The sequence below is a fragment of the Falco biarmicus genome, chromosome 2 (assembly GCF_023638135.1).
Source record: "Falco biarmicus isolate bFalBia1 chromosome 2, bFalBia1.pri, whole genome shotgun sequence".
Classification (NCBI taxonomy): Eukaryota; Metazoa; Chordata; class Aves; order Falconiformes; family Falconidae; genus Falco; species Falco biarmicus.
In genome coordinates, this window is record NC_079289.1 from 423,439 (window position 1) to 545,334 (window position 121,896).

The following is a 121,896-nucleotide window of genomic DNA, read 5'->3' on the forward strand; positions in this document are numbered from 1 at the left end:
TTTGGAGTCGGCTGGTGACAAAATGTTCCAAACACACCCCATGCACAACTCCACCGGGGAAGGTGCCAGACAGGAGTTCTCCTGGTAGTTTTTACATTGCTCCGGTAGGCATCTGAAAGACACCACAAAAGTTGTTCTACCTGCTTTCTGGGCTGAGATGGGGAACCGCTGAATTTTGGACTCGGCTGGTGACAAAATGTTCCAAACACACCCCATGCACAACACCACCGGGGAAGGTGCCAGACAAGAGTTCTCTTGATAGTTTTTACACTACCTTGGTAGGCATTTGAAAGGCACCACAAAAGTTGTTCTACCTGCTTTCTGGGCTGAGATGGGGAACAGCTGAATTTTGGACTCGGCTGGTGACAAAATTTTAATAAATACACCCCATGCACAACTCCACTAGCGAAGGTGCCAGGAACGAATTCTGTTGGTAGTTTTTACATTGCTCCGGTAGGCATCAAAAAGACACCACAAAAGTTGTTCTACCTGCTTTCTGGGCTGAGATGGGGAACCGCTGAATTTTGGACTCGGCTGGTGACAAAATGTTCCAAACACACCCCATGCACAACTCCACCGGGGAAGGTGCCAGACAAGAGTTCTGTTGGAAGTTTTTACACTACCTTGGTAGGCACATGAAAGACACCACAAAAGTTGTTCTTCCTGCTTTCTGGGCTGAGATGGGGAACCGCTGAATTTTGGAGTCGGCTGGTGACAAAATGTTCCAAACACACCCCATGCACAACTCCACTAGCGAAGGTTCCAGGGACGAGTTCTGTTGGTAGTTTTTACATTGCTCCGGTAGGCATCTGAAAGACACCACAAAAGTTGTTCTACCTGCTTTCTGGGCTGAGATGGGGAACCGCTGAATTTTGGACTCGGCCGGTGACAAAATGTTCCAAACACACCCCATGCACAACTCCACCGGGGAAGGTGCCAGAAAGGAGTTCTCCTGGTAGTTTTTACATTGCTCCGGTAGGCATCAAAAAGACACTACAAAAGTTGTTCTACCTGCTTTCTGGGCTGAGATGGGGAACCGCTGAATTTTGGAGTCGGCCGGTGACAAAATGTTCCAAACACACCCCATGCACAACTCCACCGGGGAAGGTGCCAGAAAGGAGTTCTCCTGGTAGTTTTTACATTGCTCCGGTAGGCATCTGAAAGACACCACAAAAGTTGTTCTTCCTGCTTTCTGGGCTGAGATGGGGAACCGCTGAATTTTGGACTCGGCCGGTGACAAAATGTTCCAAACACACCCCCTGCACAACTCCACCGGGGAAGGTGCCAGACAGGAGTTCTCTTAATAGTTTTTACACTACCTTGGTAGGCATTTGAAAGGCACCACAAAAGTTGTTCTTCCTGCTTTCTGGGCTGAGATGGGGAACCGCTGAATTTTGGACTCGGCCGGTGACAAAATGTTCCAAACACACCCCATGCACAACTCCACCGGGGAAGGTGCCAGGCAGGAGTTCTCCTGGTAGTTTTTACATTGCTCCGGTAGGCATCTGAAAGACACCACAAAAGTTGTTCTACCTGCTTTCTGGGCTGAGATGGGGAACCGCTGAATTTTGGACTCGGCTGGTGACAAAATGTTCCAAACACACCCCATGCACAACTCCACCGGGGAAGGTGCCAGGCAGGAGTTCTCCTGGTAGGTTTTACACTACCTTGGTAGGCAGCTGAAAGGCACCACAAAAGTTGTTCTACCTGCTTTCTGGGCTGAGATGGGGAACCGCTGAATTTTGGAGTCGGCCGGTGACAAAGTGTTCCAAAAACACCCCATGCACAACTCCACCGGGGAAGGTGCCAGGCAGGAGTTCTGTTGGAAGTTTTTACACTACCTTGGTAGGCACCTGAAAGACACCACAAAAGTTGTTTTACCTGCTTTCTGGGCTGAGATGGGGAACAGCTGAATTTTGGAGTCGGCTGGTGACAAAATGTTCCAAACACACCCCATGCACAACTCCACCGGGGAAGGTGCCAGACAGGAGTTCTCCTGGTAGTTTTTACATTGCTCCGGTAGGCATCTGAAAGACACCACAAAAGTTGTTCTACCTGCTTTCTGGGCTGAGATGGGGAACCGCTGAATTTTGGACTCGGCTGGTGACAAAATGTTCCAAACACACCCCATGCACAACACCACCGGGGAAGGTGCCAGACAAGAGTTCTCTTGATAGTTTTTACACTACCTTGGTAGGCATTTGAAAGGCACCACAAAAGTTGTTCTACCTGCTTTCTGGGCTGAGATGGGGAACAGCTGAATTTTGGACTCGGCTGGTGACAAAATTTTAATAAATACACCCCATGCACAACTCCACTAGCGAAGGTGCCAGGAACGAATTCTGTTGGTAGTTTTTACATTGCTCCGGTAGGCATCAAAAAGACACCACAAAAGTTGTTCTACCTGCTTTCTGGGCTGAGATGGGGAACCGCTGAATTTTGGACTCGGCTGGTGACAAAATGTTCCAAACACACCCCATGCACAACTCCACCGGGGAAGGTGCCAGACAAGAGTTCTGTTGGAAGTTTTTACACTACCTTGGTAGGCACATGAAAGACACCACAAAAGTTGTTCTTCCTGCTTTCTGGGCTGAGATGGGGAACCGCTGAATTTTGGAGTCGGCTGGTGACAAAATGTTCCAAACACACCCCATGCACAACTCCACTAGCGAAGGTTCCAGGGACGAGTTCTGTTGGTAGTTTTTACATTGCTCCGGTAGGCATCTGAAAGACACCACAAAAGTTGTTCTACCTGCTTTCTGGGCTGAGATGGGGAACCGCTGAATTTTGGACTCGGCCGGTGACAAAATGTTCCAAACACACCCCATGCACAACTCCACCGGGGAAGGTGCCAGAAAGGAGTTCTCCTGGTAGTTTTTACATTGCTCCGGTAGGCATCAAAAAGACACTACAAAAGTTGTTCTACCTGCTTTCTGGGCTGAGATGGGGAACCGCTGAATTTTGGAGTCGGCCGGTGACAAAATGTTCCAAACACACCCCATGCACAACTCCACCGGGGAAGGTGCCAGAAAGGAGTTCTCCTGGTAGTTTTTACATTGCTCCGGTAGGCATCTGAAAGACACCACAAAAGTTGTTCTTCCTGCTTTCTGGGCTGAGATGGGGAACCGCTGAATTTTGGACTCGGCCGGTGACAAAATGTTCCAAACACACCCCCTGCACAACTCCACCGGGGAAGGTGCCAGACAGGAGTTCTCTTAATAGTTTTTACACTACCTTGGTAGGCATTTGAAAGGCACCACAAAAGTTGTTCTTCCTGCTTTCTGGGCTGAGATGGGGAACCGCTGAATTTTGGACTCGGCCGGTGACAAAATGTTCCAAACACACCCCATGCACAACTCCACCGGGGAAGGTGCCAGGCAGGAGTTCTCCTGGTAGTTTTTACATTGCTCCGGTAGGCATCTGAAAGACACCACAAAAGTTGTTCTACCTGCTTTCTGGGCTGAGATGGGGAACCGCTGAATTTTGGACTCGGCTGGTGACAAAATGTTCCAAACACACCCCATGCACAACTCCACCGGGGAAGGTGCCAGGCAGGAGTTCTCCTGGTAGTTTTTACACTACCTTGGTAGGCAGCTGAAAGGCACCACAAAAGTTGTTCTACCTGCTTTCTGGGCTGAGATGGGGAACCGCTGAATTTTGGAGTCGGCCGGTGACAAAGTGTTCCAAAAACACCCCATGCACAACTCCACCGGGGAAGGTGCCAGGCAGGAGTTCTGTTGGAAGTTTTTACACTACCTTGGTAGGCACCTGAAAGACACCACAAAAGTTGTTCTACCTGCTTTCTGGGCTGAGATGGGGAACCGCTGAATTTTGGACTCGGCCGGTGACAAAATGTTCCAAACACACCCCATGCACAACTCCACCGCGGAAGGTGCCAGGCAGGAGTTCTCCTGGTAGTTTTTACATTGCTCCGGTAGGCATCTGAAAGACACCACAAAAGTTGTTCTACCTGCTTTCTGGGCTGAGATGGGGAACGGCTGAATTTTGGAGTCGGCCGGTGACAAAATGTTCCAAACACACCCCATGCACAACTCCACCGGGGAAGGTGCCAGACAAGAGTTCTCTTAATAGTTTTTACACTACCTTGGTAGGCAGCTGAAGGGCACAAGAAAAGTTGTTTTACCTGCTTTCTGGGCTGAGATGGGGAACCGCTGAATTTTGGAGTCGGCCGGTGACAAAATGTTCCAAACACACCCCCTGCACAACTCCACCGGGGAAGGTGCCAGACAGGAGTTCTCTTAGTAGTTTTTACACTACCTTGGTAGGCATCTGAAAGACACCACAAAAGTTGTTCTACCTGCTTTCTGGGCTGAGATGGGGAACAGCTGAATTTTGGACTCGGCTGGTGACAAAATTTTAATAAATACACCCCATGCACAACTCCACTAGCGAAGGTGCCAGGGACGAGTTCTGTTGGTAGTTTTTACATTGCTCCGGTAGGCATCAAAAGGACACCACAAAAGTTGTTCTTCCTGCTTTCTGGTCTGAGATGGGGAATCGCTGAATTTTGGACTCGGCCGGTGACAAAATGTTCCAAAGACACCCCATGCACAACTCCACCGGGGAAGGTGCCAGAAAGGAGTTCTCCTGGTAGTTTTTACACTACCTTGGTAGGCAGCTGAAAGGCACGACAAAAGTTGTTCTACCTGCTTTCTGGGCTGAGATGGGGAACCGCTGAATTTTGGACTCGGCTGGTGACGAAATGTTCCAAACACACCCCCTGCACAACTCCACCGGGGAATGTGCCAGAAAAGAGTTCTGTTGGAATTTTTTACACTACCTTGGTAGGCACCTGAAAGACACCACAAAAGTTGTTCTACCTGCTTTCTGGGCTGAGATGGGGAACCGCTGAATTTTGGAGTCGGCCGGTGACAAAATGTTCCAAACACACCCCATGCACAACTCCACCGGGGAAGGTGCCAGACAGGAGTTCTCTTAGTAGTTTTTACACTACCTTGGTACGCATCTGAAAGACACCACAAAAGTTGTTCTACCTCCTTTCTGGGCTGAGATGGGGAACCGCTGAATTTTGGAGTCGGCCGGTGACAAAATGTTCCAAAGACACCCCCTGCACAACTCCACCGGGGAAGGTGCCAGACAGGAGTTCTCCTGGTAGTTTTTACATTGCTCCGGTAGGCATCTGAAAGACACCACAAAAGTTGTTCTACCTGCTTTCTGGGCTGAGATGGGGAACCGCTGAATTTTGGAGTCGGCCGGTGACAAAATGTTCCAAAGACACCCCCTGCACAACTCCACCGGGGAAGGTGCCAGAAAGGAGTTCTCTTAATAGTTTTTACACTACCTTGGTAGGCATTTGAAAGGCACCACAAAAGTTGTTCTACCTGCTTTCTGGGCTGAGATGGGGAACCGCTGAATTTTGGACTCGGCTGGTGACAAAATGTTCCAAACACACCCCATGCACAACTCCACCGGGGAAGGTGCCAGACAGGAGTTCTCTTAGTAGTTTTTACACTACCTTGGTAGGCACCTGAAAGACACCACAAAAGTTGTTCTACCTGCTTTCTGGGCTGAGATGGGGAACAGCTGAATTTTGGACTCGGCTGGTGACAAAATTTTAATAAATACACCCCATGCACAACTCCACTAGCGAAGGTGCCAGGAACGAATTCTGTTGGTAGTTTTTACATTGCTCCGGTAGGCATCAAAAAGACACTACAAAAGTTGTTCTACCTGCTTTCTGGGCTGACATGGGGAACCGCTGACTTTTGGAGTCGGCCGGTGACAAAATGTTCCAAACACACCCCATGCACAACTCCACCGGGGAAGGTGCCAGACAGGAGTTCTCTTAATAGTTTTTACACTACCTTGGTAGGCATCTGAAAGACACCACAAAAGTTGTTCTACCTGCTTTCTGGGCTGAGATGGGGAACCGCTGAATTTTGGAGTCGGCTGGTGACAAAATGTTCCAAATACACCCCATGCACAACTCCACTAGCGAAGGTGCCAGGAACGAATTCTGTTGGTAGTTTTTACATTGCTCCGGTAGGCATCAAAAAGACACCACAAAAGTTGTTCTTCCTGCTTTCTGGGCTGAGATGGGGAATCGCTGAATTTTGGACTCGGCCGGTGACAAAATGTTCCAAACACACCCCCTGCTAACTCCACCGGGGAAGGTGCCAGGCAGGAGTTCTCTTAGTAGTTTTTACGCTACCTTGGTAGGCAGCTGAAAGGCACCACAAAAGTTGTTCTTCCTGCTTTCTGGGCTGACATGGGGAACCGCTGAATTTTGGACTCGGCTGGTGACAAAATGTTCCAAACACACCCCATGCACAACTCCACTAGCGAGGGTGCCAGGGACGAGTTCTGTTGGTAGTTTTTACATTGCTCCGGTAGGCATCTGAAAGACACCACAAAAGTTGTTCTACCTGCTTTCTGGGCTGAGATGGGGAATCGCTGAATTTTGGAGTCGGCCGGTGACAAAATGTTCCAAACACACCCCCTGCACAACTCCACCGGGGAAGGTGCCAGACAGGAGTTCTCTTGGTAGTTTTTACACTACCTTGTTAGGCATCTGAAAGACACCACAAAAGTTGTTCTACCTGCTTTCTGGGCTGAGATGGGGAACCGCTGAATTTTGGACTCGGCTGGTGACAAAATGTTCCAAAAACACCCCATGCACAACTCCACCGGGGAAGGTGCCAGAAAGGAGTTCTCCTGGTAGTTTTTACACTACCTTGGTAGGCACCTGAAAGACACCACAAAAGTTGTTCTACCTGCTTTCTGGGCTGAGATGGGGAACAGCTGAATTTTGGACTCGGCTGGTGACAAAATTTTAATAAATACACCCCATGCACAACTCCACTAGCGAAGGTGCCAGGAACGAATTCTGTTGGTAGTTTTTACATTGCTCCGGTAGGCATCAAAAAGACACTACAAAAGTTGTTCTACCTGCTTTCTGGGCTGAGATGGGGAACCGCTGACTTTTGCTGTCGGCTGGTGACAAAATGTTCCAAACACACCCCCTGCACAACTCCACCGGGGAAGGTGCCAGACAGGAGTTCTCCTGGTAGTTTTTACATTGCTCCGGTAGGCATCTGAAAGACACCACAAAAGTTGTTCTTCCTGCTTTCTGGGCTGAGATGGGGAACCGCTGAATTTTGGACTTGGCTGGTGACGAAATGTTCCAAACACACCCCCTGCACAACTCCACCGGGGAATGTGCCAGACAAGAGTTCTGTTGGTAGTTTTTACACTACCTTGGTAGGCACCTGAAAGACACCACAAAAGTTGTTCTTCCTGCTTTCTAGGCTGAGATGGGGAACCGCTGAATTTTGGACTCGGCTGGTGACAAAATGTTCCAAACACACCCCCTGCACAACTCCACCGGGGAAGGTGCCAGACAGGAGTTCTCCTGGTAGTTTTTACACTACCTTGGTAGGCATTTGAAAGGCACAAGAAAAGTTGTTCTACCTGCTTTCTGGGCTGAGATGGGGAACAGCTGAATTTTGGACTCGGCTGGTGACAAAATTTTAATAAATACACCCCATGCACTACTCCACCGGGGAAGGTGCCAGGAACGAATTCTGTTGGTAGTTTTTACATTGCTCCGGTAGGCATCAAAAAGACACTACAAAAGTTGTTCTACCTGCTTGCTGGGCTGAGATGGGGAACCGCTGACTTTTGGAGTCGGCCGGTGACAAAATGTTCCAAACACACCCCCTGCACAACTCCACCGGGGAAGGTGCCAGAAAGGAGTTCTCTTGGTAGTTTTTACACTACCTTGGTAGGCATCTGAAAGACACCACAAAAGTTGTTCTACCTCCTTTCTGGGCTGAGATGGGGAACCGCTGAATTTTGGAGTCGGCCGGTGACAAAATGTTCCAAACACACCCCATGCACAACTCCACCGGGGAAGGTGCCAGACAGGAGTTCTCTTAGTAGTTTTTACACTATCTTTGTAGGCAGCTGAAAGGCACCACAAAAGTTGTTCTACCTGCTTTCTGGGCTGAGATGGGGAACCGCTGAATTTTGGACTCGGCTGGTGACAAAATGTTCCAAACACACCCCATGCACAACTCCACCGGGGAAGGTGCCAGGCAGGAGTTCTCCTGGTAGTTTTTACACTACCTTGGTAGGCACCTGAAAGACACCACAAAAGTTGTTCTACCTGCTTTCTGGGCTGAGATGGGGAACCGCTGAATTTTGGACTCGGCTGGTGACAAAATTTTAATAAATACACCCCATGCACAACTCCACTACCGAAGGTGCCAGGAACGAATTCTGTTGGTAGTTTTTACATTGCTCCGGTAGGCATCAAAAGGACACCACAAAAGTTGTTCTTCCTGCTTTCTGGGCTGAGATGGGGAATCGCTGAATTTTGGACTTGGCCGGTGACAAAATGTTCCAAACACACCCCATGCACAACTCCACCGGGGAAGGTGCCAGGCAGGAGTTCTCTTAGTAGTTTTTACACTACCTTGGTAGGCATTTGAAAGGCACCACAAAAGTTGTTCTTCCTGCTTTCTGGGCTGAGATGGGGAACCGCTGAATTTTGGACTCGGCCGGTGACAAAATGTTCCAAACACACCCCATGCACAACTCCACTAGCGAAGGTGCCAGGGACGAGTTCTGTTGGTAGTTTTTACATTGCTCTGGTAGGCATCAAAAGGACACCACAAAAGTTGTTCTACCTGCTTTCTGGGCTGAGATGGGGAACTGCTGACTTTTGGAGTCGGCTGGTGACAAAATGTTCCAAACACACCCCATGCACAACTCCACCGGGGAAGGTGCCAGAAAGGAGTTCTCCTGGTAGTTTTTACTGTAGCGCACGTACCTTTCATGTCCCAAGTAAAGTTGCCAAGGCTCTAGTTAAACTTCTGAAGAACCACCTCAAATTTTCCATAGTGCGTGATTTCCTTCAACAGTCAAGTCCGGGTCTGTGGCATACAATAACCCCTACCCCATTTGGGATCTGGATGTGGTTGATTTTTAATTCAGACTTATCTGCTGTTAGAGATTTTTGGGTTTTGGTCCAAATAGGGAAATGCTGATTGTGTGCATTCTTTTGCTTTTTCATAGTGTTGTTCCATGTTTAGTCATTTGTTCCTTACAAAAATAACGTATGGGTGTCTATGAGGCGTTTACGTTCTTGTGGCTGAATGTAGCAGTGGAGCTATCTTGCTGTGTTTAAATCAAGAGGAGCATAATGTAACTTCACTTAAAATCTGGTCTTGGTAGGCAGATCCTACCCTGATAAGCATTTAAAACAAAACAAAACAAAAAAAAATCAAATCTGTGACAAGGTGGAACACCTGAACTGGTGCAAGGCAGCAATTCTCTCGCTGATATCCACACATTGCAGAGCTGTTGCCATCATGACCTTGAAATAGTGAGCCATTAATGTTAACAACTAGCAGCTTGTGAACCTAACAGTCAAGGTAGAAAGTATTTTCCCACTGCCACCTTTTTTTAATTTTCTTTTATGTTTTAAAGTTTCTGATTTGATACTGTTATAAATTGAGACCACAATAGATCATAATCCAATTAAAATTTTTATTAATTATAGCAAGTAGAATATGAGCAAAAACAGCGCTGGACGACAGGGGAGTCTGCGCTCCGCCAACTGCCATCCTGAGCAGTTCAAACAGTCCCTTTTTATACCTTTTTTTTTACTTTCGTGTTCATGAAGTAGTGGAGGTGTTGACCCTTCATTCATATGCACAAGCGGCATCCTGGACACCTGGCGGTTATCTTATCTTTCACAAGCGGCATCCTGGACATCTGGCGGTTATCTTATCTTTCACAAGCGGCATCCTGGACATCTGGCGGTTATCTTATCTTTTGTTGCCTAATCTTTACATTGGGCTTAACATAAATCTTAATAAACAATACCCTATTCCATAGTTTCTTACAATACTTTCTGATGCATTTGAAACCTGTGTCATATCCTACGTAGTTTGTGACAAGTGTGTGGCAGATGGGACTTTTCTGCTTGGAGAGGTAGTGAGATGGAGAGTGGAGAATGGTTTTATGGCACAAGGGTAGAAGTATAAAAAGGGATTAAGAGGCTTGTGTACCTTGCTGCCAGTTCAGTGGCATGAGAATTCCTGTAATGACAAATTCCTTCTGGCTCTGAAGGAATGAACGTGCCAGCCTGCTGAGTTTTCACCCAGAGCAACACTAGCAACGGATGTCGTTCCCAAATGGTGAGGTGGTTGTAAGCTTCATCAGTAGTAGAAGCTGTGGAGAAAGTCACGAATCACCTGCCGTTCTGCAAGTCAAGTGCTTGGCTCTTTTGTCACTGGTGTTGATTTAAGGGTACATTGCTTATAAATAGCACTTGACCTTTGTAATTCTTCCTACTGCTAAGTTCTCGGTGCCATAAGAGAACCATTGTGCTGTGAAGGCCCTGTAAACATACGGCGATGTTTGTGTTTATGCATTTTGCCTTCCCTTAGATGATGTTATTTTGTCATTTGAAACCTTAGCGGCAGGATTTGGGGCTTTATCCTGATCAGCCATCTAAGGGCCAGCTCTCGGCTGCAGCTGCAGCAGAAGTATTCAGGTGGTTTGAGCACCAAATGAAACTTCCACTTGGCTGCCATTTTGGCTTTTCCCTTCCTCTTAATTTTTATATTTTAATTAAGAGTATTTGGCTTCCTTACAGAAAAAAAACCCAGTGCTATCCTTGTCCTGTTATGATAAGCCCCTAATCTGGAGGGCAGAAAGCTGAGACCACCAGGAAGATGTTGAGAGGAAGGGGAAGAATGTTAGAGCCATGAGTTGGGTGTTCTTCAGCTGGCCAGATCTGAGGAAATGGAAAAGGTGCCTCCCAGGTAGCTAAAGGGAAGCACAGGAGAGCAGCTGGGAGCCAGAGGTGTGGTGTGGGCATACAAAAGTGCTACGCTGTGGTGTGTTAGGCAAATATTATTTTCAGGAACTTTCACATTTGTTGTCATTTCCCAGGCTCCTGAGGTGCAGGAATGCTGGAGGCAAGAAGCTGCCAGCATCAACTACGTGGAGAACGAACACTTCTATCTCCATTTCACTTTCCTCACTTCTGTGTTGCAGTGGCAGGGCAGTACAGACCCTGACCCGGACCCGGACCCTGACCCTGCGAGTACGCAGGCAGCTTGTGTGGCCAGTGCCGGTGTGGTTCTGGCACAGAGGATCAAGCGCTTCCTGCTTCAGAGCTGTCAGGCTGACACTCTTCAGCACTCAATGAAGCTCTAAATTACAGCTAAAGGAAGACAGAAGTTTTGCTTCAGAGCTTGATAATGTCGTTCTGATCCATCCGTTTGCTTGTTCAGTGGCTACAGAAGGGAACCACTGCCTTGGTAGGAGCATCCATTGAGTTCTTCATGTGTGATATTAGAGGATCATTGTGTCTGTTTACGCATGAGACCATTACAGTAGGTGTTTTGAAGATGTTCACGTGTGGTACATAAAACCTTTGCCAGTAAAACAGTAAATCCACGCAGTGGGGTCTAAAGCACACAGATCCAGTGCGATCCTCCAAAGAGCTTTGAAAGTGTCTCCCCAAGGGTACAGACCTGACTGTTGGTGATTCTGTTGACTTGCCTTTTATAGCAGGTTGCTTGGAGAAGTTGCTATGTCAGAAGTCGTCTTCTGGGGGCCCAATGCTGCAAGTGGTAGGATGTTTAAGGAAGCAAATGAATAACCTTCAGACTTGATTTTACTCTTTTAACAGATTGCACACAAATGGGAGGCCTGAGCAGGCTGCTTTTAGCAGGGGAACATGACCTGACTGCACAGGAGGCAAGGGACTCTCTTCTCTCACTGACCATGAGCCCTCAGTTTCAAGGCAGATGTGAAGAGGAATATTTGACCCGTGGGAAATGCAACTTCCGATACGTAACCCAGGTGGGACTGCCATGTGAGCCCTGTGATAGGAGCCATGTGTCCCAACCGTGAACGTAGAGGTTGGGCCCGGTTTTTAGCTTGGTTCAGTATGAACTCTGCTGACTGGTTCTGTGATCAAGAGCAGGCAAGTCTGCCCCCTGAGAGGATGTTGTCATGGGTGGAAGAGTTGAAGTGCAGTGACTGCGTCAACAAACAGGTGATTTGAAAAGTCTTTTGGGCAAGGATCTGGTATGCTGGTGTAATGCCTTTTCCCTTCACAAAGGTGTCCAGTAAACACAAGTGTTCCTGCATGTGTCCAGTAGCGCAGAGACCTCTGTACTTTCTTTGGACTGATTGTTGTGTAAGATCTGGGGGTTTGGGGACAGTTCTGAAAATTGTTCAAAAGGTGTCTTGAATGTTGGGTGAAATGGGTCATCACTTCCATAAACCTCTAGCCTGTAAGGAAGAGCCATGGATGTAAGGAGATTTTCTTTTTTTCTCTTTTTATTGTTACTGGGAGGAAAAGCAGTGATTAACTATTGACCTGTGATACCCCCAGGTGCAGACTGTGCAGTGCATTTGAGGTGGATCACTCCTGTACTGCCAGGACTGAGCCCAGACTCCTCAATGCTTTGCACACTGGCACTGGAAGTCCTTGTGCAGCTGTGGGTACTGGCTTTCTGTGCTGTAGCGTGAAAACACTGGGGTTAAGGTTTGCAGAGAAGTAGGAAAAAGTTGATTATTTTGTGCTAGGAAGAGAATGTCCTGTAGTTTTCAAACTTTGAATGTCTCCACTGGAATTTAAAAGCTGCTTTTAACTCTGCTGCTATGTTTCAGTGGGCGGGAAGGTGTCTTGTAGTTAGAGATGATCCGTTCCCTTAAGAAGGATCTTTGCCTTCTGAGTTGAGCTTTCTTGGCTTTACATAAAAGTGCCTCAAGCTGTACAATTTCAGATGGCAGTGAAGGAGTTACCTCTACATGGGGATTTAGAGAAAAATCCAAAAGTATGTTGCCCTATCGTTTCAGTATATGAACTTTCTAAACAGGATTTGCTGGGGTTTGAGCAGCAGACCCATTTCACATGTGCCTACATAAACCCCATTTTCTCAGACAGACACATGCATTATGGTTTGTGATGCAATATTTACTTGATTCATAAGCCGTACTGTGCAGTGCTCTTCTGGGCTTGTCGTAGTCCTTTGAAACGCAGCCCTGCGCATCAAAGGGGCAAGCTGTGTCATCTGCTTTCCCCCACAACATAGAGCAATGTAACTGTCCTAAGTGCAGGCTGAACAAAACTAGTTGAGGGATTTGTGGGCTGCTGTTCAAATCATGGTGAGCCAGGAATCAGCCCATGCTTACTAATAAGTTTAATTGTCCTACACCACCTGAGGGGCAGGACAGCATCAGGGCATTTTCCCAGGGAATAAAACTGGACATGTCTGCTTCTCTCCGAGGGTCCCCTATGTAAAAAACATCCTTCAGCACAATCTGGGTGCTTGGTGTTCTCAAAAGGACCCAAAGGGATGAAGTTCACTCCTCCTGCCTGCGTGACAGCAGGAATTATGTCTGCAGCTGTGCTTCTGCGCACTTAGAAACTGCCTCCGTTTCTTTGTTTAGCCAACCAGAAAAAAAAAAAAAAAAAAAAAAAGAAAAAAAACCCTAAGCTGAGTTGGCAACAGTGTCTTGCTGTCCTCTCTGAAGGAAGTAATTTACCATCATCCTGCAGCTTGTCAAACGTGCACCAAGTGTGAAGAAGAACATGACGTGCACTGTCCTAAGCTCTCAGCAGGTCAGGTTTTGCTGTCCTCTGGAAACTGTCTAGCTCTTTAGTTTTTCTCCACAAAGGACACATTGTTTGGAGTAGTGATGAGGTGGCCCCCCAGATGCCCCAGCTTTGTTTCTAAGTGCTGTTGAAGTATTTTGCCTCCTGAAGAGACTGTGTTCCTCATGAGGAACGGTTACTTCGAAATAAAGTGACCCCCTTTCCGTCTAAAGGGATGGAGCTTGAGACTGTGGAGGTGGAGGTGCTGGGTGAGGGAGGCAGTCAGGCAGGGCCAGTCTGGGGTGCCCAGCTGCGCAGGGCAGTGACGGCACCCGTCTGCCTGGCGAATGCTTCTCTCGCAGTGTCGCAGGGAGAAGGTGTGAGGGTGCTGGGAGAGAGCCGGCGCCCCTGGGAATGACAGCAGCTAAAGGTGAGGGCTGGCTGCGTGGGCAGCAAAGGGTGAGCCAGCCATTCCCTTTGCAAATGCAGTGGAGAGGGAGGGAGCCCCTCCATCAGCGCAGCAACGTCTGCTGGGGCAGGGCCGGAGGCACCGGCGCCCAGGGCAGGGCTGGCAGGGGGTCTGAGAGAGCCACTCCGCCACCCCCTTGCTTACTGAACCTGTGGGGAAATCGCTTTGGGGGCAGCGATTAAAAAGTGCATGCAAAGTTTTTAGGTCCAATTGGAACACTGAGAAGGGGTCCGGGGCCTTTCTCAGAGCGCCACACGTTGCATAGTCATGTGTCATACACAGGTTTGGTGGCTGGTTTCTGGCTTCTAATGCAAATGTGTACGCATCCTCAGTAGCACTGCTGAAGTGTTTTACGGACTACACATGCTCCCCAAGTGGGATTTTGGCCTCTTTGGGGCAGAACTATTTCAGTTAGAGGTCACCATCTCCCACTGCCACCATTATCTTTGTCCTATTTTAAACTCATTTTCTGTTGATGTCAGGGGATCCCAAGACCTGATCAGCTTGTGTTCTCTTGCAGCCAGAACTTTCCTCATTGGAAGTCTTCTTCCTGCGCAACTTAGATAACGGTGCTCTTTTCACTACCTGCTCTTTGTTCCTCACCCCTGCCAAGGCTGCCTCCCTTGATGAGAAGTCCCTTCATTTGTAAATACTTTAGAGAGTGGGTCAGCTCTGTGGAGGTGTCACCTCGACAGAGGGGAAGGTGGAGCGTCAGATCTCTGCATGTGGCAGGGGCTGCATTAACCCTCATCTCCCGCTGCGTGAATGACCGCAGGCAGAGGCACTGTGCAAGGAACATCAGACCTTTAATGAATTAAGAAAGACAGATCTGGTAGAGGGCCGGGGCTGCAGTGGGCGGGTGCAGGTCACACGTCAGAGGGATCTGTGCTCCACACCTTCTCTATCAATATATCAACGGCGACTGGGGCAGCGTGGAGCACCTTGTCTCCTGGTGTTCCTCAGGGTTCTGGCTCACTTGGTGGGCACATAGTCGCTATTGGATGCCCTCTGCTTGCTGCTGCCCCCCTGCTCCCCACTACAGCCCACCGCCGTGGCATCCCTGTGTGGCTTCCCCTCCCAGAGGGTTTTGGAGCTTTTTGCCACCGGGCACACCACCATCTTCTTCCTCTTCTTGGGTGGCATGCTGCCCCGTGGGGACATCTCTGGCATCCCGAGGGTGTCAGCCAATGTGGGGCGCTTGGCCTGTTTACCAGCAGCCTTGCCTGATCTGGGCACCACCCGGCAGGAGAAGATGCCCAGTGGTGGTGGCAAGTGGGTCAGAATGACCTGGGGCTGCCTCCGCAGCACCTCCTCCACCAGCTGGGCCATGCAGGGCAGATGATGCTGGGGTGCAGTAGGGGGGCTGGCCAGGGGACTATTCAGCAGGATCTGCTGAGGACTCTCTGGGAGACCCTTGTGGGGACCCTCTGGGCATCCCTTCAAGGGGCTCTCCTCTGAAGTGTCCATAGGACCCTCCTGAGAGGGCTCCATGGGGCTCTCTGGCAGCCGGGTGGGGAAGACCGCTGCCAGCCCACCCTGCTTGCCTTTGGCGTCCAGCAGGGGGGATGTTGCCACCCTCTGCCAGGAGGGGTTGGTGTCCTCCTGCATTGCGGCCACCACTTGGTCCTTGGGACAGTTGCCCTCCATCGTGCACTCCAAGAGGTCAGGGATCCTGTTGAGGGTGGTGGTCAAGACAGGGACATCAGGGACACCACGGTCGGTGTCCTCACTGTCCCCCAGCCCTGCCGCCAGTGATTGCTCCTTGGAGCAGCCACCCTTTGCCACGTACTCTGAGAACTCCGGGAACTTGTTGAGGAGGGTGGTCAAGCAGGAGCCACTGAGAACTTCAGGGAGCTCCAGGATGCTGTCGAGCCAGGCGAGCGGGTCGCTGCTGTCCACGGTGGACGAATGCTCATCCTGAAACTGCAGATTGTCCTCTGCCAGCTCAGGAAAGGCCTCATTGAAGGCATCTGGCCCCAGCTCGGGCAGGTCCAGGAGATTCTCTGGGCTTGGCGGGGTGGTCACCACTTCTGAAAAAGCAAACAAAGCCAAGCCACCCCCAGGGTGATGCAAGCCTTCCTTGGTGCAGGTCACCCCCTATGGGCTCTGCCACCCTGCAGACCTCACCTTGGTGCTTGGTCCTGCTTCTGCCAGAGAGCATATCCAGGGCGGGCTGGCAGGGGGTGTCAGCAGGGACGCCATCCTCACTGGCCACCACGTCGTTGTTAAAGGCCTCCAGCAGCTTCTGGGTGCTGCCAGGATGGGTGCGGAGCACAGGGGAGACCTGCACGCAGTGCTGAGCCGCAGGGTGTTGGGGTGGCAGGGGCCCAGCATGGGCAGGGACGTTCAGCACAGTGCAGCCCGTAGGGTAGAGGGGCTGCCCCTGGCCCACGGCCCATGGGCCCAGCCCCACTGGCTGGTGGGGCACAAGTGTCCCCATCACCACTTGCTGTCCCTGGCCATAGGCAGGGGGACAAGGGGCAGGCAGCGGGGGCAGCTGCACACCGCTGGGGAGCTGCAGCACGTGTGGCAGCTGCACGACCTGCCCCGAGTCCCCCAGGGGCCCCTGCACCCCCTGCCAGGTTGCCAGGGCGGGCTGGTGGGTGACAATGTGGAGCTGGGAAGGCCGAACGGTGATCAGCAGCCCCGGGACAGAGGGCAGCACACCAGCAGTGACCGGTGGCGGCATGGTCAGGGTGGTGAAGCTCATGCCGGGCACCTCTGGTCCTGTCGGCAGCTGGAGGGGGAACCTCTCTGTGGGCAGAAGCGAAGGGGGGTGATGGGGTGAGATGCTGGCCGGCACAGCTGGTTGGGGGTTACCCGAAGGGCAGGAGCACCACGAGGAGCGTGCTGCTCTGTGCCGCGGCAGTTGGCCAGCGTGGCGTTTGTTGGGGCAAACAGTGTTCTGGGGTTCCGTCTCCACGGCGATCATTATGCCAGCACCCGGGTCAGCCAGCGTTGTGACAGTTTGACTTTTAATGACAGAACAACTTCCCATCTCAATGGTTTCCCATCCTGCTGATGCCTTCCTGCCCTCAGCGCTGATTTCCCACCCCCACCATAGTTTCCCATCACAACTGTTTTTTGGGTTGGGAGTTGAGTTTCATGTCAAAGGGGAGTTTTCACCTAAATTTCTGTTGATGTCAGTGGATCCCAAGACCTGGTCAGCTTGTATTCTCTTGCAGCCAGAACTTTCCTCATTTGAAGGCTTCTTTCTGCCTTCTTTCAGCCAGGGCAGGGCTGGGAGGGAGTTTGAGAGAGCCACTGCCTTGCTTAGGGACCCTGTGGGGAAATTGCTTTGGGGTGGGGGCAATTCGAGAAAAGTGGGACCTCAGAGAAGCATAGTATTACAGGAAGCTTTTTAGGGTAAGAGACAGCTATCGCTTTCAGGATGGCTGGCATTCACCATCCTAAATGTGTGCTGCCACGGCTCCCTAAGCAGCGCAGCCTGCAACCTCAGCACGTGCTGACAGGAGTAACGGGGGCTGGAGCGGAGTGGAGAGCCCGCGGCCAGGCCCTGTTATGCTCCTGCAGGAAGGGGGACTTGACGGTACCACAGAGCTGATGAGATGTCCACTGCCATGATTTTCCCTTTTATAACAAATTCTACCAGGGACGAGCAATGACGGAAAAGGCAGGAATATGGTTACGCCAGTACTTCACAGTCCCTTGAACTTGTTGTGGTTCCAGCCTACTGGATGGATTGTGCCCAGATTCTTTCCTTTCCAGTGAGTCTGGTGGAAGAGAGGCAGCTCCTGCAACCCACCAGACTCCTTGGAATTTTAACTTCTCGTGCTGGCCCTTGGCACTTTGACTCTGGGACTTCCAGTCCCAACTTGATTAATGTTGCCCAAATGGTTTTCATTGCATCTGTAATGCTTTCTGGCCCTTCTGCCCCGCTGAGGATGCCATCGATGTATCGATACGCTGTGAGGCCAGGTGGAATGGTGATCTGTGCTAAGGCTGTGGCCGGAGCATTGTGAGCGATAGTGGGGCAGTGTTTGTATCCTTGCGGAAAACTGTTTGAAAACATACTGAGTCCCGCTCCAGGCAAAGGCAAACCGGGCTTTTTCTTGTGCGTGGAGCAGAATCACGAGGAATGCATCTCTAACATGTAAAGCATCTAAAGCTAACCTAAGATCTATGCTAACCCTAATGTCCCACAAAAATCACTAGGTAGCTAGGTTACTGACAATGAAAGGAGAGGAAACAGCACTGTGAGAACGAAAATATCCCACTAAGTCAATTTTTTTGTCTACCTATACAGCAGAAGTGTTCTTTCGTGTTAAAGTCAGAGTATGTTCTGATTTGCACTGCCCCACTAAATGGTTTTATGCTGGAAAGGTTTACTAAGAAATAATTGTTAGTGTTCTTCCTGGTTATGCACCCACATCTTATAATGAAAAAATTAGATGATAACGTCTTTGCTGTGCTACACTGTTCTATAACTGAGAGTTAGGCTGTGTTTCATTTTAAGCATTCTCAAAATACACGGATAGTTACAGCTTTTACTAACAGCACTGCGGCAAATGTGAATTCACTGGTGGGCTTTTAAACCTCACCTCAGCATGTTTGATGTAGGAACAAACATTACAAGTACTCTAGTATTTTTGCCAATGCTTTCCTGCACAAATTGTATTAAAAGCATAGATTCTTCTGGTCTTCCATGCAGAAAGTATGGTGAGAATAAATCTGATATTAAAATGACTTCTTCAGATGTCAGAGGTTTATTTAGAAATGTCCACTACCTGTATTTTTTCTTATTTACTTGCAGTGGGTCATAACAACCTGCAGAGAAGATATGCAAAGTATGTCATCCCTATTATTTTCATTCCTGGGTTACGATAGAATTTGGCACAGAATTTTAGATCAGTTGCAAAAAGTAGTGCTGGGCCACGCATATTCAGATTGATCCATGATCCCAGGTAGCTGTATGGGATTTGGTCATTTTCTTTAATAAGTAAAGGAAAACTGCATGTATTATAGAAATGAGAATTCAGTGAGACAAAGGGCAGGTCCAGTTCCTTTTCGACTACTACACAGAGATATTCTAACACATCAAATGAAAAGAATTTCTAAAGAAGTAGACCTTTCTGAGCTAGAGAAGAGGTAGATGAAATAGAAAAGATAGAACTAAAATCTGCAGCAAAATATTGCCTCTAAAGGAAGATGTGTTGGGGTATTTTTCTTTCACGGAAACAACGAACAATTACTCTGCGATTCTCCAGACTGGAAATTTGCAAAAAGCTGTGTAGTGTGGTTTTCAGTAGTATAAAAAGCAAAAGCTCTTCAGGGTTTCAAGTACATCTTTGCAACAGCTGTGAAAAAAATGCAAGCATGCAGATTGTTCCATTGTATGAAAACACCTTCATTTACTACTTATTTGTCATACAGGGAATAAACTAGCAGTGACGACTGTTGGAAAGTTTTAGATGAATAAAAAAATCCTCCAAACCAGGAAAAATACTGTGCTATCAGGTAGCTGCAGCTTTGCTGTGTGAGCTTAATATTCACGTAGAGACTTTTTCTAAATGTGTCACTTAAGGCAGGGATGGCTTCTAATTCTAAAAAGCCATTTGCCTAGAGCAGTCGCTCATGTGCCACATACAGGATTTTTATGCTAACACTATTAAAAAACTTCCCTAGAAAATTTTCCACCTCCTTCGAGTAAATACAACCGATGTCCCTAACTGTCTCAGTTTCCTATTCCACCATAGGTTGCTGTATTTCAAAGACAAAGTTAACCAACGGCTGGTTACTAACCGAGGGCTCAAACCAATTTTTGCAGCAGTCAGGTAGAGAGTGGCCATTTAGTCTGGACCCACTGAAGTGCCAATGTAAATACAAACAAAATAAGGTCTATCAAACTTTAGATTCTCTAGCAAAACAACGGAAAGGATATGAAGAACTATGTCTTGTCTACTGTCTGTTTCCCATATGTGTTGTGATCGGCTCCCTGGAAAACAAGAGGCTGGACTGGTCCTGGCTGTGCCCATGAGCTTGCCAGCTGAGTGCTAGGTAGTAGCAAGGAGAGCACTAGAGAAAAGCACAGACCCATTGACCCAGCACCACCATTCTCGTGTTCTTCATGCATGTGAGGCCTGTTAGCCATTGTACTTGTATTTATTCTAACACGGGACATCAGTCAACAGTCACAATACCGGTGGATTACCAGCACTTCTGTCATATGCTTCACATATAGTGTTAAAGGAAAATTTACACAGATGTGGGTACCACTAGGTTTGCTTTAATCGCCCCTCAGAGCTGGGCCACCACCCCAGCGAGTGGCAGAGAGCAACACGATACAGCACGGCTTATATACGCTTCTCAAATGATTAGTCAATGCCCGAGGTTTTTAGAAGTTTCCTTTGGTCTTGTCCATTCTGCAAATCCATCACCTGACCCCGTCCCTGTTGATTCATCTATTTGCTTCCAGTCTCTGCCTCGGTTCCAAGCTCCTCCTCGGATCGTGATCTTCTTTCTGCCTGCTTTAACTCACACACTCCTTCAAGCACACTTAGTCTTTGAACAGCAATTCCTATTCACATATACTGATTTTTTTTCTCGGAACACCTGCGTTTCTGCGAGCACCTGTGTGCACAAGGTGATCATCTGTTGTTTCTCTGTTCTCCCACTGATTAACTGGAACTGGGTGTTAAACCAGCCTTGGATTAGGGCTACACTAGGGACAAGGCCTGGTTCTGCCACTTAGCTGCTTTAGCACTTTAAATTTCTGAATTCAAAACACATTTTCTTTAACAAGCAATACCAGAACAATGGAGAACAATTAACAGTGGTTTGGTCACTGCTGTGACAAAATAATGGCAATTATTATTTCTGGTGTAGGTTGCTGTATGTCGTATTTATGAAACTAGGATTTGCCGGAAGAAAAATGTTCTATTTCACACCCACAGATGAGCTCCCTGAGATGAGCATCCACATTTTAACAAGCCTTTACATCAAAGGCTGTAAACGAGTGTCAGTCTGCACAACCAGCTGGGAATCTTCTGTTGTTCCAGGCACATATTTTTGTCCCATTCAATACCTTGTCTGTGTGATTTGCCTTTAGTCTGTCCTGTGCTTTCCTGCTAAAGATTTATAGGCTTCAGTCTTCTGATACTGCTCCAGCTCCCGCATCTAATGCTCCTTATCTCTGTCTGCTCCATCAAGGTGTTGCTGAAACAAGTCCAAGAGTACCAGGGAGTTGCCTCCCCTTCAGGAGGAAGGGAAGAAAAACAACTTGCCAGATGAAGTGCTGATCCATTTCACCTATGCAAACAGGAAAGGAGTGAAGAAACAATGAGAATGTACGTGAGATGCAAAGACGCAGGATTTCCGGATAATATTGCTGTATTCTGGTGTGTGTCCTGTCCGTGTCTCCCTCCCCCCCCCCCCCCCTTCCCTTTTTTTTTTTAATTCAAATCACTATTCTGTTAACTCTTTTTTTTTTTAGATCAAGCTTTAACGTTCAGATCTGTAACAGCAGGGTTCCAATACACCCTTGTTTTTGTACCCCATGGACAAAAATGCACTACCATTCTACAACCACACACTTTTCCCATCTGAGAGGCGAACAAAACATCATGGCTATTGGAAAAGAGTAGCATAAAGATAAAAGAGCCTAGGTGATATCAATTTAAGCTATCTACGTTTAGGTTAAAAGAAAACTTCAGGCTAGGAAGAAAAAAAATATTTCACACGTGCATAATAGAATGAGCTTAACTGGAGAACTCTTTAGGGGGACCAATGAACTGAAAACCATTTAAGGAGTGGTCACAACACTTGCTAAAGGGATCCTTTCCAGAAAAAAAAAAAAAAGTTGAGCAAGTTTTTCACCTAGTGAGTTTAAAATTCAATGGAAATAAGTATTCAATCAGAGTGAACATTAGTCACTGGGTATGCCTTTTTATTTTCATTACATCATCACAAGAATACATGCAATAGTTATAAATTTCGTGCATTTGCAAACCTGTTTTGATGCTGCTGAGGACACAGTTAACATTCTAGATTGGGGTGCAAATTTAGTGATGCTGGGTTTGCGTTTCTGTTGGACACTGTATTCTTCCAGAAGACATTAATTCTTCTCTTCTGTCTCCAGCAATGTGCTGCTGACAGAGTACAGTAACCGACTCAAAAACAGCAGAAGTTTTTCCTCAGCTTGTGTCTTGGATGGATTGTTTTGAATCAGTAAGAAGGGGTTCTACTGTACTACCTGTAAGTAGATGTCCTAGGTTTTCTAGCACAGATCTATACAGTTCTTTAAATATTTCTTTATATATAAATATATGTATTACAAAACTTAACAAGAAGAATGATTTTTAGGGTGTTTGCTGTATAACTATAGTAATGGTCTTTTTCTAGGGGAGACTCGCTATTTGGTCAGCTCAACCAGTCCTTATTTCAGTCAATTCCAGCCAGCTCAGCGGTCCTTATGCTCACCAAACACAACAAGCAGTAGCAGGACTGCAGGGCTGGAACAGGGGAAGCGCGAGGCTTTCCCTTCAACTGTTGTATTGGACAACTAGTTTGCTAGTTGCTGCAGCTCAGACACTTTTCCCCTGGGTTGTGGGACACTCACCCACACACAGTAGTATACTATGACTCCACCACTTGCTTCGAGAACGACTTCACAGTCGTTAGCTAGCCAAAACCAGGCTTACGCAGCATTTTGGCTGCGGACAAGTGCAAAAGGCCGCGGTTCCGCATCTCGCCCCAGAAAGCGGGCAGCACAGCTCTTGTGGTGCGCTGCACATGGCTACCAGGGCAAAGTGAGAAGCACCACCACGAGAAGAAGCACCAGCCGCCCGTTCAGAGCTGCGGCGGGCGGGGGCTGGGCTGCCGTTCCGCGCCGGGCCGGGGCTCGGTGCCGCCGCGGGCTCCCCTCAGCCTGCCGGCCCCGGGGCTCTGCGGGGGCCGCCCGCGGGGTGCGGGCTGTGCCCACAGCGGCTGCCTGGGGGGGGCTCGGTCCCGAGGCGAAGCTGCTGGCCGAGAGCAGCTGCCGCTCGGTGTCACAGCCCCCCGGCCCGCCGCTGACCCCGCCCTGCAAAGGCGCTGCACTTGCTTACAGACGCCCTGCCGAGAGCAACCGAGCTGCCCCTGCGAGCGGCTGGCACGGCGGAAAGCAAATCCTCGCCGGAGGGTACCCGCTGCCGGGGGGCGGGGGGCGGCGGGTGGGGGGGAGGGAGGGAGGCAGGAGGAGGAAAGACCCCGCTCCCTTGTCCCACCTTTCAGCCCTGCCGCGTGCTCTGCACCCCTTCACTCCGGTAGCGGCTCACTTTCCCGTCGCAGGGAGCGGCTCTGAACACAAGAGGTTAAATCGTGCAACAGCTCATAATGGCTTACTTGTGCAGGGGAAAACCTCCTAAGCTACACATTCACACCACTCGCTTTTTCCCAGTCAAAAAGTGCACTCCTGCAAAATCTCTCCTATTTAAAAAAATATACATTTAAAATTGCTGTTACTAACAGATGCTTCCAAATGCAAACAGAGCAAATGCACCCCTAGTTCCCACAGCAAAACGGAATGCATCATACGGAAAGGATTTAACAGCTTGAGCCACGTGGGTGCTTTTGCATACGGAGGCAATAAGTATGAATGCCCGGGCTGCGAGTGGGCAAAGGGCAGGGGGAAGGGCACCCCGCAGCCGCAGCGAGCACTCCCGGGGTCCGGTGGCGTAAACTGGGCTGTGACCCGGCCCAGTGCTCGCCCAGCCAGTGCTCAGCACAGGGTTGGTGGGCCGTTGCTGCCACCTGGCGACCAAAAGCGGCTACTGCACCCGCCCGGTTGGGGGAGCGCTGCTGCTGTGACCCGGCGGCCAAAAATCGGTGCTGCGACGCGCATGCGCGGTGGCGCCTCCCCAGTCGGCGCTGCCGGCCGCCGTTAACGGCACCGCGATCCCGCGCAGCCTGCGGGGTGGTGCCGCGGCGCCCGCTGCTGCCTCCCGGTAAGGAGGCGCCGCTGCCGTCCCCCGAGCACGTTGCCAGAGCGTGCTTGGCACGGGAGTACGGAGCTGCCGCGCCGTTGCAACCCCGGGACAAACGCAGCCCGCGGGTGCTCGCTGCTGCAACGGCCCCGCCCCTGGCGACAAGCCCCCACCTGGGGACCGCGGGGTGCAGAGCGGCTGCGCCCCTCCACGGTTTAATTTCCCCCCCACTCGGACACGCTCCGACCGGGACCGCGACCGGGACGCCCGGGAACGGGACCCCCGCGGCTCGAACCGAGACCGCGACCAGGACGCCCGGGAACGGGACCCCCGCGGCTCCGAACGGGACCGCGACCGGGACGGGGACCGCGACCGGGACGCCCGCGGCTCCGACCGCGACCGGGACCCCCAAGGCTCCGACCGTGACCAGCACCCCCGCGGCTCCGACCGGGACCTAGACCGGAACTCCCGCGGCTCCGACCAGGACCGCGACCGGGACCTCCGCTGCTCGGACCCGGACCGGGTTCAAGAACCCGGCGACGGGACCCCTGCGGCTCATACCAGGGATCGGGACCGAGACCCCCGGAACCGGGACCCCCGCAGATGGGAGCCGAGACCCCGGGCACCGGGAGCCCCGCCGCTCGGGACCGAGACCCCGGGCACCGGGAGCCCCGCCGCTCGGGACCGGGACCCCGGGCACCGGGGACCGGGACCCCTGTGGCTAACGACCAGGACCGGGACCCCCAGGATCGGGATCCCCGCGGTACAGGACAGGGACCCCGGGCACCGGGACCCGCGCAACTCGAGACCTGGACCGGGACAGGGACCCCACAGACGGTGACGCCCGCGGCTAGGGACTGGGACCAGGACCCTCGGAACCGAGACCCCCCGCGGCTCGGACCAGGACCGGGACCAATACCCCTGGACCGGGACCCCCGCGGGTCAGACCGGGACTAGGGCCAAGGCTCCGGGACCGGACCCCCGCGGCTTGGACCGGGACCGGGATTCTCGCAGCTCAGGACTGGGACTGGGACCACCGGGACCCACGTGGCTTGGACCGGGACCGGGACCAAGACCTCCGGGGTCGGGACCCCCACAGCTCGGGACCAGAACCGGGACCCCCAGGCCGGGACCCTTGTGGCTTGGGACTGGGACCGCGAACGGGATGCCCAGGACCGGGAACCCCGCGGCTCTGACCGGGACCGGGACCAAGACTCCTGGGACCGGACCCCCGCAGCTCGGACCAGGGACTGAAAAGGGGACGCCCGGGAAAGGGACCCCCGGGCCGAGACCCCTGTGGCTTGGGACCGGGACCACGAACGGGACACCCAGAACCGGGACCCCCGCAGCTCCAACCGGGACCGGGACCCCCATAGCTTGGGACCGGGGCCAGAATCGGGACCCCGGGGACCAGGACTCTAGCGGTTCGAGGCCGGCACCAGGACCCCTGAGACCTTGACCCCCACGGCTAAGGACTTGGACAGGGACCCTGGGGACCGGGACCCCCACGGCTCAGGACCAGGACCGGGACCCCCAGTCCGGGACCTCTATGGCTTGGGACCGGGACCGCGAACGGGACGCCCAGGACTGGGACCCCCCCCGGCTCTGACCGGGACCCGCGACCGCGACGCCCAGGACCGGGACCCCCAAGGCTCCGACCGGGACTGAGACCAAGACTCCTGGGACCGGACCCATGCAGCTCGGACCAGGGACTGAAAAGGGGACGCCCAGGACCGGGACCCCCACGGCTCTGACCGGGACCCTCAAGGCTCGGACCGGGACCGGGACCAAGACTGGGACCGGACCCCCACAGCTCGGACCAGGGTCTGAAAAGGGGACGCCCGGGACCGGGACCCCCGCGGCTCCGACCGGGACTGCAACCGCGACGCCCGGGACCGGGACCTACGCAGCTCGGACTCAGGTCTGGGTCCGGGAGCCTCGGCACCGGGACCAATGCGGCTCGAACTGGAACCGGGACCGGGATCCCCGTGGCTCGGACCCGGACCGGGATCAAGAACCTGGGGACCGGGACCCCCACGGCTCGGACCGGGACCGAGACCAATACCCCTGGGACCGGGACCCCCGCGGCTCGGACTGGGACTGGGGCCAAGAATCCTGGACCAGACCCCCGCGGCTCGGACCAGGGACCGGGACCCCTGCGGCTGGGACCGGGACCAATACCCCTTGAACCGAGACCCCCACGGCTCGGACCGGGACAGGGATCCCCGCGGCTCGGATCAGGGCCCAAGACTGGGACCCCCGCGGCACAAACGGGGACCAGGACTGGGACCGCCAGAACGGGGAATCCTGCAGCTCAGATCAGGGACCAGGACTGACTGGGACCTCCGAGGACCAGGACCCTCTGCGTCTCGCACCAAGACCAAGACCTGGAGCCCCGGGACCGGGACCCGCACGGCTCGGGACCGGGTCTGGGTCCGGCACCCCCCGCAGCTTCAGGCTGGGACCGAAACCAGGACCTCCAGGACCGGGACCACCGGGACCGGGACCACCGCGGCTTGGGACAGGGACCCCCGTGGCTCGGGATCAGGACCAGGACAGCCGGGACTGGCACCCCTGCGGCTCAGGACCGGGACCTTAGCGGCTCAGGCCAGGACCGAAACCAGGTCCGCTGGGACTGGGACCACCGGGACCACTGCGGCCTGGGACAGGGACCAGGATCCCCACGGCAGGGACCGGGACCCCTGCGGCTCGGGACTGGAACTGGGACCGGGACACCCATGGCTCAGGATATAGACGACCGGGACCGGGGTCCCGTGCGGCTCAGACCAGGACTGCGACTCCCAGGACCGGGACCCCTGCGGCTCGGGACCGGGAGCAGGACAAGGACCCTCGGGCTCGGACCAGGACTCACGGGACTAGGGCTCGAGACTGGGACCGGGACAAGGACCCCCGGGCTCGGACCGGGACTCACGGGACTAGGGCTCGAGACCTAGACTGGGACCGGGAACCCCGGGATAGTGACCCCTGTGGCTCGGACTGGGCCGGGACCGGGAACCACAGGGCTCAGACCGGGATCGGGACCAGGACTGGGACCCCGGGACCGGGACCCCCGGGACCGGGACCCCCACGGCTTTGTTAAATGAATTGTAAAGGCAAACCAGCTCGTTTTGTCATGACTTGTGGAAATGCATCCGTATCCTGTGCTGACGTGCTGTTTTGTTTTGCTGCAAACCACACAAGTCTGCATCTAGAGAGGACAACGTATTAGTCATCACCAGTGTCCTTACACAGCCTCTTCACAGCCTCACTGCCGGGACTGCAGGCGTGCTCTTGCCTTTTCCAGGCATCCGAGTGATGGGTTTTGCCTCAATATTGCCTCCACAATATTTTATTTTTCTCAGTATTTTCAGATGACTCCTAATATAGTTTCGCATACGAAGCACTTTACTCATTTGTGTAAATCATTAAAAACAAAAAAAACCCACCCACCATGAACAGTGTATCTATGTATTTTGCCACAGTGCAGGTATGTTTTTTAATTATAATTTCCAATTCAGTACCAGGGTTAGTTTAAATAATTTAATTCCTCTTCTAAATGCTTTACCAAAACACATAGAGCAGGGGTCCTCAAACTACGGCCCACGGGCTGGATACGGCCCCCCAGGTTCCTCAGTCCGGCCCACCGGTATTTACAGACACACGCCCGCCGTAGAACCAAGAAGCCAAGAAGCCGCAGATGACTGCCTGCCCCTTCATCCATGCCGGCCTCCGTAGCCCGCCTCCTCCTCCTCCTCCTCTGCGGTGCGCGGCGGGCGAGAGGCGCGGGCATCTCCTCTGCCGGGCAAGCTCAGCCGGCAGCCTCTGCACTGCGAGGCCCAGCCAACTCGGGTGAGTCGCCAGAGCCCCGGCGCGGCAAAGTCCCTTCAGTCCCTTCTGGCCACCCTGTCCGGACTGCGCGGCCGGGCTGAGGAGGGGGGCGGCTCCCCCGTCTCTCCCTCCCTCCAGCTCCCGGGCAGGACAAGCAAGCCAGCACCAGTGGGAAGCGCGCGCACCAGCATGGCAAAAAAAAGAAAAATTGAATCCGAGTGCGGGGTGTTCCAAGAAATGTGGACTTCTGATGTCAAAAAAAAGAAAAGTTGACTCCGAGTGTGGGGTGTTCCAAGAAATGTGGACTTCTGATGTCAAAAAAAAGAAAAGTTGACTCCGAGTGTGGGGTGTTCCAAGAAAAGTGGACTTCTGATTATTTTTTCACGGAGTACAAAGAAAGAGCTGTTTCAGAGCCCAGAATTCAGTGCCTGTGTTCAAGGAATACAATTTGCATCGACACTACGAAACTCAACATAAAGATAAATATGATTCTTTGGTCGGACAAGTAAGAAAAGATAAAATATTAAGAATAAAACATGGATTGACAACTCAGCAAAATACTTTTGTGAAGCAAAAGCAGCTCAATATATCATCACTTCGAGCAAGCTATCAAGTTGCCAAGCTCATAGCGTGCACTTGCAGAGCATTCATAGAGGGAGAATTTGTTAAAGAATGCCTTCTTTCTGCGGCTAAAGAGATGTGTCCAGAGAAGGCGGATTTATTTAGTACAGTGAGTCTTTCAGGACCTACAATTACACTAAGGATTGAAGAAATGGGGGAAAATTTGAATCTGTAGTTGCAAAACTCCTCAAAAAAACTTTGCTATTTCTCATTGGCACTCGACAAAAGCAATGATGTTCATGATTCTGCACAACTTCTAATTTTCATTTGTGGGACAAATGATTCTTTCGAAGTCACAGAGGAGCTTGCTGCACTGAAAAGCATCAAAGGAACAACTATAGGAGAGGATATCTATGAGAAAGTTTGCCAGACTATGAATGATTTGGAGCTGGACTGGGGTAAACTATTCAGTGTGACAACTGATGGTGCTCCTAGCATGGTGGGGTCCATGAAAGGAGTGGTTTGCACACATTAACAAAGAGATGGACAAACGCAACCATTCACATCCAATAGCCATAACACTGCATCATCCACCAACAAGCCCTGTGTTGTAAATCACTGAAGCTGGACTCTGTCATGAAAATTGTGGTTTCTTGTGTTAACTTCATTAGAGCTCATGCACTAAACCACAGACAGTTTCAGGAATTTGTCTGAGCTAAATGTTGCCTATGAAGGTATTCTGTACCACACAGAAGTCTGTTGGCTGAGTCGAGGGAGAGTTTTGACACGATTTTATGACTTCCTTCCACAGGTTTATGATTTTGTGCTTTCTAAAAACAAAGAAGTACCAGAGCTCAAAGATGCAGAATGGAAATGGCACCTTGCGTTTCTGACAGATGTAACAGAGCTACTCAACAATTTCAATGTCCAACTTCAAGGAAAGGGGAAGCTCATCTGTGATATGTATTCACATGTGAAAGCGTTCCAAGTCAAATTAGACCTGCTCATTAACCAAGTAAAGGAGGAAAACTTCTGCCATCTCCCCACAACTCAAAACCTGTCTGCAGAAAAACCAGCAGTTGCATTCCCAAACAAAACATGTATGGATGTACTAGAAATGTTGCAAAAGGAGTTTCAAACTAGATTTAAAGAGCTTCGTCTCCATGTACAGCACATACATCTTATCCAGAACCCATTTTCTGTTGACACTGAAACTGTTGATCTGATTTACCAAATGGAATTGGCCGAACTACAGACTTGTGACTCGCTGAAAGATACATTCAAATCAAGCAGCCTTACTAATTTCTATGCATCTCTCCCCTCAGAGACATATCATAATCTCAGGAACCATGCACTCAAAATTGCAACCATCTTTGGCAGCACCTATGTCTGTGAGCAGACTTTTTCCCGAATGAGACATCTGAAATCTCCAATCAGATCCAGACTAACTGATGAACACTTGCATCACTTGCTACGACTAGCAGTGACAAATATGGAACCTAACATCTTACATAGCTCAGGCTGCTATGGCTCCTCTACAACTGCTAGTACAAAGCCTAAAGAGATGAAACATCCACCACTTCCAAGCACAGACACCCTCATGGCCCTGCCTGTCTGGCCGCGGCACTTACAGCTTGTCCACCCTCGAGAAGCCGTGTCCCCAACAGCCACCCAGCGCCAGCCCCGCTCCAACTGGCCGCACAGGGAGCGGAGCATGTGCACAACGCCTGGGGGTGCCGTTGCGCCGGGCTCTGCCCTCCGCCCCGGGAGCCCCGCACCCTGCCCCGGGGAACCCCGCACCTTGTCCCCGGGAGCTTCGCACCCTGCCGCGGCGAGCCCCGCACGTTGTCCCCAGGAGCTCCGCATCCTGACCCTGGCGCCCCGCACCCTGTCCCGGGGAGCTCCGCCCTTCTCCCCCCGCCCCTCCGCTTACCGCGCAGAGGCTGCCCGTTGCCGTGGCGACGTGCCCTGGGACCCCTCGCGCTCGCGGGTCCGCCGGGAGGGGGACGGCCAGGCCGGGCCGGGCCGCCGGGGCCCGGGATCCCACGCGCGGGCGGCCGGTCCAGGCCAGTCGCCCCGCGGAGCGGAACCGGCATTCGGAGGCGGGGCGGGGACGGGCGGCGGGCGGAGCGCGGCGGGCCCGCCAGGGGGCGCGCGCCACCGGCAGCTCCCCGCCCCCGACGCCCCGCGGGCGGGCGCCGCGTCACCGGCTGCGCCCGAGCGTCAGAGCGCGGCGCCGCGCGTACGATGGGCCGCGGGCGGCCGGGCGGCCCGTGCCCCGCTGCCGTGAGTGATCCCCGGGCGGGCCCCTCCGTAGGCGGGGTCCCGGCCCGGGTGGCGGGGCCTGGCCTGGCTTCGGGGGGCGCGGGGGGAGGTTGGGACGTGAACGGGGCTCGGCGGCGCCGGCGGGAACTGCCCTTCCCTGCGCTCGGAGCCCCCCTGGCGCCGCCTGGCCCCACCGTCCCGCCCCGGCGGGCCCGGGCGCTTCTCGGCCCGCGGTGTCGCCACGGCCTTGCGCCAGCGCCGTGTCCTCCTTGTCCCCCGGCAGGTGCAGGGCACCAGCGGCAGCAGCGCCCTCAGCAAGTGCTCGGCGGCGGCGCGGGGCTACATCCAGGACCGGTTCCTGCCCCTCCTGGTGGGGCGGCGGCGGCGGCGGCGGGCCCCGCTTGTCCACCGGTGAGGAGCGGGCGCGGCGCGGGGTGCCCGGCTGGCGGCTGCCGGGCCCCGGTGCGGGCGGCCCGCAGCCTCCCCTGCCAGCTGCGGAGGGGCTCCAGCGGCTCCCCAGGCTCCTGGCGCTTCGGTTGGAGGCACAACTCCATGAAATGCGTTTTTAGGACACGGTGACAGAGTGGCAACTTGCCGAGCACTGACTTTCAGTGATGTCACCTTTTTAGACAGTATAATTTTACATGGCTTACGGGCAAAAATTGAAAGCTTTGTCCTGAGTGAAATGTGTCACCGGACTGGTCCCTAATTCCAGTATTCAATGCTGCTGAAAACTGCTTGAGGTCTGAAAACTAACTTACCAAAAATCTTAGCACGTCAGTAGTTTTCTCATTAATTCTTGTGATAAATAACTTAGTCCCAAAATAGGATTACAATCAAAGTTTGCAATTTATTAAGCAAACAGGCAAGCAAACAGCGCTGGGTGCGCCAGGAGTCTCTGCTTCACCAAGATGCACTCCATACAAAATTTATTTTTGGTTTATATTTCCTAAACTAATACATATTCATAGCTATTTCTAAGAAAGGTTTGGTTTATGTAAATGGATCCTTGGAATAGGCGTGTACTTCATGGCACATGCTCTTTCTGTCTCTGAGGGTCTTCTTAACCCCTGTCTGGCGGTCGGTGGATGAAGTCAGCAGTCTTCCTCGGCTCACCCTTAGGATGACCCTAGATTTTACGCATGCGCCCTGTAAACTTCTCTTACTTAACACTGTGCTGTTAGCAGCTCAGCCTGCATATCAGGGTGTGTAACCAGATGTCCTTTGTAAGGTACAGGAACTAGGTATGTAGCCAGGTGTTCTTTGCAAGATACAGGAACTATATACATTGATCACTCTGTTTTTCTTAAGCGTGTGGTTATACAAGGGTATGTAAGACAGAAGGTTACATTTCATCGTGCGGTCCAAGCATTGTTCCATATCGACACGAATCAATTGAACACATTTCACAATTCTCAAGAACATTGTAATTTGGTAAGGTATTTGGTGGCTCAGGGTAACAATATTATCTTTTGAGTCAGTGGTATCTTACCAGTAGATCTCTGGAGCTTTGCAGGATACAGGCATGAATGTTTTAATGTGTATGTGTGGAGGGTTCTATGCTGATATGGTAGTGGAGTTTACTTAATACAAGACTAATAGTTTAATGCAATCAAATGGCTGCCCATTGCCAAAGGAGTTTCATTGTGAGGGGCGAAAAAAAAAGCAGTATTCGTGTGGAAGCTTGCAGGCCTATGGAAATGAGTGTTGCTCACCAGGAAGCTGAGCCTGTGTTGACTTGTTGCATGACATTGGCAAGCCAAACTAAATACTAAATTCATAGAGTTAAGTATTGCAGTTGTCAACACTGTCATAATGAGTTCTGGGACATCTTAGAAAAGCTAGTGAAATCTTTAGCCCTTTTGAGGTGTGGGGACGATAACATGCTTGTTAAAGGGGTTGATAGGAACTGGTAAGCCTGGTGGGGATGTGGTGAAACTAACTAAAAGACAGTGCCAAGGAAAAAGAGGTGCTAGTCGTGCTGGACTAGGCAAATGGTAAATGCTTTCCAGGAGTTAGACTTACTTAGTTCCATTCATTCAAAAACCAGAGAATTCAAAGTAATCTCTGCAAGGTGTATGACTAGGCATAATCAATACAGAATTTCATTATAATGTTTCGATAGTTTAAAATTTAAAATGTGGTTTAACGTTACTCTTAATTGAGTATAACATTGAGCAGACATTATCATGCTTCAGTTATAGATTTTTTTTCCCCTTTGCACTGAGTCTACTGATCACATGCTTTGAAAATCCTTCCCTGACTTTGCTTCTCTTCCTTTTTTGTTCCCCACTCACTGCATTTGCACACACTGTCATTCGTTTTGATATACCCAATAGCCCCTTCTAAGTAAAGGAGTTAATTTCATATTGTTATGGCATATGATTTGGGGCAGGAACTGGCACTGGCCACCCACATTGCAGAGGAGCATCCTGACTATATGGATTCATACTTTTTCACCCAGTGATGACTGATTTATGCAAAACGGAACAGGTCCAACTAGGATGACTGCATGTTTTCTCTGGGTTATCCGTAGTCTTGTTGGTTAGTACACTTACTGAATACAGGAGATCTGTATTTATTAACAAGCTCTAGATATGACGTCATCAGACATCTTGCGGTGCAGTTCTATCAATGTGGGGTTACTGGGTAGAGAAAAAAAGTTTTTTGAAATGCAGGGTGCCAGTGGTGGAGAAATAGGGTTCTTGGACAGTGATTACAACTGAATTTCTTTCCACAGGGGTTACTACATCCGTGCCCGTGCTGTAGATCACTGTGTTCAAGACTTTCTGCTGAAGACCCAGAGGTACCCTAGGACACAGGTACATTTTCTCTTTCTGGGTGTACTGGCAGTTTCCACTACATGTGTGAAAAGACTTTTTGGGATCTTGGCACAGCAGTAGCATACTAGTGCATCTGTTCGGATCCTTTCCCAGAAGAACTCAGAGAATTTGACTGGCACTACTGTGACTGTCCATTTGTCACTTTGTCAGAAATATCTGGGAGGGGGCAATACCTACACAAATTTCTTCTACCTCGTGCAGGGGATTGCCTGATTTTGTCACTATAGATGATGTTATTGAATATTTTTCACACCTAGATGCTCAGGATGCTGCTAGAGATGAGTATAACTTTTTCTGATACTTTCTCTGCAGATCCTGTCTTTAGGTGCTGGCTTTGACTCCTTATACTTCCGTTTGAAGGACGTAGGTCTTCTGCATCACACTGTGGTATACGAGGTGGATTTCCTGAACGTGGCATGCCAAAAAGCTGCTCTGATCAAAAGAACGAAAGAGTTGTCAGCACTGGTGGGAGATACCGGAGGGGAAGGATTAGGTATGGTATTTATGGAAGGTGTTCTGGATGCTAAATGTTTAGAAGAAGCAAACAGAACTTCAGCCTTTAGAAAGTGAGGTATAATGGTAGAGGAACTACAAAGTTGTAGACAAAAAGCATGGTTTTGCTGAAAATTTTTGGCACAAACAGATAATTTGTAAGCATTGGGAGGTGAAAAGAAGACATGTAGGTGCTGGAATGGATTTGTCAGGAATGGATTATATCAAACCAAGTTCAGTTTCTTTCAGTTACAGTTTCTCAAGTACTGCATCTGGCTTTGGGATCTTTAATACAAAGGCAGTGGCATGTCCAGTGAGAGGTCACAAGAACGATAAAGTGGTGGAGCACATGACATACGAGGGCAGGCTGAGAGAACTGGGTTTGTTCAGCCTTAGGAACTGAGGTGAGGCTTACTGCAGTCTTCAGCTGTCTAACAGGAGAGGAGAAAAAAGGTGGAGCCAGACTTTTCTTGGAGGCACAAAGCAAACAGTCAAGGGGCAATTGTTGCAAGTTGTAGCAAAGGAAATTTCAGTAATGTGTAATGAAAATGTTTGTTTCTTGGGTTTTTTTCTGCCACATGAGTAGTAAAAAATGGGAACAGATTGCCCAGAAAGGCGGTAGAATCTCCAGCTTTGGACATAGTTAGAGCTTGACTGGACAAAGCCTCCAGCAGCCTGATACAGGTAACTGCTGTGAGCAGGGAGTTGGACTAGATGACCTTCAAAGGCCCCTTTCAACCTAAATTATACTGTGATTTATGGCCTTTATGGGTAGGAGAAAAGGTATGACTCTTGGGTGTATGGAATGTAATAAAACATCAGTTGTTATGTTACCTGCCTTTTTTTTTTCTTTTCACTCTCCAAGGCAGGAGAAAAATGAGCCTTATGAAACTACCATAGAATGTAAGTAAAGCTGAAAGGATTATTATGCCAGCTAAATACTAAGGGGCAATTCAGTGGAAGAATGGAGGAATGTAAAGTATGGGGTTCGCCAGAGATTTCTCTTGCATCTGATTTCCTTCAAGGTTTCCGTTAATGTTCTAGATGATATGCTGTAGTAGGTGAAAATGTAATAAACCAGCAAGAAACAGGGAGAGCTGAATATGGTGGATGAGAGTAGGATTTTGACAAAGTACATGAATGGTCTGGAAAATCTGGAATGAGATACAGTAGGGACAGTAATGAAATACAGTAGGCTGCTATGCTTAGACTGTAATGGTTAGTTTAAATACAGATGGAAGACAGCTACAGAGACAGGTGCAGAGCACAAGTCCCTGGCTGCCATGAACATCTGAGTAAGTCTTTGTGAGTAGCTCTTCCATGAGCTTGCTCAGTTTCGTCCTGAATCCATTCTTGTTTTTGTGGTTGGTTTTGAATCCATTCACTGGCAGCATCCTGTAGCAAAGAATTGTGTCCATACCAATAATCTTCAACTACTTCAGCTGAAAGGTAGGTGTCAAAAGAGTTGGGAATATCCTATTTTCTGTGCCCAGAGGGCAGGAAGCGATGTGTAGATCAGTTAGTTTTCAGAAGAAGTTAATAGGGAACATGGAGATGGGCTTCTAGAGAAGGCTGTTTTGCCTCCAGTAATGAATGCCTTTGAGAAGTGTAATTAACAGTTCTCAGGACAGGTGTAGTTGTTGGATTGCACTGGTACAGAGACATAGAGTAGGTAATTTCTAAAGGTACTTTACAGTTTGTTTCTGATTTGGTTTTGGTTGAAACAGCTTAACAAGCTATAGCTTACGGAGTACAGAGGTATGGTATTATAATCATAGAATCACAGAATGGCTTGGGTTGCAAGGGTCCTGAAAGACCCCCTGCCACGGTCAGGGACGTCCCCCACCAGCCCAGGCTGCTCCCAGCCCCGTCCAGCCTGGCCTTGAGCCCTGCCAGGGATGGGGCACCCACAGCTGCTCTGGGCAGCCTGGGCCAGCGCCTCGCCGCCCTCACGGGGAAGGGTTTCTTCCTTATATCTAATCTAAATCTAATGCTTACAAATCATAAATTGGAACTTATTTCTGAGAGCAGTGATCTGGAAGACTAGTATTGCAGGGAGCTAGCATGTGCTGGTTCAGGATTCAATGCAATTTTACAGAAATGAAATCTTTAAAAAACAAACCTCAAAAAACCCTTGAGAATTGTTTTATGGTTGTTAGGCAAACCATTCAAATTCTGTCAAAGCAATGGTACTTAGCTTAAACTGAAAGGTCTGTAAATGAGAGCCCTTCAGATTTGATTCTGAATTATAGTGGCTCTATAAAAATGTTCTTAAAGTAAATATGATAAAGTTTTGTTGTTATACTAAATGTGATAATTCTGTGAGACATCTATAGGTGAAATTTGCATTAAGAATAATGGAGTTTTCAATCTGCATTTAATGGATTGCTTCTTGACACTATCCCTTTATGGTTCATTTAGTGATGGGGATTTTCTTGTACATGTCCCAGAGAAATTGAGTTGATGGGCACAGGCTTGTGAGCGATTGCCTGTGGGGCTGATATTCCTGTTTGTCCCCTTTGGTCTCAGTATTGTATCAGCACTGTAGTGAGGCTGGATATTTTTTGTCTCCCAGGAGTCATTACCTTTTCTGGAGAGGATTATAAATTACTGGGAGTGGATTTATCAGAGCTGTCTGAGCTGGAGAGAGCCCTGGAGGAAGCAGGACTGGACAAGGAAATTCCCACCCTCTTCATAGCAGAGGTGGTGCTCACCTACATGGAAAACAGCAGGTCAGTTGAGTTATCTGCTGTTAACTAGGTGGTAAAATGAAAAGAACAAGCTTCTTTTTATGTACGCCACTCATGGCTGGGAGACCTGCTGTCTTGTAACTAAAGCTTCAGCAATTCTGTGGAAGTCCCAAACAGCTCCTTACATCATAATTGTGATGGGATAATTTGTGTCCGTGACATCCTAAAAGGGAGGAAAAATAAGAAGAAAAACCTTGAACAAGTGATTTTGAGGTTTTTGTTCTGCTCATCCCCTGAATTCTCTGCACAGATGGGAGAGGAGAGGTTCATAAGTTCCCGGCACAGGATTCTCTTTGGTATATTACCTGTGTCAGGATGCCTTAGTAGCATGCTTTATAGTGTTGCAGGAAGATAGATTTTGTCTGCCCCTCAGTGATTTAATTCCTTGTACACGATCTGCCTGACAGGTCAGATGCCTTGATTCAGTGGGCAGCAGAGCATTTCTCTCAGGCATGCTTTCTGCTGTATGAGCAGATGCACCCAGAGGACCCTTTTGGACGTGTCATGCAGCAGCATTTTAGCCAGCTGAACTCTACACTTCATTCTTTGTCAAAGCACCCTGATTGTGAGGCACAGCGGAGGCGCTTTTTGGAAAAGGTAAGTACCTGCAGCTCTAAGGAACACATGAAGTGTGTCTTATCTGGGAAAGATTGTAGCATTAAATAATTTTGGAAGTCATCAGATGTGTCAGTTATGGGTTGAAGAAGACAGGGACACTGCCTTCTGTAGTAGCATGACTAGTCATTTGAAGGTCTTTCCAACCAACTTGCAGTCTACTTTCTGGTATGGCATTAAGGCAAGATGGATTCCTCTGAGGCTTTTGATACAAAAAAATTTAAGTTCTTAGGAGCTTTACAGGTAAGAGATCTATTCTCACTAGACTCTAGGCTGCTGTTGTTCCAGCTAGAGAGTCTTAAAGGCCCATGCGGATGTTTAATTTAGGGTCTTCATTTTCTTGTGAGAAGTGAGTTTATCCTTCCAGAGCTAATAATTTTGAGGGATTTCTCTTTTAGGGTTGGACTGAGTGCAGTGTCATGGATATGAATACGTTTTTCACCTGTTGTACTCCAGAAGATGAGCAGCAAAGATTGCAGGCTCTGGAGCCTTTTGATGAATATGAGGTAACCCTTCTTTATTCTGAACACCAATGACCTGGTGTTGATATGATGAGGTGTCTGCAACTTCTTATGGTCATAGTTCTGTACAAGAGTTGCTGAAGCATAGGTGTTCATGGAGGCAGAAAGGATGTTGAATCAGGCAGTTCACGCAGAGCCCGCAGGAAGCTCCACTTGACGCTGGGTCAGGTAGCACTGGAAGCAGACTCTTGCTTGTTCCTTCCCCAGTGAGCGGTCTCTTAGGGAGACAGCCTTAGCATAGCAAACTAGCTGGTGGTATAAAAGGTGCTGTTGATGCTAAAAGTTTGCATGGGTTCAAGGGGCAATTATTTTAATGAAAGAGAAGTGTATTGAGGATTACTGAATAATATAAAAATAAACCTGTTGTGAGTTTCCTGACTGCAAATGGTTGGGAGCCTTCCTGGGGGAAGTAGTTGTACTTGTCCTGCTCTTCTGTGTTTCTGTAGGCTATTACTGTTTGTCATTGTTGGACTCAGGTTACTAGTTTCAGATGTTTTTTTGGTCTGATGTTGTGCAGCCATTTCTATATTAATGACTGAAATTTAACTATGACTCTATTCTTTGCCGTTTTTGTGTTAACTGCTAGCGAAGTCTGCAACTATTTCAAGTGTAGAAGAGAAGTCAAAGATACTGAGTAACTTCAAGATAAAGATCCTGTAGGGCACTTACTAGAAGTTTCCCTTTCAATTTTGTGATTCTCTGTTTATAATTCTCTCTAGAAATCGAACAGTATGAAAACCAAGTTAGCATGCTTGCATTTATTTTTCCAACATGGAGGATCTGCTCTACTACATTAATGCAAAATTGATCACTGAAAGATGCTGGCAGATTTGCAAAGTGGTGTAGAAATGCCTGCAAGAATTACTGTAGATCAAGACAATTGCTCATACAGTGAGAAAGAAAAGACATTTTATCATTTTTTTATAGAGGAGGTTTACACATACGCAAGTCCGAGCTGAAAAATGTGCACAGGAGTAAGATATGTGGTAACAGAGAGCTCTACAATTAGCCTGTGAGGTAAAGTAAGGTCCAGGTCTTACTATAAACAAGCTTTATCGAATTAGGTAAGAAATGTAAAATATACACTTAGTGCTGAGGACAATTAATTTTTAGAATAATTTGCCTAGGGGTAAATAGTGGATTCTTCAATTCTTCAGTATTTACATTAGTTTTTGGATATCACTTTTCAAAAGATGCTTTTTACTTTGGTAGGTGTTTGGGCAGTGATGCTAATATTGTGGTTTCTTGTGCCTTTTAAATTCATATTTATGCCTTCTAGTCACATAGTTGGCTGAATATATCCCACCCCATGGGAATGAACATACTAAATTCCCTGATGTCCGTAAAAGCCGGGGTGGACCCTAGTGTTGCTCCTGACTACCTGTGCAATCCTCTTGCTTGTGCTTCTGCCTCTGAATGATTCCAAGGCCAGACTGGAAATCGTATTTATGTATCATTGGCCAGCTGAGACCATATTGCACCTTTGAACATTTGCAATTTCTTTGGGATCACTTCTGTTCCGTGACCTTTAGGAAACCTTAATCCCTCTGGTATACAGCCCTCACTCTTTTCTGTGATCTGAACTGGGAAGCATAAAGGGAAGCTGATTCCAAAAAAAGAAAAAAGTTCCTCATGCAACATGTAATTATTCTATGGAACTCCTTGCTGCAGCAGCTTACAGATGATAGAAGTTTATGTTAGAGTTCAAAGAGCAACTGAATAGATTCATGGATGGGAAATCCATCAAGGATTGTTCTGTACAAAGACTCAGCTTCTTGCTTAGAAAATCCCTGAGCTGTACATTTTTGAAGATTGAGGTGAGGAAGGTATTTACACACTTGCTCTTTCTCAGATTCAGCTTTAGTCTCCTGATTTTGGCCACCATTGGAAACCTAGGCTAGGTTTTGATCACCCTGACCGTTCTGAGGTCCTTACTATTGCTTTAAGATTTTGAGGAGGATTGTTTGTTTTTGTTTTTTTTCTTTGGGCTTGCTACAGGAATGGCATCTCAAATGTTCCCATTACTTTGTCTTGACTGCGTCAAAGGGGGTGGAACCTTCCTGGACACCATTGTTATCCAATATGACAGGTACATACTGACTGGTTTTCATAGTATTCTTTTATCTCATGCAGGCTTCACTGAGAGATTTTAGGAGACAGTAAAACCCTGGAAGGAACAGATGGGATGCTGCCATCTGAGTAGCTTTCTCCATCCTTCTAACAATGGTTCTGCTGTCCATAGTGAGGCCAGGGCCACCTCCTGACTCTAATGGTTCTGATCAGTTTCATTCTTGTAGTTTATTGAACCTTCCAGTCTGAACAGCTCTTCTTTCTGTTTACATGTGGGGCCTTCCAGTGCATGGCTGCAATGCCAGTCTACCATGATCCTCCTCCTATTTTTGGTATCCCACAGACTCTCCCTTTTCAGTTTATTCCTGCTTGCCTCTATACATGGTCCTCTGAGCCATTCTATCCTTCCAGCTTCCAAAAGGTTGTTATGTTTACTTACTGCACTATCAAAGTATCATCCAGCAGAGCATTCAGGAGCATGTCATGAAGTTTGTGCTTTGTTTTGTTATCCCCTGTGGGTGGAATTGCACATGTAGTATTTCTGTTTTTAAAATGTTTTTAAATCCGTACGTTGCTTTTTTTTAGGTGGGAGAAAAGTGGTACAGTTAGGGAAAAGCCAAGAGCAAGACTGTGTTTCTGTGATTAAAAGCACTTGGCAGCAGTAGCAATCTAAGAAATACCTGCTTTTGGCTGTTTGCTTCCTTTTTGAGGGTGGAAAGCAGAAGGTTATTTTTAAGCTGTTTCACATCACTAGTCTTGTTCACAGTATAGCACCACAAGTAGATCTGTCTGTAACTGAAAGTCAAAATCCATGTTCTAGAGAGCAGGAAAAGCAGCTGGAAGAGGATAAGGCAGGATGACGTTCGTTAACCTAACAAGGCCATTGTGTTGTGTCTTGATTCGATCTGAAAATGTGTAGTGAAATTGAAGCTAAATGGATGTGGGTGTGGTTAAATATATTGTGTGATTGTCACTAGTCCTTATATTAAAACCTTAAAAGCTCCTAAATGCGTAGGCTCTATCCTTAAGTTAAAAAAAATCTGGCATTTGCTTAACTGACATGAGTACAGTGAAGACACTTGATTCATTAGAGACAGGAATAGGGTCTTTCTGCTGTTGACTATTGTATTGAAAACTGATAGCAGGGGGTTTGAAAGTCTGGTAAAGTATCCATTCTTAGATATTTTTTTACTGGGAATGGCAAAAGGTATGTCTCAAATACCAGTATGTGCCCCCAACTATCCTATCAAATAGATCTGGGTCCCTCTTCAAGAGAGTTGCAAGTACTAACTAAGCCTTCTAAACAGAGCACAGTAAGTATATTTTCTGAAACGAAAACCCCCATCAGTCTTTAAAAAAATAATCTGTAGAAAGACATATAAGTCCAAGAAGATGTAATTTTTTATTTCATCAAACAATAGAAAGTCTTGTACTAAGCAGCATTCAGTAGACACAATTTTTCTGGGTATGGCGTACAAAAAAATAGACTGAGAGCTGCTTTTCCCGCACCTCATCATCTCTTACAACACAAGAGTAAGGCACTTGCTTAAAACAAAGAAGACACAAATTTGAAAGTCATTAAAACAATTTGTACAATTTTTGCTAGAGTCCTGTGTTTAAAGCTTGTTTCACACTAAGGGATGTAGTATTTAGAGAGAAGGTATCTAGATAACTGAAAATATTCTCTTATAGTAGGGCTGTTGGAATTAACAGAGATTATTCCTCATGCTTTAGAATTGTATTTCAGTGCTTTTTTGAAGGTAGGATCCAAATCTATCAAGAAACTTTGACATCCAGCTTCCGGGTCTTTGTCCTTTGCTATTCAACTAGCCAAATATTGTCTTCATCAGAAAGGTACTCCCTTTGAAGGTATTGCAGTGATTCCTCTCTTGCTACAGCAGTTTAGGATACTGCAGTCTCTTAATCTTACTTCCACCCCATTAAAGCAATCTCAGAACTGTGTCAGGAGTTGAGGGAGCAGTAAACAGAAGTAAAGCTGGCACAGTGGTAGTTCCAACCATTACAGCTTTATTTCTAGGGCATGTCAGGTTGTCTGTGTCCTCTGTCAAATTGCTTCACAATTTTTTTTTCTTGAAAAGCTGTACAGACTTGCTCAATCTCTCATTTAAAACGTAGTCCTTGATTCTTGTTTGTGCATAAGTTCTTTGATTCTCTTTGGCTTGCAGTTCCTCATCATGAGGGTCCTGTCAGGATGGCTGGGAGTATCACTGCAGCAGTGTGTGCAATGCACTCTGAAGTTTCTGGCCTGAGACGTTACGGTCACCACTCTGTTCTTATAAAACCCAATGTGGTTCTCACCACTGGAGGCTTTGGGGAGGAGGATGGACAGCACTGCCGTATGAGAAATTTTCATGTGCTAATTAAGCATGCAGGCTACTGGAAAGCTGGCTGCGTGAAAAAGAAAAACCCTGATAAAAAATGGGGTGAGTTCCCATACTGATGGCAAGTATGTGGAAGTAATTTTTGTGCTAACAATGAAATAACGTCTAGTGGAAAAGTGATGTCACAGCATGGTTATGCTGGCAAAGACATCTGAAGGTTCTGAATGCTAAGTGCCAGGTCCTGCACTTGGGTCATAACAACTCTGTGCAACACCACAGGCTTGCGGAAGAGTGGGTGGGAAGCTGCCCAGCACAGGAGGAGTGCTGGTCGACAGCTGGCTGGATGTGAGCCCCCAGTGTGCCCAGGTGGCCAAGTCAGCCAGCAGCATCCTGGCTCGTGTCAGCAGCAGCATGGCCAGCAGAGCCAGGGCAGTGCCTGTCCCCCTGTACTCGGCACTGGTGCGGCTGCACCTCGAGCCCTGGGGTCAGTTTTGGGCCCCTCACGGCCAGACAGACAGACATTGAGGTGCTGGAGCGTGTCCAGAGCCAGGCAGGGGGCTGGGGAAGGGTCTAGAGTACACGGCTTGTAAGGACTGGCTGAAGGAACTGGGGCTGTTTAGCCTGGAGAAGAGGAGGCTGAGGAGAGGCCTTGTCACTCCCTACGACTACCAGACAGGAGGCTGTAGGCAGGTGGGGGTTGGTCTCTTTTCCCAGGTAACAAGTGGTAGAATGAAAGGAAAGGGCCTCAGGTTGCACCGGGGAAGGTTTAGGTTGGATGTTAGGAAACATTCCCTGAAAGAGTTGTCAAGCACTGGAACAGGCTACCCAGGGAAGTGGCTGAGTCACCGTCCCTGGAGGTATTTAGAAAGCATGTAGACATGGTGCTTAGGGATATGGTTTAGTGATGCAGTTGGACTTGATATTAACGGTCATTTCCAACCTAAATGAATCAATGATCCTATACATTTCATGGGAGAAAGACCAGTGTGACCTGTGATGTTCTGTATCTCCACAGATGAGCGGTTGTACCATACTGTGTCGTGTCTCTCAAACAGCCTGGCCCTGGTAGTAGGAGGACGAACATCCCCAGCGAGTGCAGGCTTGGGAATGTTGTGGCTAAATTTCCCTGAAACCTATAATGCCTCTGACCTAGGTGATATTACAGTGGACCTTTTAAGTGTGCAGCCTGCTGCTGAACCAGCTGCTTTGCGTTGGAGACACAGTACAACTGAAGTAATGTTCAAAGGTAAAAAGCCTGGAAAGAGTGGAAATGGCTGAAGGTATGCAGAGGTATAGAAATTCCAGAATACATGGGGTAGTCCTGGCCAGAGAGTGAGGTCTAAAAGGCAAATTGTCATGATATAACCTTACTTTTTATGTAGTACAGGCTATGCAGTTAATGTTGGTGCATTGTATTCGTTTGAAACAATAGCTTTTTGCTGAACATTTCCGAAAGCATATGATCTTGATAGATTCATCACCACTTTAGAGAATCCAGTTACGTTTTGTAAAGGTTTTGTTCCCGTGGTGATTTTTTTCCCCTGGGCTTAAAAGAGTCAAGGCTTAAACTTCGTGTGAAAGTATTCTTATCATATCCACCCTGTTCTTGTTGTGCCTTTTTGTTTGTCAAGCCCAGAAGTATATCTGAGAGGCTTTGCTAAATCTGACAAAAGGGACAGACTGAGTAGTCTCAGCTGAGTTTCATGAACCGAGAAACTGAACTGCTTGATCCAATGATTTGGCAGGATTTCCATTATCTATGCCATTAATACATGGTCAATTCATTACAGAACCTATATGACAGATACCTTGTGATAATGACATTTATTATAGATGAGCTGCAATCTTGTTAGTTTTCCAGATGCAAGGCAGGAATCAAAAAATAGAAATGACTGTATAGTGCTGAAAAAAAGTTCATTAATGCATTTTTTAAAAGTGCTACGATACACACTTGCAACTGCAGTTTGATTGGCTCTGCTCTCACAAACATACCTACCACAAATGAAAAGACTCATTTCCAGCTGTTCCTGTTTAAGATGCAGGATGTGACCAGACAGGCCTACTGACCAGCAACCTGCTTACATGTCACTAGCCCTTTTTATCCTTTTATCCCTCTGTTTTCCTGTGTTCGTACCTCCACAAATCATTGATATCCATCCCTTTTCCTGCCTCTGATTTCTCTCTTGAGTACCCGGTAAGTCTTATGCAAACCCCAAAAACTCTTTCCCTGCATCATATAACATGTCCCATACCCCTGTAGGCAGTACCCACCTCCAGAGAGTTGCTCCTGTTTGCTCATTTTGATGAGTTTCACAGCTGGTAATGGGGCTGACAGTTCCCTTTGGACAGCTCTGGGAGGAGCTGGGACATATCGTCTGATTCTATAAGCATGTGAATTGGGGTTCTCTTGCCTGCACACCTGCTACTGCCTCTCTGTGCCTCCTCTTGTGTGTGAGAAAATGAGCCTTTTATGGCTTGATTGCTCTCCTGGAAGCAGCTGAGGCAGGATATTATTTGGGTTCTGCCACCTTGTTTTGCCTCTGTGCTCCTCTGACTGTGCAGGTGAGCTTTTTAGCATGTAACCTAGCACTGCAAGTGAGTGAGGCTTTGTATAAACAGATGCTTATAAGAAAAGCAAGGCAAATGTTAAGAATTCTTAGTGTTAAAATAATTGCTAGTAAAGGAACAAAAACCAGAATGGAGAATACTGTTCTGCCGTTATGTAAATCATAGAATTGCAGAATGGTTTGGGTTGGAAAGGGACCATAAAGACCATCCAGTTCCAACCCCCCCTGCCATGGCCAGGGACACCTTCCACTAGACCAGGTTGCTCAAATCCCCATCCAGCCAGGCCTTGAACAGTGCCAGGGATGGAGCAACCACAGCTTCTCGGGGCAACCTGCCCCAGTGTCTCGCCACCCTTATAGTAAAGAATTCCTTACTTACTCCAATGTAAATCTACCCTCTTTTAGTTTAAAACCATTACCCTTTGTCCTGTCACTACAGGCCGTGGTAAAAGTCTCTCCCACTCTTTCTTATAAGCCCCCTTTGAATACTGAAAGGCTGCAATAAGGTGTCATGGGAAAGCCTTCTTTTCTTCAGGCTAAATGACCTCAACTCTCAGCCTTTCTTCACAGGAGAGATGCTCCAGCCCTCTAAAAATTTTTGTGGCCTCCTCTGGACTCACTCTAAGATGTCCATGTCTGTCTTGTGCTGGAGACCCCAGAACTGGATGCAGTGCTCCAGGTGGGGTCTTACCTCCCTGGACCTGCTGGCCACACTTTTTTTTTGTGCAGCCCATGGTACAATTGGCTTTCTGGGCTAAAGGTGCACATGGCTGGCTCTTATTTAATTTTTAATCAAACGGTATCCCCAAGCCTTCCTTTGCAGGACTGCTCTCAATCTATGTATCCCACAGCCTGTATTGATACTGGCAGTTACCCTGGGCCATGTGCAGGACTTTCTCATGGCCCTGTTAAGCTTCATGAGATCCATATTGTCCTACTTCTTAAGCCTGCCAGTAGAAAAGAAATTAAAAGAGGCTTTGAGATTTCTTCTTGACACTTGAAATATGATAATTTCCTCTTTTGTATGCTACATTACCCAGTGGTAAGTAGAATTGAAACCTAGGGACATAATCTGTTCTGGAAGACTGGGTCTTGAGATCATTTATGGCTAAAGTTATTCATGCTTGATCACACCAGAAAGAAGTTTCAGAACTTCCTCTCTGAAGGATAATATTTTAATTTTGGAGCATTATGGAGCAGGATCCCTAGCTCTTTATCCAGGAGAAGTGCCTCAGAAGAAATGTTACTCTTCTAGTAGCAACTGGCAAATATTTAGTAGTTCTGAATAGGTCTAGAATCAAGCCCTGCAATGGCATGCTGAAGGTTTGTTTAGTAAAATATATTGACTGTACGGGGCAAAAACTTCAGCGCTTATTAGCAAGTCAGTGGTGTGTCCTAGTGGAATTCAGGGAGCGAAAGCTGTCCTTTCTTCAACTGTTCCATTCTCCACTAGCTGGCAGGGAGCTATTGAAGGGGAACACCAGGGGAATTGTTAAGCAGTCATTAGTCTAGTCTGGAGCATACTTTGAATTTGTGGAGCAGTGTTAATTAACACTGTAATGTAATCTAGAGTTCAGCCTTCCAGTCAAAATTTTATATCAAAGAAGCAACTGCTCAATGGGTAAATAAAATTTTATAAATGATACATCGGTTTTTGTTTTTGTCGGACTGTATTGCATCATTTTATTTTTGCCCTGATTTTGCTTTGTAGCTGAAGTGACCAACAATTGTGTTATTTACCCAGTCCATTACGAAGAAGTAAGCTGACAGTACATAGTGCAGTTAACACACATCCTTGACAGCTACCAAGAGTACTTTTGCACACTTTGTACTTCCTTTGTGAGGCTTCTCCAGATTAACTCCTACACACTTAAGTTACCATTATCTCCCTTTTGCAGGAACAAATACACGTTCTTGTTGCCTTATGAGGATTTATCTGTTTTCTTGGGATAAACAGATGTCATTGTGTTGCTATGATTTATGTATTTAGGGTTTTCTAGTTTTATTAGTTCTACAGGTGTAATCTTCCCATTGCCTAGTTTTCATTCCTTATGTCCATTAGGTATATTAAAAAACATGCTTTCTCCTTTTGGTTTTGAGACTATAGTGTATGATTTCCATTCAGACTTTACATATTCAGAAACTACATAATATAAGTGGGTGATGGGGGTCTTCTTAATGACCACAAACATGAAAAATGTTAATAAAAATATTTAGTCTTCCATGTGTCTTATAAAAGATCTAGATAGAAGAGTAATTCCTGTATCTTTGAAACAATTTCTTGCATTTATTGCTAAAGTCTGGAAATGTTTGTCGGATTGCGATGTCTTAATATAAATAGTATGTAAAACTACTGCCTGACTGCATTAATTTCTGTCTTTGGTCAGCTTTCCTTCTACACAAACGTAAATTTTTGCTTTTGTGACATACCAAATTCTAACTTCTCTTTTCACCTCCTTGTCTTTTTCCATAGGTGAGAAGTATCTGTTTCTGTATGGTGGCCGCTCTGCTATGGAGCCTGTGCTAGGTGATTGGTATTTCCTGCACACTCAAGAACTTTCCTGCACTGTGGTAAGAACTTAGGGAGGCCCTGGGGAGTAGAAGTTGCCTTCGCATCATAGGTGCATGCTGCTGTATTGGAAGCCCAACTAAATCACAGTGGTATTACCATACTCAAGTGGGTGGCACTGGCAGTACTGTCACACTCCACAGTGATTAGAGTTAGAGCTAATGTGTAAGCACCTTGCTCTTTAACAGAATACAGTCTTCACAGAATAGCTGAGATTTGAAGGGACATCTAGAGATCACCTAGTCCCTCCCCCTTGCTTAAAGCAGGTCTAACTAGAACAGGTTGCTCAGGATATTGTCCAGTTGGGTTCTGATTATCTTGGAAGATGGAAACTCCACAACCTCTTTGGGCAACCTATTCCAGTGCTTGACCACCTTCATAATAAAATGTGAGGAGTTTTTATCTTTAAGTGAATATTTTTGTATTTCAGTTTGTGCCCGTTGCCCTGTTGCTGGATACTACTGGGAACATTCTGTCTCTCTCTTCTTTCATTTCTCCCACTGGGCATTTATGCATGTTGATGAGATTTCCCCATGAGCATTCTCAGTCACCAAGGCAAGCGGCTCCAGTGCCGACACAGTCTGTTGTGGATGCTGTAGTGTGTGGTGCAGGGGAGGTTCCTGAACTGGGAAAACCTCAGGGGAGTGCAGAGATGGGGGCCAGGAGCAACTGCGGCCAAGCCCCCCACACCTCTAAAAGAAACCCCTGGGGAGCACTAGGACCAGGGCAGGCAGACAGGGCCTGGTGTGTCAGCCAGGGCGTGTCATGGCGGTTTGCATGGCAGGGTGCTGTAACTTGGCTGGCTCGAACAGGGAGCCGTGGTACCTGTCTGGTAGAAGGCTATGTCTGCAGCTGACACGGCTTCCCAGGCAGAGCTTCCATGGGAACATGCTGCTACCCAGCCGTCAGGCTGCAGGGTGTGCCCCACTGTGGTACCAGTCTACTGGAATCCTACCTTCCCTGGGACAAACCTGTCAGGCAGACAAGACACGTGATATGGAGGATTCCCTGTCCCCTCTGCCCAGCAGATTTAAGGGACAGAGGAGAACAAGTCTCTTAAACCAGTGGTGGGCTCTGGGACCTCCAGAGCCTACTGTTGGAAGACCATGACTGGAAGAATGATGAACTCCCAGCTGACTCTGAATTTGTTCCAAGACTTGCTGCCTCAGCTGAATGCGCGTACATCTATGAGGCCAATGGGATTCATACGAGGGTACTGAAAGAGCTGGGTAAAGATATCACAGGACCTCTTTCCATTATTTTTCAACAGTCTTCAGTCTAGAGAGGTCCCAGTCGACTGGAAGCTGGTGAATGTCCCAATTTTCAAGAAGGATAAGAAGGAAGACCCTAGTAATTACAGGCTTGACAGTCTCACTTCATTGTCTAGTAAAATTATGGAGAAGGTTTTTCTGGGAGTTATTGAAAAACATGAGAGACAGTGCAGTCATTGGTCATAGCCAGCATGGGCTCCCGAAGGGGAAAGCCCTGTTCAGGTAACATAATTTCCTTTTATGACAAGGTCACCCTTCTTGTTGATAAAGGGAAACCAGTAGGTGTGGGGTTTTTGGATTGTGGCAAGGCTTTTGATACTGTCTCTTGCAGTATCCTGGACAAAATGTCCAGCATACAGTTAGACAAGCCCATAATATGATGGGTGAACAACTGCCTGACAGGTCAGGCTGAAGGAGTTAGTAAATGGAGTTACGTCAGGCTGGCAGCCACTCACCAGTGGGGTTCCACTGGGCTCAAGTATAGGGCCAGTGCTCTTTAATGTTTTTATAAATGATCTGGATGCAAGAGTTGAATGTACATGAAGTAAGTTTGCTGATGATACCAAATTAGGAGGAGCTGTGGATTCCCTCAGGGACAGAGAGGCCTTACAGAGAGATCTGGATAGACTAGAGAGCTGGGCAATTGCTAGCCATATGAAATTTAACAAGAGTGAGTGCCAGATTCTGTACATAGGATGGAGTAATTCTGGTTATACATACAGACTGGGGGATGAGAGGCTGGAGGGCAGTCCCACCAAAAGAGATCTGGGGACTGGGTTGATTGAACGTGAGTCAGTGGTGTACCCTGACAGCTAAAAGGGCCAACTGTGTCAAGCACAGCATAGCTAGCTGGTCAGGAGGTGATTGTCCCACTCTACCCTGCACTGGTGCAGCCCCACCTTGAGTTCTGTGGGCAGTTTTGGGTGCCTTTATTTAAGAAGGACAAATTAGAGTGTGTCCAGAGGAGAGTGACCAAGATGGTGAAAGGTCTCGAGGGCAAGATTTATGAGGGGTGGCTGAGGTCACTCGGCCTGTTCTGCATCAAGAAGAGAAGACTGAGGAGTGCCCTTATTGCAGTCTTACAGCTTCCTCAGGGTAGGCAGTGGAGCAGAGAGGTGTTGACCAGTGACAGGACATGAGGAAACAGAATGAAGTTGCATCAGGGGAAGTTCAGACTGGACATCAGGAAAAGGCTCTTCACTGAGAGTGGCCAGTCACTGAAGCAGGCTTCCCAGGGAAGTAGTCACAGCACCAAGCCTGTCAGAGGTAAAGGAACATCTGGACAATGCTCTTAGTCATATGGTTTAGTTTTAGATACTCCTGTGAGGAGCAGGGAGTTGGCCTCAATGATTCTTATGGGTCCTTTCCAACTTGAGATACTCTCTGATTCTGTGGTTCTATGATTCTTTCCTTGAAGGCAACCAACATGGTGAAAGGCATGGAGTGCAAGACGTGGAGATGCATGCTCACATACATGCAAGGTTCAGGGAAAATACAAACACACAAGTCTGCCCTCCAGCAGCTGGCATCCAGACACATGAGTGCCGTAATCCGTGGTCTTATTCTAGCTGCTGATGCTGAGCTTCTCACTTGATTCAGTTGCCCCAGTCACCCAAGCAGTTGCCTCTGGGACATGCACAGGTCCTGTGACCTGTGATGGTCTTGTCTTCCACTCATGCCACAGGCCCAGGAGTGCTTGCATTCCCAGTTTGACTCGTTTGTCCCAAATTCACTCACACTGGCCCCTCCAGTAGCTGGCACTCTGGAGGCAAAGTCTTTGAGAGGCATGAAGATGCTCTCAGGATCTGTGGCCCCTCCAACTCCTGATGCTGAGGCTCTTGCTTGCTCTAGTTACTGGCACAAAAGGCCCAGGAGTGTTTTCCCCTGCTGCTCTGACTCCCGTTTTCTGGTTCCATATTCATTAATGCTTGTCTTTGCAGTTGCAGGCACCTAGTCCATGCATCATTTGCCTGGGGTAGTGTGATATTACACAGAAAGGTAGTTAAGAAAGGCTTTAATCAGTAAGATAGATTGATCAGGTGCAGAGCTCAGTCAGACAAGTGTACTGACCGGTGACTGTTTACATGCGACTGACCCCTTCTGTGCCCTTTTGTGTTTGTTTCCCCTCTGTTCCCCAACGATCCCCTTCTAAACGTTTCTTAGTAAGTTTTGTTTAGTCCCACAGGGCCCTTTCTTGAGTCTTCTGAATCCTCTTGTTCCTCACTTCCACCTTCTTATCGGTTTCAAAGTTCAGGTTGACCCTCCTCAAGCTGTGCCTGGAGTTTCTTAATGGCCCATGAATTAGTGATGGGAGACTTTTGATCTTTGGTATTGTCTCTGTTGTCCCTTGTCTGTCAGGTTTGTGTCTCTGGTTTTGTTTTATCAATTCCCCCTTTACTTATTCCATTTTTGATTGAAAGTGACTGTGATCCAGTAAACTTAATGAAACAGGTGCTCACCCTCCACATATGCTTTGAACTTCTACAGTGTAGAAGCCAAATCAACTGTATCTCAGGTCCTCAAAAATACAGAAACTGATAGTAACAGATTATAAATATCTGGAAGATAATTGGGAGATAAGTGACCACCAAGAAGAGTTCAAGAAGTGATTTGTTTAACATTATTTGCATTTCTGTGGCATGGCAGTAGATTTTTTTTCTGAAGAATGCATATGTATCAAGACTTTAGTAGGACTTCACCTTGTGTGACACATTCATAACATACTAAGAAAACATGGTTTAAAGATGAGTATTGCAGGGCAGTGCAAAATTATTTGGAGGTCAGACTTTGAGAAAATTTAGAAATGACACTCCATGGAAATAGTGGTGTGTCCCACAGGATCAGTCCTGGGGTCCAATTATTAATGACAAAAATGATGAAGTGAAGAGTATTTGTATTTTATAGGTAGTTAACATCAGGCAGAGTAGTCTCAATAGTACCTTAGCGGACAAGATGAAAACTCAAAATTACTTTGACATGGAGGAAGTACTTCTGGAAAAACAAATTGCAGGTTATTAAAGATAGACTAAGTTTTAAAAATACTGCATAGCAGAACTATGTGTAATTACAGGGGATCACAGGCTAAATAAGAGTAAGCAGGGTCATGCTGTTGTGGAGGGCCTAAACAGTGTGTTCAGGTATGTAACCAGTAATGTTATCTCTAAGACACATGAATCGGTCCTTCTGTTCTCTTCAGTGCTCTTAATCTCAGCAGGACCCTTGTAGAATACTCGGAGCTGATTCCAGAGAAAAAGGGATGGACGGGGTATATACTATATACAGCTCTATAGAGGTATGCAAGAGAATGACCAGACCACATACCCTTACAGCGGAAGATTTTGAAGGACTTGTGGCTATTGAGCCTGGAGAAGTTTCAAGATAGAAAGAAGTGTTCAAATATGTAAAATAAAACTACAGAGAGGACAAATTGTTCTCCATTTTTACCTTGAACAGTACAGGAAATCTAGAAAGGGCAACTTCAACAGGACACTGAGAGAAGCTGTTAATTATGAAGATTGTAAAGTGCTGCAGTAGACTGCCTAAAGAGATGAAAAGTCGCTGCAACTTTCAGGAATTTTAATAACCATCTCTCCAGAGGATAATAGCTATAGTTCCATCCATTTGCTTTAGGAGAAAGGAATGGACCAGATGGCCTCCAAAATTTTCTTCACAGCTTTTTTGATATGATATTCTTCAAATCCCTCATCTTACATTTTTTCATTTAGTGCAAGCACTAAAGGTTTGCTTTCTGCACATTAGTACTGCAGTTCAGCATTTGACCTTGCTCTGTGGCTTGAGCACTTTGCTGGTCACTGCATTAGTCCCTGTGTTTGTAAACTTGTGGTTCTCAGGTGCATGTCTTGAACAGAAAGCAGCATGTAAGAATGCACATAAAGTTGCCTCTAATAAATGTGCAGAAATAAAACCCTCTCAAGACTGAATGGTACTAAATACACTGAGGGCCAGAGACATATCGGAGATAGTCTAAATGGAAACACTTCTACTCAGCAGTCCCTAGGGGAATGTGTGTTGGTTGGGTTTTTTGAATTGTTCCCTATCGTGGTTACCCTGTTCCCCTCCAGCAACTGTTCCTATCCTATGGCAGGAAGGACTGTTACATCCCACAGGACATGCAACAGCAAGAGATTTAAGAGCCTTGACATGAAGGAGACGTTTAGCTTGCCCAACTTGACCCTTGGACTTACGTTTTCCTAGATTCCTGTTGAGGGTCCAGTACCAGAAAGCCGTCACTCTCACAGTGCCTGCAGCTGGAAGGGAGGAGTGCTAATTGCAGGAGGTCTGGGAGCAGCTGAGCAGCCCTTAGGTTCAGTTTTCTTTCTGAGGGAGCTTGAACATGGCTTTCAGTGGCAGACAGTAGAGACGCACCCTTCTCTCATCCCAAGGTAAGTAGAAGGCATTCAGCAGTGAATCTTCAGCCTGTATCTACCTACCTCTCTGACTAATGGAGTTTCTCATTTTGAACTCACAGGTATTCACATACTGCACATGTGCATGATGGAAAACTTCTGCTTGTTGGTGGAGTGTGGTTTCACTCATCCTCTGTGCCAGGCATCACTGTTCTTGACTTAATGACTGGTCTCTGCTTGGACTATACGATTAATGTGGTAAGCACTGAAATTTTTCTTTCAGGGTAAACAGTGTAGTGTGAAGGAATGTTAACTGTAGGGGTATTCCCTGAAACAGAGTAGGGAATGCAAAACAGGCAAATCTGTGAGTGGAATAAACATTCCTTGTTTGAGGTGGAATCTAATTTTGAAGTGCTCTTACCAACCCAGAGTACAGAGCAGTGTTAAGAGAGGGAGAGTCTGAGTGTGCAGAAGACTGGAGGGCACAGAGCTGCTCTGTTCCAAACAGGGGGAGCAGAACTGAGATAGGCACAAGCCCAGTAATTTCAGGGTGCCTATGGAAGAAGAGAACAGATCAAACCAGAGCCTAAGTTAGTCTTCATGGAGGTCTGTGGTATAATTTCATTAAAAACTTCATGGTGGAAATGGCTATGTGCTATAGCTGCTTCCTGAAGTATAAGAAGAAAATTGCATGGATATAGTGGAAAGTGCACTTAAACACAAGAAAACCTCTTACTGTAAAGGTGATTGAACTCTGAACAGATTCAGAGAGGCTGTCGTTCCCCGTCATCGTTGAAGATACTCAAAACCTGACTGGGCAAGGTACTAAGCAACCTGCTGTAGTTGAGCCTGCTTTGAACAGGGGTGGTTGGAATAGGTGATACCCAGATGTCCCTTCCAACCTCATCTATTCTGTGATTTTGTTCTGTGATTCAGTGAAGAACAATCATACAGGTGATGTCACATACCAGGATTTTGGCATACTCTGAGCAAAACTTAGTCTAAATCTGTGAGTAGCCCTCACCTGTGATAATGCCCCCTGGAGTACAATGAAAACATGGACCTGTTGGAGTGGGCCCAGAGGAGCGCCGCAAAAATCATCAGAGGCTTGGAGCACCTCTCCAGTGATGACAGGCTGAGAGAGAGTTGGGGTTGTTCAGCCTGGAGAAGAGAAGGCCCCAGGGAGGCTTTATTGTGGTCTTTCAGTACTTAAAGGGGGCTTATAAGAAAGATGGGGATGGACTTTTTGATAGGGTCTGTAGCAGCAGGACAAGGGGGAATGGTTTGAAACTAAAGGAGAGTAGCTTCAGACTAGATACAAGGAGGAATTTTTTTACAATGAGGGTGGTGAAACACTGGCACAGGTTGCCCAGAGAGAGGTGGTCAATGCCCCATCCCTGGAAACATTTGAGGTCAGGCTAGGCAGGGCTCTGAGCAACCTGATGTAGTTGAAGATGTCCCTGCTCATTGCAGGGACACTGGACTAGATGACCTTTAAATGTCCCTTCCAATGCAAACCATTCTATGAGAAAACTTCTGTTGCTTGACAAGTTTTTATTTATCTTTTACTTAAAGAAACACATTTCTTTTAGGTATCTGTACATATGGTTCCTGTCCTTGGTGAAACTAGAATTTGTGACAGGTCTGTTTTTTATAATAGGCAGCATGTGTGCATCTGGCTGACCTTGCAGCATTTTCCTGAGGGCATAAAGCATGAAGTATGCTTGAATGTAATTGAGTTTTTTCTTACTCTGTAGTAGAAGTTATAAGTGGCCTAATATCCTTTAGATAATATAGGCTATCCTTGTTGGATAGTGCTGAGAATGGATACTGTGATAATAAAGTTGCATCTGAAAGAACAGAACTTCTTTGTTGACATTGAGTAAGTGGATGCAGGTGAATTGGTAGCTGCCTTTGCTTATGAGCTGTTTGCTTGGACTTAGGTGAAACTCTGTAGGCTTTTGGAACTACCAGTACTGTGCTAAAATACTGATAGTACTGTACAGTATATGTGATTGGTCCCAAGTTTTGAAAGACTGGGATTGTCAGTGATTTTCTGTGCAGTACTGGATACAGCATTGATACATGCATTAGAAGGTGACAGCACCAAAACCATTGGCTGGCAGCTTTCTCTGTGCTTGAAAAAGCCATGGAACAGTCACCATGGGCAGATACATATCTCTTAATCGTTAACCTTTCTTCAAGAATATAGATGAAGGTGCTGTCATGAAAATTGCCTTCTGTCTGGAATTTTACAAGGGAAGCCTCTACAACATGTCCTCTTCAGGTTGCAGTGGCCCCTACAATATCTGAATTGCCAACACAGCAACTTTGTTACTGCTGCAGTCTGATACCTGCAACAAGTGTGTCTCCAAGGTTCGCTTTCCTGAGCTTTTGAATATTGGAAGTCATCATGAAAGAGCTTTTCTTCAGGTTGTCAGATATACAGGTTCTAAATCAGATGTTTCTTGGACCTCAGATGTGTAACTGTGTACTTTAGGCTGTCTCCTTTGTGGTGAAGGGGGCACAACTGTTCATTGCTTCCTCTGATATAAGAACTAGGAGACATTAGAAGAAGCTGGCAGGCAATACACTTCAAAAGAGTGCTTCGTGTGAAACATAGGTAAGCTCTAACTCCTTGCCATAGGACATGGATGCCAAAGTTTACATAGATTCAAAAGTGACAGGCTGTGTTCTTGGAAGAAAAAAAAATAAGGTTCAGGAAGTACATTCCCTCATTAAAAATCACTGAACTGCAAGTTACTGGGTGAGTAGAGTATACTACAAGAGTGTATCATGTTTTCCTTGTTCCTCTGTTCTCTAGCTATCTATTTCTACTCACATTTGTGGGTGGTATAGTGGACTAAATGGTCCTAGGTGGGACCCAGTGTGGCTGTTCTTAACTTTCTAATGAAGGTACCATATGAAGTATCTCTGCAGCATTATGAGGTACCCACATGTTGAAGTCCTGTACATTCAAAATCTCCTTTGCTTTCTTAGGAGCAGCTGGAGTGGCCATTAATGCTACATAATCATAGTAGTGTCTTTCTGCCAGATGAGAAGGAGTTGTTGCTTATTGGTGGTGGTGGGAACTGCTTCTCCTTTGGGACACACCTGAACCCAGAGCCTGTGTCTTTGAGCCTCAGCAACATCCTGATCAGCCACTGACTGGGACCAAACAGGACTGAAACAATGCTGCTGCACTGTGGTGAGACAGCTATTCACCCGTAGGTCCAAGAGCAACAAAATATTTCTGCAAAGATTTTCTATCCAGAATGCATTGGGGGGGGGGGGGGGGGGGGGGGGGGGGGGGGGGCAGATATTAAGAGGGACAGTTACAAGTGGTTGCGTATCTTACCAGTCTTTTTTTTTTTACTGCTCTTTGTGTTGCTGTAAATAAAAGTATCTTCAAAAGTAGCTCTGTGGTGGTAGTGGTAGTCCTTAGAGGAGAAGTGAGGAACAGTGCTGTGTTCAAAAGGGACATGACTTTGCACAATCATTGGAAATGCTCAGTCAAGCAATTAAATAAGTGAAAGGAAGTGTATCTTGGGTCATAGTTGTGGTTTAACCCCAGCTGGCAACCCAGCCCCACGCAGCCGCTTGCTCTCTCCCCCTGACCCAGAGGGATGGGGAGGAGGATCAGAAAGGAATGTAAAACTCAAGGGTTGAGATAAGAACAATTTAATAGGTAAAGCAAAAGCCGCGCACACAAGCAAAGCAAAGCAAGGAATTCGTTCGCCGCTTCCCATGGGCAGGCAGGGGCTCAGCCATCCCCAGGGCAGCAGGGCTCCGTCACGCCTAACGAGTACTCGGGAAGACAAACGCCATAATGCCAAATGCCCTGTCCCCCCACCTTCTTCTTCCCCCAGTTTATATACTCAGCATGATGTCATATGGTATGGAACATCCCTTTGGCTAGTTTGGGTCACCTGTCCTGGCTGTGCCCCCTCCCATCCCCTCCAGCTCTCTCACTGAGAAACTGAAAAGTCCATGGCTTAGTATAAACATTGTCACTTCCTGGCATTACAAAGGCAGGGACCTGTGTCTCTTTGTCCCTTCCGAGGTGTGTCCTCCCGAAAAGCTTGCAATGTTATAAGCCTGTAACTTCAATAGCTGAGACAGCAGAAGGGAAAAGGTGTGCTCCTTGCCTTTCTTCTGCTTGGTTTTTGAACAAGGGAAGGGAGCAGGACTGTTGCCCTGCAGCTTGTCACTCCAGTAAGACACTCCTTAATTCTCAGAAGCCCAGCAGAAGGGCTTAATGGATGGCTTTGGAAAAGCACCAAAGGAGCAGACGGCAGGCTGCCTTACCCTTCCTGTGCAGTAGTCTGCCGGCCCCAGTTTTACAGTCTTGTCTCCTCCAAGGTTAGTTCAGATTCCCTGGAAGCTCTGGTTTTGTAAGCATCCAATTCTATCTTTGGGAATGCAGCAGGGCCTGGAGTCAGTAAGAGTCAGGATAGTTGCTGGGCAAAAATGGCAGGGATCTGTTCTTCCCAGTTTGCCCTGTGGGCTGCAGCAGTTCAGCTAGCTGGACAAAGCAGCAGTGTGAGAAGGACTGAGCCCTTTAAGTGATGATGCATTCTGTTCCCCTCCAATGGGGAAGATCTCCACGTTTCATTTCAGTAGTTCAGCCTTGCAGCAGCTGTAATCTCCCAGAGGAGATACCATGGGGCTGTTCCCATCGGTTTTTGCCAGCTCTTCACTCGGTTACACTGACGAGGGGCAGTCCCTGAGAGTGATGGGAGCTCAAATGTACAGCAGCAGAGCACCAAGGACTTGTGGTTGTCACTGGGTCTTCCCAAAGGCTTGCAATTAAAGAGTTTAATTTAGGCAGGTTTTTTTAGTTTTAATCTAGGCAGTTTCTCGATGGGTAGTTTTTCCATAACACGTGGGATCTCCAGGTTTAACCCTGGTGCCGGAAAGCCCCAACAACTACACATATGCCGAATAAAGGTTTGCAGCTCTGGGGCTCACCAGGTGTCTATTGGGTGCCACAGTAACGATTTGCAACTAATTTTTCATGAACAATTCCTTAGGGGAGTATTCTCATGGGGTAGGGGATTTATTACCCACGTTTCAACTTTATTATCTGGATTGTTTAAGGACCACGTTTGTTTAACGTTTAAGGGACCACGCTATGAAAGTGCTTGATTATGAAAGAGCGATTATGGTGGACGTACCTTTTTTGTTAAGAATTTGGATATGCCAACTGGGGCATAACGGGACGTTATATTCATGGTGTATGGGTTCACCATGGGGTCTCGATACATACTGGATCCCCCCTTTCCAAGGGGTCTGGGTCCCCTGCTCAATAGGCAGCTTGTAGAGTTAGCGACCTCTTGGGTCATCAGCAGTTAGGAAAACCCTTGGAACCCAGTAACCCTGGGCCTCGTCTTCCAACAGCAGGACTTGATAGCCTCCTGTCAGTGATACTCTCCATACATACTCTGTCTCAGTTTCTTGAGCTAACCTGGTGTATTTTTCCTGGAATTTCAACACTTTGGCTGTTGAGTGCGGCACCGTCTGGATAGTAACTTGTGGAGCTTCCCCACCTTGGCTGCTATCAGTGGTCTCAGCTTAATCATCGGCCTCATTACCACTTCCTCACTGTCGGGGTAAAACGTTTCTCGGTCCATTTCAAACTCCTTAGACAAGTACAAAGGTCTTGGGCCCTGTTTTTCTTGGCCAGCCGTGCCAGTCTTGTAAATCCCAGCAGACTATCCAGAACAGAATTAAGATCTGTCTGATCAAGAGATTCTTGTCCCCCTTCCTCTCATTCGGACCGTGAAGTTTGTTCTCCGTCCAATGCATCTGAGAGAGCGTGTGGAGTCGCTGAGTGCTGTTACGTTCAGCACTTAGTTGGCTCTGCAGGGTTTTTACTTGTTCTTGCAAGGGTTTAACCATTTCATCATGAGTTTGTTTAATCAGGCGCCTCTCCTTCTGGGCCACCACTCGTGCGGCTCCCAACACAGCACGTACCGTGGCTTTTGCTGGTCACACTTCTCATTCCTTCCTAAGTGGTGTCATTCTGTCTGCTACAGCCTTTGAATCGTGCCAGCTAACATGGCCCCGTGCCATCCCTGGTGAGGAAAGGCACGCCTTACAGTCCTTCAACTTTTCAGTAACAGGGGAGCAGTCAAGCACCGGCATTTCCCAGGCAGCCATGGCTTGCCACTGCTCAAATGTCTCCCGGCTTACACGGAGAGGTCGCTTCCCTGCTCTCCCTGCCCACCCTCACCGGGTGGAGCATCACCGTCACTTAGGACCTTCCAACACTGAGGGGATCCTGTCCATGACGCCAGTGTATGTCACATCCCACCTACGGGAAGGGGAGAGTGACTGAGCTTCGCAAATCCCTTCAGTGTGGATTAAGGCAAAATAACACTCGAGGTCCGTACATGAACATGCATTTTAATGGAACAAACGTTCAGTGAACGCTGACCCTTTCACAATTATACCCCCCTAAGCTATGTGGCTTCATGAGAAATTGACATAGGCCTCATCTTACTTAACAACTTTAAGAGAAATAAAAGAGAGAGAGAGGGAGGGAGGGAGATCACCAGTCCTGCACCCAGCGTCAGACCTGCCAATGGGGGTATTCAGTGCAGAGAGCACTTCAGAGGCTTGTACCTGCTCCTACTTACTGGCCCCAGTCCCTGGGCTTCCGGAACCGCCTCTCTCCCCAGCTCCAGGAGTGCTGGAGACACCCGTCAGTCAAGGGAAGGGACACCAGGCCCCACCTCCCCGTGACTGCCTGTTGCTGCCTCTGGAACCTTCTCTCGCAGCGTGGCCCTGGCTCACAGCACAGTCAGTTGGGCCACGTCCCTTACAGTGGCCAGCAGCTCAAAGCCCCACATCAGGGCTGCTGTGGGGTGTCACCCGTTTGTGGGGTGCCCAGTGCCGGGGTTGCTCGCTGCTCTGCTCCTCCACCCGGGCTCTCGCCACGCTCCTCCGATGCTTTGACTTCTTCCCTCGGCCCTGCAGGACCCCCAGCAGCTGGGTGAGGAGGTGAGAGCATCTCCCAGCCCCACGACGTATCCCAGATATCGAGCGCTGAATAAAATCAAGTACATGGTTGGTACCTGAACAGTTAGGTTCAGTTACAGGCATTTTGGTATGCCCTGGTAAGCGCTTTGTAAAGCACCAGCAAGTCGTTTGTTTAAAGAATGAACTTAAAGAAAGAAGAAAGTAGCATCACCTGATGAATGAGCTGGCTGGAAGCTTACCACAAGAAATGAGCTCAGCAAAACTAAGCGCTAAGTAGGGGAAAGGTAATTGCGACCCGGGGAGATGGCGACCACCGACTCAAGAGACGCCCTGGCCCAAAGAGAAGCAGAGGCTGAGCATGCAGACTAGTTAACATAAAAACTGAGAGACTTGGTTAGCAAATAGGAAAACAAGCCAAAAATACTGAGAGAAATATGTAACTTGTCACCAGTGAAGGCTGATGTCTTGGTTTGCCAAACTGTATAAACAGCATAAAGTTTAGGCAGCCGGGGAGCTAGGCGTTTGTGGGTTACCACCCAGTGCCCTGCTTTGCACGAACTGGAACACAGGGATGGAAATACCTCGACTCGTGTGTGAATTGGCGCTGCGCACCGGTCACCGAACTCGCTACGGCACAAAAGCCCAGCAGGTGCCACAGCTCTCCCCAGGCACCGTCCTGCCCAGCCGTGCCCTGGGGCTGCCTGGCCACGTGCCCGGCCCACGGGTGCCCGGTGATGTGGGCTCTGCCAGGCTGCTTGTGCCTGGCCCCACGGGGATGGTGCTGGCCGGGCCCATGGAGCTGCTTCTGTGTGGCCCCGTGGGGCATCTCCTCGTCACCTCCATCGGGCTCCTGCTCCGCAGGAACAGGCCATCCCCATGGGCCAAAAGACAAGCTGGCGGGGAAGAGGACTGGCCTGGCTGTACAGAGAGCTTTGGCTGAAAGTCAGGGAAAACAGAGAGTTTCTGACCTTGGGAAGAAGGGCAGGACACTCGGGAGGACCACAAAGATGCCGTGAAATTATGCAGGCGGGAAATCAGAAGGGCCAAAGCTATGAGCCAAAGCTCATGGCTTGGACAGGCGTATTCTACTCTGGGTTAAAAGCTGGCTGGCTGGCTGAGCCCAAAGAGTGGTGGGGAATGGAGTCACATCCCGCTGGCGGTCGGTCACACCGGCTGCTCCCCAGGGCTTCCTGCTGGGGCCGGTTCTGTTTAATATCAACGATCTGGCCAAGGGGATCAAGCATTCCCTCGGTCAGTTTGCAGATGACACCGAGCTGGGGGCAGTGTGACCTGCTGGGGGGCAGGGGGCTCTGCAGGGGGTCTGGGCAGGCCGGGCCGAGGGGCCGAGGCCAGTTGTATGAGGCCCAACAGGGCTGAGTGCCGGGCCCTGCCCGTGGGTCACACCAGCCCCCCACAGCGCTGCGGGCTGGGGGCAGGGGGCTGGGAACTGCCCGGCGGGGAAGGGCCTGGGGGGGCTGGTCGGCAGCCGGCTGGGCATGAGCCCCCAGTGTGCCCAGGTGGCCACGGCGGCCAGCAGCGCCCTGGCCGGTGTCAGCAGCAGCGTGGCCAGCAGGGCCAGGCAGTGCCCGTCCCCCTGTGCTGGGCCCTGGTGCGGCCGCCCCTCGAGCCCTGGGCTCAGCGTTGGGCCCCTCACCCCCAGGCAGACCCGGAGGGGCTGGAGCGTGTCCAGAGCCGGGCAGGGGCTGGGGAAGGGGCTGGGGCACAGCTCGGGGGGGGCGGGGGGAGCTGGGGGGGCTCAGCCCGGAGAAAAGGGGGCTCAGGGGGGCCCTTCTGGCTCCCTACAGCTGCCTGGCAGGAGGCTGCAGCGAGGGGGGTCGGTCTCTGCTCCCAAGGAACCAGCGGCAGGACAGGAGGGAACGGCCTCCAGCCGCACCAGGGGAGGTTCAGGGTGGGCACTGGGAGAAATGTCTTCCCCGACAGGGTGGCCAAGCGCTGGCACAGGCTGCCCGGGGACGGGGTGCAGGCACCGTCCATGGGGGGGTTCAAAATACACGAAGATGTGGCGCTTGGGGACATGGTTCAGTGGTAGCATTGGCAACGCTGGGTTAACGGTTGGACATGAATATCTTAAAGGTCTTTTCCAACCTGAACAATTATATGATTCTATGATTCCTGCCTTCTAACCCCCTCCAAAGTCCATGGGTTGTGGACAGGGGCTGGCCCACCATGGCTGCCCCCACCAGTGCCACTGATACCTCCATGCCATCTGAGCCACAACCTGCCCCATCCTCAGCCACATGATGAAGGGGGGTCAGTGCAAGAATGGTGTCCCAGGTTGGTGGGGCTGGATCCGTGTTAGCCCCTGCAGGAAAAGGCAAAGCCCCCGAGGGGATGGCACCTGCACCAAGTTAAAGCAAAGGCAACTTTTCCCATGGGGATTTCCTGACTGTCCCCTGTAGCCACGCTGCAAGGCAGAAGGGGCAGCAGCTGAGCTGCTGTGGGTACTCAGCACAGGGACGGTAAAAATAACAGGAAGAACGGAGGTGGGGGCCAGATCTGGGCCCAAGGGATCCCAGCCAGCGCTGCTATATAAAGAAAGATCAGCTGCTTCTCGCCTCTCCTGCCAGCAGCGGGTGGGCTCCGAGGGGCTGCATGCTGCAGGAGCCGAGGAACAGCACCCCGACCCCACGTCCACCACAGGGAGCAGGTAACGCTTCTCGCTGGGGCTCCTGAGGGGTTTGCTCCTGGTGAGCGACATTGCGGGCTGCGGGGCCACGCTTCCAGGTGCTAGGGCCGCCCACCTGTTGGCAGGGTTGAGTGCAAGGAACAGGACTGGGGGCTCAGCCGGGGCTGAGACGTGTGCCACGTGGGGTGCCCCTGGCTGGGGATGCAACAGGGGGTGCTTTCCACCAGCCTGCCCTGCTTCTCTCAGCAGCCCCCTCCCATGTCCTGCCACCCTCCCCAAGCTGATCCTGCTCTCGCTCCCCCACCTCCCCAGCTGCTTGCGGAGGAACTGGCTGCTTCCCTGCCCGTGACACTGTGACATCTAGGGGCTTCCCTCAGGGCGGCTCTGCCCACCATGGAGCATCTGGTGCTGGGCTTGGTGCTGCTGGCTGGGAAACTGGCTGCTGGCAGCCCCTTGCACCAGCAAGACCTCGACCCTGTCAAGGAGGTGGCGCTGGACATGGCCCCCACCTCCTTTGATGACCGGTACCAGGGCTGCAGCCACATGATGGAGGAGGAGCTGCAGGAGCTCAACCGCACTGAGTTTGCCAACAACAGCATCTACGCCAAGGCCTGGACTGTTGCCACTGCTGAATGGCGGAGCCGGCGGGGACGTGCTCCTCAGACACGAGCACTGACACCAGCGCAGGCGATTGCCCTACTGGCATATACGGAACAGGGCCCCCTGCACCAGGCGTTCAACACAGCTGTTCGCAAGGCTGGGCACTCCCGCAGGGAATACCTGGGTGCCTTCCAGTTCAAGGTGCTGCATTTCCTCCTGAGCGAGGCCCTGTGCACTCTGCGGGATGCCCAGCCCCACCACTGCCACCACGTTTACCGGGGCATCCGTGGCATACGCTTCACTGCCCAGCGCCACCAATCCATCCGCTTCGGCCACTTCACCTCCACCTCCCTCCGGAATGAGAGCACCCTGCCCTTTGGCCGGGACACCTTCTTTTCAGTGGAGACCTGCTACGGTGTCCCCATCAGAGACTTCTCCTTCTTCCCTGAGGAGGAAGAGGTCCTCATCCCACCCTTCGAGACCTTCCAGGTCATCGACATCACCCATGATGGGGACAGAGCCCTCATCCAGCTCCGCTCCCAGGGTGCGCTGAGCACCTACAACTGCGAGTTGGTGAAAGGTGATGTCCCTGTGTGATGGTCCCTCCCTGCCACTGGGGTGCAGGGGGCAGGGGGTGGCCCCTTCCCACCAGCTTTAAGGGGAAAAGGGGCTCTTGATCATGGGGGGGGCAACATGGGGAGCTGGCCTTCGGGTGTGCGCCCTTGCACATCTCCCATATACTCTCCCCCAAATTTCACAGCAGGGACCCTCAGCAGCAAAGCATGGCACAGCACAGCATGGCATGGTGAAGGACAGCATGGCACACATGGCATGGCACAGCATGGCAGGGTCAGGGTGGGGAGTGGTGCAATGTGGAGCCTGCAGCAGCCATGCAGACAGAGTTGGTTTCTTTGACAGAGAAGAGATGCAAGAGCCAGCCGTGCATCTTCAGCGCAGGTGAGCCAACAGCCCCCACTGCAGCCGGGGAGGGTGGCACCCTGCTGGGCCCCCTGCCTCTCCTCGGCTGCCCCTGACTCCCCCTCTCTGGCACCCTCAGGCTGCAGCATCCCCGGGGACCCCCGACACCTCTGGGAGCTCCTCCTGGCAGCCACAGTCCTGGCAGTTGCTGGTGGCCTCTGAGCTGCCAGGCCACCGCTGCCACCACACCATGGCGAGGGAAAGGGGTCAGGAATGGGAGCCACCAGCTTCACTGAGATGGCAGGATGGGATGGGACACCAGGAGGGGCCGGGGGCATGGGGATGGTCCCACTGCAGGGTCCTGCAAAGCCACCTGTGCCCAGCTCGGCCCTGCCATGGTGTCACCAGCATTGGGATGTGCTGGCAGCCCCGGGACACCAGTCAAGCCTTGATGAGGCCTTTTGCAGAGCTGCAGCTGGGGCTTTTGGATGCAGCTGAGTGTGGGGTCTGCAAGGGGCTGCCCCAGGGATGGGGGTCAGCACTGATGGGAACTGGGGGGATGCAACAGAGCTGCTTTTGGAGGTGCCTCTGCCTGGCTGGCTGCTTAGCTGCTTGCCATTCCCTGACTCCCAGAGGAATAAAGACTTGCTGTGGGACCATGGTGTCCCTGGGGGTTTCCTGGGGGCAGCTCATGGGGGCTGCAGACGGGGTCTTCTCCAGCTCCCCCACATTTCCAGCCCTCCCACACCCAGAGCATCCCTACAGAGAGATGCACACACCCCAGGTCCTGCTCGATGGGTCCAGCAGGGGATGTCTCCTCCCGGGGTCTGTTCCCCTGACTTGTCCCACAGCTGCCTGCAGCTCAGGGTGGTCGTTGCCCCCACCAGCACCCAAGGGAGCACAATGGGGGCTGGCACTGGCCACGCCAGCCCCAGTGCCCGTGAGAAGAGCCCTGCCAGGACAAGATGGGTGGGAGGCTGCCCCATGGAGCAGCACATGGGGCTCAGCAATGCCATGCCAGGGGAGAGCCCCAAGCCCCCTGGGTACAGAGGAGGGATATGAGGGCTCTGTGCCCCAGGGCTCCCCACTCCCTTCAGCAGAGGGCACAACCATGGGGCTGGGCATCCCTAGGGCAGGACCAGGGCTGTCTGTGGCTCTCCAACCCCTCACCAGGCAGCAAGGGCGTCAGGGATGGATCCTGCCCTCTGTGGGCACCCAAGCCATCCCCTCCTCCTCACCCCACAGGTGCCCTCTGCACCCAGGAGCAGCCCCATCCCCAGGACACAGGTGACACCGGGCAGCCTTGATGTGCTTTAATAAACCTCGGGGTCCCACAGCCAGCTATGGGCAGGTCCCTGGGCTGTCCTGGGCAGCACTCCTAGCTCCGTGAAGGGCAGCAGGAGCCCCACGCATAGAGAAGCCGGTGCACGTGGGGCCATGCAGATCCTGTAGCAGGGCACGGAGACAGGCCTCCATGGAGGCGTCACATCCCCATGCAGCAGTGCAAGGCTATCAGAGCAGGGACCCACACCATGGGGTGCTCACCCATCAGGAGTTGCTCCCTGTTCCCAGCCCAGTCCTCCACTCTTGGTAGGGGCCGGTGCTGGTGCCAGGGGCAGCCACTGCACCTCCCTGGTATCAACGCCGAGGGGGCTGAGCACCACGCAGGTGAAGTTGGTGTGCAGGTGCCACACGCTGAAGGAGATGAAGTGCAGGTCACGGTGCAGGACCACCCCTGAACCCTGTGGCTCCTCCCTGCAGACCCAGGGGGGGCACATCAGTGCCAATCCCTGGCTCTGTGACACCCCCTCAAGGCTGGGGGACCCTGAGTCCCTGTCCTGGCTGAGGCTGCTCCTCCCTGCCAGTCCCAGAGCAGTCCCAGGCAGCCCTGCTGACCCTCAGGACCCACTGGTCATGTACTCACAGCACCATCCCTTCATGCACGGCCCCATCCGGGTGCAGTTTCTCCACGAAGGAGCTGTTCCCCAGCCAGTAGAGCAGCGTGAGCTCGGGGAGGCCACTCACTGCCTCACATGAAATAGTCACGTTCTCGCCTGGAGCCGGAGAGGTACATGGAGTCAGAGGGGCTGTGAGGGTCCCCAGTGCCCCCTGGGCCAGGCTGCCTCTGACCACAGGCATGGCCCACCCCCTCCTTCCCCCAAAGGGGAACGTCCTCCACCTCACCAGCACCCCGAAATCTCAGCTGCAGGTGGAGGACGCACCTCGCGTGTCTGCCGGGGCTGGTGCAGGAGCTGACCCCCGTGCCTCCCCCAGGGTGGGGGTCCCACTGCAGCACCCCCCATCCTCAGGCCACCCTTGCCATGGCCCCAGGGTCACTCACCTGGGTGGGGGGGCTCTGCTGGCATCCGCAGGATAGTGATTCTGGGGGGCTGCAGGGCCACAGCACCTGAGGGAGCAGAGTGGGGTGAGGTGGGGGGACAAGAGCTGCCCCTCAAGACCCCACATCTCTGAAGTGGGTAGGAAGGCATGGTCCTACAGAGGAGACAGGGGCACAGGCCTCTTGGGGTGGCACAGAGCCCAGAGCTGGCTCTGCCCCCCTGCCCCTGCCCCCTCAGCAGCCCCCACTTACCTGTGCAGCAGGAGGCCAGGGCCCAGCAGAGCAGGGGCAGGAGGAGCTGGGCAGGGCAGGGGGGTGTCCCTGTGGGCAGAGATGGGGCTCAGTGCTGGGCATGCCGGGATGCTCCCCCCAAGCCTGGGATAGCTCCCCCCAGCATCACCCCCGCAGCATCCCCCTCAGCTTCCCTGGAACTGGTCATGGTATCCCACCCCAGCGCCTCCCAAGCCTGGGATGCTCCCGTCCCCCCAGCACCCCCCGAGGTGGCCATGGACCCCTCAACGGCCCCCTCCAGACCCGCAACGGGCCCCCCTAAGTCCTAGGCATCGGGCTGGATCCCCCTCCCGGGGCCCCCCAAGTCCCGGCTGGCGACCCCCAGGGGTGCCCCGACCCCCCCGCCCGGTCCCGCAGCAGCCGTACGGGCGGGGCACGGCGCAGCCATGGGACAGCGGCGCTCGGAGCAGCGGCGCTTTATGGGGCGGCCCGAGGGGCGGCGGGCGGGAGCGCCGTGACTCACCGGGACCGGGACCCGCACCCGCCCACGGGCCCCGTGCCCTGCTCCACCTCCCGCCTTTCCCCAGCCCCCCGGTGCCCCCAGGACATGCCCAGTGTTACCGTGTCCCACACCTCCCTGTGCCCCAGTACAGCCCCCCATGCCCCCTGTAGTCCCGTACGGGACCCCATGCCTCCCTCTGCCTCCCCACGCTGTGCCCCATGTCCCCCAGGAGCCCAGGCTGTGCCCTGTGCACACCATCTCCCTCTGCCTGCTGTCCCACCTCCCTCCACGTCCCCGTGTCCCCATGCCCCGTGTGCCCCGGTACAGCACCACACGCCTCACTACGTCCCCTCCATACTCCTTCCCATGTCCCCCGTGTCCTCTGTCCTTCATGCCCTGTGCCCCACACCCCCTGCGCCTGGCTGTACACATCCCACAGCCGCTCCATGACCAGCCTCGCTGCACCCCATGTGCCCACCCTGCCTACTCCCCCCCCCCCCCGCCCCCCTCCCGGCGCCCGTGGACGAGCAGCCATGTGCACCCCAGGGTTGTAGGAGCGGGGCTCAGCTGCGCACCCATGCCCATTGCATGGGGCCCTGAGCCAGATGGTGTCACAGGGCTGGGCAGATGGTGTCACAGGGCTGGGGGACAGTCCCCGAGGCTGACAGCCCAATGCCATGCCCTGCCCATATTGAGCTGGGCCACGCCGCAGCCAGCAGTCCCCATGCCAGGGACCAGTTTGGCTCCCCACACTTCAGGGCTGGCCAGGGGCAAGGCAGGGTCTGGGCAGGGGGAGAGGGAGGTGGGTGAAGCCCCCTGGGGACTGAGCACCAGCACTGGGTGGGGGGAGCCCTGGGCGCCGGGCCGTGTGCCAGCTGGGGCAGCCCCACAGCTTAGCGCAGGCCTCCCAGCTCCAGAAGATGGAGAGAAACCCACAGGGACCTGCCAGGGCTCCGCTCTGGTGCTTGACCGTGGGGGAGCCAGCCCCGGGGGGCAGCGAGGAGCCTGAGCAGGGGCATGGGGACCCCGGACCAGGACCCAGCCCCTCTCCCCGTGGCAGAGCCCCCTGGGGCCAACCCACAGCAGCAGGAGAGCAGCAGACATGAGGGTTCCAGTAACCCACCAAGATCATGCTGCAAAACCAGGGGAAGCCCCCGGCGCCTGCTTCCCCAGCACGGCCAAGGCAGGGACGCAGCACAGGCACAGCCACGGGGCAGGAGGAGCCACCCGAGCCTCACGCGCTGGCAGCTCCTGTGGTGCAGGCACAGGACCAACGCACCGCATGGAAAAAAGCCCCTAAAAGCCCAGTGAGTTTCCCGGCTGTTGTTATCAACAGTTCCCAGAAGGGCAGGACCACAGCTAGAAGGGTTCTCTCAGGGACATCTCCAAGCCTGCCAAGCACAACCCGTCCCCTTCCTTCCCACCAGGACGGGGACAGTGGCCGCATCACCCCCACAGCACCTGTGGGGATCTGTGGCCAGGGCTGCAACGGCACTGGCCCAGGGGCCCTGTGGGCACCGAGGGGCCAGAGGCAGCTCATGTATGGGGATAGCCCAGCACCCTCCGCTCCTCCACCACGTCCCTGATCCCCACAAAAGCCCAACCCAGCTGAGCTCAGGCTACCCTGATGTGAAATATGTGGGCAGGACCCGTGGGGAGGGTGCTTTGTCCCCAGCCACTTTTGGCATCTGTCCCCACTGAGGGAGAGCACAAAGGCAGAAGGAGGAACTGTGGCCTCACTCTAGAGCAAGGAAGACGATCAAGAAAAACCCTGGGCCGCATCTCCATTTCCAGGACTCTATTTCTGTGTTTGGCACAACATTGTGATGTGGTTTCACCCCAAAGAAAACCAAAAGGACTCAGCGGGGCATGTGGCGCAGCCACGCCAGGTCTCCCCTGGGTGACACAGCCTACGCTGCGCCCACAGCCGAGCTGCCACTGTGGCCACTTCCCAAATCCCCTGCACAACGTGGCACAGTCCCTCACACCAGGAACGGGGGTGACGCTGCCTCATGTGTCTCCGTCAGACCCCAGCACCCTCACGGGACACAGCTCAAGCCCTCACACTGCTGAGAGGGCTGGCTCCTGACCACCCCCAAAATGCTCCCAATTTCCCCCAGAGCCTCACAGCTGGCCCTGGGGTCAAGCACCTTGCTCCCACATGCTGCCATCACAGGCTGTACTCACCCGCTGCCAAAAAATGAGCCCAAAGCCCCTCGCACAAGATGGATGGGGGCACGGCTCCTTGTGCTGGCATGGCGAAACACCAGCAGCAGCCCAGCCCTGCCCACGCCCTTTGCTCGATCCCTTTTATTACAGCGCCAAAAAGAGCAATCCCCAGCGGGGCATCCCCCGCGCCCTGGGGCAGGGGCAACCCACTCTCAGGCTGCTCTTGACATACCGTCACCATCACAGAAAGAGGTGCAGGGAAAGAAACGGCACAGCACGCTCTGTGCCCTGGCTGGTCCCCGAGCTGCAGCAGCTGGGTGATGCCACCAGCTTCCAGGCAGGAATATAGAAAAAAGGGGGAGTGTACAAAAGGGTTAGCTGAGGCAGGGCACAGGCAGAGCCCACCACCACAGCGCGGGAGAGGGGCTCGGTTACTCCCCATGCACCCACGGCACCAGGGACCTGGCAGCCAAGAGTCTGGCCCATGGCAGTCAGTGCCAGGGCAGCAGTGTCCCTCTGTCCCCTCTTCCAGGGTGCTGAGCTCCAGCCCCCGCAGGCAGCCTCTCCTCTGCAGCCCCGCGCAGCAGAGGGGCCCAGCCCCGACCCTGCTTCCCCATGTCCCATCCTCGCTGCTGGGAAGGCTGCTCCGGGGAGCAAGCGTCAGAGCTGGCAAAGCCTCAGCCCTCTCCCTGTCACCTCTTCCGGCAAAGCAGCAGGAGAGGGAGATGGAGAACAGCCCCCAGTCAAACGCTCAGCACACCGGGGCCATGTGAAGGGCCAGAGAGGGGCTGGGGCAGGGAAACGGGACAAGCGTCTCTTTTCAGCTGCAATAGAAAGTTTTCAATATGCTCATTAAAATAATTGCTTTTTAAAAAAAGACTCCCCCAGCCCTAGTGGGAGGGGCCTCAGGGCAGAGTCCTCCTTCAGCCCCCAGTGCTGCAGTCCTTGGGGACGGCTGAGGTCCTGAGAAGTGACAGAGAAAAGCCAGCGTTTCCAGCCAGCTGCTGTCCCCTGCCCTGGGCACGTGTCCTCTCGTGGCTCCACGGCTCCCCACCGCCTGCCCTTACTCCAGCCCCAGGATGTAGTTGATGCCCTGGACCAGTCCGATGATCACCGGCTGCCAGGCCACCAGGTAGCGCAGCCAGTCCAGCAGCTGCCCATACATGACATGAGGCCTCTCCCAGCTGGGTAGGAAGGAGTTAAAGAACCACGGGGACAGGGACAAGAGGAGTGTAGCCCACCAAGGAGCCACTCAAAGCTGCCACACCACAGGGACAGGGGGAACAAAGCCTCAAGCCTCTGCAGCACTGGCTCCCTGGGGAGGGGTGGCTCTGGCCAGGCTGGGGCTCACCCCAGCTGTGCCTTGGCAAGGAGGGTGTGGGGTGCAACCAGGTGTCCTGCAGGATGTGGGGGTCCAGGTTGACCATCTCCTCCTCCCAGGGGACCGACACGACTTGCCTCAGAGAGGGGGCAACACACACGCTGCACAGGCAGCAAAATCCAGTGCCCGGCTCTGCGGGAACTCACTTCCCACAGGAACATCCACAGGCGGAAAAGCAAAACATGGGGCTTGAGCCATCCCTTACAGTGGTGCAGGGAGGGGGATGAGGGCTGCTGAGCCCTCCCATGGTAAGCAGGGGCTGTGGGGCTCAGCCATGAAGGGCTTCATGAACATTTTCATCTCTCACCGGAGGGAGCAGCACCCTCAGTGGAGCCCACAGCCTCCCAGCTCCCCAGACATGCCCACTGCCCCGTGCCAGGCAACACGCCCAGCTCACGGACAGATTTTGCAGTCTCTGCCATTGCTGTGGGCTGGTAGCCACCTGCCTGGGGGGGCCTGGCGAGCCCAAATGAGCAGCCAGCAGCTCCCAGGCATGGCCCCGAGCCCCTCATGCACCCTACCCACTGTTCCCCTTCACAAGGAGAAAGGATACGGGTTACTGAACATCCTCTTGAGATCCACCTTCTCTTTGCAGTATGGACACGTCTGCTTCTTCCCGACGATGCACCAGCCACGGATGCAGAATTCGTGAAACCTGGGGAGGGGCACGTTAAGGGGAACTGCTTCATGTTGGGGCAGGGGGAAACAATGATGGCACACAACTGAGCATGGAGGAAACCACTGAGCTTAAAAAAAAAGTCATCCCCATGCCACTGCACAGGGGATGGGGGAAATATCAGACAGGCAAGGGTGTCCACATTGCACAACTGCAGCCCTTTCCTAGAAGGCACGGCACCTTCCAGGCACAGAGGAAGGAGCTCATGGGGCAGTGGGCTGGGGAGGCATCATGAGGGCTATGATGAGACGGTGAAGAGTCTGTGTCTCGACAGTGCCCGGCACACATGTAACCCAGCACATGCTAACACCAGAGCAGGGTTAGACCGACACGGGTGGCTGGGGGAAGCTCCTCAATTTGAGAGTGGGAGCTGGCAGCAGAGGACTGGCAGGGATGTGTCTGGCTGCGAAATGCTGGGGCTTTGAGTGCTGGGAAGGTTTGTACAGCCCAGGAGAGCTCTGCAAACTTGACTCTGTGTGTTACACAAAGGCTTCTCAAGGATTAACAACGTATTTAAGGGATTTCTCCCAGGGACTGACTTGCAGGTGCCAGCTACGCTCCATCATGGCAGATGAGTAACAAGGATTTACTCAACCTGAGCCCAGCCCTGAAGAAGTCACAGGGAAACATGAGGTGGCTGCAGCCACCATGACACAGCTCTGGGGTGAGGCCGCTTGCCCTGTTGGGGAACTCTGCCATGCATAAGGGTGTCGCTGAGCAAACAAACTCCCCCAGGTAATGCCTCTGCTGCTCAGACCCAGGGTTAATGCCAGAGCAACAGCAGGAGCCACTCCCCCCAGGGGATTACCACAAGCACAGACTCCTTCAACAGCCACAACCCCCCACCAAGCTGCCACAGGGTGCGTGACAGGCAGGCTCAGGCCCTGCACGGGGTCAGATGCTGGGGCCAGGCTGGCATACACCTCGTAAACACTTTACAGCGATTAAATTTAGGTGAGTTTTGCCACCATGACCTTTGCTCAGGCCCAGTTTGGAAAGCACCTCGCAGCCAGTAACGCAAGCAGTGCCAGAGGACATCCCATCTCCACCGCTGAGTCACTGCCAGAAAAAACCCTGAGCCCTCCCCTGCTGGGGCTGAGCAACAACCAGGACTTCCAGTTTCAAAATCAGCTGAAGGGGAAGGGTGAGCAATTCCAGGGCGCCAGAAACCCCGCTGCGGCCAGAGTCGCTGGAGGATTTCTGGGGAAGGAGGAAGCTGCTGGACTGTGGCTGGAGTCGGCAGGGCAGGCACTGACTGGCAGCACGAGGCTGCAGGGGCTGTTTTCCAAGGGATGCTGTGTGGGGCAGGCAGTGTTTTCCCCCAGCTCTTCCCTTCGGAGGCTCTCAGCCAGGACTTGCAGCAGTAGTTCTCCAACAAGGGGCCAGTGTGACACACAGAGCGCTGCTCGGCTGGACCAGGGACGCTTCACGCCCCTACCTCATGCTGACGGGAGCTGGCATGGCAGCAAGCGCTGGGCAGTCAAGTCCCAGCAGATTTAGCAAAGGTAGCTGGAAAGCAAGGCACAGCTCCACAGCAGCACTGCCACAGCAGGGGCAGCTGGAGAGGGGAAGGAAGAACAACCACTTGTAAAATGGAAGCAACGAGGCATTGATTTCAGGGACATGTGGGACTTTGCCTCTTTTCATGCCAAGTCAGCGATGACACAGGCAAGGATCACATGTAAAATCAGCAGAATGGCCCCAAGTCCCAGGACAGGCGTTTCTTCACCCCAGGCTGGAGAAGGTGCAGGGCAGGAGCTCTCTGCTGCCAGCCCTGGCAGGGAGCCAGCAAGGCAATGGGCTGGCTCCCAAGGAAAAGGATACACGTGGTTGCAGGAAAGGCGGTAGGTGTTCTCGATGATCCCCTCCTCATTGACATCCACGAAGATCTGCTGGCCGCAGACAGCGCAGACGCTGTCAGAGAGGTGCTTGGTGGGCATCCCCGAGGCGCTGTAGAACTGAGCGAGGGCAGAGCAGAGGGAAAGCAGTGACAGCAGGAGGGCACGTGTCCCATGCCTACGTCAGCACAGCTAAACTTTAAGGAGGGCTGGGGTCAGCACCTGGAGTCCAGCCTCAGCCTTTTGGGCTTAAAAACCTTGTTACAGGCCCAGCTGTGGGAAACAACTACAACAGGACAGGGAGCTGCTCAGCCATGTGGTGGCCCATCACACCCCAGCCCCTCTGCCAGCCCCACAACCCCCTCCCCATGCCGGGGACCAGCCCCCTTCACTCCCCGATGGCCTGGTCAGTTGTCAGCTGCCTGCTGGGCTGGTGCACCCATGCCAGGCAGCAAGGGCAGAGGCTGGGGGTGAGAGCAGGACAAGCTGGAGGTGACAGCTTTAACCCAAAATGGCAGCCTTGGGCTGGCAGTTGAATATGGTCCAAGCCTCCAGCCCCATGGGTCCCTGAAGCTCGGTCAGCTGAAGAGCTAAGCGCAGAGCAGCCACCCCCCAACCATTTCCAAGCCTGTTGGCTCAGCATCAGCCTGATGCAGCACGCAGGAGGGTGCAGGCACGCAACCACATCTCCCTGCGTGCAGCTCTGGTCCCACACGCTCCAGGGGTGGCCACGAGCCCTGGGTCACTCATGCTGTGTCCTGGCTAGGAGACACAGAATATCTCAAGTTGGAAGGGACCCATAAGGACCACTGAGTCCAACTCTCTACTCCTCAAAGGATTACGTAACACTAAACCACATGACTAAGAGCATTATCCAGATGCTCCTCGAACTCCTGACAGGCTTGGTGCTGTCACAACTTCCCTGGGAGTCCATTCCAGTGACAAGCCACCCTCTCAGTGAAGAGCCTTTCGCTAACATCCAGTCTGAACTTGCCCTGATGCAGCATTACCCCATCTCCTCGTGTCCTATGGCTGCTCACCAGAGAGAGATCAGCAGCTCCCCCTCCGCTGTCCCTCTTGAGGAAGCTGTAGAATGCCATGAGGTCACTCCTCAGTCTTCTCCAAACTGAAGAAGCCAAGTGAACTCAGCAGCTCTTCCTAGGTCTTGCCCTCGAGACCTTTCACAGTCTTGGTCGCCCTCCTCTGGACACACTCTAGTAGTGTGATGTCCTTCATACATGGAGGCACCCAAAACCGCACACCGAATTCGAGGTGGGGACGCACCAGTGCAGTGTAGAGTGGGACAATCTCCTCCACCGACCAGCTCACTGTGCTGGGCTTGACATGCCCCAGGACACAGTTGGCTCTCTGGGATGCCAGGCCACGCTATTGACTCATACTCAACTTGTCATCAGCCCAGGCTGCTCTCCAGCCTCTCGTCCCCCTAACCAGGATTACCCTGTTTCAGGTGGAGAATCTGAGACTTGCTCTTGTTAAATTTCACACAGTTGGCGATTGCCCAGCTCTGTAACGCCTCTCTGCCCTCAAGGGAGTCCACAGCTCCTCCTAGTTTAGTATCATCAGCAAAACCTGCCTCCAGCAGACCTGGCACAGCTTCGCTCTGACCACCCAATGGAGTGGCACCCTTGGGCCGTGGTGCCAACTAGCAGCAGCACCCTCCTGGCAGTCCTGCAGACAGGCCAGACCCTCGGGGAGTGCCTGGGCTGCTGTAGGCCTGTCCCGGGTACCCACCACCTATGCAGGGGGAGATCTGAGCTCTGCCAAGGTGTCCCAGTGTGAGTGGAAGGTGGCTGGTGAGGGGCTGGGGCTCCCCAGTCCTGCCAGGCAGAACCTCCAAGGAGCAGCAGCAGAAAGCTCTGAGAGGAGGAGGAATAAATAAAAGTCCAAGACCTTAAAGGGCTGCTGCAAAGCAGCAACATGACCTACTGCATGTAATTTTTGGTGGACTGCGGTTTTGTTTGGTAGCAGGTGAGTGGGCCACCACCGAAGGCACATGGGAACATAACCTCTGTTCACAGGGACAGCACAAGCTGCAGCAGATACAAGCAGCAGAAGGAAGCCCATGGTGTGAAGCCTTAAGTTCTTAAGTTAACACACCTGCCGCATGGTCCCAGAAGCAGGAGTGCTCTTTGGTACTGGAGATTTTAAAGACCCAGAGAGAGAATATTTGTCAGTTTAGAGAGGGGCTGAACAGATCCTTCCATTCCTTATTTCTTGTGCTTCTGGAGACTAGGGAACACCTGAAGAAGCTCTGCTCTTAAGGAAAGGTCTCAGAGCAGCTCTGTTACGCCAGAAACCTCCCAGCCTTGACCACGGCAGCGGGTCCAGAGAGAGCACAGCGGGAAAGGCAGCAGCCTCAGAAAGCCCTTCCTCAAGTCTGATGCACTTTCCCATTTGGGGGAGGCAAAAGCTATTGCTGCAACTGACACACTTCAGGCCCTCCCATAATGGGGCAGGACTCTCGCCTGGGGAAGAGCATGGCATTAACTCACCCCGATCGTTGAGGCCATGTAATCTGCACACATCTCAGCAAAGTCCCGCTCCAGAACCCCGTAGTAAAGACCATAAAAGAGGAGGGAGATGCCAAAGTCCATCGCATCTTCTGGTTTGATTCTACAACAGAAGAGCCAAAATGACATCAAGAGCTTTTTTGGGGGGGCTGCAGGGGTGCTGACATAGCACACAGTGCTAACTCCCATCACAAGAGCAGCAGACACATGTCACCCAGAAGCATCACCTGCAGAGGTCTTCTAGGTGCCTGCCCAGAACAGCCCCAGCCCCTGCTTCTGGGACACTTCTCCTTGGATGTCAAAAAGCAGCATTTGAATGGAGATGTGGGTGTAACACCCAGGTGTCTCATATCTGGTGCCCACCACCCTCACCAGCCTCTGGAATGAGCAGCTACAGTAATCTCCCAACTGTTTTGTGCACCAGATCAGCTCCCAGTAAGCCCCCAGTTAACACTTCCATGTCTGTGCAGGCAGCTGCCAGGTCTGCTCATATACCAGAGAAGGAATCAACCTCTCTAAAACATGAAGGCTTGGGCTAGGGTCCTCTGCTACCACACCTGGGCTGGCTGCCTGTTGCAGGTATCCCTTTGTCAGGGTAGCAAAGAAAATGCTACTCTTTATCAGGAAGCAAAGAAAATCCCACTGCTGCTCCCAGGCCAGACACAGGCAGAGATGGAGGAGCTGCTGCCAACACAGCTGAGTTGGAAGCAGGGCTCTCCAGCGACCCTGACCAGTTCAGGTAGCACCATCTTACCTGTGATCCTCTCAGCAAGAAAAGGACATCCCTGGAGTCTCTTTGGTCCCACTAATCAGATTGCTAAGACAACTGTTTTTCCAGAGTCGCAGCCTTACTCCACACAGTGTGTTACATCCCTCGCCCCAGGAGTGGGACCCAAAAGATTCACTCACCTGAACAATAAGTTAAGACCAAAAAGCGTAAACATCACAGCCATGTACCCTACAATTCCAGTGGCATAGCTGATCTTGTATATTAGTAGAAACCATTTATAAACCAGCCTGTAAAGAATTAAAACAAGAATTTAACTACTTCATTTTTTCCTGAAAGAAACTGCAGCAAGTACTTTGTAAACCTGGATGGTGGTGTCAGCAGACACTTCAACTAGCCACACACATGAGCTTTAAATTTCTATTTCAAGCCACAGAACCATCCCTGCCACAGGCCACTTACAGTCTTGACTTCCAAACCAGAAACCTCAGCATCTCCAAAGGCCACAAGCAAGTGTGCTTCATACTGGGAATGCCCTCGGATGAAGTATCTGCCTTTCCACCACCCACTCGCGTACCACATGCATTGGGCTGGCTGCCAGCAGCCAATTAGTGCTTTACACCGACTGACATGGGCAGCACGGGCAGGGGTTGAGTGCTCCCAAGGTACAAAGTTTAAGACAATGATCTGTGGCAGCAAAACTGGAAAGAGCGCCTTGTAATGATTCCCCTGGGGCTGAGGAGTTTTCCCAGAAACACATGTACTAACCTGGGTGTTGTCTGTACCAGAGGTTTTCGAGTTGCCCTGAAGGTGACAAAAGCTGTGACTGCTGAGAATAGCACCCAGATTACCAGGAACCGCCACCAATACAGCTTGATCGTGAAATACAGAGGCACTACCCACATCTGGAAGAGGGTCACCATCTGCAGGAACAGAGGAAAAGCATTTTGAGCTGGCTCTCTGCTCATCAGAAACACCCTGCCACTCCTGGCAGCTGTTCTCCCTGCATCAAAGGGCTCTGAATAGCAACCAGGAAACTCAGGAAGTTTGGTCTGTGGCACCCAGAGAACAGGCTCAGAGCCTGGCTGAAGAAGTTTGGGGCAGCAGCCACGTGATCCTTGGTAACAAAGGACTAGAGCCAGAGGGAGAATGCACAGGAAACATATCCAGAGGAAGGTACAGGAGATGACCACCTAACTAGTTGTAAGGCTGCTATATAAACCTTCACCTTTCCAAGGACCCGAACACAGCAACCATACAAACATCAGACGAATATTAAACAAGGAGACAGGTGCAGCGGAAGGTTTCAGACTCACCTCTGCCCTACAGCCTATTCCCAAAAGGGATCTACAGCCCTGCAGCTGAGCTCCTGTGGTGCTGCGGGAGGGGCAACAGGCAAACAGGTTCAGTTTAAAGTTCATAGAGGATTATAGGTATCGCCTGGAAACATTACTTCTGATACCGAAATCAGAGTGAGGTCAGTTAAGGTAGAATAACAGTCCCTGACAAGCCAGTGGCATCAGCAAGTGGCAGGTCTGCTCAGCAGACAATGCTGCCAGAACTGTCAAAACCAGGGGCCCAGCAGCAAGAAGTCCCCATTGCTTCTGAGGAAGCACCCAGAAAAAACAGCTTCTCTTTGCATTACCCTCAGGACAATACCGGAGATCTGTTTCTCCGATCACCTGGTGTCAAAGCACTATGAAAAACAGAGTTATTGGCATCACTTGTAACAGATGTAACCTCATCCCTAGCTAGAATCCCTGCAGGCTTCTGGGAAGACAAGGGGTATCTCAACACCAGCCAAAAAGAGAAAACCAGGAGCATACTTCTCATCAGCTAAAGGACAGCATCACTCAGCACTCACACCCAGCCTCAGAGACAAAATGGTTGCATGGGAGACACTTACGTTGTAGGAGCGAGGGTGCCTCTGCTTCCACTGAACCAACAGGAGCTGTGCCACCACCAGCGTGGCAATAAGGATGAGGACCATTTCGGCATGCATAGCCTCGTGACCACGGTGCTTGGCATGCATTCGTGCATGCTCCACCCTGCAACACAGGGAAAAGGTGGCTGAAGAGCATGCGGGCACAGATCACATGCTAACAGCACCGTGGGGCTGACAAACACCTCGGCACGGGCAGCCAGGAAGACCAGACTGAGAAACACCACAAAGGAGCATCGTGGAGATGGGTGCTGCATTGCAATCCAGAGGAGAAAAGACAAAAGGCTTCTCTGAGACTAGCTCATTCTTAAACTGTGAAAGCTAAGACTGCCATTCAGCCCACCCCAGTATGAACAAGGCAGAGAGAACTCACACTGACATATCTGAACTAAGGAACGTGGAGTACACGTTTCACGTAACTCACTCACCACTGCAACAGCATCAGCTGAGTGGCTGTCTGACGCCATGAGTGTGCACCAGCTCTCAGTACCAAACCCTCAGCCCAGTTTCAGAGCCACCAGCACCATCCTTCCTCTCACCCAGCAAGGAAAAGGCTTGGATGGGCAGGGCACAGTCTATAGCCAGCAAAACCCTCTGACTCTAGCAAATTGCTTCTCTCTGCCCTGGATAACCCCATGCGTATCCTGGAAGAAGAGATTTCCAGACTGATGCTCTGCAGACACACGGGATTTCTTTGCAGCTTGTGCTGTTTAACCAAAACCCAAGACAGAATTAAGACCTCTTACATCCTTACATCTCTGTCTCAAGCTGACAAGACAGTTCAACTTAGGGGGGAAAAAAAAAATATCCAAACCCAACAAATATGCCAAATTCTCTGATCTGAAGCCACCCTGTATAAATCCATACTGAGAGACCAGCCTTACTGTGCTTTCAACAAATGTCTGGCTGAAATGGGTTTGACTAGAGGAAAAGGAGGAGTATCTAGTCAGCAATTTAAAGGAAAAACACATTAGTATTGCCTTTTAGGACAGTTCCTACTTCCCTCTAACAAATAACGCTGTCCTCTCCCATCATGAAAATGGGCTGTGCTGCTGGTAGCTCTGGTCAGTAGCAGGAGCTCACTCAAGCTGTAATTGTCAGTTCACCTCACAACACAGACTCACCTCCATCTCTCTTCTGGGGACAAGTGTGAAAGATCAACCTAGGGAGAGAAAAAAAACACCACAGAAATCAGCTATTGAAGTACCAGCCTAGAACAGATAGCTGATTTCCTTCATCTGCCCAATCGGCACAGATGCTGGTTTATGTCCCACAGGAGCAAGGCTGTGCCTTGTCTACACCGCCTGCTCATCGCATGAAACACGGCCGCAGCACCTGGCTCCTTTATCTCCCAGTGAGATGTGATCAGTGATGACAGCAGCAGCAGCTGCAAAGGCATCCTGTGAGACCCCCAGGACTGCTCTTTGAGAACTTTCAGAAGGGGGAAACCCTAGATTCAGCAGCTTTAAACAACAAACCCTGGACATGCCGTCGTGACACTGCAGCCCAGAGCTGTCTTTTGACCCTCCAGGCAGTACAGGGAGAGCCACAGGGTCCCCCTGCTCCTCCACCACTTGCAAGTACCTTTCCCCTCATACTCCCATATTTCACTGCAGCTCACCGTCCTAGAGGAATTGGTTCAAGTCCCACGTTCAAAACCCAGCCAGGCGTCTCTGGGCACATAGGGGCGATCCCAGTGCACATCAGAAACAGGACAGAGAGGGGAATCCCAAATTCCACCAGTGTGCAGGACAGGGGTTGGTGTCTACATGTCACCCACAAATCATTGACAAACAAATTTTCAGACAGAATCACGGAAGAAGAAAGATTTAGGACTTCCTTTGCTGACATGGCTGGGTGTCTCTCCCAGGTGTTACAGGCAGCAGGTTTTGCCCAACAGGAGAAACCAAGAGCAACAGGAGTTGCTGTTATTACCAACAAGAGATGATGAACTGGCGTAATCTGTGCTTAATGCAAGCTGAAACTGCCCAGCTGCACACAGAGCGTCAAGGACATCCTTTGCCTGACAGGTTTAGGGGACAGAAGGAACCAGCCTAAGTGATTTAGAAAGCCCCCCCTCTGCAGAACCATGACCCCAGGCTAACCTTCTCAGCTTGCAAGCAAGCAGCATTCAAAGGCCGAGTCTCACAGAATTCCCCATTTCCCCCAGCAAAATTTGGCATGAATACTCTCTCCATGAGGCATTTGGACTGGGCAGCAGTGAGGGGACCTTTGATACTGCATTTCAGCTTTCTCCTGGAGCTTTATATCTTCACATAAGAACTGAAGAGGCCTCCAGCACCAGTCACATTCCTGCACAGGCTCACTGGCTGGGCATCCCAGCACCAGCACAAACCCTGACACACAGTGCTGGGGATGCAGCAAACAAAATCCCACTGCTCTGACTTCATGTCACCTTTCCTCGGCAAGACACAAACACAGATAAAACCTACAGCAGCTCACCTGGGGCTGGGCATATAAACATACAGTTTACAACCCCCCAGCTGGCTGGAGACCCTCCAGCACAGCCGAGGGGCTGGCACTCGCCCTGGCTGCTAACTCTTCCCCAGCACAGCCACAGCCGAGTGCATGGCTGGCCAGCCCAGAATGACCCACACCTGGATGTTTACCAGCAAGGAGGTGTGGAACCATAAGAAAAGGTACCAAAACCAAGGCACAGCAAGGACTTTATCATCACGCTTTCCTGTACACACTGGAGACATGTACACAGGAACAGGCTCCACCTCAGCACCACCAGCCTTGGATCACTGGGTACTGAACCACAGGGATATCCCTCAACCTTGGGACTGTTCCCCAAACCGATGCCTTGCAGGCAGCACCTCCAATTACACCTGGGCTCAGCTGAGGACACACATAGCTGCCTCGCTTCCTCTGTGGCACCTAATTATATCCCAGGGTGAGGAGGCAGGAAAACACGTGCGTGGCAGCAATCCGTCTGTGTGCTGTTAGACATCTGCTGTGCTTCACCCTAGAGCAACACTTGCGAGAGGTTCAGTCCCCAAGGCCTTCAAGAAGTGCTTCAGTACTTAGGCAAATGCAAAACACAGACCTATGAAAACCCCTGTTCAAGCTCACTGGCCTGCCTGCATAGGAAACAGCATGTGACGATCTGACATTGACTCCAAGAAGTATGCTTGCATTGCCCAAATTCCCCAAGCTCTTCTGTTCCTAAAACATCCAGATTAATCAGTTCAGTCACTGCTTTCCCTTCAAAAAGTCAGCTACCCAATTCAGAGTTGGAACAACTGCTCTGATAAACAGTAAAAAAAAAAAAAAAAAAAAAAAATCATTCAAAAATGTTCTCAAATCACTGCAAGCAAAAGCTGATAAACTCCAAGTGCTTGTTGGCCCAGCTCAGCTCTGGCATAGGTCAACCCCTCTGCAAGCTCTGGGAAGTCACCAGGGGCTCCCACTGCCACTCCCCAGGAGATCCCTGCTCCCCCCAGGCTCTACCCCTGCCCTCACTGCATGAGGACATTTTACGAGCACAGACAGTCCAGCACCTTCCAAACACATCAATTATTTCTCCCCTCAGCATACAGCAGCTTGTGGTCACTCCTCTGTGGCACACCAGCAGCTGGTCCATCCACGCTGCTCTGTCCCACGCTCAGGGAACACTTTTCAGCCTCTGTCCTTCAGCATCTCCCCCAAATCTACAAATTCTTCCAGCAAATGAGCTAAAGCCTTCTCTGCCCCATACCCTAAGGCAATCCTGCATTTCACAGAGAAGAACGCTTCCTACCTAGCCATCCTCCAAAGCAGCAACTGCCATGTAAGCTGTCCTTGCAGGTGCAAGAATCCACAGCATCAGACACAATTTTCACTCAATTACAGGGACTGAGCTTCACCAGATTCCCCAGAGCTTAAAGCTCCTGAAATAACTTTGTTAAGGGGGGGCCAGGACGTGACAGACGGGATGTTCAAGCAGAGACAGAGCGATCTGATGACTGTCAGACACGACTTGGCAGAGCAGCCACTGCAAACTGAACCTTCCAGTTAACTCCTCCTTGATCTGCACACTCTTTTACCAAAGAAATCTAGCTTTGGTTCTAAAAATGAATAGCAATGGTGAATCCAAGCGTGAGAGACGGTGCCAGGAAGCACCTGCTCTTACCATTAAGTGTTTGTTCTATTTCTAGTTTGGGTCTGTCATTTTAACACCCAGGTTTTGGGTCCCTTTCTATCCCCATCAGCTAGGCTGAAGAGCCTCTGCTCATAAGTCTCCCTTTACCAGAGCAGAGAGGGGTTAGACAAGAACCATGACAATGACTGAAGTATCTGAAGATACACTCCACCAAGCCCTGAGCACCAAACCACTCCTGCTGGCAATACCAGCACAGGATGCCCTCTGTCTGACAAACCAGAGCTCTTAGAACAACTATTTTTTTAAAAAAACATAAGGAATTAAGAATTATATATTCTGCTAGCTCTCTCCTCCAGAACTCACGAACCACTCAAAAAGCCCAGCCCCCTCAGCGTGACAGCTTGGCGAAACTGGCTATCTATGACTAAAGTCCAATTCTCTCCTCACACACAGTACCATGACCCTTGGAAGAAACTCATGCCACTCTTCAGTTTTCAGCAAACTTGTGATCCCCATCACCAGGACAGTCAAGAGAACTCCTCTCTAGGAAAACACAAAGGCTGCGGTTACCTATAATACAAACCTCATAACCGCCTGTTTCTCGCAGTCCAGAAGCAGGGAGACAGGAAGATCTCCAGGCACACGTACCAACCACCCAGCTGCAAGCTGGCTGTAATCTCCTTACGCTCTAAATCTGGGAAGGAGGTAAGGAGAATGTCTTGAGGACAGAGAATAAGCAGCTGCTGATTTCAATTCCAAGCTACAGACCAGCCTACAGTTCATGCTGCACAGCTCCACAGTATTTTGGCCATCAAAACCAACAGCAGCCAGCATCTGCTACGCACAGCACCGGGCAGAGGCACAAGAGCCGAGGGTCCAGGATGCCCGGGACCTGATTTCATCTCTCCCACAGCCCCAGCCTCAGTATATATTTCACATCACTCACTAGGAACAACCTGAAATAACTGGAAGATAAATCTCAAGAGAAATAAATACCTTTCAAGAGAATGCCCAGAGTGCAGTGATTCACCTGAAGCAGATTTTAAAGAGGCAGGCTCTTTAGTGAAGTCTGAGAAAATTTTGGAATCTCAAGTCTTCATTTCTTCTGCTCGCAAAACAGCACAGTAACAATCAGCAGGGAGTAAAAGGCCCTAACTGATCAAATGCTTCAACAATCACAAATTAAACCTTTGACAACAGCCTGAGTTACAACCAGGCAGAGCCAAAGCCACATGACACTCAGTGTTTATCCCACATGGGTGCACCAAGTGAAACGTTAAACTCCTTTCAGATCTCCACCGTGCACCAGCTCCACCGTTAACTGTTCGTCAGCAATGTGCTCAGCCCACAGAGCTGCCAAGATCTCAAACACAAGCACATGGATTTTGTCCTGATGGATGTGGATTTTGTGGAACCACAGCACAGAGTTAAGCACAGCCCGTCAGTTGCCTCCTCGCAACGCCCTCTCAGCCAGTCCCAAAAACAGTTTTCTGTTGGACTGAAAAACAGGAATTTCACTTCTAAGCATCTTCAGCTCTTCTATGTTTTTACATGGAAAAGGTTTCCCATCTACTGCTGGCACTGAACTAAAGAGCTCATGAGTGCAAGAGCTTACTGTTTACTTACTAGTTTGCTTTGAGTCTCACTTATCACAATGGAAGAGATTCACAGGGGGATGCCAGGGTTGCTTGTTCAGAGAGGAGTTCAGACAGCCTGGTTCCAGCATGCACACATACACCTTTGTGTTCTTCAAAGCCTGGCTGGACAAACACCTCTCTGGCATAAAAAAGCCACCAGTGAACATCTTAAAATATAACAAGAAGTAACGCAAGAGTGACCAACTTGTGGCTAAAGACATTTGGTCACTGGATTTGAGGCTGAATCCTCCTGTCATCCCACTGTACCTGCTCTTTGGCAGCAACACATGGCACAGGAAGGATGCACAAGCTCTTACTGCGCTTCAGGCAGACTGTCTCACCTTGCTCACACAGCTCAGCCATACAGGAGGGAAGTTCCACAAGTCAACCCTGCCAGTAAACTTCCCAAATACAACCTTCAGCACCTGAAAAATTTTAAGCCAAACTACCAATTCTTGAGGAAAAGCACTGAAAAACCCCAACTGCACCAGCCAAGCATCTTGTACCCCTTGTGTTGCTGCTCCAGCAGGGCTGCCAGCTGCACGCACACAGAACCACTCTGCAAGCAAAAGGAAAACTCCTGAGTACAAAGTGCCATGACGAAGCCTAGGACAGCAGTGCCATTACAGTGCTGTGGTACAGTGGCACACATGCCGTGGCAGACACAGATGCCACACTCCCGTTGTGTAGAAGCAGGCACGCCCCTGCTCTCAATTCCAGCTTTTTGAGCAGATTTTTTTTCTTTTTGGCTTTATAATTTTTCATCTCCGGGAATGCTTGAACACCATCATGGGAACAGTGGGAACTTCAATTAAAGCCCTCTACCTCACATGGCTTCAATTCCCCAAGAGCAACAAGGGCCACTGATTATCTCAGCACGGAAGTTCACACGGCGCAGCACCAAGGTGACAGGCAGAAGTCGCTGCCAGGAGAGAACACTACCCGTGCTGCCGGCATCCGAGGGCACCACAAGCAGCCCCGCGTCCTCCCGTGTTCTCTGAAATGCAAATCCCACCCCAGTCTCGCATGGCTTTTCCAGCAGTGAGTTTTAAAGTCAGAGAATGAATTAACAGCAGAGAAGCTTCGCAGGTGCCAAAGGACCCAGCTAGTGTTTCCAGGGCCCCTCTTCAGCTGCTCCAGCTTGGGGGGCCCTGTCTGGAACAGGCACTTTGGCCACTTCAGGGATGCAAAGTCTTTCAGAGGCCCTTGTTGCCAATTACCTGCCATGTCCCAAACTGCCAGTTTCTCACACAGCTCAAAGGTTGCTCTGAGCTTCCCCTCCACCACCGCCCTCCTCCCCTGCGCTCCTCACAGCTGCCTCCAGCCACATCCAGCCTCTCACCCTGCACTCAGGACGGCCGCCCACCCCAGAGGCACATTCTCATCCATCTCACCCTTCCCCAGTGCCTCCGAGACCCACAGGGACCCCAGAGCCCTCCAAAGCCCCTCCTCCTGAGGCCCTGCAGATCCACTGCAGCTCACCAAAAAAAGCCCAAAGGCGCCCTCACCCAGAACCCCCCAATGCCCCGCTGCCCCAGGGGCCTTCAGATGCTCCCAGGGCCCTCCTGCCCCAGGGACCCCCAATATCCCCCTGCCCCAGGGGCCTGGAGATTCTCCCGGGGCCCTCCCGCCCCAGGGACTCCCAGAGCCCCTCAGCCCTAACGGTCCCCATACCCCCCCGCCCCAAAGCCCTGGAAGCTCCCAGTGCCCCAGACCCCCCTCCCCCGCCACGCCCCAGGGTCCCCCCAGGCAGCCTCAGTGCACACACCCCCCACACCCGCCCGCCCCGCCTCCCCCGACCCCAGCACCCCCAGCCCCGAGCCCCCCGCAGCCCCCGCCGCAGGGCCCTGTCCCCTAGCCAGTGCGCCCAACCCGGTGTCCCCCGCCCCACAGCCCCCCTTCCCTAACCCTCCCGGGGGCCCCCAGCCCGCCCCGGTCCACGGCGCTCCCGGCCCCCCGCTACCTCCTCCACATCGCGCTCGACGGGACCCCCAACCTCCACCTCCAGCACCGCCGCCATCTTGCCCCCCCCGTCCCCAGCGGCCAGCTTCTTCCGCCACCGTCCGCCAATCACCGGCCACGCCGTCGCACCTCCGCTAATCGCTTGGCGCGGCGCTGCCCCGACGGCCAGTCAGAGGAGAGGAGGGGTGGGACAGCCGCCAGAGGCGCCGCTACAGGCAGAGGGAAGGGGCGAGCTGTCACGGCCAGGGATCTTCTGCCATTTCCAGTCCCGAAGTGGGACGCACAGTCCCTTCCGGTGGACCCGGTTACACCGGCCGCCTCGCACCGCGGGGCTAACGATGTCACCGCCCCCTTACGCTATTTCGGAGGGAGTGCACATGGCAGACGGTTCCTTAGGGCCGCGGCGCGGCAGCGCGGCCCAGCCAGAGGACTGCGTGTCCCGTCAGGCACCGCGGCCGCGGGCTCAAGCGAGGGGGGAGTGACAGGCCGGCGGGGACTGGGCCTCTGGGTCACGGGTCGGAGGTCAGGGGTCACCGGGTGTGAGCGGAAGATTCGGGCGGCGGCTTCGGGATCGGTGCGCCTCGGGGGGGAGGGGCTGGGGGGGCCGTGGGGCAGAGCCGTGAGGGGGCTGGGGGGCGAATGGGGAGGGGGCGGCCTGGGGGGCAGGGCTGGGGGTCACTAGGGTGGTGCGATGGGCTAGGGGGGCTGTGGGGCCGGGCTGTGAGGGGGCTGGGGGTGCAGTTGGGGGGTGGGCTGTGGGGCGGAGGGGGCTGTGGGGCACTGGGAGGTTGAATGGGCTGGGGGGGGGCTGAATGGGTAGGGGGGCTGCAGGGCACTGCGGGGGTGTAATGGGATGGGGGGTCATGGGGCAGAGCTGTGAGGGGGTCATGGGGTGGAACGGGGGGTGAATGGGGTGGGGGCTGGGGAGTTAATGGGGCTGGGGGGCATGGGGCAGAACTGGGGGCTACTGGGGTGGCAAAATGGATCTGGGGGGGTTGTGTGTGTGTCTGGGGACACCGGGGGGTGGGACTGGAGGGTCTGAGGGGAGTTGTGGGGAAGGACTAGGGGCACTGGGGTGACAGAATGGGGCTACAGCTTGTGGGCTGTGCGTGGGTGGCACCAGGGGGGTGGAATGGAGCCGGGGGGGTGGGTGGGGTTGTGGGGTGAGTTAAGAGCAGAGGGGTGGCTGAATGGGGCTGGGGGGTTGTGAGTCAGTTGGGGAGGGGTTAATGCTGTGGCAAAACAATGCCGCAAGGTCAGGGGGCAGAGCTGGGAGGCACTGGGGCTGGGGGGTGAGGTTGGAGTCAACGGGGACTAATGAAGAGGCTGCCCCAGAGCCCCCCACTTTGCACCATCTGAAAGTGGGGTGAGCTGTGCTATGGCAGGTGGGGGGCAGAGGCTTGGCTGGAGCCCCAGCTCCTCATTGCCAGGAGATGCTCAGTCCTGCCACAGACGTGCCCTCTCCTCACCAGGTGCTGGAGGGATCCAAAAGGAAGCTCGGTCCCGACAGAGAGTTGTCTCCAGGGGATCTCAGATGGCTCCAGTCAAAATCAGCTATGTTGTGTCCTTCTCGCAGGTCTCTGGGGTGTTTCCTCAAGGTGGGGGGCTCGATGGGAGGTTTGCAAAGCCCAGGTTTCCCTCTGAGTTGTTGAGGTCTCTGAAGAGGGAGGGGGGGTCTCGGTATGGGGTGTGACAGGGTGCAGCGCCACAGCTCTCCTTGTTAAGTACCAGCTGAAGCTTGCTAATTAGTGCTGAAGGGCAGGAATTGCGTGCAGTTCTTCCTCTCAAAAAGTGGAGTGCAATTTCTGTGCATTGCCAGAGAGTCCCCCGCACCCAGAACGAGGTGGAGGGGAAGGGGAAGGCAGGCAGGGAGGGAGCTGGTGTGTGACATGGCATCTCTGCCGTCACGTGCAGGACCCCAAGTACCCGGTGGAGAACTTGCTGCTTGAGGACAGCCTTCGTCCCTGGCTCAGCTGCCCCCAAGACCGCAGCAGGCAGCTGAGATTGGAGCTGCAGCTGGAGAGAGCCAGTCCCATCGGCTATGTGGATGTTGGTACCTTCCCTGCCGCCAGCTCGGGCAGGGCTGTACCCAGGATGGGCTCGGCAGCCCTGAACCTCACATCCTTCCTGCTTTAATACAGGCAACTGTGGCTGCGCCTTCCTCCAGATCGAGGTGGGACATTCCTCATGGCCACTAAACCAACCCTATCTCACCCTGGTGCCCAGTGTTGCGCTGATGACACCAGCTGACTCAAAGCTGGACCAGAACCGCTGCAGGGTCCGGATGCTTAAGGAAGGTAAGTATTGCCCGATATGAAGGAAAGAGGCCCGGAGCAGAGAGGCTGGGGGGCTGCCGATGGGCTGCAGCTAGCTGGGGGTGGTGGAAAGGGAAGGAGAGACTAAGGAATGACACGTAGGGATGGAGATCAGGGGTTGTGGCCATCCTGTTCACTGTGCAGCCTCAGGAGGGTTGTACCAGCTCTGATCCCATGCCCTGGCCTCTTCCCATACCCATAATCCCCCAGTTGTCACCGTGTCCTGGTTCTGCAGGGGGAACAATGACACAAGGTGACAAGCCGAGGTGGGAGCGGTGCTGGGACAGTGGTATCCAGTATGCCCCCTCCACCCTAATTGCTGCCCCTCTGCAGCAGACTTCCTGATGCTGGCAGTGGGGCAGAAGTGGGACCGCCTGCGGCTCACCTGCAGCCAGCCCTTCAGCAAGCACAGCCAGTTTGGACTGTCCTTCATCCGTGTGCGCACGCTGCTGGACCCTGAGGACATCCAGCCACCCCCTCCTTCACAGCAAAGCCTAGTAGGTGCCCCTTGTGTGCTCCTCATGCGGGAACCCACTGGGAGGTAGCAGTGATGGGGCTTCCACTGCTTCTTCCACTTCTGCTGCTCGTGCTTCATGGAGAGGGCAAGAGGTTGCTCTCCTGGCTGGACCAGGGGCTGCACCCGGGGTGAGGGTCACAGAGTGCCTGTCTCGATTCCCTAGGGCATTCCCTTGTCCTGCAGGAGGATCCCGAGCCCGCGGACAGCCCCTGGCGCTCCAGCCCTGCCTTTTGCTGGACTTTCTTTCCAAATCCATGCTCGTATGTAGCCCGCTCTGGTCCATCTCCATCCTTGCCCTGTGCAACCAGGCCTGGAGCCACCTTGAGGTGTTGCCTCCAAGCCCCCAGGTGCTTGGAGCTCTGGCTCCTGCCAGCCTGCCTGCTCTCACCTCCCCACGGGGCTGACTGTCTGCCTCCAGGAGCTCAAGGGAGGAGGAGCAGCTGAAGAGCCGCCTGCAGCAGCTAGAGCCAGCTGCCTGTAGCCCAGCCTGCCTCAGCCAACCAGCCCAGATGGTGCTGTCAGCAGTGCGGAGCCAGGCGCTGAGGCACAGAGCCAGCACAGGAGCCCGGGGGGTGACCCGGAGCTGCCAGCTGAGGACCCAGGTAAGCCAGAGCTGCCCATGGCTGGTGTAGGGCATATTGCAGTGCAGAGAGCCTTTGCATAGTTGGTACGCACCCCCCAAAATCGTCCAAATGGATCTTGTCCTGCTGAGGGCTCTGCCCGTGGCTGGAGTGATCCCACCTGGGGCAGGCTAGGGTGAATCCACAGCTGCCAGGGTGCTCCCCATGCCTGGAGGGATCCCATTTCTTCTGCCCCACTGGCTGCAGGCTGTGTCCTGGCAAGAGTGGCCTTCCTCTGTGCAAGTCACCCTCCTTACTGGCATGAGAGGAGTTCAATGGTAAATCCCACAGCCCACCGAGAAACCTCCTGCGTTCCATTTAGTGTCCGCAGCAAGGCAGCTGGAAGGGGTGATTGTTATTTTGTGTCACAGGGGTGGTTTTGTACCCCTGAATACTAGTGGTTCAGTTCTCACCCGGCCCCTTCCACCGCAAGATCTGGCACTGTCGGGCAGAGGGAACGATTACTTCTTGTCTGCTGTTCCCCAGGCTCTGCACGAGATGTCCCTGCAGCCCCCACGAGAGCCCACAGGCAGCCAGGCAGCAGGCAGAGACCTCCCAGCCCGGTGGGCAGGTAATCCATCCCTCAAGTCACCGTGTATCCCCTGCCCTCACCCCGGTGATTTGTCTGCTCTGAATCCCTCCTTGCCTGCTCCTGCCGGGCAGCTGGTGCACTGCTCCCTTCTTGCCAGATCTGGTCCCTGGCTGGGGTAGTCTTTCACTGCTTTGGGCAGGGCACAGCGGAGCAAGCCCTAAGCTCACGCCTGCTCTTGCAATGCCCCTGTAGGTCTCTGCCAGCTGCCTCAGGGCAGTCCACATCAGAAGGAAGAGCCAGAGCCCACAGCCAATGTGAGAGACAGGCCAAGAGGGGTGACAGCAGTCATGACACGGGCATTTGCCCCATATGCTCAGGTGGGTCCTCTGGCCTGAAACAGCCTCCCTGTAAACACGGAGTCTGCACGGCTGACTTGAGCAGGGAGCGGGACATGCTTCTGGGCCAGAGCACACTGTGTTTGTCTGTTCATCTGTCCAGCTGGTGCCTGAGTCCCCTCAGGCAGGCTGGGAGTTGAAGCGATGGTGGGAGAGACTTGTGGGGGGTGAGCCCAGAGCTCCATCCCCAGGAGCTGGGGCAGGTCCTGGCCCCGCCATCCCAGGCAGCAGCAGGATGGTGCTTGGGTGAGCTGTCCTGTGCTGTGGGAGCCACGGAGGCCAAGCTGAGCTGCATGAGAGCGGCTGTGGAGCTGCCACAGCATTGAGGTGGGTTCCAAGTGGAGGCGGCTGGGTTTGAAGAGAGGTGAGGGGACACCTGTGGCTGCTGCTGGCTCTGCTGTCCCCACATGTGCATTGAACCCCAGCTTTTCAGGGAGAAGCAGTGACAGCTGCACAGCCAGGACATGTCACTGCCACACATGCAGGGCACCCTGGCACCAGCCCTGTGACAGGCAGAAGAGGGATGATACAGCATATCAGGCATGCCAGGCTGCCACAGGAACCTTGAGGGAGAGCATGAGGCCCCTGTGCTCACCCCAGCACTGCAGAGCCTGGGACAATGGCATCACCTCCCCTTTCTGCAGGTCACTTCAGCCTGGATCTCCTTGCACACACCTCCTGCTGTGGAGAGGAAGATCCTAATCCAGCCTGGCCTTCATCCTTGCAGGCAGAGGCATCCTGCAATGCCTGGGTGTGCTGCCCTATCTGTGAGCTGCCCTTTGATGTGGTGGAGGTGGAATGACATGCCAGCACTTGTGAGGAACAGGCAGGGACACCAGGCACCCTGGCCTCATCCTACCACCTGGGGTAGGGCTGTGAGCACAGTGCAGAGTGGGGACAAGCCCCATGTCATGGCACTCGGGGACTGAAGCAGTGCTGCTGCAGTGGCTGGAGACACTGACCAGAACCCTGCCTGCCCCATCCGGGCAAGCTGCTGCTTGCGCAGGCAGAGCCACAGGGCTGGACTGAGTTACACCATGGCAAGGCACAGGATTTGGGGAGGGAACAAGCCTGCCATGCTGGCAGAGAGGCAGCAGCCCTTGTGAATTTGTGGCAAGGCTTCTAGCCCCACAGCCAGACTTGGAGGAAGTGTGGGGGCTGCATGGGTGGCAAAACACTGTAATGACAGGAGCTGGTGCTAGAGAGTAAGTTAAAGGAGGGGAATCATGGTTTTCCACTCTTCAGGATGCACCCAGGTTCCCTGTTGCTGGCCTGGCTGCCCCTACAGGCACCTGGTGTAGGAGCCAGCAGCCACACATGGGCCATGGGCACAGTAGAAGGAATGACCCAGGACATGGAGAGCAGGAAAAAAAAGAAATACAATTTATTTTACAAATAGAAAACTTGCAGTGTCTAGCCCCATCCCCCCTGGGGATGTATCCACAGTGCTGGGTGGGCAGAGGGAAGTGGGGGGTGCAGACTGGGTCCAGGGCAGAGCGAGCACGGGGGAGATAGGAGATACTTCCCCCCCAGGCAGGGCACCTCAGGACTTCTTTTCTTGGTGACTGGCCTGGAAGGGACAAAGCAGAGAGGAGACATTAGTGACTGTGAACCATGGCCACTGCCCTGGAGGTGGCTGTGCCCACACTTGGACCCTGCTGCCTCCGTGGCACTGCAGGGACTGGTTCCCCCCCCCCTTGCCTCCATGAGACCAGGGCAGGGATTTGGGGCACTGGGGTGAGCATGTGCTTCTCCTTACAACGCCCCCCACTGCAGAAGGCTGGGGAGCTTGCTGCAGGGGGTTGGCTGTGCCTACCTTGTCCTTGGGGGCCTTGGCAGCAGCAATGCGGGGTGAGCGGCGGGTGCTGCTGCCAGATCTCTTGGATGAGGTTTGCTGCCAAGCCGCCCGGCGCAGCAGGCTGGTCCCCAGCCTCTTTGGCGTGTTGAGGATGCTAAACCCCAGCGACTGGTGCTTTCGCGCCTGTGGAAGAAGGTGCAGAACACAACAGGATGGTCATGACTTTCCCCCCCACTTTCCTTGCCAGAGCAGGCTGCTCCAGGCCCGGCTACTCACCTGCCCGCTGGGGCCTGGCTGCCCGCTGGGGCCTGGCAAGCTGCACGGCTTGCTGAAGTCCTGGGGTGGCTGATGCTTCTCAGCCTGTAGAAGAAGGTGCAGAACAGGATGGTCATGACTTTTTTTTTTCCCCCCCACTTTCCTTGCCAGAGCAGGCTGCTCCAGGCCCTGCTGCTCACCTGCCCGCTGGGGCCTGGCTGCTTGCTCGGGCCCTCAGAGCTGCACGGCTCACTGCATTCCCTGCGGGGCTGGGGCAGCAGGAAGCAGCTGCTCCACTTCTTTGACTAGAATAAAGATGGGGGGAAACACAAGCTGGAACCATCATCTGGTGAACAGGAGCCCTGGTCACCCTTCCTGGGAGCTGTGGGGAGGGGAAAGCAGAAGGCTCAGACGTGCCAGCTCTGCCCTGGGGGAGGCACCAGCTCAAAAGGTCCCACTGCTGGCGTGGCCCAGCAACCCCCCTAACATCTGGAGAACATCTGTGGCTGTCCACCAGCCTTCATGGCCCCTCATCCCCAGCCCAGCTCCCAGGGAAGTTGTGTACCAGCCAGGACACTTGTGACAGGCTTAGCTCAGCTCACCTGGGGGGTGTCAGTCTCCTGGTAGGACTCATCCAGGAGGTGCTTCCTTTGCTGCCAGCTGCCAGCCAGGGTGCTGTGCCAAGTGGCCCTCTGAGGGGGCTGCATGCTGAATCGTCGCAGTGTCTCCTCTGGGTCACCAGTCTTCACCTGCTCATCGGTGATGGTCCCGCTGGAGGTCTGCGGAGGAAATGCAGAGGTGTCATCACCAATGCTCTCCATGCCCTTTCCTGTGGGCAGTTTGGGCCCAATGTGGCAAAGGAGCAGCCCACTTGCTGCCCCACCTTACCCTCTCCAGGGGGTAGCAGCTCTTCAGGTGGGGCGGGCAGGCCTGGTTACGCTGCTGCAGCTCTGCAATGCGCTGCCAGTCCAGCTGCTCTGGCTCATCCTGGCATGTGCCCAGGTAGATGTTGCTCTGGTCTAAACCCAAAAGCAGAGAAGGCTGAGGTGGGGATCCCAGGCAAAAAGTGGCCACCCCAAGCCAAGCCTGCCCAGCCCACAGCCCAGCCCGCCCCCTGCCCACACGCACCAAGGCTGGAGCTGTCCCTGCTCTGCAACTGCCTGGCAGAGCTGCGAGTGACCAGCCGGTAGCCGGGGAGGCCCAACAGTGCTGGATTGCTGGGGGGCTCCTGTGGGGAGGAGGTTTCCTGCTTGATGAGGGCCTCCCGGGAGGGGATGCTGGTGAGAGACCCTGTGGAGGTGCCAGGAGCAGCATTTGGGGGCTGAGCTGCTGAGGTGGTACAGGAGATGTCAGCACTGTCCAGTTGCTCAGTCTTGGCCTGTTTCCAGGAGGGGGAAATCCAGACATCACAGAAGGGTTTGGGCTGGAAGGGACCTTCAAGACCAGCCAGTCCCACCCCCCGCCAGGGGCAGGGCCCCCTCCCCCCAGCCCAGGCTGCTCCCAGCCCCGTCCAGCCTGGCCTTGAGCCCTGGAGGGATGGGGCACCCACAGCTGCTCTGGGCAGCCTGGGCCAGCGCCTCGCCGCCCTCACGGGGAAGGGTTTCTTCCTCATGTCCAACCTAAATCTCCCCTCTCTCAGCTTCAAGCCATTCCCCCCTGTCCCACCACTCCCTGCCCTTGCCCAAAGCCCCTCCCCAGCTTTCCTGTCGGCCCCTCCAGGCACTGGGAGCTGCTCTAAGGTCTCCCCGCAGCCTTCTCCTCCCCAGGCTGCACAGCCCCAGCTCTCCCAGCCTGTCCCCACAGCAGAGGGGCTCCAGCCCTCTGACCAGCTCCGTGGCCTCCGACAGGCCCACTCCGACAGGTCCGTGCCCCTCTGATGCTGAGGACCCCCGAGCTGGACACAGCGCTGTGGGGGGGTCTCAGCAGAGGGGCAGAGCCCCCTCCCTCGCCCTGCTGGCCACACAGGGTGAGGGACATGCAGGGACATGCTGAGTCTCTCATCCCCCAGCACCCCCAAGCCCTTGGCAGGGCTGCTCTCCATCCTTTCATCCCCCAGCCTGCACTGACATGAGGGCTTGCCCCCCCACCCCAACACCCAGGCACCAAAGCCCATAGCCCATCCCAGAGCCGCCCTTGCCCGGGGCTGGAGCACCCCTGGGGTGCTGTGCCCTGCAGCTGCTTGGCTGCTGCCCCACGGGGTGAGAGGCAGAGGGGAGGAAGCGGATAAAAGGCTGCACCTCCTGGGACCCCCTGTCCTCTCGCACTGCCCACTCAGCTGCCACGCCACGGGTTCTGAAGGGCTGAGCGGTCCTCGGCACAAGGGCACGTAGGGGGCACAAAGAGCCCCACAGCAGCTCAGGCTTCCTCGGGGTGGCCAGGCGATGGCTGCAGCCCCAGCCAACTGCAAGAGCATTGGAAGTAAGCTCCCCCAAGCCACCCCCTGTCTTTCCCTCCAGTCCCCAGTGAGCCCTGGGCTGCAGGGCACAGCAAACCATATCTCTTTCTGCAGGGGATCCCTGTCCTGCCCCACACCCAGGGGACCCACCACTCACTGTCAAGGTCGGTGGGGTCTTGTCCCCGGAGTGAAGCGAGAGGTCACCCAGGGAGTGGGCACTGGTCCCCAGGTGGAGTTGCCTGTGGCTGTGGCGAGGAGCGAAGTGGAGGCTCTCCAGGGATTCTGCCTTGCGGGGCAGCTGCTTGGATGCCAGTGACTCTTCATTGCCTGGTGGCACCGAGGCCTCCAGCTGTGGGCAGCCAGCCTTCCTGCAGATGGGGCATGACAGCAGCACGGACAGGCTTACCAAGCCCTCGGGGAACAGCAAGAACTGGGGACACTGGGGGTTTTAGCAACGCTGGCAGCAGGACGACCTCTGCTGAGCTGCAGTGTGCTGGTACCTGGTGGCATTAAGTGGCTGTGCTTCACCAACGCCGAGGTCAAGGCTGTCAGTGCTGAGATCAGCAGGGTTCTGGCAGAAAGTCTCCTGGCCCTTCAGCGTGTCTGCTGCCCCCTGGAACTTGCCAAGCTCCTGTAGCTGCTGATTGGCAAGCTCCACCTGGATGGGAAGGAAGGGATGGATCCTCAGAGAGCCAGCAACAAAGGGGAGGAGGAGGAAGGGTGTGGAGTCCTGCTGTGCTGTGCCCACCTGAGCCTCCAGACTGCAGACCTGGCTGGTGAGGTTCTGGCAGCTCAGTTCTGACTCCCTGACCTGCAGGATGCTCTGCTCCAGCTCCTTGGCCAACCTCTCTGACTCCATCCGCAGCTCCGCATTCTCTTTCTGCAGTTGCTCCATGGCCTTCAGCTTCTCTGCCAGATCCTGGTTCTGCTGCTTCTCTGCATCATAGCACATTTTTGCTTTCTCCATCTAGGATGTCAAGGAGAGAAAACCCATCAAGCTTCCTCATGGGGCACGGGGGCAGCAGGGCCATGCCAGCCCCTGCCATACCTGCTCTTTGTAGTGCTTGGCTGCCTGTTCCTTCTGGGTGAGCTGTGCCTGAAGCTCTGCCACCTTCTCCTGCTGGCGGGTGGCCCCTGCCTGCAGTTCCCCTTCCAGCACCTGTGGGCAGGGAAGAAATTGCCTTAGAGGCACCCCACACCCCTGCCTCCCCCAGCTGAAGCCCCTGGAGAGCCACCAACAGCTCGAGGGCTGGCCAAGAGCTCAGCCCTGCAGGGTTTTGGCCCCTGTTTACCTTAACTCTCTGCTCCTGGGTTTGGACAGCCTTCTCGTGCTGGGTCAGCTTTTCATTCAGCTCCTCCACCTGAAAGTATGGGTCGGTCAGACCAGCTCCAGGCACAAGACTCCCATCTACAATCTTCCAGTGGAGGAGCATGTCCCTCCCCTCCAGCTCCGGGAGCAGGACACCGGAGGTTTCCTGCCCCGGGGGGCTGTTCAGCCGTACCTTCACGGAGCAAGCTCCCAGTACTTCAGGTACCACACTTGAGGCAGGCAAACACAGCTGCTCCATGTTAGTCTTTGCAGGGAGGAGGCTTGCACTACCTAAGTGTAAGGAGCAGCTGTGCACTGGAAGCAAAGCTGAGACCCCTTTAGGCCGAAGGGCGAGGGAAGCCAGCACAGTTATGCAATAACCAGTTGCCAGAGCAGGCATCTCCACTGCCAGCTGTTTGTTACCAGGGTAAAAGCAGGAGGCTCATCCCAATGTGGGCATCCTCTGTGCCAAGCCTCAAGCCATACAACTTGAGGGGAGCCTGTGCCCACTCAAGGGGAGGCATCCTAGCCCCAAGGGGATGCTTCTGTGGCTCATAAGTGGGGAGTGGCTGCTGGCAGCTTGTCCTTACAGACACGTGGGATGTGACACCATGGAAGAGCCAGGAAACCCTGCCAGGCCCCCAGACACAGCAGGAGCCCCAGGAACAGGCAGGCAGCTCATAAATCCTTCAGCAGTGGGTGTGCTCACTGCCTGGATGCCTGCAAGCTGCAGTCCCATGGGTCAGCTGTCGGTCTCAGCAAGGGGAGACGGCTGCCAGACCCTGGCTGCTGAGAGCTCCTGCCCAGCCAGGCTCTCCCTGCTCTGGGGGATGCTCAGGGAGCCCCCAACCCACCCCAGTCACAGCCACGAGGCCTCTGCAGGGTCCCTGGGCAGAGAAATGGGACTTTTCCAGCATTGTTTCCCCAAGTGCTAACCCATGCTCTGTCTGAGACCAATGCTGCTGTAAAGCGACCCACCTCTGGCCACATCTGGACCACCCGGTCTGGGAACACAGCCCCCTCCTCCCAGCAGCAGCCATTCCTGCCAACTGGGTGAGAAGCTGAAATTCAGTTCAAGAGAGTGGGAAAAACCAGAAGGAACAGGGTGCCCCAGCTCCCCCCAAATCCCTTTCTATCTGTGGACAAGGTACCACAGGACAAATGATCCTTTGTCAAGGAGCCCTGGATACTTTTGGCAGCCGGTCAGTGCTGGTGCACTGCCTGCCACATGCCCCATGGCCACACCAGGAGCATGAGAATGAGAAGCCATGCCAAGCCACGGGCACCCTTGTGAGTGGGCAGGAATGGCTTGAAGCTGAGAGAGGGGAGATTTAGGTAAGATATAAGGAAGAAACCCTTCCCCGTGAGGGCGGCGAGGCGCTGGCCCAGGCTGCCCAGAGCAGCTGTGGGTGCCCCATCCCTGGCAGGGCTCAAGGCCAGGCTGGACGGGGCTGGGAGCAGCCTGGGCTGGGGGGAGGGGGCCTGGGTGGTTGTGAGGTTCCTTCCAACCCAAACCCTTCTGTAATTCAGGTGTGCACAGAAGACCAAACATACCCATTTTCCTGGGGAGCTCCCCCAACCCACAGCCCACCCAATTGCAGGAGCCCCTACCTGAGCAGTCATCCTCCTCTTCTCCTCCAGAGCCACTGCCTTGCTGGTCTCATACTCATTAGTCCTTATCTCCAACTTGCGCAATACCTCCTCAGCCTCCTGCTGACTGCTGGCTGCCAGCTCCTGCAGCCGCTTCATATTCTGCGTATGCTGCTCCATGAACCGGCCCAGCTCCGCTTCAAGCCACTGCTGCCCACGGCTCCAGGTCTCCTCAGCCTGCTGCAGCCCTGCCAGCCGTGCCGCCTGCTCTGCTGCCTCTACCTGCAGCTGCCGGTTGGCCCAGTCCTGCTCTGCTAATCGCTCCCGCAGGGATGGCACTTCAGTCGCCTCCAGCCTGGCCTTTGCCAGCTCTGCTTGTAGAGCAGCCAGGGTTTTCGCCCTCTGCTCCAGCTCCTGGCAGTGCTGGCTCTCCAGGGAGGCACGCTCCACCTGGGCACTGTTAAACTCCCGCTGCAGGGCAGCAAGTTGCTGCTCCTTCTGGAGGCACTGGTCCTGGCAGACCTTCACCTCCTGACGCAGCTTGTCCTCCCGCTCTCTCTGGAAACGTTGGTCTCTCTTCAGAGCCTTGATAGTCAACCGCTGCTTCTCCAGCTCCTCTTTCCAGCTCTCCTCTGACCAGCCTTTCTCCTGCACTGCAGAAGAGAGGGATGCCAGCTCCTTCTCAGCAGCTGTGACAGCTGTTTTGCTCTGGGTCAGCTCCCTGCCCTTTTGTAGTTCCTTCTGCAGCTCCAATGCCTTCTCCTTCTGCTGGGCTGCTTCCCTCAAAGCCTCTGCCATTTCCGCCTTGGCTTCCACTTGCTCAAGGGTGGCCATAGCCTCCTGCTGCGCCAGCTCCTCCACTTGCAAACTAAGCACATGGCTCTCCTTCAGCTTCCCCTGGTAAAGGTCTTGGCTCAAGCCAGCTTCCTGCTCCCTGTCATGAGTCTTCTCCTCCAAGCTTTTGAGGGACATCTCTTTTGAGCAGGTAGCCTTGATGTTGTCCCCCTCCACATCCCTGCTCTGGGTGGCCTCTGAGAATCCCTGCAGTTTGTCCCCTTTGGGCACCCGCTCCTTGGCCATCTCCAAAGAAAGCTCTCCTTTCAGCTTGCTGACAGTCTTCTGCAGGTCCCTCAGCTCTTCATCCTGTGAGATGTTTTTCTGGCGGAGCTCATCCAGCTCCCCATCCTTCTCCTTCATCAGCTCCCAGCATCGGGCCAGCTCCTCCTGGTGCACCCTCTGCTCATTGAGCGAGTTTTGCAGCTGTTCCTCCAGCTCTGCCTTACAGGCTCGCTCAGCAGCACAGTCCACCTTGGCCCGTTCCACCTCCTGATGCAAGCATTCAGCTTCCTCCTCCCGGCGTGCCATCTCCCGCAGTGACTCCTCCAGCCTGGTACTCAGCAGGGTCAACTCCCTAGACAGTTTCTTTACCTCCACTTCCTGCTCCTGCTGCCTGCTGGGCTCGCTGGCCTCCCATGCCTGCAGGTCCTGCACCAGCCTCTCCCTGGCCTGGTGGCTCTCAGAGAGGGAGCTCTGAAGGCTGGCAACAAGGCCACTCAGCTGCTGCTTCTCCTCCTCCAGCCGCAGGATGGTGGCCTGGAGCTCAGCCCCTTTAGTGACAAGGCTGGATACCTCCTGCTTCAGCTCTTCCAGCTGGCAGAGCAAAGAGGAGGGAGGGGAAAAAACAACACACAGGTGTTACTTGAGCTGCATCCTACACTCTCACTGGAGAATCATGCACTGCATCCCAATGGGAGCTGCCTGGCACCTGCCTGCCCTCCCAGCACCCCCAGTGCACCCCAACACACCCCACCTTCCCCTTAGCCTTGGGCCACTCTGCTCTCTCAAACCAGAAGTCTTTTCCCACCATGCAGAGCCACCCCCTCCACAACAGATCAATGCTATGGGAGGCTGGGGGTGCCAGCAGCTACCCAGGAGCAGTATTTCTAAATTCAGCACAAAAGGGGCTCCCGCAGTGTGCTCAGCCCCACAACCCCCATCCAATAGCAGAGAGCAGCTGGCTCTGCCCTGCATGGCTTTGCCATGCATTCCTCCAGCACCTGCCACTCCCTCCAGATAGTTTTGCATCCAAGCACTGCCTGCCCTCACTGTGGGAGCCAGAGGCTCTCTCAAGACCCAGCTGTACCTTCAGTATGTCACCCATGACCTCTCCCTTCTCCTGGGTGCTGCAGTCCTCCAGCTTGGCCAGCTGGTCCTCCAGCACAGAAATCTTCCCCTGGAGAATCTCGATCTTCTCTTCTAAGTATTTCTGGTGACAGAGACATGGGATAGAGCACAGTGCAACACAAGGGAACCAAGCAAGGAGAGGCACAGTCACCCAGCTTTAAATTGACACCAGGTCTTGGCAAGCTCAGGGTTTCTCTCCTCACTGGGAGGGCAGCAGCCTGTCACATGGCAGGGAACCCTTCCCAGGAGTAGCAAGAGCAGGAGGCACTCACCACCCAGGCAGAACCCCCTCACCTTCTCCTGCAGGGAAGCACACAGCTCATCCTCCAGCTGTCCCTGCTTTTCCCGCGACTGTGCCAGGGTCACGTTGTGCTCCTCCGAGAGCTCATTCAGGGCTTCCTGCACCCGGACCATGCGGCTGGCAATCTCCCGCAGCTACAAAGAGAAAAAACCCTTATCCCAGAGGAGGGTCAGAGAGCACCCACACTGCCCAGCTGCCCTCTTCTAAGCACTAAGCACTGCAGCATCCACAGGCATTCCAGGTCCTGGGTGCTCATGCCCTGTACCAGCACTGCATGCCAGCAGCTCTGCCTAGCCCCTATTTTTCCCCCACCATGGTTCCCCTTCAGATCAGGATCTGGAGCCCAGAGCAGACTCAGTCACTTGGTCAAGGTCACGAGGCCAGTGGCAGAGCTATAAGCAACCCAGCAGCCATCACTGCCATCAAATCCTTCCTCCTGCATCCCATCACAAATGACTAGGCTATGGGGACAGGGAGAGGACACAGCATCCTGCACCTTGAAGGAAAGGTCCCCGTTCTCCTCAGAGAGCTGGTCGATTTTCCGCTCCATCTGGCCTTTTTCAGTCTTCAAGTCCTGGCACTGCTTGAGGGTGTTGTGCAGGCGCACCGTGAGGCTGTGGGAGAGGAGCCAAAGTTAAAACAAGGGGTGTGAGCCCAAGGCAGGTGAGGACACCACTGGGAACCAATGCTGCTGAACATTACTGAAGTACAAAGGTATCTCTATGCCATGGTGCAAAACTACCATAAATTCAGCTCTAGACTGGGTCACAATATGTCATCGAGTGGAGCAGAGATAAGCAATGTCTGTGCTTTGGAGGAGCCTGACTGCTCTGAACCGAGGGCAGAAGCCGCTGCAGGACTCCAGTCACCTCTCTGCAAAGTGAAATAAGTGAGGAAAGGACAAAAAAAAGGCATGGCACCTACTAGCAGAGGCTAGGCATCCTTCCCAAGTAAACACATTGCTGCACAGGGACAGGGCAAAGACCAGGATGCAGTGTGACAGGCAACAGAATTCAAGCATGTGACACCACCCAGTTCAGATCCAAACAAACTGGATCAAATTGGAGGGCCAGCAGCTGGGGAAGTGGCTCTAGTATCAGCCTTAGAGCCCTCAGTGACAGGCAAGTCCCATGCTAGCAGCACACTTTTCCCATAACAAGCATGCCTGTTCCCATGCAGGGTTTAGGGTAGGGAGTGGGGTGTTAGAACACGCTGTGTGGTTTGGGACTTGCCCCCTGCAATAAAAACAGGCTACAGGCTGCAACTGTCCCGACCACAAAGCACAGTGTGTTTGCTGGCCCAAACACACCCCAGGCTGCACTGCTGGCAGTGTAGCCAGCAGGGCGAGGGAGGGGGCTCTGCCCCTCTGCTGAGACCCCCCCACAGCGCTGTGTCCAGCTCGGGGGTCCTCAGCATCAGAGGGACACGGACCTGTCGGAGTGGGCCTGTCGGAGGCCACGGAGCTGGTCAGAGGGCTGGAGCCCCTCTGCTGTGGGGACAGGCTGGGAGAGCTGGGGCTGTGCAGCCTGGGGAGGAGAAGGCTGCGGGGAGACCTTAGAGCAGCTCCCAGTGCCTGGAGGGGCCGACAGGAAAGCTGGGGAGGGGCTTTGGGCAAGGGCAGGGAGTGGTGGGACAGGGGGGAATGGCTTGAAGCTGAGAGAGGGGAGATTTAGGTTGGACATGAGGAAGAAACCCTTCCCCGTGAGGGCGGCGAGGCGCTGGCCCAGGCTGCCCAGAGCAGCTGTGGGTGCCCCATCCCTGGCAGGGCTCAAGGCCAGGCTGGACGGGGCTGGGAGCAGCCTGGGCTGGGGGGAGGAGGCCCTGCCCCTGGCAGGGGGTGGGACTGGCTGGTCTTGAAGGTCCCTTCCAACCCGAACCATTCCATGATTCTGCAGCTGCCAAAGCCATCTCCTCTCCAGGGTGCAGCTGCAGAGGCGGCAGAGAACAAGAGGAAGGTTTGCCCTCACCCATTTACTGCACTGCTGGGGAAAGAGACAAACACAGACCCTGGGGACATGGGAGTGACAAGGACCTGCCTAGCAGGAGGGAGCAGACGTCCTGGATTACCTCTCATTCCTCTCCCTCAGCTCCTCCATTTCCTTTGGCTCCAGCTGGTCTGCAGCTTGCCTCTTGTTGAGCAGAACTAAGTGATCAATCCGCTGCTGCATCACGGTGATCTGAGCCTCTGCGGAAGGTGGCAAGAAAGGACCAGTTACCATCTTTTTATGACACCTGAACCCCGCCAACAGCACAGCGGGGGATGCGTTTCCTTCTTCCAAGCTGGTGAGGAGCCGCTGCTTAGAAAACCTTTGGAGCAGGAGAGGGAAGAGCCAGGCTGCCAGCACTGGTGCTCAGCATGGGTGTTGCTTCAGTCATGGCTCTTGTTGCCCAGGATATATAAGGGAACAGGAGAGGGAAGAAGGATCCTGGAGGCTCCATGTGTGTCTGGGGAAAACCCCAGGGTGGAGACAGCTTTAGATGCTGATGGCAAGACTCCTACACCTGCCAGCCTGCTCCAAATCATTTGGCAGGGGGACCAACAGCCATCTCAGAGTTGCAACAACAGCATCAGAGCTGTCTTGGCTCCCATCAGCAAGGCTTTCAGCATCATGCTTGGCTCCAGATTAACGGGGAAGGGTCCCCTTGGTCCACCATGGGGCCAGGCACAGCAAACCCCAAGCTGCCCTGTCTGCTTTGGAAAGCAGAAAAGCCCCAAAGCCACAAGCTGTGCTCACTTGGGGTCTGGCAGGATGGACCATGCACAAGCACAGCTGTGGTGGGGTCAAAGCCATAATACAGTCAGAGAAACCAGGCGAGGTCTCAGCCCCAGAAACCCCTCCCCACACCCCAGCATGGCCCACTAGCAACTGACCCTTCTCCATAATGAGCTTGAGATTCTCTGCCAGCTCCACCTCCAGCTCATCCCGGTTCTGTCTCTCAAAAGCCAGTTGCTTCTTCAGGCGTTGCAGCTGGAACTGAGGGGTCTGCATGACTCCCCCCACGGGCAAGAACGGTGTGCTGGGCAGCGGTCTGCCGAGAGGCACACCATGTAACTTACCCAGGGCTGACCACAGGGCAATGTCTCTCCCCGGCCAGTCAAACCCGCTCTGGTTCCCCCATCTCAGAGGGGGTCACAGTGATAACTTCGAACCCACCCCAAGACAGGGGAGGACCACAAGCTGCTCTGGGAAGTCTCTGGGCCCATTAGGCTGAAATGAGCTGGGCTAAAAGGAGCCAATTACAGCCCAACCTCAACCTCACACCATAAATCCCCATGTCAAGCCTGAGCAGTTTGGAAGAGGACAACACCATGGCAGAAAAGGGTCTGTCAAGTCAGTGTGCAGCCCAGCTGCATCTCCAGGTCCCAGAAGGTGTCATTGGTTCCTCCCTCCCCTTGCTCCCCCTCTGCCAGCCAAAAGCTGAGGACGTACGAATCTGAGGAGGACACAATATTCTTCAGCTCCAGAAAACGCAGTTCTTGCTTGTGTGGGAAGGAGAACAGCAGGGAGTGCTCCTCGGAGCTGCTGCTGGATGCAGACAACGGTGCTGCAAAGCACAAGCGAAAAGCAGGCTGTGATCTTCACATTAATACCAGAAGGGAGGGTTTAGCAGCTGAAATCCCAGGTGCGCAGGAACAAATTCCAGGCCAGGGAGCCATAAACCTGCCTTACAACCCTGCCCCGGCACTCCACTCCCACCACAAAGCTGCACACATCCCACCTGCCTCACTCCTCCAGCAAAAGCAGCTTGTGCCACAAAGGCTGGGATGCTGCCAAGAGCCTGGCAGGCATAAGGCAGCCCTGCTCTTACAGAAGAGCTTACAGGGGACAGCACTCAGTCCTGGGCTGAGGGGATCTGGATGGTGTTGCTGCTTTTATGACTTGGCAGCTACAGCAGCACAAACAGGGAAAAAACCACAATGTTTTTATGCTCTAGAAAAGTGTCATCCATGCCGGTTTGGTGCTTTTGGCACAGGAGCCGTACAGGAAGATACAAGCAGCACTCAGCACTCAGTGTGCCGCAGCACTGCCCTCTGCAAGGTTATGGACTGTCTGTCCCACTCAGAGTTGGCACTTGGACATCACCACAGCAAACACATTAACCTCCCATCTTATCAGGCTGTTGCACTGGTGCCAGCCAGGAGAAAAACATGCCCAGTGCCTGTTATGCCTGCACAAGGCTTGGCCTGTTACTCCAGGCTGGTGCCACAGGACAGGCAGCCAGGACCTGGTGCTCACCTTTCCTCTGCAGAAACATCTCCAGGCTTTCATCCAGGCTTTCCTCACTATCCAGCACAAATTTGAGGATTGATGCCAGCTCAACCTGTGTCAGAGGAGCCACAGGGTCAGCAGCTGTGCTGCAGCAGCTGCGGTTCACGGGCAGAGTGGGGCCAGCCAGGCAGCAACCACAGCAGGCTTGGGGCAACAGGCAGCTCCCTGCCTGCCCGTGCCTGCACTGGCAAGTGCCCACACTCGCAGTTAGAGCATTTGATTGCCCAGATGCCCTGGCCAGCACTGCAGCACCCATCCCACACCATCTTTCAAGGGAACCCAGAACAGGAGGGCAGGTCTCAGAGGGCCCCCCAAAAGGCATCTCTGCTTCCCCCCACACCCCTGGTCCACAGCAGGAATCCAGAAGGGATTACCTGGGTCTCATAGTCAAACTCTTTCCAGTCCTCAGGGCTCTTGCAGCTCATGGAGGTGTAATACAGGAGCAGCACAGTCACCTGAAACGAGGCAGGTAAGCATCACCAACCCCAAGTCAGTCATCAGTGCCAGCTAGGAATAAAGCATGCCCTGCAGTTACCTTGGCCAACGCCAGCTCCTCTCCCTCCAGGAGTTTCTGTGACAAGACCAGGTTCTCTGCAGCCAGTTTGTGCTTGCAGTACTCTGCAATGTGAAGCGGGATTCCCATTCACACAGGAGCCCCTACCACTAAGCATGCTGCCTGCCAGCCCGTGGCACATGTCCACCCCCTGAAGTGATGTGTTTGGGTTGGGGGACACCAGGATGCATCCCCAGGTAGAAGGGGTGCAGGGTGGGCTGGGCTCCAGAGCCAAGCCCCCAGTGCTCAGCCTCTGCCATTAAGTCTGATGGGCTTTTTTCCCCCCTCCCTGGCAACTTCCCCCTCAGTCCCAGCCTCCCCACCTCACCCTCGGCATCTCTTTGTGCTTTTGGCTCCTCCTCCACCAGCAGAGTCACATCTATGGAGGGTGGGATACAATGTCTCCCCTTCCAGGAAAGGGCAAGCAAAAGTGCAAGACTACCCTCCTAGGATTCCTGCTCAGTTTTATGTTTTCCCATGGAATGTGAGCAGCTTGAAGCCAGGCACCGGGCTAGGAATACCACCCCAAAGCAGCATCACCAGAGTAGCCACCAGCACCCTGTCCTTTGCATCAAGCCTGCGCTCTAGCAAGGCTTTCCATTGGGAAGCTTTCCTCACACACGCTGCCACAGGGCCAGGGCAGCCCTGCCTGCACATCACGAAGCTGCCAATGCAGCAGAGAGTCACTTTGGGAAGGGGGAAGCCTGCAGACACAAGACCAGACCGAGCAGGGGCAGCCACTTCCCCCAGGGACAGCTCTTACTCTCCAGGAAGCCACAGATGAAGGAGATCCTCTCTGGCAGTGGCTGCTCCAGCACAGACTCCCCCTCCTTGCTCCTGTGGCTAGAAGAGTGTACAGGTTGCATTAATGCTTTGCCGAGGAATTAAACAAATGGTGCTCCTTTCCCCCACTCCCCCAGCAGAGCTTGCTGAGCAAGAGGCATGATGCTGGCCTGCCCTATGCCCCCATGCCAGGGTGGGTGGTGAAGCAAAAGCCAACCACACCATGCCCAGGAGCAGGCACAGACGCTCCTGGCAGCCCTGGCAAACATGGCTGTGTTTGGTGAACAGCCTGAGACAGGCAGCCAGCCCCCCGGCGCATGTGTCCAAGCACTGCTGGCCTCCACCGCTTCCTCCTCTGCCTGCCAGCCTCAGCATCGAGCTGGCAGCATCCCCACCAGGCAGGGAGGTACCACAGGGGACAGGAGGTCATGCGTGGAGCCAGTTGTTTTACTTGCTATCGCAAAGTGTCACCTTTCGTGGGAAACAGCATTTTGGAGACACGCAAACCCCTCTCCCTTCCAGGTCACTGCTCTGGACCCCACACTGGATGGGGCTTGCAGGTTTCAATTGCCCTGGCTCACAGGCAACAAACACAGCTCCTGACGGAGGCATTTCTCCCACCACAGGTCCCAGGACAGAGCAAGCAGGCTCTGTCATGCCTGTATCATACTCGGAAGCAGTACATTATCTACACAGGGAGGCTGCCAAGCAGGGCAGCCCAAAAGGCTTATCATCCCATGCATGGTGGGTTTATGCATGAAGGAGCCACAGTGTGAAGGCACAAGCCCTGTGTTTCATTGCAGCGGGCTTCAGAACACACCCGACAAAGTGCTGCTTATGCAGGTGCTGTGCTTTGCTGGAACTTCACAGAGGAGCTGGAGATCCAGCATCAGGTCTGCCAGAGGAGGAAGATCCCAGGACTCCCACTCCCACCCTGCCAGACAGGGACCACACTTGCAGCCAGAGGCTCTTGGAGGCCAAGGCCATGGCTCTGGGATGCAGCCCCAAGCATGCTCACTGCCACCTTTCAGACAAGCCAGGCAGCTTGAAGAGTGCTCCCCAGCTCCCCATACTCACATTTTGTTGATGATTCTGATGAAGACACTGCAGTCCTGGAGCTGTGACAGATCATCAAGGGGATGAGTACAAGCTTTTGTGCTGTTCACCTAGAAACAGGTGAAGACAGTCAGAAGACAACACCACACCACACTATGCCACCTCACACTCCTGGCAGGAGACAAGATTGGTCTGCATGTGACAGCAAAGCCAGCCCTCCCAACCATCCCTGCCTGGCCTAGGCAAAAGCTGAACACAATCCCCACAGCCAGACAGGCTGGCACAGGTCTCATATCACGCTGCAATGTTTTGCTCCGGCAAAGCACTGATTTGCAAGGCAGACCCAACAGCCCCTTCATGGTCCAGCTGCTGCTTACATCCCAAGCCTGCTGCCTGCTCCAGCTCAGCTCCAACTCCCAGGCAGTTTCCACAGCCAGACCAAGCTGTTCTGGCATCGCTAGTTACTCAACAAGAACAGTGAGCAAGGCTTCTCCTGCAGACACCCACCTTGCCAGGAACAGCAAGGACTCAGCTGCCCCAAGACCTGCCCCAGCCACAATCCCTCCCTTGACCAGCCCAGACATTGTGCCCCCAAGGAGCTGCCAGTGCCGGCGGCAGCTGGCACACACCCAGGCACCATGTCCCATGTCCCTATGGGGCAAGCTATGGTGGAGGAGAGGGAGGCTTTACCCAAGCAAGGAGAGCCGCAGCTCTCGCTTCGTGAAGAGGCATCTTCGCACAGCTGCCAGGTCACTGCCCAGACCTAGGGATGTCAACAAAGGGGGGAGGGGGATGGTGTGAGGCAATTGAGGCCAAACATAGTAATTACATTAATACATGGCTTGCACACAGCACCGGGCACTCCCTCTGTGCCTGGCTGGCTGTGGGTTGTACGGAGGCAAGCAGCCGGCACCCTCCTGCTTTTCAGCAGTCACCGAGCAGGAAGCAGCACTGCCAAGCAGCAGCCAGGTCCTTGTCCCACAGCCCCCCGGGATTTACCCCTGGAGGTCGGGATCCCAATGAGCAAGGCTCAAGGAAAACCATTGCTCAGGCTCCTCATCACCAGCACCTCCTGCCATGGCTCCTTCCCCCCCCCTCCCCCACCCAAACTTTGCTGAAGTTTAAGAGACATTTAAAAGCACTGTAGGGATGCTGTACCAAGAGCCACAGTGGTCTTGTGGAATGGGCAAGAGCAGGGAAAGAAATAAAATAAAATCCCCCAGTGCTGTGCAGAGAGGCAGCCTGCCCCAGCAGGACGAGGCAGCCACGAATTGTGGTGTGGCCCCTGGGGAGCAGAGGGGGACCAGAGATCAGTGGCAAACAAGCACCCAAACTAGGCAAGATAACCAGCTCCAGCCAGGAGCGCAGTGGGAGCCACAGAGAGCACGGCCTGCCAGGCCTCGGCAGGCAGAGGGATCTCCCGCAGACCTCAGAGCAGAAGGAAGTTTAGAAAAAGAAAGAAAGAGGAGGGAACCCAGGCTGCTGGGGGCCTGGAGCTGGCCCTGCCCACCCAGGAAGGGGCTGAGCTCCCACCGCGGTACTGCCCAAAGCTGCTCAGCTGTCCTCCCAGCTGCATGGCCACTGGCCCCCAAAATGCCAGCAGGGTGGGAACCAGGGCTCCCTCATTCCCCACCACCCGGCTGCTGGGACCCCTCAGGGGGCAGGCTGGCTGCCCACTCTGCCCCCGGCCAGGACACAGCCACAGGGGCTGGAAGGAGCCTGCAAAGGCCACCAGGCCCAAAACAAGCCCGGTGAGGCAGCAGCCAAGCCATCTGAGCACTGCCAGCTCCCCTTCCCACTGACACCAGTGCTAAGGAGAACCACCTGCCAGGGGTGGGGGGAGCCCCCAGGCACTGCTGCACTGAATGGGGGTGGGGATGAGCCCCCCCCCTGTTCCCAGGATGGGGGATCGCTGCCAGGCACTCTCTGGCAACCTCCACCTCCATGCTGGGCATCCCCAGTGTCACCGAGGTAGTCCTCCCGGCAAGGGAGCTGGTGGGAACAGACCTGAACAGTGGCAGAGGCCAAGCAGGGCCCCCACCAAAAATCACCCAGATGGGGAGGGTGCTCCTCAGCTCCTTGCCCTGTGCTGCACCCTGACGGGCCAGGAGCCTGCCTGGGATCCACAGCTTTCCCTGGGAACACCCAGCACATGACAGCCACAACGGCTCTGGGGGACACGGAGCTCCCACTGCCTCTGTCAGCTCGGCTGGGGAGCGCAGGATCCTCGGCAGGACAGGTCCTCCCTGCAATCTGGCTGAAAACCAGTTCCTCTCCCCCACAGCCGTGGCACACGGCCTCTCGGCACGCAGCGCCCCTTCGGCCCCACAGCCAGGGGGGCAGCACGCCCGGGCCGGGGCCTCTCCCCCAAAGCCCTCCCGAACCGCCCTGGCGAAACGCGCGCCCTGAACGCCAGCTCCCGCCAGAGACGGCCGCATCCTGCCGAGCGCCCCCGGCAGCGCCGCGCTGGGCGCTACCCGCGCCGGTCTGCGGGAGCGCCGGTGCCCGGCGAGAGGCTGGGATGAGCGAGGCTGCCCGCTCCTGCCCTCGCCACAGCCCGGCCCGTCGCTGCCGACACCAGCCGCCCCGAGCGCTCGGCCAGCGCCGCCGGCGCTGCCCGGATCCAGGCCGCAGCAGAGGGGCAGCGGCGGGGAGCCCGCTGCACCCGCACCGAGCGCGGCAGCTGCTGCGGGCGCTTCCCAGCCCCGGCCCTGCGGAACGAGCCGCGGCGGCCCTGGCGGCATCGTCCTTCGCCGCCCCCCGCCAGCGCCCGCTCGGTCCCGAACACGGCGCTGCGCAGCCCCGCGGCTCCCGCCGGAGGGACGCGGCCGCCAGCCAGCCCGGGCGGGGGGGTCGCGCTGCGGGAAGCGCCCAGCGGCTCACCCAGGCAGGGCGGGCGACCCGCTGCTGCCACCCCGGCAGGGCCGGGCCCGCGCCCGGGGGGCACAGCCCGAGCGCCCGGACGGTGGCGAACCCCGCTCGGTCGCCCGCGCCCCGATGCGAGTCGGGGAGTCACAGCGCAGGGGTCACGGCGCACCGGGGCGGGAGCCGCACGCTGCGGCTCCGCACCGGGAGACGGTGAGCCTCTGCCCCGCCGCAAGCAAACGAGGGAGCGGGATAAAGTCTTCGTCGGCGCCTTACCGGGGGCGTGCCGGGTTGAATCCGCCATGAGCGCTGGCAGCCGGCGGCCACGCACAGACGTTGTTGTGCTTCTCCTCGGCGGGGCTGGCAGGCGGCGGCTGCCCTCCCTGGCCCTGTGCCACCCACGTCACGGCGCCACGGCCGCGCTCCTTAAAGGCGCACAGCGCGGAACGCCGCCCGGCAGCCGCGGGGAAAGGGCCGCGGCGGCTTCAGCTGACGGAAGGCTGGCGGGGCTGGCCCTGCCCTTGGCCCCAGCGCAGCGGCAGCACCGGCCGCTCGGCAGGGAAGGGTGCTGGGGGCCCCGCTGCCAACGTTCCCCCCCCCCCGGCTCCTGCTAACCTGGCTGCAGCCACAGCACGGCTGACTCCCAAGAAACTCCCCCCCCGCCTCCAAGCGGCTGCGGATTCACCCCCGGAGCAGCGCCGCAACCCGCCGCCGGCGGATGCCACAGTCAGCAGCCGGCCCGGGGCGCTGCGGGACCCCTGCCTTCGGTCCAGAGCGGCAGCTGCCACAGCCCTGCCTGCACCCAGGGACCCAGCTGCCGCTCAGCGCCGGCAGGGAGCGGCCGAGGGAGGGACACCTGGCCCTCGCCGGGGGCCCTCGGGAGCCACCCCTGGGGCGTCTGGGAAGGCCGAGGCTGGTTGAGGCCACAGGATGGCGCTGCCCCAAGCACGGCAGCGAGGGGCCCGTACCCTGCAGGTAGCGGAGAAAGTTCTAAACCGGCTCCAGGGGCAGCAGGAGCAGCCCCGGGGGGGCACGGCCATCACACACCGCTGGATAAAGCGGAGTGTGTGTGCGTGCAAGCAGCCGGGAACTGAAGGAAGACCCCCAGGAGCCACCGTACCCCAGCTGGGTCCCCCGTCTCCCGGGAAAGGGACACCGCTGAGCTCGGCCGGAGACGGAGGATCGGCCGCGGGCGGGCGAGACGTGAGAACGCGGCGCGGCAGGACCCCGGCTCGGAGCCGCCGCAGGGCTCTGGCCACGCGGACCGAGCGGGACTCGCCCCGAAGCTTTTCTTACCGGCTGGGGAGGTGAAGCCGCGGTCAGCCGGGGACGGCGCGGGGAAGGGGCCGCAGCAGCCGGGCACACGGCTGCGGGCAGGCTGTAGGCTCAGGTCTTCCTCCGGCAAAGCGCCAACGTGGCTCGCAGCCGTGCTCGGTGCGGGGCTGGCACACGGCAGCGACGGCCAGGGGGCCCTCCACGGAGCCCCAGCGGCAGAGCGGCCAAGACCCCGCCGACGCCGGAACGAAGCGGGAACGGCCGCTCGGCGAGCCGCGCACTGAGCCCCAGCTGCCGCCGCTGCGGTTGAAATACCAGGGCCCGCCCCCGCCGCCTCACCATTGGCTGCTGCCGGGGCGGAACGCGCGGCGGGTGCGAGAGTGACGGGGGGGACTACAAATCCCAGCGGCCGCTGTGCGCGGGCCGAGTCTCGCCTTAGCCGCTTGGAACGCCGGGAGAACGTTGCATGGCAACGGCGGGGGGGGGGGGTTGCTCCCGCGACGGGTTCGGGGACACCCGCGGGGCCCCCTGCAGCAGGACCGGGGCCGGCGTGAAGCCGCGGGAAGGGGCGCCCCTGTGAGGGTACGGGGACACGTGGGGGGGGGGCTCCAGGCCGATACGGGACCGGGCGTGAGGCGGAGGGGCTAAACTTCAAATCCAGTCTTAGCTTTTCTCCGTGACTGACTTTACAGTATCGCATAAAGTGGGCAGCTGCTGCCAGGGCTCGGGCACGCGCGCAGGGAGCAGCGTTTCCTGATGGTCAGAGGGACCCTCCGGTGTTCCAGGGTCTGCCCATGGCCTCTGGGCCGGGCACGGGGCGGCCACTGATGCGAGGTCCCTGTGAGGTGTCCCTGCGAGGGCTTACTGTGAGGGGTCCCTGTGAGGGTCCCTCTGAGGAGATCCTGTGAGGGGGTCCCTGTGAGGGTCCCTCTGAGGAGATCCTGTGAGGGGATCCTGTGAGGTGTCGCTGTGAGGGGATCCTGCAAGGTGTCCCTGTGAGGGGTCCCTGTGAGGGGATCCTGCGAGGTGTCCCTGTGAGGGGTCCCTGCGAGGGGATCCTGCGAGGTGTCCCTGCGAGGGGTCCCTGCGAGGGGATCCTGCAAGGTGTCCCTGTGAGGGCATCCTGCGAGGTGTCCCTGTGAGGGGATCCTGCGAGGTGTCCCTGTGAGGGGTCCCTGCGAGGTGTCCCTGCGAGGGGTCCCTGTGAGGGGTCCCTGTGAGGGGTCCCTGCGAGGGGATCCTGTGAGGTGTCCCTGTGAGGCAGAGGGGCCGGGACTCCCGTCGGGGTCAGGGACACGCGTAGGAACGGGCACCTGGAGGGGGCCCAGGGCTGGCAGGCCACCAGGAGGGGGTTTCTTGGGGGCAGGGGGTCCTGGGGGGCCGTCAGCTCCCAACGCGGATGGGACCCAGGGGATCTCTGGCCTGGGACCCACGCTCAGGGGGCTGGTTCGCACAAGGGACCGGGGCAGGGCACACGCCTGCTCTGAACTCCAGATGACCACGCTCTGCTGCAGTGTGTAGCTGTGCGTTACAGAGACCGGGGCACAACGCTGAGGCCGAGCTGACTCTCTAAAGCTGTTGGAAGCGACAAACGAAGGGGCTTCTAATCGAGGGGGGCAGCCTTGGGAAGCGGGGGGGGGGGGGGGGAAGGAACGGACGGGGAAAAGATCTCGGTTGTCCAGTTTTGTAGGGAACGAAAACAGTGTGGTGTTTGACAGTGATAATGTGCAGCTGTGGCCTTGCTTTGACGATGTGCAGCTCTGATCCTGCAGCAAAGATGTAAATAACTTTGAGGGAGTATGAGAATAAACCTGGATGAGACAGAAACAAGGGGGAACGTGATCTCACCTCTAGAGGATAAGGGAACAGCAGAGTCGCCTGTAGTGAGCAGGGGCTGGGTGCATGGACAGTAGAGCTTCAGAAATAATAAAGCTTTTAGCAGCGCACGTACAGAGTATAAATTATAAAAGCTGTAACTAAGTAACAATAAATGTCTTTGCCTCACAACCCTTGCAAGGTCCGTGCCTCGTATGCCACAGAAGTTATGCAGGAAGAAGCCTCTGAGTGAGGAAGTTCTGGCCCCGAGGGGAGAGCAGCCGATAAGGCCTTGCAACCCCCAGAAAGTTGGTCGAAAGTAGGGCGAAGGTGACTGTGGCAGTGGGAGATCGCGACCTCGGACTCACATGGCCCCCGAGAGAGGGCAGCCCCCGCTTGGGGAGATGCGCCCTCAATAAACACCTTCAGCAGCACTGCCTGAGGGTGCGCACTAGTTTGCACGAGAAGTGAGACACTTGTAACCAGCCCTGTGCGTGAATGAAAATGAATGTATCATGCATGCTGGATGTGCAAGGGCTCTGCTGTATATAACGTGTCCTCAAGCAGCTCGGTGTGCACGCTAGGAGGAAATCTCCCCTGTGCATCCAGCAGTGCAATAAACTGCCATCAGCTTTCTAAACTATCGTTTGATTTGGAGAATTTTCTTGGTTGCAATTTTTGGTAACACACAGAGGCCCAGGGCAGGGTAGGGACATGTGTGGATGTGCGTGGGGGTTACCTGCAGGAACCCCAGGGTTGGTGCAGGCCCACTCTGCCCCATAGCACCACACAGGAAGGGCCCTGCCCCACAGTGGGCGATGCCAGCCCAGGCGGACCCCCTAGCTCACCCCTCCCCAACTTCAGCTGCATCAGCTCCATCCAGGGTGGGTCCAGCAAGGTCCCCGCTCCCCCCACAGGAGCCTCCAAACCCCTTCTGTACTGGAGGACCCTCTCCCCCGAGCTGCTGACAGAGGCAGACAGCGGCTCATGCAGTTGTTTTCTACAAAATAGGACCCTGGGGTAGCCATGGAGGTGGACCCCACCCCACAGATCAGACCCAGACAGCAACACAAGGGCTAGCGGTGGCACAGGACTGCCCAGAGGTATGGGGATGCACTGGCAGCGGTGCAGCCACGCTCAGCCCCCTACCCTATGGCATACCTGGGTGGCACAACCGGACCTTGCAGCTCCCACATGCCGCTCTGCTCAGCCCCAAGAGTGGGGAGAAGCCATGGGGCCACATCTGATCCCACACGCTGGGATGGACGGAGACACCAGAAAGCCCCCCCAGCCTCCCTGTACCACCAGCAGCTGTCCAGAGCTGCCTCCAGCCCCAGCTCACCCTGTCTTGCTGTATGGGGCTGGGGGCATCAGCACACCCTGCCCACCCCCAGAGCATTTGCCAGAAGCTGGTCCAGTGGGTCCCAGTAACCAGCTGGGAGATTAGAGGAAGGCTCCAGGGACTTTATCCAGAGCACAGAGCAAACTCCATAACCAGAACACAGAAAAGCAAGTCCTGTCCCTTAACAGGGGCACATCCTTCCCCAAACCCCCTGTACCTGCTCCCAGGAAGGGCAGGGGGACATGGGTGTCAGCACAGCTCCCCCAGGGCTCTCCCACTGCATCCACGCTGCGGTTGGTGCAGAACAACGGAGACAGGTGCTGGATAAACATGATTTTATCTACTGTGGCCAAAAATAATAATTAAAAAAAACCAAAATAAAGGTCCAAACATGTAAAAATGAGTAGAAAGGGTGTCAGACGCCACTAAGTCCCACGCAGAGAGTCACATCTGCAGCAGCCTGACTCTGGCACCCCTTGGTTCCTGCCCACCCTTCTCAGCGATACGGCACATGGTGCTGACCCGTGCCGGGGTGCCCCCGCGTTGGCATTCCCTTTGTGGTCATCCCTGTGCAATGTGGCGTCTGGCAAAATGCAGCCCCCTCCCCACACACACCCACCCATGAGGAAGAGGAGGAGAAAGCCTCTGAGCAGCACCAGCAGGTACCGCTGCAGGGCTGACATGCCGGCAATGGGCATCTTGGTGAATAGTAGGAAATCGGGTGTCTGTACAAGTTCTGTTGTGGTGCCATGGGGAGGGAGGGAAGGAGAGGAGAAAGGAAAAGAAACAAACAAAAAAGACAAGGAAGGGGAAAAAACAAAAAGCAACCCAAAAATCGGTGAAGCTGTGGTGCTGTGGGGTGGGCTCAGGGGATGCCAAACTGTACAACCAGTTCTTCTTTGGCGTCAACGCGGATCTGTGAGAGTGCGCTGAAGGCGTAGGCAGCTATCCGGGACACCTGTGGGTGCAAGCGTAGCAGCCAGCGTCAGCTCTGGCGAGCATGGTTATCCCAAAGAAAAGCCCACAGAGCAGCAGGCCTGGAGGCCCCAGCACATGCCACAGCAGCGGGGCACCAGCCCCAGGTGTTTAACATTGCTCAGAAGCAGGACAGGAGGGGGAAGCACCCCCCACCCTGCAGCCCTCCCACCCCTGGCGGTGCCAGCCCACCCGCAGGACAGGGAACATTTGCGCTCCCCAAAGGTCCCTGTTGCCAGGGCTGCACTGGGGCAGGGCTGTGCCCCAGGGAGACACTGCAGCAGCAGCCCCCTCCCCGACGCAGGGCTCCGGGTCAAAATGCTTTCAAAACCCTAAAACCAGGCTTTTGTTCTCAGAGTGGAGGCTGTGCCAGCAGGGCCAGACCTGTCCCTAAGTCAGCCCTGTCCCTGGGAGAAGCCATGACATCTCAGTCCACCCCACAGTCAACGGGAAAGCTGGGCTGCCTGGGCAGCTCCTGGCACAGCGGCTCGCTGCAGGTAAGTACAGGCAGGTGAGCTTGCCACAGTGGGAGAACGTGCCCTCTGAGCAGGACCCACAGCTGTTCCCAAGATCCAGCCTGGCAGAAAGAGCAAGACAGAGGCCGACTGGCAGAATCCTGCCTGCCGGCAGCTCCTTCCTGCCTCCACAAGCTCAGGCCTGGCTATGTCCCACCCTGGGAGGTCCCTTGGCAGGGCTGCTCTGCTTGCTGGGACATGCCTGGATACCAGCCTGTCTGCCTTTGGGAAGGGGTTTTTGGCAGCACAGGGACAGTCTCCTCTCCCTGCATCCTTCAATACTCAAATGCCCCGGGTAAGGAGGAAGCTCGATGAGCAGAACAAGCTGCAGCGAGGTTTTTGTACTGGGCTGCTCCCAGGTGCTGGCAGAAGCCACAACACCTCAGCCAGCCCCACAGCCAGCAGGAAAGCCGCAGCTTTCAAGTCCCGTCACTCTGAGAACTGGCATATGGTTTAAGAACCAGCCCTTGCCAGCAGGGAACAGGGACAGCCAGCCTGCCAACAAACCTGGGCCTCGCCAGTGCTAAAGTGGCAGCTCCTGCCTCTGAGGAAAGAGTGTTTCCCCAGCAGCCCCCTCCTTAAAGCAGCAGGAGGTCTCCCTGGGAGCAAAGCTGTCTGTGCTGCAAAACACCCTCCTGCTGTAAATGATGTTCTGAAGGGACTGGAAGGAGTACAGAGCCGCAACCTGCATGCAGTTACTGCTCTAGAGATGTGTGACTGGGCTTTGCCTTCAGCACTAACAAGCCCTTACAGGGCTGCCTGAAACTTGGGATGTTTCTGCATTGCCCACCAGCACTATGACTCCCAGCACCACACTCACCGGAGCCCTGGCACAGCCCATGCTCAAGCCCACGGTGCCTGTGCTCCTCTGGCGAAGATGCACCAAGCTAAAGACAGAAGGGGCCACCAGGACCTGCCTGGGATCTCCAGCACAGCCAGGCGGCCGCAGACGAACTGAAACAGTCGCTGCCACAATTGCCAGGGCTCCCAGCGAGTGGAGACAGCACTGCTTCTACAGGACCAGGACACTTCAGCTCCCACATCTTCATGGAACATCAAGGTGGGGCCAGGAAGCAGCTGTAGGGCAGAGCTCCCCCCAGCCCCTCTCACCTGCTGCAGGTCTGCAAAGGGGACGGGGTCACTGGCGAGTACTTGGTGCGGTTGGTTGGTCAGAGACGGCAGCAGCGGGAGCTTCTTCCAGTGCGTCAGGTTGTTGCTCAGCATGGCCAGGCGCGTGCTGCGGTAGGGAGAGCAGCTAGGGTCAGCACTGGCACCGGCAAGGAGCACGCCAGCCTGCCGCAGGGAGCAACGGGACACTGGGAGACCCAGGTTCAGCAGAAGATGCGTGCTGCATTTCCAGGCACAAGCACCACCAAGAGGGAACCAGGGAGAGCCGCGCTGCATCACTCCCAGCATCCATCCCCTCTCCAACCCCCGATGTAGGAGGATAAGGGAGCTTCCAGCTCTCCAACACAGGCGCCTTTCAAGCGGGGAGCAATCACATCCAGCTACACGCCATCTGCTCTGAGTGCCAGGAGGAAACACAGGAGCCCTTTGTGCGTGGCTGCCCTTGCCAAGCCCGTAGCCGGGACGAGGCCTCTGCCCACTGACACCGCCACGGGCCTCACCCAGCAGTGCCAGGGGGTGGAGAAGAGGAGCGAGGCCAAGCACCACCTCCCTGGATGCAGGGAGCCCTGTGACACACTGAGTTTACTCTCCCAAAGCCAAACCCCCAAGGCCTGGCCTGGGGACACAGCTTTGAGGGGCTGCAAGCATCCCAAGGGAGCAGGGCAGGTCCCACCTGTACTGCCTGGCTCTGTCCATGTACTCGTGCTGCTCCATGCCCTGGGAATCAGCTGCTGACACGTCGATGATGTTGCTGTGGAGACACAAGACAGCAGGTCCCACTGCAGGCTTGTCACTCCCCCCGAGCCCCCTCCGCATCTCAGGCAAACTAAGCACCCTCCAGTGAAGGTGCTAGGACTTCAGCTCCCTAAGATGAACAGCCTGGGACTGTTAGGAGGCCAGACTCACAGCATGGATGCAGCCAGCTGGACACCAGTGTGCCAGGCTGGAGCAGCTTCTTGCTGGGAAGGAAACACCAAGACTATTTGCCTGCAACTGCCCCGAGGCCGATGCAGCCAAAGGCACAGAGTGCTGGGGGCTTTGGTCCACAGCCTCCTGCGGTGTGGGCTGGCCTGTACCCTGCGGACCTCGGCACACAGCCACATGGGGAAGGAGGCTTCACCATGCCATAAGGGCTATGAGGATTAAGCGTTTGGCAGCCATCCTGAGAGCCCTGGTACCAGGCCCCGGGCTCAGAGAGGAGCTGGACACTCACCCAGGTCCATGCCACAGCCTGGCCGCATGCCCCACACCTTCCCCCCCCACCCACAAGCAGAGTAGCACTCAGGGCTGCTGTGACACCACGTGTCACACACATACCAGTTGCCACTGGCCCCTCTGTGCCAGGCAGGGCCCATACGCAACCCAAAGCCCCCCCGTCAGACAGGCAGGGCACAGCCCCCACCCCACATTTCCCCCACCATGTTCAGGGTCAACCTCCCTGGAGAGGACAGAACACCCCATCCCCAGTGCTGGTGCCACCCAGTCCCCCTCTCTGCATACCCAAGGACTCGCTTTCCCAGCTGAGCAGCCGAGGGGTCACCTCACACCCGAGGTCTCATTTCTGCACCCCCATGGGGCTCAAATCAGAGGTAGGAGGTTGTCCACAGGCAGCCACTGCCAGAGCTCCCCCCTTTCTCTCAGCACCTACAGCCAGTTGCAGGCAGACCCCCGACAAAGCTGCCATGTCCCACAGTCATCGCTAGTTCCCAAGACATCCTGCCTGCCTGGCCACGGCACCTGCCCACCCCATCATGCTGCAGCACTGAGGTGGTTACGGCACAAGGCTTACATGGCCGTTTTGGCGAGGATGGAGGACAGCATGGCCTGCTCATCTGTGCGCGCTGATGGGAGGTTGTGGTAGCTCTGCTCTGCTCCATTCAGCACCTTGTTGGGAGGGCTGGACGCCGGTTCCAGCAGCCGCTTCGTCTCTTCTTCCTGGGGAAAAGGCAAGAGGAGAATCAGCCCCAGCTCCTTTGTGCCAGCAGCTTTCACCTCATAGGACAATGCAAGTCTTGCCATCAGCCTGCCGGGAGGACTCCCTGCACATCCCAGCATAACCCCAGCACAGCCCTGGCTCTGCTAAGGTGACATCCAGGCTCCTCTTTCCAGATCCCTTTGCTTTTTCCCAGCCAAAGCCTCCTGTGCCACAAAGGGAGGAAGCACAGCTGAAATCAGGTAGTGTGGTGGCAGCACATTTAGAGTAGCTAATCCTAGACAGGAGCCTACAGCCCTGCCTGCCCCCTTGGGCAAGCCAACACACCTAGCACCCCATGGCCAGGCAGCATGCGTCCCCTCAAAGGATCCCAACTGCCTGCTCAATGCACCAGCGCTGACCTGCCCAAAACCTGGTGGCTAATTAGGACATGCCCAGCGCATGCTCAACTGGCCTACACAGAACCTACCACAGTCTCATTGCCCAGCTGAGGGCCAGAAAGATCCCTGCCAGACTTTTGTGTCTGCCGGTGCTTATCTGGGCCATGTGAACCCCACCAGCTGCAGCCCAGGGGCACTGTGGGGCTGGGGGTGCCCAGAAGGGGCTCTCAACAGAGCAGAGCCGCAGGGCACATCCCTCCCCAGCTTCAGCCCAGGGAGTGCAGAGTGGTAGCTCAGGCCTTAATCCTCTGGCTTGGCCAAGCAGCAAGGCAGGAACTAGAAGAGCCTGGCAGGGCACTGATAGGCGTAAGTAACCAGGAGAGCAGGATACGCAGCATCCCAGGGTGAGTGAGGAGTGCAGTCACTCCTCTGCATGCCCTGTCAGTGGCATCTTCAGCTCCTCCCTGACCAGCAGCTCTCTCTCCCCTTCCTCCTGCTGGGAAACGCTGCTGCACTCCTCCAGCCAGGCCTCTCCCCTTCCCCACAGCCCATGCCAGAGAGCACCACGGCTTGGTCGCAGGCTAGGCTCCCCCAGGGACAAGCTGTCACAGACGAGCTCCCTGGCAGGGCACAGGCAGGGGCTGCCCACACTGCAGCTGCGGATTAAGTTTCTGCGGGACAGGTGACAGCCCCAATTTTGCAGCAGCTCCTCAGCAAGAGGCACCAGTGGGGACAGTCACACTGTCCCAGGAAGGAAAACCTGGCACCGTTCCCACCAGCACTGTGACTGTTTGGGACCCTGGGCTTAAACCTGCATCGGTACAGGGCATGCAGGGCCAGGGGTGGGGGGCTCCTCTTGCCCCATCCATCAAGCCCCCCACTCCTCCCACGCAGCCCCAGGGACACTGCATCTGGCTGTGTGCACTAGAACAGCAAGAGAAACTCAAGGAACGGGAGACACAAAGATGACTGTGGGCAGGAGAAGCTCCTGTAGACTGTTCTAGGAGAGAGGCCAGCCCTGGCTCTGTGGGGCCAGGGAAGGGCCATACCCCACAATGGGACACCAGCAGGGAGGTAGCACCCACAGGGACAGATGGTCGCAGGCACAGGGGGAAACCGGCCACCACAAATTTACCAGGGTGGAGGGCAAGCACCGGGGCTGCTTCCAAAGGGCCTCTGCAAAGCAGAAATAACGGCAGGAGGGCAGCGCCAGGGAAAGGGGCTGGGCGGCAAGGGGCACGGCCCCAGCACCCCGCAGGTTTCTTTAGGGACTGTCACCCGTGGCTGTGGAACCAGCAGATGCAGCACCGAGGAGCCACGAGCAACGGCTCAGGCCTGCCCCGCACCGGGGGCGGGGTGAAGCCAGGCCAGGGTCACCGGCCTCCCCTTCTCCTGCCGCTGTCACGCCGGCGACATCACCAGGCACCACGCCGGCAGCCTGCCCAGGGCCTGCGGGCCGGGCAGCACCGCAGCGGGACCCAGGCGGCGGTGGGGTCAGACCCCACACACCCCGCAGCGGGGCCGGCAGGAGCGAGGAAGGCTGTCAGGCGCCGGCAGCGGGCCGCGGATGCAGGCCCCACGGCTGTCACGGACTCCTGAGGCCCGTCCCCGCGGGGTGGGGGGGGAGCAGGCGCTGCCCGCAGCCCACCCCGGCGGAGGCAGGCGGACACCCCCAGGCCCGCCCCCCTCGGGACGGAGACCCGCCGTTCGGTCCGGCTCGCCCCGCCCCGGCCAAGGGGAACCCTCCGCTCCGGAAGCAGGGCCGGTAGCGCCGCTTCCCCCCGCCCCGCCCAGCAATACTCGTCTCGGCCCCCGCCGGCCCGCAGACCCCCCGCCCTCCCCCCCCGGCGCGGGGCCCACCTGGTCGGAGGCCGAGGCCTCGCTGCTGTAGCAGCAGCCCATGCCGAGGCGCAGCAGGGCCGCCGCGCCCGCACCCCACCCGCACGGGCCCGCGCCGCACCGATCACGTGAGCGCGCGGCGGGCGGAGCCGCGGCGCTCCCCCGGCCAATCCCGTGACCCGACATCCCGTCACGTGGCAGGAGGGCGGCCAATGGAAAAAGAAGGGCCGAGGACTGGCCCGCCCCGCCTTAAAGGCGCCGCCGTCACGTGAAGGGCAACCAATCAGCGCGCGGGGTCGGGAGGCGGGGGCGGGGACGGAGGAGTGCGCAGGCGCGCAGGTCCCGCCCTCCCCCTCCGCGCCGCGCCCTCCGCCGGGAGCGCGCGCTGGGCGGTGTCACGTCGCGGCGTCACGCGGGCGGGGGCGGTGCCAACCACGGGCACGGGGGCGGGGGCGCGCGCCCCGGGAGGGAGCGTGCCGGGAGCGTGGGGGGCGCGCAGGGCGGCGGGGCTCCTAGTACCCCCAGTGCTCCCAGTGCCCCTAGTATTCCCAATGTCCCCAGTTCCATGCTGTGCCCCCAGTGCTCCCAATGCCCCCAGTGTCCCCAGTTTTCCCCCGTGCCCCCAGTGCTCCCGGTGACCTTGTGTCCCCAGTTCCCCCCAGTGCTCCCAGTGCCCCCAGTATTCCCAATGTCGCCAGTTTTCCC

At 54.1% G+C, this 121,896-nt stretch overlaps 9 protein-coding genes and 1 long non-coding RNA gene across 29 annotated transcripts; 5 read left to right on the plus strand and 5 right to left on the minus strand.

Annotated features, from left to right (window-relative positions):
• The first annotated feature begins 11,580 nt into the window (after positions 1-11,580).
• LOC130144897 (uncharacterized) lies at positions 11,581-23,027 on the plus strand. Its single transcript, XR_008820279.1, has 3 exons — positions 11,581-11,865; positions 21,249-21,385; positions 21,532-23,027. It is a non-coding gene; the product is annotated as an uncharacterized LOC130144897 (long non-coding RNA).
• LOC130144892 (uncharacterized) lies at positions 14,585-17,329 on the minus strand. The gene is made up of 2 exons (XM_056329139.1): positions 16,206-17,329; positions 14,585-16,108 (listed from the first exon to the last, which is right to left on the minus strand). Exons 1-2 carry the CDS (start codon positions 17,074-17,076, stop codon positions 15,051-15,053), a joined length of 1,929 nt encoding a protein of 642 aa, XP_056185114.1. The 5' UTR covers positions 17,077-17,329; the 3' UTR covers positions 14,585-15,050.
• An 890-nt stretch (positions 23,028-23,917) lies between the features above and the next one.
• LOC130145192 (uncharacterized protein DDB_G0284459-like) lies at positions 23,918-25,103 on the plus strand. Its single transcript, XM_056329770.1, has 2 exons — positions 23,918-23,924; positions 24,028-25,103. The coding sequence occupies exons 1-2, from the start codon at positions 23,918-23,920 to the stop codon at positions 24,840-24,842; spliced, it is 822 nt and encodes a 273-aa protein (XP_056185745.1). The 3' UTR covers positions 24,843-25,103.
• A 5,471-nt stretch (positions 25,104-30,574) lies between these two features.
• LCMT2 (leucine carboxyl methyltransferase 2) lies at positions 30,575-56,359 on the plus strand. Of its 6 annotated transcripts, none has more exons than XM_056329135.1 (14): positions 30,575-30,676; positions 30,939-31,066; positions 33,396-33,477; positions 33,811-33,991; positions 36,566-36,722; positions 37,148-37,337; positions 37,754-37,861; positions 39,875-39,965; positions 42,133-42,390; positions 43,304-43,534; positions 47,329-47,426; positions 52,911-53,098; positions 53,185-53,320; positions 56,063-56,359. In XM_056329135.1, exons 1-14 carry the CDS (start codon positions 30,638-30,640, stop codon positions 56,228-56,230), a joined length of 2,055 nt encoding a protein of 684 aa, XP_056185110.1. In that variant the 5' UTR covers positions 30,575-30,637; the 3' UTR covers positions 56,231-56,359. The 6 variants fall into 6 exon arrangements, 4 of the variants coding, with proteins under 4 accessions (XP_056185110.1, XP_056185111.1, XP_056185112.1 ...); XM_056329136.1 differs by having other exon boundaries at positions 33,859-33,991; XM_056329137.1 differs by having other exon boundaries at positions 54,723-56,198.
• Positions 56,360-60,360: 4,001 nt separating this feature from the next.
• On the plus strand, positions 60,361-65,502 carry ART1 (ADP-ribosyltransferase 1). Of its 3 annotated transcripts, none has more exons than XM_056329141.1 (3): positions 60,361-62,714; positions 64,212-64,250; positions 64,351-65,502. In XM_056329141.1, exon 3 carries the CDS (start codon positions 64,462-64,464, stop codon positions 65,500-65,502), a length of 1,041 nt encoding a protein of 346 aa, XP_056185116.1. In that variant the 5' UTR covers positions 60,361-62,714; positions 64,212-64,250; positions 64,351-64,461. The 3 variants fall into 3 exon arrangements, with proteins under 3 accessions (XP_056185116.1, XP_056185118.1, XP_056185117.1); XM_056329143.1 differs by having other exon boundaries at positions 60,361-63,873; positions 64,351-65,395; XM_056329142.1 differs by lacking the exon at positions 60,361-62,714 and having other exon boundaries at positions 63,899-64,250.
• Positions 65,503-65,509: 7 nt separating this feature from the next.
• On the minus strand, positions 65,510-66,935 carry IL18BP (interleukin 18 binding protein). Its single transcript, XM_056329152.1, has 4 exons — positions 66,802-66,935; positions 66,553-66,618; positions 66,136-66,265; positions 65,510-65,966 (listed from the first exon to the last, which is right to left on the minus strand). Exons 2-4 carry the CDS (start codon positions 66,575-66,577, stop codon positions 65,753-65,755), a joined length of 369 nt encoding a protein of 122 aa, XP_056185127.1. The 5' UTR covers positions 66,578-66,618; positions 66,802-66,935; the 3' UTR covers positions 65,510-65,752.
• Positions 66,936-69,065: 2,130 nt separating this feature from the next.
• RNF121 (ring finger protein 121) lies at positions 69,066-86,350 on the minus strand. 7 transcript variants are annotated; one of them, XM_056329147.1, is made up of 10 exons: positions 86,252-86,295; positions 83,235-83,345; positions 79,671-79,708; positions 78,511-78,652; positions 77,373-77,527; positions 76,787-76,894; positions 75,860-75,980; positions 73,333-73,466; positions 71,386-71,487; positions 69,066-70,635 (listed from the first exon to the last, which is right to left on the minus strand). In XM_056329147.1, exons 4-10 carry the CDS (start codon positions 78,634-78,636, stop codon positions 70,515-70,517), a joined length of 867 nt encoding a protein of 288 aa, XP_056185122.1. In that variant the 5' UTR covers positions 78,637-78,652; positions 79,671-79,708; positions 83,235-83,345; positions 86,252-86,295; the 3' UTR covers positions 69,066-70,514. The 7 variants fall into 7 exon arrangements, with proteins under 7 accessions (XP_056185122.1, XP_056185121.1, XP_056185119.1 ...); XM_056329146.1 differs by lacking the exon at positions 86,252-86,295 and adding an exon at positions 83,648-83,858; XM_056329144.1 differs by lacking the exon at positions 83,235-83,345 and having other exon boundaries at positions 86,252-86,349.
• Positions 86,351-87,530: 1,180 nt separating this feature from the next.
• XNDC1N (XRCC1 N-terminal domain containing 1, N-terminal like) lies at positions 87,531-91,849 on the plus strand. The gene is made up of 10 exons (XM_056329153.1): positions 87,531-87,635; positions 87,723-87,826; positions 88,165-88,303; positions 88,392-88,547; positions 88,899-89,062; positions 89,266-89,342; positions 89,501-89,684; positions 90,189-90,273; positions 90,487-90,611; positions 91,274-91,849. The coding sequence occupies exons 1-10, from the start codon at positions 87,629-87,631 to the stop codon at positions 91,556-91,558; spliced, it is 1,326 nt and encodes a 441-aa protein (XP_056185128.1). The 5' UTR covers positions 87,531-87,628; the 3' UTR covers positions 91,559-91,849.
• A 172-nt stretch (positions 91,850-92,021) lies between these two features.
• NUMA1 (nuclear mitotic apparatus protein 1) lies at positions 92,022-110,432 on the minus strand. 7 transcript variants are annotated; one of them, XM_056329130.1, is made up of 25 exons: positions 110,266-110,422; positions 107,815-107,887; positions 107,146-107,234; positions 106,049-106,128; positions 105,268-105,350; positions 105,107-105,187; positions 104,700-104,784; positions 103,893-104,007; positions 103,334-103,491; positions 102,529-102,646; positions 100,958-101,075; positions 100,455-100,595; positions 100,120-100,242; positions 97,998-99,626; positions 96,370-96,438; positions 96,126-96,236; positions 95,826-96,044; positions 95,578-95,735; positions 95,175-95,445; positions 93,811-94,060; positions 93,571-93,701; positions 93,285-93,461; positions 92,883-92,987; positions 92,704-92,787; positions 92,022-92,610 (listed from the first exon to the last, which is right to left on the minus strand). In XM_056329130.1, the coding sequence occupies exons 2-25, from the start codon at positions 107,854-107,856 to the stop codon at positions 92,173-92,175; spliced, it is 4,875 nt and encodes a 1,624-aa protein (XP_056185105.1). In that variant the 5' UTR covers positions 107,857-107,887; positions 110,266-110,422; the 3' UTR covers positions 92,022-92,172. The 7 variants fall into 7 exon arrangements, with proteins under 7 accessions (XP_056185105.1, XP_056185102.1, XP_056185106.1 ...); XM_056329131.1 differs by having other exon boundaries at positions 92,023-92,199; positions 92,446-92,610; positions 95,578-96,044; positions 110,266-110,419; XM_056329127.1 differs by having other exon boundaries at positions 95,578-96,044.
• Positions 110,433-114,741: 4,309 nt separating this feature from the next.
• On the minus strand, positions 114,742-121,368 carry LAMTOR1 (late endosomal/lysosomal adaptor, MAPK and MTOR activator 1). The gene is made up of 5 exons (XM_056329582.1): positions 121,213-121,368; positions 118,829-118,974; positions 117,713-117,790; positions 117,022-117,148; positions 114,742-115,379 (listed from the first exon to the last, which is right to left on the minus strand). The coding sequence occupies exons 1-5, from the start codon at positions 121,252-121,254 to the stop codon at positions 115,287-115,289; spliced, it is 486 nt and encodes a 161-aa protein (XP_056185557.1). The 5' UTR covers positions 121,255-121,368; the 3' UTR covers positions 114,742-115,286.
• Between the last annotated feature and the right edge of the window lie 528 nt (positions 121,369-121,896).

Bases quoted from the DNA above. Each gene is read 5' to 3' on its own strand.
- ART1 (XM_056329141.1), top strand. From the start codon at position 64,462: ATGGCGAGGGAAAGGGGTCAGGAATGGGAGCCACCAGCTTCACTGAGA.
- LAMTOR1 (XM_056329582.1), bottom strand. From the start codon at position 121,254: ATGGGCTGCTGCTACAGCAGCGAGGCCTCGGCCTCCGACCAG. The intron at 118,975-121,212 runs GTGGGCCCCGCG...CCTTTTCCCCAG, and splicing joins AGGCCTCGGCCTCCGACCAG to GAAGAAGAGACGAAGCGGCT. The intron at 115,380-117,021 runs GTGAGAGGGGCT...TTGCACCCACAG, and splicing joins CCTTTGCAGACCTGCAGCAG to GTGTCCCGGATAGCTGCCTA.
- XNDC1N (XM_056329153.1), top strand. The intron at 89,343-89,500 runs GTATGTAGCCCG...GTCTGCCTCCAG, and splicing joins TTCTTTCCAAATCCATGCTC to GAGCTCAAGGGAGGAGGAGC. The intron at 90,274-90,486 runs GTAATCCATCCC...ATGCCCCTGTAG, and splicing joins CCTCCCAGCCCGGTGGGCAG to GTCTCTGCCAGCTGCCTCAG.
- NUMA1 (XM_056329127.1), bottom strand. From the start codon at position 107,856: ATGCCTCTTCACGAAGCGAGAGCTGCGGCTCTCCTTGCTTGG. The intron at 105,351-106,048 runs GTAAGAGCTGTC...TTCACATTGCAG, and splicing joins CATCTGTGGCTTCCTGGAGA to AGTACTGCAAGCACAAACTG. The intron at 100,596-100,957 runs GTGCAGGATGCT...TTCTCTTTGTAG, and splicing joins ACGGGGACCTTTCCTTCAAG to CTGCGGGAGATTGCCAGCCG.
- RNF121 (XM_056329144.1), bottom strand. From the start codon at position 86,308: ATGGCGGCGGTGCTGGAGGTGGAGGTTGGGGGTCCCGTCGAGCGCGAT. The intron at 79,709-86,251 runs GTAGCGGGGGGC...TTCTCTCCCTAG, and splicing joins TCGAGCGCGATGTGGAGGAG to GTTGATCTTTCACACTTGTC. The intron at 78,653-79,670 runs GTGAGTCTGTGT...CCTGTGTTGCAG, and splicing joins TCCCCAGAAGAGAGATGGAG to GGTGGAGCATGCACGAATGC.
- LCMT2 (XM_056329135.1), top strand. From the start codon at position 30,638: ATGGGCCGCGGGCGGCCGGGCGGCCCGTGCCCCGCTGCC. The intron at 42,391-43,303 runs GTGAGTTCCCAT...GTATCTCCACAG, and splicing joins AAACCCTGATAAAAAATGGG to ATGAGCGGTTGTACCATACT. The intron at 47,427-52,910 runs GTAAGAACTTAG...ACGTTTTCCTAG, and splicing joins AAGAACTTTCCTGCACTGTG to ATTCCTGTTGAGGGTCCAGT.
- LOC130144892 (XM_056329139.1), bottom strand. From the start codon at position 17,076: ATGGGAAGTTGTTCTGTCATTAAAAGTCAAACTGTCACAACGCTGGCT. The intron at 16,109-16,205 runs GTGAGGTCTGCA...TTGCTTTTTCAG, and splicing joins AAGCAGGACCAAGCACCAAG to AAGTGGTGACCACCCCGCCA.
- IL18BP (XM_056329152.1), bottom strand. From the start codon at position 66,577: ATGCCAGCAGAGCCCCCCCACCCAG. The intron at 66,266-66,552 runs GTGAGTGACCCT...CTCCGGCTCCAG, and splicing joins AGCAGAGCCCCCCCACCCAG to GCGAGAACGTGACTATTTCA. The intron at 65,967-66,135 runs GTGAGTACATGA...CTGGGTCTGCAG, and splicing joins GTGCATGAAGGGATGGTGCT to GGAGGAGCCACAGGGTTCAG.